Here is a 110292-nt window from a genome sequence, read left to right on the forward strand (position 1 = left end):
TCAGGGTCGAGGCCTCGCCCCTGAGAAGTAGTCGCCTCAGAAGTGGACAGCAAAGCAGCAACCTCTTCTTCAGGGAAGAGTGTTCTGCTGGCTGTTACTGCAGCCCATGTAATTCCAATTTCTGTGTTGATCTCTGGGGTGTTTCCGCTAGAAGAGGCACCATTCCAAGTGCGGGGGGGTGGAATTCTTCGAGCAGAAATAACCTTTCTTGGGCTCTGCCAGCCATCAGTTGAAGGTTGCTTTCCTTTGGGCAAGGATTGAGTAGCAGGAGATGAGTGTGAAGTAAAATTCGCATTGGTAGCTACTGAATCTTTGCCTTTATCCTGACTCCCAGAATGCTGTTTACTGCTTTTATTTTTGTTGGCAACTGGAGTAGGAGCATCTTTAATGGGCATGTGGACTGGCAATGTGACAGGATGCATTTTATGTTGGTTCAGTGGACACTGTGAAGCCATGTGTCCAAACTTTTTGCATTCAAAACAGGCCCCTGCAAATAAACCCCATTTGAGTTTATAAAATGCACTCCCCATGTTCACATTATTCACCGTGACTGAGTAAGAGTCCGGTGTGGGATTATCAGTATCCCAGAGAATGCAAAATCTGTTTGAATTACCATTTGGCCGTGGTGGGCAGACCACTTTACCTAAAGAGGCTGCAATTTTAGGCAAAAGTGAGGCCATGCATTGGGGAAAATCAACAACTTCAACCCAGACTGGGCATCTGTGTCGGATTAAAGCCTGAAAGTCCCTTGTGGGAGACCACGGCAAGACATGCACCATTTGCTGCCCAAAAAAGAGAGGTGAATGTTCCAAAAGCATTTGTCTGTGGATCTCGTCCACCATGATAACCTCGAAAAAGCCCCTGGCTGCATAATGTACTTTACGAACAAAAGAGCCAGCCAATGTGCGTGTCAGCCAGTTGCCTATTTCTGCAGCAGGTGGCATCCGGCCTGGAAAAAATAAAATGACTGCATTCTTGGCATACTCTCTGACTGGATCCACAATTTCATCGACCTCAACCATGAGGCCAACTGAAGGAACCGAGTCTTTCCACTCTTTTCTCGTATCTGCAAATCCTTCATGCATTACATCATATACTAGTTGAGCCTCAATCGTGTCATGCCTCGGGTCATACTGACCCTCAACCTGCTTTTGTTTCTTGCAGGGAGCCGAACGCTCCTTTTGAAATGTTTTTTCATATGAATACTCTGCCATGACTCGGTAGGAAAAGGAGCTCGAGGATGAAGTACCTGTATAAGGGTGGTAAAAGCCAAAAAAACCAGTCCCAAAGAAAGATCAGAGGAAGCCCGCAAGAGAGAAGAGGAAGTGTAGAACTGGTAAGGAAAGAGCAAAAGGATAGGTAGGAGTTGGCTGAAAAACCAGGTAGGGAAGACTCCGGTTGAAAGCCCCAAAAGTATGCAAAAGCTGAACTTGTACGGAAAGGTACAGAATGTACGGACACCGTACGGTGACCGTACAGACGTACGGAAGAGGGTTGGTGCCTGGTTACGGGTGAGAGACGAGATGCTGATGGAAGATGGAACTGAAACGAACTCTCTCTCTCTCACACACACACACACCACCACAAATACACACACGCAACTCTGTAACAAACACCACCATCACATCCTCTCTGCTGCTGCATTTGCCATACATATTGATGAGAGTATTCCCCAGAACAAAATCCAACTCCCATCTGTTGCTAACAACAGTAGCATAGATTACTCTACCCTCTTCTAAGGCTCCCATGCATTGGAATATGAGTCTATCTGGCTTCATGCCACTATGTTGCATTTTCCCAAAAAGCTCGAGCAAGAACAGCATGCACATGTTCAGTCTCACCTACCAGTTGGAGTTGCCAGCGGGTTGGAAGATGCATTCGGTAGTTCATGTGAGTAACCAAAGATCATGGTCTGATTCCTATGAGCACCCCCTGATCAAAAGGAGCTAGATCTCGTGGGCAATGACAGTCTACAAGAGTTGTTGGTAGACTTAATAAGTCTTGTTGCATCAGTACAAGAAGGGTACCAGACGGAAGGTTTAAGGGGTATCCTATGTATGACAAAGTGTGGTTGGATGAATCACAATTTGGCAAGGATGCAGTCCTTTACTTCGAGTCTACACATAGAAATTCCGCAGTTCTAATGGGGGAGTGTAATCCATCAACGGGATGCATGTTGATCACCAGGCTTGAGAGAAGCCAAATTACAAGTAAGCAGCATGAAGCATGGCCATGGACGGGCAGCAACACTGGTGGCGGCGGTGGTGGCAATGGCAAGCAACTTCTCCGGTGGTTCATGTGGTGGAAGTTGCCAAGATGGCAGTTCTGTACAGCAATGTGTAGCTCTGTGGGTGGCTGCCCTAATTGAGGGATATGGACCAAGGCTTGGGTCCAAAGGGGTTAGGCAACGACCCCATCCCAAAATGTTGGGCAGAAGGGCACACATAGATGCCAAAAGGGCCAAAAATCAGTCGGCCAGAATTTACTGGCCGACTCAGCTGTTTCCAGCCGACCTCCCTCCTCCAGCCATATTGCAGCCAGCTGGCTGGGAAAAAAGGGGTATAAAACACCTACATGCCCCCAACAGCAGGACACTCTCAGAGCACTGCAGTCTACAACAGACAGCTGTGGCCAGAGAGAGCAGTCTGCAGGAAGGAGAGAGAGCAGTCTGCAGGAAGGTGTGCAGGCAGGAGCCATGGACTGCAGGAACGTAGGGCAGCAGTGAGGACTTGCATCCTGGAGGGCTGTCCCAGACAGTGGCCAGCCTTTGTGCAGGTTCGAGTTCCAGTAGAACCACAGCAACACTTCAGCAAACAGGTGTCCAGCGTGCAGGCATTGAGGAATGGGAATCCAGTCAGAGGTTTCTCCAGAGAGATTTCCTCCAGTCAGAGAGGAGACTTTCCCATTCAGGCATTCATGAGGCTGTATGAGCACATCCTGAAAGGATATCCAGGCAGAGTCGCTAGAGGACACTTATGACACTACATCCCAATAGGTCAGTTCATAAAATTCTCTGTGTGCCTGAACAGTTGCAGGGCTGTCTTGCCATGCCCATTCTGAGCACAACCAGCAATCATCGCACTTAGGAGACCACAACCCATTGTGGCATCTCTGCAAACACTACCCTTGCATCATCTAGGTTCACGGAATTGGCATACATATTGACAAGGGCATTCCCCACACAGTAACCTCTGACTATGGATCCAAAAAAGAGCAAAAAGCATAGAGCAATAAAGACACTCTTGTGCCACACAACCACCATGACCAAGGACATAGTATGTGTTACATGACAACCTCAACAAGAACATCAAAAGTGATGATCACAAGTATTACTGTCAATACTACATAGTTTATGGAAATGCTATTCTGTACTGATTGATCGCAGACACATGTCAGCAACAACATTGTCATTCTCTATGGAAAAACAATGGCGACCTAACTCTTCGCAAAGCCTTGCCATCCCAAAGCAACCTGCAAAGACATCGATGATGCAATCACCAGGGTCTGTGAATGTTCTAAGTATCCACCTACAAGAAGCACTAAAAGGGATCAAAGGATGTTTGACAATCCATATTTGTTTTCCTTGAAAGAACTTCAATTATACCCCATAAATTCAATCTGTGCTTGTATAGGGTCTTACTCGTGCAAGTAATCTGATCTTTCTGCCCCTCCTCGTAAGTAAGTTGATGCAACTTGTGTCCGTTTTGCGACATGTTTACGGTCACACTGGTGTAGCACTGATGTCTTTGCTGGAAAAAGCTTATTAGAGACATTTGCACCTGCCTGTCGATCCATGTGTGGGAGGTCAGATTTTCCACGCCAGAAGATACCCATTTGTAGATTGCGAACCTAATGGATGATGACACCTCAAGTTATATACATCCAAATCATGCTTATTAGACCAATATAAACAAACATTTAGGTGATTTAATGTACCTCCTCTCCATCATCACGTAAATAACCAAAGTCAAGAAGCACTGTATATGATCGATGGAGCTTGAACTCGGCCATCTTCGCATGTGCAAATATATAGCCCCAATGTTCTGGGAGAGAGAAAGTCACATACCACCCCTGGTCTGCTACAAAGTCATTGGCAAACTCTGCCACCCTTGCAGAGAGCTGGAGGGAGAATCCATTCCACTCTGGGCATGTAGTACTACTTATGAGTTCCACTGCCAAACTTGTGGGAAAATCTGCCCATACCAAGCGAACCACCTCGACACAAGAATTACCATTGTGTGACAGACCTGGTGCTTTCACTTTTCTTAAAAATTCATCAACCCTACAATGAACAATTCAATTTCCCTAGATCAATGACTTATATTCCAAAATAGATTCTTAAATGTATGCATTTCTTAAAAAAAGAAACACTTACAGCTTTGGTGCATTCGACAACTGAATGATATCCTCTGTAATTATATCCATATATGTAAACAACTTTACATCTGCATCAAATCCTAGCTTGAAAGCTTCAGTTTGGCTGCAAAATCAAAAAATCATAACCAAGAAAGAGAGGAGTGATACTCACTAGATAAACTCGGTTGTTGATTAATGGAATTGGTTCTTAAAGCATGAAAATCGAGTCGTTGCTTTGTTCTCAGCTCTCGAGTCTTAGAGGACTCTACATTCTCCGATAGAACCTGCTTGTAAGAATTACAAAGGACAAGACTCTAGGTTATACTATATTGTTTCTTTAGTGTTAGTTGTTAACTATTACATAAGTATGAGGAGTAGAGGTCTCACAGGTCTTTTCTTGATAGTTGACTCTTCGTCCATTGATCTAGGTCGTAATGTGATATCCACATAAGGGTTCTCTGCATCCAATTCATCCTCATCCATATTGTCTTCCATGTTCTTCTCGAAGACTGAGCAGCAAATGTTGCAAACTTAAGTATATGGTAGATACCCGCATATATAGACATTGGTCTAGATGCCTATGGAATAGGGAACTTTGGACTATTACCTTCACGTCTATTTTTCTCAGTGGGATGTACTTTTCCCAATGGGTAATCCAACCACCAAGGACACACATTAATCTTCCAAATCGTTATGCCCTTATCTTTCCAAGATAAGGGATACATGCTTCCCTCTTTCTCCATGTTTGTCCATGCCATGACCTCATATGGCATCCTTGAAGACGAATTGGTATCATGCCAAGACCGTATCCACCTATTATGTATGAAAGAATGTAGACATATGAGTAAAACAGTTTATTAATCCTAAGAGAAAGGAGAGGGTTGCTATTGTACCACCTATACACCAAGCGTAAGGATGACTCTTGCATTTCTGGCTGCTTATTTGCTTCAAGAGTAGACTTCATATCCTTCCAAAGCATAGGGAAGGCTTCTTGGAGGTGAAGTCGTCTTTGCTCTCGAGCAAATGTCTCAAACCCATCGGGCAGTTCCAAATCATGGCTTCGCAAATTGTTGATGATGGAAATCCCTCGCTCAAACAAGTATTGCCAATATGTTTCCTTTTTCACATGTAGTCGAAACTTTTGGGCATCCCCATACTTAGCAGATGCAACTGTATCATTTCCACGTGCCATCATCAATTGTTGTAGAAGCTCTTTTTTCCTATTAATATCATGGCAAAGGAAAAAAATATTAGCATCACTATGGAGTGATTGTGCAAAAACATTAATTGACATTACCTATTAGGGTTGAGACATGATGAGGCTAATATATGCACTTTGTCCTTAGTCGTGGCACCCTTTTGATTCCAATCATAACTAAATAGAAGCTTGAAGAAGCCATCACCATTGGCAACAGGTACCATCTTGTATGCTCGATCACGAAAGATGACTTCCACATTCTTAATAGCCTTACTAAATTTATTAGTATACTCCTCCAGACTCATCTTCGATTGATCAAGATTTTGAGTAGCTTTCTTGATCGCACGTGAAAAATCATCCTTCCATGAAAACAAGAAATCAAAACATTGTATGCTCGATCACGAAAGATGACTTCCACATTCTTAATAGCCTTACGAAATTTATTAGTATACTCCTCCAGACTCCGTCTTCGATTGATTAAGATTTTAAGTAGCTTTCTTGATTGCACGTGAAAAATCAACCTTCCATGAAAACAAGAAATTAAAACATTATCCTTTTTGGGACACCTTTCATTGGGTTACTATTCTTCCTTTCTATTGCCATCTCCACTTCCACCCATCTCTTATCCTCTTCACTCAATAACTCAAGAAGTGAGGATTTATCTGCCATGCCAAATTTTTGAAAGAGGAAGACCTCGTGCCCATATGAATGCTCTACATGCGCTCGAACAAGTCTGCAATACCAACATATATTCACGTGGGGATTACTTTCTAAAGAGAAGAGGTTAAAGACATAAATACCAATAGACTTAGTTTCTAAAGAGAAGAAGTTAAACTAGCTATACATTGAAGTATTATAAAAAGTTATCTTACTCATTGGTTGATTTTAAGGCAAGAAGTAGCTCTCCCTCTTGAGATTTCTGCACCTCTATGAATTGGCATCTCATTTGGATATGGCGAGTTGGCATTATTGAATAAGCTACAACATATCAATTCCACAAGTAAGCATGACATAATCATGTGCAATGTAAACTATAATAGAACATTTCCTTATATGCATGATAGATTTATCAAGAGAGTACCGTCTTTGATCCGAGAAAACCATGCCTTCAACCTATGATTTCCATCCCAAACGAGAAACTTCTTCCCCTTCAAGTCTTGCCACTCATTACTTAGCGTCGAAGTCCTCACTTATTTGATTCCAAATAGGCCCCCATTCTTGACGATCAAGTGCAGTAACATAGAAAAATTGATCACTTCCTGGCCGTTGCAAGGATACTAGAAAAGGTGCACTATTTATATCATAGCCTCTAGAATCAAAACTATCTCTCAAAATAGCAATCTCAGACGTTGATGTTCGAAAAGCCTCATTAAGAATCAATCTACAGAGAGGAATCAAAGGGGGTTCAATTCTTCTTTGCATTCGAAACTGATCAAGGACATCTTGCAAAAGTCCAATTTGAATCTCCTTCCCAAGTACTCTTACATGTGTTGGAGCTTTTTCTTTTGTCTTTTCTGCACTCTCTTGCTCTCCTTGGCCTCAAGGCTCTTCTTGCACCTCCTGTTGTTCAAGACTAATCACGGGATGAGATGATGACTCTTCTCGAGTGATAGTAGCCTCAGTTTCTGTAAGTATCTCCATGTGTGGGTTATTTGCATCATTCTGTGGAGTACGAGACGTACACTCCTCACTCACAGATCTTCTTGATGGTCTAGATCTCAATGCATAAGTTTTAGTTTCTTTGAATATATATCACAACCAGCAAGGATGAGTTATATATTGCTCACGTCCATCATAGATATGCCAAGGTTATCAGTACCAAAAAGTTTTAGAATTACCTCTTGTAGTTGATTTCTTTCGCCTTGGTGCCATCTTGTCATGATGAAAATGCTCACTACTATGAAACCTGTATATACAAAATGTTTCAAATCCTTAAGAGAGTAGAATATAAAATCCTCCAACATAATCCTCCTTGGACATCAATACATATCGAGCAGCGAAGTAGGAAAATATGCATCACCCATCTCGACCTCCCATCCATTTTGCTCATAATTGACTAGCGTTTAGAGTCCTTTAGTTTTCGAACTAACTTTGCTCACATGTCTCTGACGTGTTTTGCAGCCTGCATGGTTTGCAAGGCTAAATAACATGTCGGATGTAGAGGTGGATGTAGATGGGATATAGTAACTATTACGGACAGCTTGCAGAATTGCAAGGTGCTTATGTCATGACCATTGTCAGTTCATGAACATCTGATTCGCTCTAGGGGTCATTTGGAGGCCAGGACAGCAACACGTGAAACAGCCAAAATTCTGCAGCAGCAGTACTAAACAGTACAGCTGCCAGAGAGCAGCACCATACATCAGGGTCCAACAATCTGCACTACAGCAGCCACAGCAGCACAGCAGGCTGCATGGGTAGCCAAGACAGAACAGTTGTGTCATGCAGGCAGTTCGGCCTGCCTTGTCTGCACAGGACCCTGTAGCAGCTAGGTGTCCAAGAGGGTCCTCAGTCAGCTCCAAAAGTTGGCTGTCCCCTGCCCAAATTCAGTTAGCAGTAGGGGGGATTTTCATCTCCATTCCTCACCAGCAGCCCAGCAAATCAACTTAGTCTCCACTGCAGCAAGCAGTTGGCTCCTCAGTTAGTTACTCCAAGGAGGACCTCAGTTGTATTCATTTGCCTCAAGCGATCCATTTTGGGGAGCTTTTAGGTGGCTCAGTTGTATTCTTTGTGCAGTTGGCCGAGACCATAAGCATAAAGTTGTAGTTAGCACACATGCAAGTCTTTCACTGTGACTACTAGAGTAGAAGACCAGCAAATGCTTCTACTTTAGGATATTGACATGTATGCAAAGAGGAAGGACTGTGATTGGAAGAGACAAGTGAACTAAAGAAAACACAAGATATATGTAAGAATTATTAGAGCCAAGGTCTCGAGTGCCAAGAAATAATTGGAGAAAAGGATAAACAGTACTCTAAAGTACATGTATTTTCTTCAAAGGTTGTATCAAAATTTGAGATGGGAATATCCAATAAGAATCCAAGACTTTCATGAACTTGAACTTTCATGAACTTGAGCTTCCACAGCTTAAACATGCATAGTCCATCCACAAACGATGAGCTGAAATAATAATCTCCACGTTAAAGCGTAAATTCAGGCAGACAACTGCATTGAAAATCAATCACCACCAACATTAGGCCCGCAGGTTGATCTAGTGCCTCGGATTCTTACACGCGTATGGCACAAACCTAGGTTCTCAATGGCATGGCACAATACCCACCATAACAAACCTTATGAAGCCCAAGCCTTGAACTTGGAACCCATCAAAACTCCAAGGACTTTGAAGAACATGCCTTAGACATCAATACATATCGAGCAGCGAAGTAGGAAAATATAGTAGAATGGTCTCCAACATAATCCTCCTTTGCACCAAGCTTTGAATTTGTTATAAGAGAAGTGAAACCAAGAGCGCAATCCTCCTTGAATTGGAGTCTTCATAGAAGAATGGTAAGGGCAGCATTCGAATGGAGCATTCAGTGTTTGGCATTAGAGGGGGAGAGAGAGAGAGAGAGAGAAAGAAAGAAAGAAAGAAAGTGTATTATTGTCCACTAGAGGCCAAAATGGGCCCATGGGACATCAAGAACTCTGCATACAAGATAGCACAAAATCAACGTGCCCCAAAGAAGAGGCATCGTCGAATATCATCTAAGTGCTACGCAATATAATGCAAGTGGAAGTACATAATGTCAAATCTGAGCCTAAATACAGAGTAAACTAGATGCAAGGAAACCGCCCCCGGGTGCAAAATGGGGGGATGAGCACAATATGCCAATGCAAAGATACAAGTCCAGGTGTTACGGAGTCTGAGAGAGAGAGAGAGAGAGAGAGAGGAGAGTGTGAGGAGAGAGAGAGCTGCTGGAGCTACAAGCTCGCCGAGAGGAGAGTGTGTGGAGAATATAGGAGCTTGAGCTATGAGCTCGCCTGTTGTACCTCTGTGTCCACTATGGGGATAGACTTGTGCATTCTTGCTCTTATGAATTGTGACTTGTGGCTGCTATTCCAATGAGGTGTACTTTGTCCAACCTGGTCACCCCCTCATCCTTTCTGGTTCCTTGGTATATGGGGATTGTTCACAAATTTTTGGTGCATGATGATTATCTCTTCTTGCGTTCATGTTGTGGAATTCTTTGATGTGACAATCACCTGGCATAGTGCACTCATACGGTGCAATTCACTGCATTACAACCTACGACACCCGCACATTAATGCACGGTGTACTCCTCATGATCCACTGCATTAGATGTTGCAACACCCATGCTTCTCATACCAGTGACCTTGGCCTTCTGTAGCACCTTTGGAAGGGATAGTAACCCCCCCTTGGATAGTTTATGGCGATCACGACGGTGGGACACTACTGGTGCTGAGTAGCAAGAGGAAGTGGAGTCCTAGGGTCCTATAGGAGAGAGTTCTTATGCCGAGCAGTTCTGATACTCTTGAAAGATCTCGTGAGAGAACTAGGAGGTACTTAAGGAGATTGGAGAGAAGACTTCTAGCCAACCAAACTCAATAGAAAAAGCATTATGCAGATGAAAGTCTGCAAAGTTCTCAGGGCGAGCACAAAGTGAACCTATTGGAGTAGTAGACAAAGCAAGTAACTTCATTGAAACTCTCATTGATTTGGACCAACAAGATTGGTGGTGGTCAAATCTGGACTCTGGAGAAGAAGAAGTACAAAGCAAAAAATGGGTGAAAGAGGAAAGCACGAAGGACGAGGGCTCCTCAGAATCTCATGAAGGTCAAGACAGCTCCTCTTCTCCTCTTGGAATGATGTCTTCATTAGCAGCAACCACTTCGACCACTTCAAAGGGAGTAGTGCCTACTTCAGCACCAAACTTGACATCAATGGTCAAGCTACTATTTCCTCTGTTATGCATAACCCCAGACCTTTGAGTTTAGTTTCTACATCCATGACACCCGTGGGTTCTCATTTTTTCTAGTATTATCCCTACCCTCTACGCTGCCATTTTCATTATCTCTGTCCTTTCCTACTACTACTTCTCCATCATACATGGCTTCGACCCCTTCCTTCTCTTTCCCAAAACTACCCTTGCATCCTCATTGACCCCCATGTTTCCTATGTCCTCGCTATCTACTTTCGCAACTGTAGTGCCTGTAGCATATGCAGTACCATCTATTTCCTCTATTGGCCCTTTGCATGAGGTAATTCCTCATCAGCCTCTCCAATGTATGTCTCCATAGTACCCACATTTAGTACTGCTCCATCGGGAGGCCCTTTAGCTCTGGCACTCACTTCAGCTTTTGGGGTTGGTATGGTGGTTCTCAGGCCTAGAGAAAAAGCCATACTTCTTGAGTTACTCAACAAGGTCCATGTGAAAACTCAGAAGTTCAAAGGTCACCTTCATGAGGATGTGGAAGCTCATGTGCAAAGCCAAAGGTGTGGAGAATAAGCATGCCTTCCTACACATCTTTCCGATATCATTGGAGGATGCAGCTGATGTATGGTATAGTCAATAATTTTCCTCCTGACCATTTTCAAACTTGGATAGACCTAAGGGAGGAATTCTTACGGACTTTCAAATTGGAGAATTTTGAACATATGATTGTCCAGGAGTTGTCCACTGACACCATGAAGCCTGGGGAAAGCATCTCTAAGATGTACACAATCTTGGTGGTGGGCAAAGATGTTTGTGCCATCTAATGATGCTGTCATGAAGGGGTGGCTTTTGAAAGCATTACCCCCTACCATTGCTATAAGGCGATTGACAAAATCCCTGAACATGCTTCACTACAAGACTTCCTGAAGAAAGAAGTCAAGATGGAACAGTCACAGTTAAGTTTTTCCTTTTTTGCCACCTCACATAGAGTCACGAGCATTCTTGTCCTTTTTATTGCAACGTAAACCTCATCGCCGAGGACATAAGTATAAGAAATTTATCAAGGAAAATAGCAAAGAAGTCTTCTTGGCTAGATATTTCATTATGCACTTTTACTCTGCCCCTGGCCACTTCTTCATCACAAAAGCCATCCATCCTGTACTCAACTCCATGCTCTCCACCACTCCCTACAACTTTGCTTCTCTGTTCTATTTCGCTTTCCGCAAGCATCATGGCACATACACATGTACTTGTGGGCAACACCTCACCTTTTTTATTGTATCAATGGAGGGTCAATCCCCCATCCATCGTGGTAGGTTGCCTTCCTTCATCTTCCCTTTCCTCTCCCGTGAGTGCCGATGCCACCTCTGCTATTTTCACATCCATCATTCTGACCTCCTCTCCACTTTCAACACGAAGAACCTCTCAAAGAGCCAATCCCGAGGCAGCCTTCCCAATAGATGCCACAACCCGAGGTTCCCAGGGCATATATAGCACGTCTCATGGGCATGAGGTTTCCCATTAGCAGTGACATCTGTATCAAGTTCCCCATCAAGAGTGACATCTCTATTAAGTTCCCCACCAATAGTGACATCTGTATCAATGCACGTTGTGCATCACGAGTCATCAGTGGCACCAGGGCCTACAGTGGAAGTTCTACCTCATACATTACCAGTCATACCAGGGACTATGACTGGTATGGTCACATCGGGTTGCATGGAGTTTTTACATATGGACAAATCAGCCATCCAAGAGTGCATCCTCCCCAGTATAGGTCTGCTCCGTGTTCTACCAATTACGATGGGTGTTGTACCAAAGGCCACCTTAGATACTTCATATTTGATAGCCGGTTACTTGGATTCCTTGACATCATGCCTACATAGGCTGACCTCGGCCGTACCCCCTTGCCTGGCCACTACTTTCACAGATGCAATTACCACCACCATCCAAGATCCAACATGCCTCATAAGTTCCACCTTGGATTGGATTTGAACTTGGCTCTTGAACCTGACTCTCAGGTGATTTCTAATGCTTCTTCAGGGGTTATTCACATTTCTCATAGACAAGCCCCCCTACACACTCCACAGTGTGGAGATGAGATCAAGGTCGACCTTTCGGCGTCTACACCCGAAGGAAAGGTATTTGAAGGGGGGAAATTGCCCACGTTAGCTAATTGTCCACCCCTCCATCAAAAGGACATGTTTACACCATATATAACTGCTTCATCCGGCCCACCCTTCTCCAATGTGTCCCTTGTAGAGGAACATAATGTAGATTATAGGATATTGCTATTTGTACTTCACAAGAAACGCTCTCTTGTTTGCTTGGAAGAGGAGGATGTTAATCAGATCTTCACCATCCCTTTATAGGAATCCCTAGCAGAGAACTTGATTAAGCTCTTCAAGCATGCAAACTAGAAAGAGGGATCAATGCTAATAAGTAACATGTCCCTCTGCATGCAAGCATGCATGCATGCCGGTCACCGGCCACTGCCCCATACAAGTAGTGGTGACATGGTGGGTTGAGTCCATCTTCCATAACACCTGATTGGTACGGGACCTTATGCACATGTGTACATATGACAAGCTTGAACTCCCTACATCTATTTTTAAGCCAGTTCAAAGCAATACAGGAAGGTGATATATAGATTGGAGGAGACACAAGATCAAAAATGGATTGGCACATAGAGTTTCATGGTGGTTTGTTTCATGTGTGTGTGTGTACTAGAATTAGTGCAACTGTTTGCTGACTAGGGATCACGACAATCTCGGTTTGGTCGTGAAGGTTTGACTACATGTCAATCAGTTGCGACCTTAGGTAAAGAGTACATGTGATTGCATTTGGGTAGCTGAGAGCTCTGCTCGTGGTTACAAGATAAGATTGATGGTTGGGCTGTGTATAAAACAAAGGTTGCTTTTCAAGGAGGAGTCATGCAACAACAAAGACTCGCACAAAGAACTCCATGGTAGTTTACTTCATGATGTATGTTGATTGTTGCCAATGAGACCTGAAGGTGATGATTGCCTTAGCTTTCAATGTGGCTCCCATAAGCTTGTAACAACACATATTTAAAAGTTGAATGAGATCAATGGCGTGTGTGAAAGGAGGAGGATACAAGGAAGGTGGCTTTTGACACTCTCAAATATTTCTAAGGTGTGAGGAAAGTCAAAAGGCCAAGAAGGGAAGCCGTTTCATGCAATATAAAGTCCCAGGTTCCATTCAAAGCTCTCTGGCATCCAATCAATCACCTTGATGCAAATCAATCACCTTGGCAAGCAAGTTCTCTATTCATCCTATAGGGGGATCTCATATGATTCCGTGATAAATATATTTTTCAGTGTGATTATTGTTTTTCTTGGCGGACCTTGTTTATAGCTATTGTTTGGCAATTATTGGTTCCTGGTTCTTACGATTGTTGTGGTTGTTTATAGCTGTTGGCAGTTATTGATTCATGGTGTTTATGATTGTTGTGGTTTCAAATGTTGTGGGGGTATCATTCTTTCTTTTGATATAGTGTGAATTTGACATGAACTAGAGGGTATAAAGGCATTTTTTTATTTGCTCTACCGACTCATCAATGCACACACATGCACACGCACATGCACATGCACATGAGCATGCACACAAGCATGCAAATGCACATGTGCATACACGCACATGCATGCAAAGTGCGCACAATATCGCACACACTCACGCCCGTGCATGCACATCGCATGCACCACCGCACGCACACGCATGCACTACCGCACGCACATGCATGCACGCGCATGTGCACACACACACACACACATCTATCCATCTTGTTGTGTTGATTTCAATTTTTAATGTATGGCATTTTAATTTTCTCAAATGTGCATCCCAATAAGGGTGACCCCTCTTTTGGCTTTCTATTCATGGAGGGATTGCAGTGAACCTTTGGAGGTCCAGATTCGGAGCCAACCCTACTTGCCCTCGTTGCCTTTCTGCTTCGGAGTCTATTCAGCATTGCTTATGGGATTGCAGACAGGCGAGATTGATTTTTTTTTTTTGCAAAAAGAGACTTCTATTAAGTATTAAAGAAAATCCGTTAGAGCAAGCTCCATACGGGATACATCATGCAATGCACGAAAAGCTCAAGAGCCAAAAAGAAAGGATTGAGGCTGAAAGTGCCATCTCAATCCGGTAGAAGCCTCCGAGAAAAAGGGAGAACCCCTCCAAACTCGAAGAAAAATAGTCCTTCTAGAAGAGGCTGCCCGTGAAGAACCCTGCATGCTAGCCCATATGGCTATCAAAGTGTGAACCGTGTCAGTCCAAATACCCGTGAACACCTGTAATGGGTGTATCTGGGTGCCATCCAAGGCCTCAGTACATCTGGCTCTCCAAATGTGCCAAGAGGAAATGCTAGCCAAAATCTCCCAAGAGGTGTCCACTGAAACATGAGAAGCTCTGAAAGGAGTAAGTGGTACATCCTGTAGAGAGCAGGGCTCTATCATCTGCCGGCGGACCGAGAGTGCCCAAGAAGAAGGCTCACCCTCATAAAACACCTGGGGCCCGGTAAGAGATAACCATGCGACCGAGCCCCAAGTCATGAAGAAAGGGGATGTGTGAAAGATGCTGAGTATCCGAGCAACCCCTTTCCAAACAGTCCTCGCCTGACTGCAGTCCCAAAGGCAATGTCGCACTGACTCCTCTGCAGAGTGACAACGAGGACAAGTGGGATCAGCCCCAAAACGTGATCTCCACAGGTTCACTGCAATCCCTCCATGAATAGAAAGCCAAAAGAAAAGAGTGATCTTTCTATTTCTGAGGGATTTCCAGAGCCTCCTCCAGAAATTTCTACGCAAGTCTGCGGTGATGAAGAAGCTTTCCCAATGGGGGGCTCTGGAGGGAATCCAACCCCTACTGTTCAGCTGAAACCTCCTGGCATTACCAATCGTGAAACGAAAGAAGGGAATCCCCCTCTCTCGGTGCCCATGATCTATCCATTCCCACTCTCCTGGGTCCCACTGCAAGCACCTGATAGGTGCACCTCCATATAACCACAACCTCCAGGATCCCAAGGCCAAGAGCAGAGGGTCGGGGTCTAAGTACCACTGCAGGCCCGCTCCAAGGTCCACAAAACCAGCAATCCTGACAGGCTGAAAGGCAACCTCAAGAAGAATGCCATCCCTGGATGTAGAAAGTAAACCTCCATCTCCAACATCAAATACCAGAGCGTCTTCCCCGAGACCTCGGAGAGCGATCACCTGTAAAGGAACTGATGTCCGCGAAAAAGCTCCCATCCAAGTGGTGGAAGTAATAGGCAGCTCAACTGTCCATTCCACCGGGATGGCTGCATCTATCTGCTGAATCCTGCGTGCTACCCCTCTGAGGTGACTCACGGACTGCAGTCTCTGATCCACAGGTAGCCTGATAAAAGATTTCCAAGTGCCTACTGTGTAGGCGGGGCCTCTCTCCCATTTAGACCACTGCATGTAATGGGAAGTGCCCAATGGTCTGGCATGCTCGTCAAGAATACTATCATTCCAAATGATCGGCTGCCTATCAATCTCTTCGACGGTAGAAGGAGGAATCCTTCGAAGAGTGTTCCTGAAGCTCCCCCAAGCTTTCAGGATGGCAGTCATGAGAGGAGAGGCAGGAGATCTGAGAGGGGCTGATGTGAAAATCCAGCGAGGGCTGTCTACCCAATCATCTCCCAAGGTTGGTGTGCAAGCCTGAATGCGTCCAAAAAAGAAATCCTTCCAAGGTTCCTGCCCAGGCATGAGTCCCCTCACCACCACCTTACAAAGCAATGCCCTGCACTGCAAGTCCGGGTCAATGACATTAAGGCCCCCTTCACATGTAGGGAGAATAATGGTCTCCCAGGCCACCCTTGCTGCAACATCTGCTGTGCCATCAAGTCCACTCCATAAAAAATTCCTGACTGGTCTGATGAGCTGAGTGATGCAATCCCTAGACCGGCACCAGCAAGAACACACGAACCAGGAGGTGGCCAAGAGAACCTGATTCACTACCACAACTCTAGATGCAAGGTCGAGTTTGGCAGAGCTCCAGAATAGGAGCTTTTTCCTTATACTTTCTAGTACTGGGGCAAACTGCTGTGCTGGAGAGATGTCCAATCCTACCTGGCATCCCAAATACCTGATAGGAACACCCCTCTGAATCCAGGAAAAACCAATGTCAACACCCCAGCCTGGAGTGTCCTCATCACTGATCCAAAAGCCAAAGGATTTATGCCAGTTAATGTGTGCCCCTGCAGCTGAGCAAAAAATATCCAAGGCTGTCCGGAAAGAAACAAGTGACTGCAAGGAGGCCTGAATAAAAATAGCAGTGTCATCAGCCAACTCACAGTCAAAAAGCTCCTGCTCCTGTCTCAAGGGCAGTCTCAGCCCAAAAAGCTCAGCCTGAGATCTAAGGAAGATACTCATAGCTTCTGCCACAAAAAGAAAGAGGAAGGGGGCTAAAGGGCATCCCTGACGAACTGATCTGGAAATCTGAAACCTGTCACCCCTTACCCCACCAATCAAAACCTGGCTGTGGGCTGATCTGTAAAGGGAGGCCACACCTCTGATCCAAGCATCTGAAAATCCAAACCGTAGAAGAGTGCCCTCAAGAAAACCCCAATCTACTCTGTCATAGGCTTTCTCGAAGTCCAAGAATAAAACTGCTAGCCTCTGCCCACTCTGCATAGCCCACTCTGTGGCTTCCCAAAAGGAAAAGATATTATCAAAAATGCTCCTGCCATGCACAAAGCCTGTCTGAGTATCATGGATCAGGTCTGGAAGAAGGGGCTGTAGTCGGATGCTGATCGCCTTGGCAAGGATTTTGTAAAGTGTGCCCAAAAGAGTGATGGGTCTCCAATGGGATACAAAATTCCTGTTGCCACCTTTCGGGATAAGGTGAATGAGTCCCTCGGTCAATGAGTCAGGCATCTCACCCGAGTCCCAAATGCCCTGCAGGGCTGAAGTAATATGATCACCTATCATATCCCAAAAGGCTATAAAAAAAGGAGGAGTAAGACCATCAGAACCAGGGCATTTGCCCTTATGAAGGGCAGAAAGAGCCTCATCTGAGAGGACGGTGGCTTTGCCAGGATCTTCAGTCACTTTGCCCATTCCCCACTTTTTATGACTTGGGGCTCGGTGGCTTGGCTTTCTCTTACAGGACCTCAGGTTTTCTATGAGGGACTTGACTCCTCTCGGGCCATTTCGGTTCGACGTCATCGGGTTGAGTTCTACTCGTTGGATGTGGTTCCACACCGTCCTTTTACAGCTGTACATGCCTCTGTGGATACTTCTTGGGAGATTATAGCGAGCATAGCAGCCTGGCATATCTGGAGAGCCAGATGCACAGAGGCTATGGAGGGTACTCAGGTTCATCCCTCGCACACATTGGCTAGTATCTGGACAGACATCATACACACTCTGATGGCCGTATGGACGGGTATGCAGGGGGACTCCCGTGCAGCCTCAGCTAGGAGGGCTTCTTTCTTCAAGGAATGGAAGGATTCTCCTTTCTTCTCTGAATCTACTACAGGGTTGAGATGGCACTTTCAGCCTCAGCCTTGGTTTCTTTCCACCTCACTCTGAGGGGTTTTTTATTATCCTCATGATTTCATGATGTATTCCGCTTTGAGCTTGCTCTCGCGGGTTTTTATTCTTACTTAATAGAAGTCTTTTTCATGAAAAAAAAAAGGGTGACCCCTTGGGATGCCATCAAATCTCTCTCTCTCTCTCTCTCTCTCTCTCTCTCTCTCTCTCTCAGCCCCCCCTCCGCCTCAGCCTCTCTCCCCCTCCCTCCCTCACCCGCTCAGCCCCTTCCACTCCGCCTCGCAACAGCTCCCTCGCAACACTCTCTCCTGCTCAGCCCCGCAAGCCAACCCTCCCTGCGTAAGCTGCTCCTCTCTCGCCTCCTGCCTCGCAACAGCTCCCTCGCAACACTCTCTCCTGCTCAGCCCCGCAACCTCCCTGCGCAAGGCAGCAGCTCCCTCGCAAGCCAACAGCTCCCTGCGCAAGCCTCTGTTGGAAGGGAAGGGGGTTTAAGGAAAGTCTTAAACTTCTCTCCCCCCCCCCACCCCCCCCCGTGTGAATAGACTTACAGCAAGTGTCCTTAAAGTGCAGGAAAAACAGAAAACAGAGTTAAACAGGAGAAAACAGAGTTAAAAAGGGGCAGTTTTGAGGGCAAAAGGAGGCAGTTTTGACAGTTTTGAGAGCAGAGAATTCAGCAGCTCCACCATGGCCCTTAGAGGCAGTTTTGAGCAGAGAATTCAGCACTTCCAGGAGTAAGGAGATGCCACAAACAAAGAGCTCCACCATGGCCCTCCAAGGAGCAAAAGTAGAGAAAGATAAAAGCATAGGCAGCAGTACAAGAGCCGAAGAGGCAAGTTCTTCTTTACCCTTAACATCTCCTTCCCCACCACCTCCAACGATCTCCCTTGCCTCCACCCCAACCCTTTCCTACCCATCTACTTTACTCAATCCTCCTGTGGCTCCGACCCCATCTCCTTTACTTCCATCTCCCCCATCACTTCCGGTCACCTCCCTTGCCTCAATCCCAACCCTTTCCTACCCACCTCCTCTACTCAATCCTCCTCCTCTCCCTCCTTCAGTCTCACCTCCTCCTCTTGCTCCCGTTCATTCCTCCCTAGCCCTTTCCCTTGCTTATTCCTCCCCTCTCCTAGTCCCTACCCATCCTCTTCCTTCCTCTTCCTCCCCTCCCCTAGTCCCTACCCATCCTCTTCCTTCCTCTTCCCCCCCTTCCCTATTCCCTACCCAGCCTCCTCCCTCCTCTTCTTCCCCTCCCCTAGTCCCTACCCAGCTTCTTCCCACCTCTCCCCACCGACCCTCCCTTTCAGCCCCTTCCTCCCCTAGTGTAGGCTCTTCTTCGGTCCCTGACTCCCTACTTCCTTCTACCGGATCTCTCTCTTCAGGACCTCCATTTTCTGCACCCCTCCTTTACTCACCTTCTTACCCTCTTACCCCCTCATCCTTGTACCCCCTCTCCCCTTCACCCTCCACAGCGGAAGCAGTCCTGACAGATAATCTGCGATTGAGAGATTTAGTTATGCAGTGCATGGAGACTTGCAGACTTCAGGGCGCTGCGATTCAGTCTCTCACAGCACAGATACACACACTGACTGATCAGCTATCGACAGTTGAGAGTCATAGATCTGATCAGGACTCCCATATTCGCCAGCTTCATACCAGAGATATTGATCGGGATATCCAGTTACGGACACATGCTGAGCGCATAGTGCAGCTGGAGACACGCATTCAGGAGCATGTTGTGGCATGCGATGATCGCCTCCAGCAGCTGCATGTAGCTCCTCCAGCTAGTGCAGCAGTTGAGGAGAGGTTGGCCACACTGCAGACAGAGGTACAGAAGACCTCAGAGTGGGTGGACGTTGTGCGTAGAGCCCCACAGGAGGCCCAGCAGACCACAGTCTCTGAGACTATTGCCGAGAGTCAGCGGCGAGCTCAGAAGGCCCTCAACATCCGCATCCGCGGAGTTGAGCGATTAGATACGAGATCAGCCATGGATCAGGCGACAGATTTCATATCTGGGATACTCGGAGTTCAGGATCATGGCATAGTAGCTGCATATCGAGTGGGCCGGGATCCAGCACGGCACTAGCCACTTATCATCAGATTCAGAGATGCTGAGGCCCGTCTCGCAGTATTACGAAGGAGATCCAGATTGAGGGACCATCCACAGATTCACATGGATGAGGACCTTACAGCTCTTCAGTGGGAGGCGCATAGACGTCTCATTGCACAGAGGGATGTTGCCCGTCGTGAGGGCAAGTGGGCCGTGATCAGAGAGGGCAGACTTTTGATAGGAGCTATGCGATCTAGACCGGCTGGAGCCCACAGTTGACGACACGAGGCCTATGGGACACGTAGTCTGCCAGATAGCTTGAGTTTCGCAGTTTGGAACTGTAATGGTTCCCTCACAGCTCAGCCTGGCAACTTACGAGAGGCCTTTTTTGATCAGGACATCGTCTTCTTTACAGAGACCCATGAGAGCCCAGAGAGAGGCTTGCCGCAGGTGACAGGGTATGCCTGGGAGTCTGTCTTTCGACAGCAGACTAGACGATCAGGAGGAGTCAGAGGATCTGGCGGTGTGGCAGTTCTTTATAGAGAGCATCTCAGATCGATACTCACAGTCATGAGCAGAGACCATCGGGCCAGATATCTTTGGGTACGGATCAGGAGACCCCCCCTGAGAGACTTGTTTATTGCAGTATGCTACTTTCCCCCGAGATAGCAGTCTCGTTATGCCTCAGATGGACCAGGACAGTCACCTTTTGAGGATTTGTCAGCCGATGTATTGGAGTACTCACGCCGCGGAGAGGTCATCCTTTTAGGAGACTTCAACGCGAGGACATCAGACAGACAGGCAGAGATTTTGGACTTTGCTGAGGATCCAGTCTTAGTTCCAGCTGCCCCAGATGAGAGTTTTCCACGCTTATCTTCAGATAGAGGGGTAGAGGTGACAGATCAGGGACATCGCCTATTGGAGCTTCTCTCATCGCACGGCATGGTCATTTATAATGGACTTCGACAGTGGCCGCATTCATCCACAGCCACATGTTTTCCCTTCGCGGGTGGTGGTACGAGCGTCATTGATTACGTCTTGGGTCCCCCGACTTTAATCCCTTTTGTACATAACCTCACAGTCGACCCTTTTATGCCTTCAGCCGATCATGCACGTCTGCACTTTATTCTTACCCAGATTCCTCATGCCCCCCCTTCTAGACATCATGAGCGTCAGCCATACTATGAGGTTCATTTTGACCACCAGTTTGATGATATTTATAGCCAGCACCTGAGTGGTCTTCTCCGTCCGCACCTTCTCGATGCCCTACCCTCCACACAGGATCGGTGGGACCTTGTACATACCTCCATCATCTCAGCAGCCCACAAGTCCTTCCCCGTCACTTGCCACACATCCAGTCCTCCACCAGTCGGTCTTGTGCCTTGTAATGGATGGTATGATGAGGAGTGTAAAGAACTCCGCAGGAAGCTTCGCCTTGAAACACAGGAGAAGTCTCCCCTCCTCATTGAGACCAAGAAGAGTTACAAGCGTTTGGTGCGACGCAAAAAGTGCCAATTTCTAGCCCGGAATGAGGAGGAGCTGAGAAGTTTACTTTTCAGCTGTGATTCCAAGGAATTCTGGAAGAAATTCCTTCGCTTGAAATCTCAAACTCCTCTTACAGACCCGCAGGTTTGGCTTGCCTATACTTCCACTTTATATGATATTCCAGACCAGCCACAGATCGACTTATCCCATGTGCCTAGACCCACCTCCTCTGCCTTATTCTCATCCAATAGTGTCCGAGCAGCAGCTCATCGTTTGAAGACTGGGAGAGCTAAGGACCATGATGGATTGCAAGCGGAGTATGTAATCCATGGGATTGATGCCTTAGCTACAGTCCTCTCCCGTCTTTTTAACGAGTCCATTTGTACAGGTCTTCCACCTAGTTGGCTAGAAAATACCATAGTACCCATACACAAGTCGGGGGATCCTTTGGAGGCGTCGAACTACAGGACCATTATGATTGGCCATGTCATGGCCAAGATTTATGCGACCATTCTAGAAGGACATATAAATGACCATGCCGAGGCGACAAGCATGAGAGCTAGAGGGCAGGCAGGATTTCGTGCAAAGCACTCGACTCTAGATCATATCTTCACACTCAGGGCTTTGATTGAGGAGGCGAAGTCACGTAAGCAACGGCTCTATTGTTGCTTCGTGGACTTCAGAAAGGCATTTGACACTGTGCCGCGTTTCAGACTCTTCCAGCGACTTCGTGACTTGGGATTCAATGGGGAGATTCAATGGGCGATCATGGCCTTGTATGAGAGAGTCACAGGTAGAGTCAGGACACGGGCGGGGCTGTCGGCGGAAGTACGCAGTACGATAGGGGTGAAGCAGGGGTGTCCTTTGTCTCCGACACTCTTTGGTCTCTATATCGATGAGTTAGAGATGTACATACAGACGATGGGTGGTACAGGTTCTTTACTGGCAGGATCCACGATACCGATTCTCCTCTATGCAGATGACGTGGTTCTTATTTCTTCCTCCCAGCAGGGTTTACAGGCACATCTCCATGCACTCCACAGCTTTTGTCAGGACAGAGGGTTGTCTGTTGGGAAGACCAAAGTCATGGTCTTCAACACGTCATACCAGGTTTATAGGAGAGGCGAGTTCTCTTTCACATTTGATGGGCAGGAGGTGGAGCTAGTTAGGGAGTATACATATTTGGGTGCCACATTTAGAGGTCCAGTCTTCACCATGACGCATGCAGCACGAGATAGGATCAGTAGAGGGTATGCCGCCTTGGCTCTTCTCGAGAGGCAGTGTGCACAGTCACATTTTCAGCATCCCGACACGAAGTCCTTACTTTTCGATACGCTGGTGAGACCTGCAGTCATGTATGCTAGCCCCTTTTGGGCAGGAGATCTCAGGGTTGCAGATTGGAGACGAGTAGAGAGGTTACAGATCATCATGTTCTCCAGATTGATCAGAGCGAAGCCCACGGTACCGCATCAGATTACGTTCGCAGAGTTCGGAGCTACACCCCTAGCGCTAGATGCAGCATTTCAGTCAGTTACGTACTTGCATAGGATCAGGGCGCTCGGAGACTCAGCAGCAGGCAGAGCACGATTACCGTGGCTAGCACTGACATCCTCGCAGATGTTAGCGGAGAGAGGTCATACTTTTTGTTGGTACCACACACTCTCCACATGGCTCACCTCGCTGGGCTTGGATATGGATAGGCTGCCACCATTTCGATACAGCATAGATGCCCCTCGCCTCCCTCTCACTCGACATGAGCTCAGCCAGGTTATCAGGGCAGATTTGTTGCAGCTACACACGTTTCGCACTTGGGTTCATCCCACGGAGCTTCCTACGAAGATGGCCACATATCGTGACCATTTTCTCAGGATTTCAGAGGATGGCTTCATCATATCCCCAGGATATATCGGCGTTCATATGTCGCACTCACTCAGGATTGCCTTGGGCCAGCTCAGGGTATCTTCCCACAGATTAGACGTTGAGGCCGGCAGGATGCGTCGTACAGCTACCGGACATAGACCCAGGCGAGAGACTAGGATATGCCCTTGTTGCACTATGGGGGAGGTGGAGACTGAGGAGCACTTTGTTTGCAGATGCCCTTTATATTATGAGATCCGTGGCAGATTTCACTATTTATTTGGGCACGGATTTGGACCTCTCTCTCGGATTATGGAGTATGAGGATCAGTATTGCTTAGCGTTGTTCATCAGGGAGATCACCAGATACAGAGAGAGATTCCTCAGAGAGCACCGTCGCATCCCTGCCAGAGACCTGGTTATTCATGAGGAGCAGGACGAGGCGCAGGACCATGAGCACAGAGATAGCCCATCTTGCCAGAGAGCACCGATGGTTCCACCCCGAGGATGTACATATGACATGATCCGGCAGCACCGCAGGATGATCTTACACAGAGGCCGTACCCGTCGCTTTATTTCTAGACGACGGAGGATGATGGCAGATTTTCGGAGGAGATTGCTCCATGGAGACTTGGCACCGCCAGCAGCCCATTTGACACTTGCCCAGATCTTCACACTCATGGCAGGAGGCATGGTCGATGGCCATGACTTCCATCATTTCTTTGGATCACAGACCCCTTAGGGAAGACGGTGTTCCTCATATTTCATATTTTACATTTTGTATCTAGGCAATTTTGGTACTCTATTTCATTTCATTTTGTATCTAGGATTTTTGTAGCCATTTTTGGCATCTTAGCGGTATTACGATGAGGCCACCTAGTTGGCGCATCGTTGATGATGTATGTTCCTTTCGGATGATTTTGTGTCCCATAGGCCATGTATGGCCTTCCGTGGACCTTTAATAAAATTTCTTTCTTTCTTTCTTTCTCTCTCTCTCTCTCTCTCTCTCTCCCCCTCTCTCTCTCTCTGTAAATGCTTTCTCTTTCTATGTACATTATAATTAGTCCTATGAATATTATCCTTTTCCACATCAACAACCAAGTTGGTTTTATATTTATTGTACATGCTTTCTCTTTCCCCCTCCAATGTGAAAGGATATCTAAACGTGGAAGTCTAAGACTCTACTTGTTGGATGGTCTTGCACTATTCTTAGATCTTACCTACCTTTCACCTCTTGATACCGTTGTGTCCATTCCTAAGATGCCTCATCCATATGTTCCTATCTTCTAACATATGCAATGTTCTTTGTGCTCTATAGCCATACCTATCACGTAAGCACCATATAAGGAGGTTGAATGCTTAAACCCCTCTCCTACTAGCAAGGAATTACACAATCATGTAATCATGTGTCCCTTTTGCATAATTTATGTACACCTTTTTTTTCTCAAGAACAAGACTTTTATTAAGTATGAAAAAAACTAGTGAGAGAAAGCTCAATGCAGAATAGCATCACGTAAGCATGAAAAAGAACACCCTAGAAGGGGCTAATAAGCTCCCCGAAATAAACAAGAAAGAAGACAAGGCTGAGGCTGAAAGTGCCATCTCAACCCTGCACTGGACTCCGATAAAAATGAGAAGCCCCTCCATTACCTAAGGAATGTAGCCCTCCTAGAAGAAGTTGCTCGTAAGGTCCCTTGCATGCTTGTCCAAATGGCCATAAGCTTATGAATAGTATCTATCCAAATAATGGACAAAGTGTGAGAAGGGTGGACCTGGGATCCATCCATGGCCTTTGTGCATCTGGCTCTCCATATGTACATAAATATCTTTTTTACAAAATGATGCATGCAATTCTACATGAAAACATTTTAGTTATAATTACCTAGAAACTTTTGGACTACTGTTGATAATGTCCTTACTATACTGTTGGTGAGTAGAGCCACTACCATTAGTAATAGGCCGATTACTGCCAATAAAAAGTCAGACTATCATTGATGATAGGCATACTACTATCGATAGTAGGCCAATTACCCCTGATAGTCACCACACTATCGTCGTAAATTCCTAAGGATGATAACAAGTTGCATATGGTTCTGGGTGTTTGGTATTAGTATCCAAATGTATATTACTCTATAGAAGATAGGATTTTGGGTCTCTAGGATTTTATATCTAGATGGTTACTATCATATGACATGTAAAATATAAGCAAAATGTCTTAAGCATATGCTATCTAGACACTGCATTATGAATCATTTGGTTTCTCTAGGATGAATAGCTATTTACAAAATCATTTGCATCTATGCATCATTCAAAGAAACACAAGAATATTGAAATGCACTCCCTTGAATCCATGAATTGTTCAATGAGGTATAACACATTATTCAATGAGGTATAGCATATTATTCATGCACTTGTGTACATTACATAACTCAATTATAATGCAATGCATAAAGAAACAACATTGCACATTTTGCATCATTGCAATATTTAAACATGGCATTCAACTAAGCATTAAATAATTACCTTAATACAATGAACATAAAAATTTGCATAATATTAAACAATTATAAAGATGGTTTCAATGAAATATAGCGCCTGACTAAACACAATTTAAAAAAAAAAAAACCTAGTTGCCTGTGTGCGGTACATGTAAATAATTTGCACAAGATGAAGCTACAAGGTAGATGGAGATGCACATAGGCATTGGTGCATGAACTTGCACATGCTCACACCTGCATATCATGCCTACATGCACACGTGCATGCTTTTTTTTTTGGGCAAAATACATTTATGATTATGTTACAAGAAATGGTCCCAAAGAGAGGGAGAACAAGCATAAAAAAATGTCATTATATGCCAAGAAGGCAAGATAATGCCATAGAGATGCTCAAAAGTAAGAGAGGGATAATGCCATAGACAACAAGCATCAAAAGATAATGCCATAGAGATTCTCAAAATAAATAATATTTAGCAAGAGAGGGATAACCAAAGGCCCAAAGGTTGCGATCCTTTGATAGGATCCAATAACAAACCCAATAAAAAAGAAGAACATATCCCTACCTGATCGAATGAAAACCAAACATCCAAAATTGCTTGCCAAAACAAGCATTCTGGACGCGAGCCTAAAGCCATTGTTGTAACAAAAGTAAGGAATCATGAGACTCTGGGCAATGCCAAAACAAATGGGGCATAGACTTCCACAAGAATCGACATTGTCTACAATTGATAGGAGCAATATGACGACGATCCAAGATCTCTTCAAAAGGAAGAACCCTAATCAAAGGTCACCATAGGAAGAACTTTTGGCAAAGAGGGAGTCTTGGAGACCAAATGTGTTACAATTTTTTGCGCCACCGTCAAGAGGTGCATCTCATAGACCAAATGTGATTGGCATGAAGGGAAACCCAAGGAGAAGGCAGCAAGACCTTATACAAAGATGCAATCGTGATGTCAGCTCTAGTAGTAATGCATGGCAAACATGATCATCCGATTGGAAAACACAATCTTTGAGATGATTAGCAATCTCAAGACGAGGTACCGACTAAAAATCATGGAGCATCTGTGATAATAAATTCCACAAGAGTCTATAATGCTATCCCAAAGCATACTATCTGACCGTTGTGCTGGAAAAGAGATGACCATACAAGCATCATCAAAAACATCATCCACATGTGAAATTCCTTTAGAACATGCCTTATCAAGTTGCGCTCTGAAATTGGTCCAAGTACTATCCAAAAGTTTAACCCAAAAATATTTGCCAAATTCCCCTTGTAATGCAAAGCCCTTAAATATTTCTTTCACAAGGAGCATCCCTTATCGGTGAAAGCTCTTTGCCTAGCCCTAGTTTTCGATTTCTCCACCTTCCAGCAGTCATTGCATTTAAGAAAGTGAGTAGCCTAACATAAACAAGCAGTCCCATCATGCGCGTAATTCTCAGAGATAGCCGATTTTTGTGAATTTACAAGTGCTTTTAGCTTTGGCAACATCCTCTCTGAGATTACTCATAAAATTCTTGCCATAGTCATGAATAACATCCTGCATACAGATCACAAAAGCTATCTAGGCATAATCAACCCCTCCCCCCTCCCTTTCTTTTTAATGAAAACTTTTGATTACAAGAGTAGCAACCTCAAAATGAGACAGCCAAAAGTACATCAATTGAAAAACTCAATGTATGCTAAACATACATCATGATCTATGCAGTGCATCTACAAGCAATCAAAGAATGATTGCTGCTGCAGAGAACGCTTAAAAAAACCAAACAAAGAAAATATGGGATCACCAAAGACTTTACAGTTCCTGTCTATCCATAAAGTCCAGAGTGCCCAATAGCGAACCCAAACAAAGAAAAGATGAAACTTTGGTTTGGGTGAATGGAAACCAAAGAGCCAGAAAGACTTCCCAAAAAGACTAGTCAGGAATCTCGCTCGCAAGCGCTGGCGAAGAAGATCGATGAACTCACAAGAACATGGACAAAACCAGAATAAATGAGGCACAGTATCCTAAGGATTAAGCATCTGTGGCAACGAGCAGGAGCAATGTGTCTACAGCCAACATTTATCCAGATGGAAAAATGCCCAGAAGCACTCGCCAGAAGAAAACCTATTGTCGAAGAGGAGTTTTGTAAGCCCAAAGCTGCTTTAATCTCTTTCTCCACCACTTGGTTGTGTGATGCATTCGCCAAATAGAATTGCCTTTCTCTGAAACCCAAGGTTGAGGCAAAAGGATTTTATATAATGCAGGCACCGTAATTTGAGATAGCCTCAAAGGGCGAGAAGACGACCCTGGTGAAGTCAAAGTCTAATCCTCCAACCTGTCCTGAAGTTCCAGAGGAGGAATCGGAACAAAAGGCGAAAGTATATAAGCAATTTGTTGCCACAAAGCAGGATAATGAGAGCCCAAGATACCGTGTAGCTGCCAGAGAAAAAGGTAGCACAGAGCCATCATCCTGAATAACATCAGTAACATAAGTGATGCACTTAAAAGAAACAAAATAGGAACAACGAGGTTCTAGTAAAGCCAGTGGAGACTGAACAACTGTCGACCAATGAATGCTTTCAGCTCGCAAAGACTGTCAACCATTCCATTCCAGATGAGAGAGGACGTGCTTCCAATCACACACACACACACAAAAACAATCACATACAAGTGACAATCCAACTTCTCAGGATATTTCTAGCACCTTACTCATAGAGCTCACCATAAATATTAGATCCATAGCAATCCAATTGAATCCATTACATCACAGAGCTCACCACAAATATTAGATCCATAGTAGTCAAATTGAATCCATTGCATAGACCATCACAACAACTAAGCAAAAGAAACCAATCTAACTTTTCAATAAATCCAAATCCTAGCAACACTAGCTATCACTCCATGTTCAGAATCATATTTATTAGCTTGTAGTTGTGGTAAACCTCCGCTTAACATGCGAGATATTCGAACAATCAACCAATTCCGCAAGCACAATGAACACTAGCTCTCTCACAGTCTTTCTCAAGCACAATGAGCAGTCACTCTCTCACAGTCTTCCTCTCTTAAATTCTTGCGACTCAAATGTGGTCCACCTTTTCCAGCACACCAGGTGTAGGAGCTATGGACTACAATCTTGCCAAAAGAAACCAATCTAGCTTTTAAAAAAGAAACATATGTTGGAAACCTCACCCATCACACCATGTTACAACCACATTTATTGTCTTATGGTAAAACCTTACACGAAGCAATCAACCAGCACAATTTTTTCTTTTCTAAAAAAGAGACTTTTATTAAGTATGAATGAAACTCCAAGAGCAAGGCTCAAGGGAGAAGTACAGCATGCAATGCACGAAAGAACAAAATATACAATCAACCATCACAATGAACACTCGCTCTCTCACAAATTTTCTCGGATTTTTGAGACTCAATTGTGATCCACCCTTACCCCACCACACCAAGTGCAAGAGCTATGGACTACAATCTTTCCAAAAGAAACCAATCTAGCTTTTCAAGAGAAACAAATGTTGAAAACCTCACTACTTCATGTTTACAATCACATGCATTATCTTGTACCCTCACACTTAACCATTTCTGCAAGAACAATGAACACTCACTCTCTTACTCTTTCCCTCTCTTAGATTCTCATGACACAATCGTGGTTCTTAGATTCTCATGACTCAATCGTGGTCCACCGTACCTTTGCACATTAGGTACAGAAGCTATGGACTATAATCTTGTGAATGAAAAGCGTTTGCGTCTCTTATAGAGGAGTGTTGGATAGAAGAGATGCATCATGGCACAAAGAGTGAGAGCACAAGTGAGGCAAAATCCATTATCTTAGAATGAAGGAATGACCTCCATTTTATAGAAAGAGAGGATGGTGTAGGCACCTCCCCTATATTAGTGGCAATCAGCCCCTACATCAGTGGGACTGGCCTAAATCTAAGGAACCTGTGGGAGCCTTTGGCTTACATCATCACTTAGGTCACACACTAGACACATCATAGCACTAGATGTGCCTCTACAACACACACTTTTTTTTTTTTTTTTGGGTAAATCCATGATTATATTATCAGCAAAATTTACATGAGGGTCTCAAAAAAGCAGAGAGCCTCAACAGGAAATCAAAAGCAAAGAAAAACTATTTCCAGGCATGACTGAGGAAGATCTCCTTGATGGCAAGCATCATAGATAGATTGCCGTAGGGAGAGTCTGAAATATTCATAAGATTGCAAGAACGGATTCCCAAAATATCGCATGTTGTGATCCTGCCATATGGTCCAAAAAGCCCAATATCTGACCCAGTTCAAAAATAAAGAGTAATGGACCAGGGTTGCAGGAAGTCTTCCAAAAAGCCAAAAATGTTTCCCAAAAGGAGAGTTAGGGAAACGAAGGCGAAGCGACATGGAAATTTTGCATAGAAAGGTCTTAGTACTGGAACACATCCAAAACAAATGAGGCACCGTTTCAGAAGGGGCCATGCATCGAAGACAAGAAGCAGATGCAATCCTTCGTTGAGCCAGAGTGACCCCCACGGATAAGGTTCCTATAAGACAACGCCATAGGAAAAGCTTTTGCTTGAGAGGCAATTTGCTTCTCCATAAATTGCGGAGACTCTTTCGCCACCAAGCAAGTGATTTTGCCATATGCCAAAGAGAATTAGCATGTAAGTGAATCCATGGTGACGGCTGGAGGAAAGAGTATGTCGTGCTAACTGTTAGGTTAGGAAGAGTAACAGGACGAGAATTTGAGCCCACCGGGTGTAACTGTTCCAATTGCCTCTACAACACACACACAGACATGTGACTCCCCTAGATGCACACATGCACCATAGAGCAAGCCCTTGATCACACTTATTCCAACATACCCCCCCTCAAGGGTTTGCCTCTTGCAATGTCAAGGATACATCTAGTCTCATAGTTTCTCATGCCATCTCATGGTGGTCGCACATGACCATCTCATGTCTAGGATCTCATGCTAGCAAAGGTGCCCAAGAGTCAAGATTCACAAAAATGGGATAGACCAAATACATATCACATGGCCTACATCATATGGTGACCAGAGGTGATTTACAAAAGACAAAACATATGACATTCTTTTTGGAGTTCTACTCTAGGCAGAGAACCTCAAAATTTGACCAAGTGATGATAAACAAAAATTCAAAGACAAGTTGCTCAAAAGGCAAAGTCCTTGTCTTCTACCACAAAGTTGGATGCCTCTTTTGCTCATGGAGTTCTCTCTTCAACCATATTTGACATAGTCCTCTTTTTCTCATTGCAAAACTTTTTAGAGTGATTATTCTTTCCACAATATGAGCAAGGGTTGATTCTATAACAATCCTTCTCAAGGTGATTGTTTTTCCCACAGTGTTTACAAGCCTTGAACTTGCTCTTTGAAAAACTCACTGCAAGTGCCTCTGTTTGCCCACTCTTGAATTGTTCTTCCTTTCCTCTTCTTGTAAGGCACTAATGATGCCTTCTAATGAGGGTTGAGGTAGATTCTTCAAAGTAGTAACCACATAGTCAAAATCCTGAGGCATGCTCTTTAAAAGCACTGCCATAGCATCATCCTCAGTGACAGGGGAATTAATTGAAGCTAGTTGTGTTATAATACTTCTCATAGTGTTGACATGGGCAGCAACATTATCTCCCTCCATTCTGAGTTCAAAGAACTTAACTTTTAGATTTAATTTGGAAGTATGAGAGCTAGCACCAAACAATATATCTAACTTGTGCCATGCTTTAAAAGGGGATTCCAAATCTGAGATGTGGTGTACATAGTCATCACCCAAACCTAATGCAATGAAGTAGAGTCAGTGGCTTTTCCTTTACCTTTTGTTGTACTTGATTCACCTTCCTGAGAGGTTTGAGTTCCTTCTTTGACTAAGTCCCATAGATTCTCCTTCATAAGCATAAACTTTATCTTCATCTACCAAGTATGGAATCCTTGGCCATTGAACTTGTCAATTTTATAAGTAACCATGAGAGGGTCTTACCTTTGTTAGGCAGTGTCTACTCTCTTACAAGATGACTAATCCTGTGGAACAAAGAAATCTCCCTCACCATACAAATGTAGATTGCTGGAGATAAATTCAGAGAATCCTAATTATTTAACATACTCATACCGTGTTGGCTTCTCCCAAAGTTTCTTGGCTGGGGTCTTCTTCACTTTGAATTTTGTCCTTCTTGTAGTCTTCTTCAAGTGATTAGCATTTGAAGATCCCTCAGAAATTGGCATTTTGACAAAAGATCAGTCCTAACTGAATTTCAAACTGAAAATGCATTCTCTAAACTGTACTCTGGCATTACTTCAATGCTCAAGCATCACTCTAGCATTTACTCTAGCATCAAATGTCCAAAACTGTAAAAAATGCATTGCAATAGACTAGCTCAACTTGGACGGCACAATTCACACAACTGAAGAAGAGTTTGAGAGGGCTTTTTGTGCAAAACTAAAGCTTGAGTACCCAAGTAAGTTCACCACATAGCATTGCTGAAATAGTGCGTCTTTTTGTATGGGAGAGTTGCGCCTTCTTTGACTGTCTTTTCTCTGATTTCTCCTTGCTCCAAACAAGCATTGGCCTTCAAAATTCATCAGCAGCAGGCTCTAGGCATGGACCAACTTGTGCTAGAAGGGCTCAGGCAATGGTTGAGCAAAAAGGCGAACTTGCGCGTTTTGATGTTTTAGCTTGCTTGGATCAGTGCGGGTGGAATACACCATCTCTGGGAGAATGCTCTGGCGGAGCGCCCCATAGTGTAGAAACTCCAACTGGAAGGGCTTGGCAAAAGTCACAAGGAATGGGGAGAACAAAGCTAAGCAAATTCTGAGAAGGAAGGAGGAAGAAAGCTCAAAAAGAGGTGTTGGAGAAGATGATGAGGTGGCACTACCAAAATGAGTTCTACAAAGCCTACCAGCTTTGATACCAAATGTAGAGGAATGTTGGATAGAAGAGATGCATCATGGCACAAAAAGTGAGAGCACAAGTGAGGCAAAATCCATTATCTTAGAATGAAGGAATGACCTCCATTTTATAGAAAGAGAGGATGGTGTAGGCACCTCCCCTACATCGGTGGCAATCAGCCCCTACATCAGTGGGACTAGCCTAAATCAAAGGAACCTCCCATGCGGGGACCTTTGGCTTACATCATCACTTAGGTCACACACTTGACACATCATAGCACATGTGACTCCCCTAGATGCACACATGCACCATAGAGCAAGCCCTTGATCACACTTATCCCAACATCTCTCACAAGCATTTTGTTTGTTAAAAGTGAGCAAAAAATAGAAAATATTACTACTAGTAATAGGCCTTTAACCATTGGTAGAGTAGGCCTACTATCACTAACAATAAGCCTAATAATTCCAGTAATAGTCCACTACCACTAATAATATGCCATTTATCGCCAGTAATATCCCCGATAGAGGTCCACTAATAATATGCCATTGATCGCCAATAACATCCCCAATAGAGGTCCACTATCGGCAGTAATATTATCTGATCTATTGGTTCTTTTTTTCCAACTACCAACATGATGACATTATTCTCACGCTATTTGGGACTGAATAGGGACTGAATATGACGTCCATGAATGATGCATTAATGCAAACGAAAATGTCAACTAAAATCCCTGCTACTAGCTAGCTCACATGCTTGGATTTTGGAAGGTTGACCCTGTCTTGGCTTTTCTCTACCTTGAACACAAATAGTTGTCGCAACATGCATGCCATAAACTTTCACAAGGCTATAGTATACAAAAATATCTCCATGATGGGTCAAGAATTTTCCTTTGCTAAAACCTCCTCAATTACTGTAATCATGTCACAATAAAATGTACGGCCTGGATTTTATTAGGATAGTTGATGAAATGTGTTTAAATAGAAGGAAGTTAGCCAAGTATAATGTCCAATCTCTGAACCTGTATTTTTTTTTTTGCAAAAAACTGAACCTGTAATTTTTGATCGAAACCAAGAGAAAATTCTTTCATACCATGACAAGTTCCGCCAAGTGCCCACTTTCTAGCCTTTAGATCTCATTGCAAACCACTGAGTTATGACTACCCAAGGTGCTGAATACTCAAACATTTGAGGCAACCACTTTGGCTAGCAAAAGCTACATTTTCCAGCCTTCTATTAGTAGCACCCAGTACATCCTGAGTCTTTGAGGCCTTCAATGCCTCCCACGGAAGATAATGCAAATTTCTTTTCCCACTGTCTTCCACCCATACGAACCATTTAAACATCCTCTCAGTTTCCTCCCAATGTGTTTTTGTAAAAGTGTAAACTGATGCAATGTAGGTCGTGGATGTCACCAAAACATGTTGAATAATTAGATCTGAGCATTCCAACCCAGGCACATGCCCTGCTGCCCTCGTGTTTCTCCTTCATTTTATCCTGGAACCAGAAAAACCTTTGCTTCAACACGACTCCTATGTTCAAGGGCCCCCCCCCAATATCTTACTACAATGACTTTTTGAATCCATTTTACTAGCAACCTGAGAGTCATACCCAAGTCTATTTGCAATGCAAAGAACTTATCCAAGCTACCCACCTGAGAGCCATAACCAGGTCTGTTTGCAATGCAAAGAACTTATCCAAGCTACACACCGACCCTTAAGCCTCACAAAAGTCCTTTCCAATATCAAACAACTGCACCACCTTCTCTTCACTTTCCTAAAAAAATTACCACAGTATCATGTGGCTGGAAGTGTCTGTTCAATGTTGCTAAACTCTATGGAATTGAAGAGCTACTATTAAATTGGAAAAGTCATTGCACTTGTTGGGCTTTCACCAAGCTAGAGGGGTTTAATGATTACTTGAAGATTAGATGTATCTTTCCAGTGAATGAACATGGTCCCCCAAACGGCTGTACATTCATCCTGGTTTACTCCCCACATCCATAGAACATCACTTGTCTTTGAAGGTTGGGTCCTCTCCCTAGTCCTCCTTGACCTCTTTGAAAACCACCCTAGTCCTCCTCTTTGAAGGTTGGGTCCTCTCCCTAGTCCTCCTCGACCTCCCTGAAAACCACCACATTGACCTCATGTGTAGTATGATCCATACCCACCTCTTGGCAAAGATGGTCGGTACGGTGAGCAATACAGTTGAGGATAGTAGTATGGGGCCCCAACCTCATTGGGTGCAGGAACTCTAAGCAAAGGGGGATTAGGAAGAAGTGGAGATGGAGCAGCAAGTGGTACAAGTGGAGATGGAGCAGCAAGTGGTACAAACATTCATGGAGTACTTCTATAGGGTAAAGATGCAAGCACAAGAGGTCGGTGGGACTTGTTGGACAGCAGCATCGAGGGGTTCTCCTGTTAGGAACTCTGGTAGAAGCTTCCTCAACCCTTGAGATACCCACATTTGAAGGCATTGTGTGTCCATGAATTTCACAAAAAGTGCATAAAGATGTAGAAGTTTGTATCTTACATTTGGAGGGACATTTCAAGTGACCATGTCTAGGACTCCTGCACTCTGAGTACCACAGACCACCTTTGACTGGGAGTTGTGGTGGTTCAAAATGATCTGAGACCATTCCATCTTTACCATTTCCTATGATGAAGTCTTGCAAGGAGGCCTGCTTCGGAAGTTTGTCAACAAGTCTTACTGCAATGGCAATGTTAGCATTTTTGTCTTGGCATTATGAGGTAAACTTCATAGGGGTGTGCAACTCTCTAAGGTTTAGTGAAGGATGGAAACTCGAGACACATGGCATGTAGCCATGAAAAGTTTTACGTGGTAGTAGGCAGCTCTCAAGGAGGTGGCTCTTCAAGCATGGAAGCGTGTTTCTCCCCAGTCAGTTGAAGACTGCCTCCCATGAGAGTCAGGCTGCATGGTGACCTTTCTGGATAGTTACTAGCCGGATCTTGGGATGGACATAGAAGTCCTTGGTGCTGGCAACGTCTCCTGGTTGCAGGCAGTTCTCCTAGGACCCTCCTCATCATGGTTTCTCTCAATTGCAGCTTGTGGCAAGATCTTTGGCAAACTTGCTAGTGTCTCCCTTTTTCCTCGTCCTGTGTGGAAATATATTTGCAGATCTGCTTGTGTGGCAGCTAGCTCTCTGTCAGCCTGTGTGGCATTTTTTGTCAGACTGTGTGACAGGTGTTTATGCAGTCATGTCTATAATTTTATGGATTGGGGGGCTTTAGTGTTTAGTGTCGAGAGCCTTCGTGGCTGTGTCATAAGTCTTTTGCAAGCCTTGTAAGTCTGGTTGGGCTGAGCGAAAAGTCTCTGTGGGAATTTACGTTATATAGAATCATTTTTGGATCATATACTATCTCAGGTTCTTTACAGTTCACGTGTCTTTCTATATGAGTATTTCTCTTCCAAACTGTGAATTGAAGAAAGACTTGTAATCTCTGAAAACCAACAATTGGTATCAGAGAATTCCTTCCTAGAACTTGAGGTGTGTTGCTGTTAGTCAATATGGAAAGTTGGTCGAAGTTTTCATCTAAGTCTGGCCTACCATGATACATCAGTGGTTAAATTTGATGGAAGGATATCGCATATATAAAAACTTACAAAGAAACCAAGAAGAGCCATTCAAGGATATCATGACCAACATTTTCATGAAGACTCGTATCCTTGTAGCCATATAAAAAATGTAATGGGATTGCGAGTCGTGCCATGTGATGTTAGTAGCAACGCATCTTCTTGTCATAGTGCCATAATTCAAGGGAGGTGATGTGGGTCAGCAGGCTCAAGTAGGAGGTAAAGACAGAGTGGGATATGGATGAGGGAAGGGTATATATATCTATGTGTTTATTTATTTGTATTTATGTATTCATATATTTATAAATATATTTATATGGATATTTATTTTCTTATTATCTTCTTATGGAAGGAGGAAATTTAGCCCTCCCTAATAAGGAGATTTGGCCTATTTCCCCCCCAACCTCTCTCTCTCTCTCTCTCTCTCTCTCTCTCTCATATTCGCCAGCTTCATACCATAGATATTGATCGGGATATCCAGTTACGGACACATGCTGAGCGCATAATGCAGCTGGAGACACGCATTCAGGAGCATGTTGTGGCATGCGATGATCGCCTCCAGCAGCTGCATGTAGCTCCTCCAGCTAGTGCAGCAGTTGAGGAGAGGTTGGCCACACTGCAGACAGAGGTACAGAAGACCTCAGAGTGGGTGGACGTTGCGCATAGAGCCCCACAGGCCCAGCAGACCACAGTCTCTGAGACTATTGCCGAGAGTCAGCGGCGAGCTCAGAAGGTCCTCAACATCCGCATCCGCGGAGTTGAGCGATCAGATACGAGATCAGCCATGGATCAGGCGATAGATTTCATATCTGGGACACTCGGAGTTCAGGATCATGGCATAGTAGCTGCATATCGAGTGGGCCGGGATCCAGCACGGCACCAGCCACTTATCATCAGATTCAGAGATGCTGAGGCCCGTCTCGCAGTATTACGAAGGAGATCCAGATTGAGGGACCATCCACAGATTCACATGGATGAGGACCTTACAGCTCTTCAGTGGGAGGAGCATAGACGTCTCATTGCACAGAGGGATGTTGCCCGTCGTGAGGGCAAGTGGGCCGTGATCAGAGAGGGCAGACTTTTGATAGGAGCTATGCGATCTAGACCGGCTGGAGCCCACAGTTGACGACACGAGGCCTATGGGACACGTAGTCTGCCAGATAGCTTGAGTTTCGCAGTTTGGAACTGTAATGGTTCCCTCACAGCTCAGCCTGGCAACTTACGAGAGGCCTTTTTTGATCAGGACATCGTCTTCTTTACAGAGACCCATGAGAGCCCAGAGAGAGGCTTCCCGCAGGTGACAGGGTATGCCTGGGAGTTTGTCTTTCGACAGCAGACTAGACGATCAGGAGGAGTCAGAGGATCTGGCGGTGTGGCAGTTCTTTATAGAGAGCATCTCAGATCGATACTCACAGTCATGAGCAGAGACCATCGGGCCAGATATCTTTGGGTACGGATCAGGAGACCCCCCCTGAGAGACTTGTTTATTGCAGTATGCTACTTTCCCCCGAGACAGTCTCGTTATGCCTCAGATGGACCAGGACAGTCACCTTTTGAGGATTTGTCAGCCGATGTATTGGAGTACTCACGCCGCGGAGAGGTCATCCTTTTAGGAGACTTCAACGCGAGGACATCAGACAGACAGGCAGAGATTTTGGACTTTGCTGAGGATCCAATCTTAGTTCCAGCTGCCCCAGATGAGAGTTTTCCACGCTTATCTTCAGATAGAGGGGTAGAGGTGACAGATCAGGGACATCGCCTATTGGAGCTTCTCTCATCGCACGGCATGGTCATTTATAATGGACTTCGACAGTGGCCGCATTCATCCACAGCCACATGTTTTCCCTTCGCGGGTGGTGGTACGAGCGTCATTGATTACGTCTTGGGTCCCCCGACTTTAATCCCTTTTGTACATAACCTCACAGTCGACCCTTTTATGCCTTCAGCCGATCATGCACGTCTGCACTTTATTCTTACCCAGATTCCTCATGCCCTCCCTTGTAGACATCATGAGCGTCAGCCATACTATGAAGTTCATTTTGACCACCAGTTTGATGATATTTATAGCCAGCACCTGAGTGGTCTTCTCCGTCCGCACCTTCTCGATGCCCTACCCTCCACACAGGATCGGTGGGACCTTGTACATACCTCCATCATCTCAGCAGCCCACAAGTCCTTCCCCGTCACTTGCCACACATCCAGTCCTCCACCAGTCGGTCTTGTGCCTTGTAATGGATGGTATGATGAGGAGTGTAAAGAACTCCGCAGGAAGCTTCGCCTTGAAACACAGGAGAAGTCTCCCCTCCTCATTGAGACCAAGAAGAGTTACAAGCGTTTGGTGCGACGCAAAAAGTGCCAATTTCTAGCCCGGAATGAGGAGGAGCTGAGAAGTTTACTTTTCAGCTGTGATTCCAAGGAATTCTGGAAGAAATTCCTTCGCTTGAAATCTCAAACTCCTCTTACAGACCCGCAGGTTTGGCTTGCCTATACTTCCACTTTATATGATATTCCAGACCAGCCACAGATCGACTTATCCCATGTGCCTAGACCCACCTCCTCTGCCTTATTCTCATCCAATAGTGTCCGAGCAGCAGCTCATCGTTTGAAGACTGGGAGAGCTAAGGACCATGATGGATTGCAAGCGGAGTATGTAATCCATGGGATTGATGCCTTAGCTACAGTCCTCTCCCGTCTTTTTAACGAGTCCATTTGTACAGGTCTTCCACCTAGTTGGCTAGAAAATACCATAGTACCCATACACAAGTCGGGGGATCCTTTGGAGGCGTCGAACTACAGGACCATTATGATTGGCCATGTCATGGCCAAGATTTATGCGACCATTCTAGAAGGACATATAAATGACCATGCCGAGGCGACAGGCATGAGAGCTAGAGGGCAGGCAGGATTTCGTGCAGAGCACTCGACTCTAGATCATATCTTCACACTCAGGGCTTTGATTGAGGAGGCGAAGTCACGTAAGCAACGGCTCTATTGTTGCTTTGTGGACTTCAGAAAGGCATTTGACACTGTGCCGCGTTTCAGACTCTTCCAGCGACTTCGTGACTTGGGATTCAATGGGGAGATTCAATGGGCGATCATGGCCTTGTATGAGAGAGTCACAGGTAGAGTCAGGACACGGGCGGGGCTGTCGGCGGAAGTACGCAGTACGATAGGGGTGAAGCAGGGGTGTCCTTTGTCTCCGACACTCTTTGGTCTCTATATCGATGAGTTAGAGATGTACATACAGACGATGGGTGGTACAGGTTCTTTACTGGCAGGATCCACGATACCGATTCTCCTCTATGCAGATGACGTGGTTCTTATTTCTTCCTCCCAGCAGGGTTTATAGGCACATCTCCATGCACTCCACAGCTTTTGTCAGGACAGAGGGTTGTTTGTTGGGAAGACCAAAGTCATGGTCTTCAACACGTCATACCAGGTTTATAGGAGAGGCGAGTTCTCTTTCACATTTGATGGGCAGGAGGTGGAGCTAGTTAGGGAGTATACATATTTGGGTGCCACATTTAGAGGTCCAGTCTTCACCATGATGCATGCAGCACGAGATAGGATCAGTAGAGGGTATGCCGCCTTGGCTCTTCTCGAGATGCAGTGTGCACAGTCACATTTTCAGCATCCCGACACGAAGTCCTTACTTTTTGATACGCTGGTGAGACCTGCAGTCATGTATGCTAGCCCCTTTTGGGCAGGAGATCTCAGGGTTGCAGATTGGAGACGAGTAGAGAGGTTACAGATCATCATGTTCTCCAGATTGATCAGAGCGAAGCCCACGGTACCACATCAGATTACGTTCGCAGAGTTCGGAGCTACACCCCTAGCGCTAGATGCAACATTTCAGTCAGTTACGTACTTGCATAGGATCAGGGCGCTCGGAGACTCAGCAGCAGGCAGAGCACGATTACCGTGGCTAGCACTGACATCCTCGCAGATGTTAGCGGAGAGAGGTCATACTTTTTGTTGGTACCACACACTCTCCACATGGCTCACCTCGCTGGGCTTGGATATGGATAGGCTGCCACCATTTCGATACAGCATAGATGCCCCTCGCCTCCCTCTCACTCGACATGAGCTCAGCCAGGTTATCAGGGCAGATTTGTTGCAGCTACACACGTTTCGCACTTGGGTTCATCCCACGGAGCTTCCTACGAAGATGGCCACATATCGTGACCATTTTCTCAGGATTTCAGAGGATGGCTTCATCATATCCCCAGGATATATCGGCGTTCATATGTCGCACTCACTCAGGATTGCCTTGGGCCAGCTCAGGGTATCTTCCCACAGATTAGACGTTGAGGCCGGCAGGATGCGTCGTACAGCTACCGGACATAGATGCAGGCGAGAGACTAGGATATGCCCTTGTTGCACTATGGGGGAGGTGGAGACTGAGGAGCACTTTGTTTGCAGATGCCCTTTATATTATGAGATCCGTGGCAGATTTCACTGTTTGTTTAGGCACGGATTTGGACCTCTCTCTCGGATTATGGAGTATGAGGATCAGTATTGCTTAGCGTTGTTCATCAGGGAGATCACCAGATACAGAGAGAGATTCCTCAGAGAGCACCGTCGCATCCCTGCCAGAGACCTGGTTATTCATGAGGAGCAGGACGAGGCGCAGGACCATGAGCACAGAGATAGCCCATCTTGCCAGAGAGCACCGATGGTTCCACCCCGAGGATGTACATATGACATGATCCGGCAGCACCGCAGGATGATCTTACACAGAGGCCGTACCCGTCGCTTTATTTCTAGACGACGGAGGATGATGGCAGATTTTCGGAGGAGATTGCTCCATGGAGACTTGGCACCGCCAGCAGCCCATTTGACACTTGCCCAGATCTTCACACTCATGGTAGGAGGCATGGTCGATGGCCATGACTTCCATCATTTCTTTGGATCACAGACCCCTTAGGGAAGACGATGTTCCTCATATTTCATATTTTACATTTTGTATCTAGGCAATTTTGGTACTCTATTTCATTTCATTTTGTATCTAGGATTTTTGTAGCCATTTTTGGCATCTTAGCGGTATTACGATGAGGCCACCTAGTTGGCGCATCGTTGATGATGTATTTTCCTTTCGGATGATTTTGTGTCCCATAGGCCATGTATGGCCTTCCGTGGACCTTTAATAAAATTTCTTTCTTTCTCTCTTTCTCTCTCTCTCTCTCTCAGATGCCCAGGCACGTCTAGCTGCCCTCAAGAGGAGAGGGACACTCAGAGACCACCACCCATAGATTTCCATGGACGAGGATCTGACTCAGATACAGGTTGAGGAGCGCAAGGCGCTCATGCCTCAAAGAGATGCAACCCGAGCTCAGGGCAAGTGGGCAGTGATCAGGGATGGCAGAGTCATCACAGGCACCTTGAGGCGTGCTCCCACAGTGCTTAGAGATGGCAGACCAACAGATATAGCCCCACCTCCACCTCCTGCTCCGACCGCTTGATGGGACAGGGCCCATGGGACACACCACCCGTCAGATAGTCTACGCATCGCTGTATGGAACTGCAATGGTTCTTTTACAACACAGCCAGGCAATCTACGAGGGGCATTCTTTGGGAGAGATATCATCTTTTTCACGGAGACACACGAGAGTCCAGAGAGACCTTTGCCACGAGTGACAGGGTATACATGGAGATCTGCCTTCAGGCAGCACACTCGGACATTTGGAGTGAGAGGATCTGGAGGAGTGGCCATTTTGTACAGAGAGCATCTCGATCGGATCATCACAGTGGAGAGAGCGGATTCACATGCCCGATTCTTGTGGGTACGCATCCACCGCAGAGCCCCTCAGCGAGATCTTTTTATTGCAGTTTGCTACTTCCCCCCGGCGCAGTCGATCTATTCTTCCACTGGACCAGGCCAGTCCATATTTGAGGATCTCTCAGCGGACATTGCAGATTTTTCACATCGCAGAGAAGTCATCCTTTTAGGAGACTTCAACGCGAGGACCTCAGACAGACAGGCCCTCACTTATGACTTCATGGAGGATCCGGTCATACTCCCAACATTTCACGATGATAGCCTCTGTCGGACTTCATCAGACTGCACAGTACAGCCCACAGATCAGGGACGTCAGTTACTGGAGCTCCTCACCTCGCACGGTATGGTCATTTATAACGGCTTGTCCAGGTGGCCACAGTCTTCCATGCCTACATTCTCTTCTGCTTCTAGGCGTGGTACTAGCGTGATCGACTACATCATAGGTCCCCCGACTCTAGTCCCTTCCATCCATAGCCTTACTGTTAGCCCCTTCATGCCCTCTGCCAACCATGCACTCATCCACTTTACTTTGACTCATGTCTCCCATGACCCCCCCCCCCCTCGTTATCACGACCGCCAACCCTATTATGAGGTTCATTTCGACCACCAGTTCGATGATGTATATAGCCAGAACCTCAGCCACCTACTCCGTCCTCATCTATTAGATGCTCTACCATCCACGCAGGACCGGTGGGAACTTGTACATACTTCACTCGTTTCTACCGCTCACATGTCGTTCCCTGCCACATGTCATTCGTCTAGTCCCCCACCGGTTGGTCTTGTTCCTTGCAACGGTTGGTATGACGAGGAGTGTAAGGAACTCCGCAGGAAACTTCACCTTGAGACCAAGGAGAAGTCTCCCCTCCTTGCCGAAACCAAGAGAGACTACAAGCGGTTGGTTAGGCGCAAGAAACGCCAATTTCTAGCCCGGAATGAGGAGGAGCTGAGAAGCTTGCTTTTCAGCTGTGACTCCAAGGAATTCTGGAGAAAATTCCTCCGCTTGAAGTCTCAGAGCCCCCTCACAGATCCACGTGTCTGGTTTGCATATACTTCAGCTCTATACGATGTTCCAGATCAGCCAGCCATCGATTTATCCCATACCCCTAGGCCAGCTTTATCTAGTCTCTTCACACCAGAGAGTGTCCGTGCAACAGTCCACCGATTGAAGAACGGGAGAGCTAAGGATCATGATGGATTGCAAGCGGAGTATGTAATCCATGGGATTGATGCCTTAGATTTTGTTCTTTCCCGTCTCTTCAATGAGTCTGTTTGTACAGGCCTACCACAGTCCTGGTAGGCAATACCATAGTACCTATCCACAAGTCGGGGGACCCTATGGAGCCGTCGAATTACAGGACCATCATGATTGGCCACGTTATGGCCAAGATCTATGCATCAGTTTTGGAAAGCCGTATAAATGACCATGCCGAGACGACAGGACTCAGAGCCAGAGGGCAGGCTGGATTTCGCAGGGATCATTCGACACTTGACCACATCCTCACACTCAGGGCACTGGTAGAGGAGGCGAAGTCACGAAGGCAACGGCTTTATTGTTGCTTCGTGGACTTCAGGAAGGCATTTGACACAGTTCCGCGATTTAGATTGTTTCAGAGGATTCGTCAGATGGGCTTCAGTGGAGAGATACAGTGGGCTATCATGGCTTTGTATGAGAGGGTCACTGGTCGGGTTCGGACACGTGAGGGGCCCTCAGAGGAGGTATGCAGCACGATTGGGGTGAAGCAGGGTTGCCCGCTCTCTCCTACTCTCTTTGGATTATATATTGATGAGCTAGAGATGTTTGTACAGATGACAGGCGGTGTGGGCTCTACTCTCTCAGGATCCTCCATTCCTATCCTCCTGTATGTGGACGATGTGGTTCTCATTTCCTGTACTGCTCAGGGCCTCCAGGCACATATTGAGGCACTCCACAGGTTTTGCCAGGACAGGGGGTTGACCGTAAACCTTGGCAAGACCAAGGTTATGGTTTTCAACACCTCTGATCGTATTTATAGCACGGATGAGTTTTGCTTCACTTATGACGGACAGCCCATTGAGCTTGTTAGAGAGTACACTTATTTGGGGGCAGTTTTCAGGGGACCGGTCTTCACCATGACATATGCAGCATGAGATAGGATTAGTAAAGGGTATGCTTCGTTGGCTCATCTTGAGCGTCAGTGTTTTCAGTCCCACTTTCAGCATCCCGATACGAAATCCTTGCTTTTTGATACATTGGTGAGACCAACTGCGATGTATGCAGCTCCTTTCTGGGCAGGAGACCTCGGCGCTGCAGATTGGAGACGAGTAGAGACGTTACAGATCATCATGTTCTCTCGGCTCATTAGGGCCAAGGCTACAGTTCCGCACGAGATCATGCTAGCAGAGTTTGGAGCTACTCCCCTTGCATTGGATGCAGCGTTTCAGTCGGTCATGTATTTGCACAGGGTTAGGGAGTTTGGAGACTCAGCAGCAAGCAGAGCTCGGCAGCCATGGTTAGCACTTGCATCTTCTATGGAGTTGGCACGATCTGGGGCCCGATACTGCTGGTACTTCAGACTCGCTAGGTGGCTCACATCTCTTGGACTAGACATGGATAGACTGCCTCCCTTCCGATACAGCATGGATGCCCCTCATCTCGAGTTGACTCGCCACGAGCTTAGCCAGGTCATGAGAGCAGACTTGCTGCAGCTTCATACGTATCGCACTTGGATTTATCCCACGCAGCTTCCGACGAAGATGGCCACATATCATGACCACTTCCTTCGGATCTCAGAGGATGGGTTTGTCATTCCACCAGGCTATACAGGTATCCACATGTCCCACTCACTGAGGACTTGGCCAGCTTAGAGTCTCTTCGCATCAGCTCGAGATAGAGGCTGGTATGATGCGACGCATGGAGGATGGACGGCGACCAGGCCGAGAGACCAGGATCTGCCCTTGTTGCACCATGGGAGAGGTGGAGTCAAAGGAGCACTTCATTTGCAGATGCCCGCTATATTATGAGCTCAGAGGTAGATTCCACTGTCTCTTCACGGATGGCTTTGGACCTCTCTCACGAGTGATGGACTACGAGGATCAGCTTTGCCTAGCTCTTTATGTCAGGGAGGCCACTATGCTTCGACGACACTACCTCAGAGACCATCAGCACAGACCGGAGCGTATAGAGCCCAGCCTGATAGAGCTCAGGCACACGCTATACCAGAGGACAGAGACCAGGAGGAGCATGAGGAGGTCAGAGCTCACACAGGACACATGCCTCCACCCTGTGGATGTACATATGAGATGGTTCGTAGACGCCGCAGGATTTTGTTACATAGGGAACGTACTCGCCGCTCCAGACGATCCAAGATGATGGCAGCTTTTCGGAGGAGACTTACTCATGGAGATCTCGCCCCACCAGCCGCTCACCTCACCTTTGCTCAGATTTGTACTCTCATAGCAGGAGCCAGAGTCGATGGATAGGATTTCCAGTATTATTTTGGTTCTCAAACTCCGTGACACCTGGACTTGTATCTTTGCATTGGCATATTGTACTCATCCCCCCATTTTGCACCCAGGGGCGGTTTTCTTGCATCTAGTTTACTTTGTATTTAGGCTCAGATTTGACATTATGTACTTTCACTTGCATTGTATTGCGTAGCACTTAGATGACATTCGACGATGCCTCTTCTTTGTGGCACGTTGATTTTGTGCTATCTTGTATGCAGAGTTCTTGATGTCCCATGGGCCCATTTTGGCCTTTAGCGGACAATAATACACTTTCTTTCTTTCTTTCTTCTGTGTGTGTGTGTGTGTGTGTGTGTGTGTGTGTGAGCTGCGATGGAGAGGTGAGGTGTGTGAGCTCTAGCGCCTCAAGCAATCAGCCTGCAAACCTCCGCTACAAGTCGTGCTGCATCAAAGCCTCAAAATCGATGATCTGGAGTTGTTGATACCAGCCGTACAGCCTGTCAGAGCTCCGTACAATTTCCGTACAGGTGTGCCGCCTGTACGGACATCTCCGCCTGCAACAGTTCTCCTGTTCACAGATCATCCCCGGCTCTCTTCCACGCAGGGTTTCGTTTGCGAACTACTTCCACGCGCTGACTTTGAACGCTTTTGCTCCTGCTTTTCTCCTCTTTAGTCTTTGGATCTGCTCTTTGGATCTGCTGCACCTTTCCCATCGCCAAAATCTTAATTTTCCTCTGAAATATAGTTCATCTAGGGTTTTTTACTGTTTTTTCCCTCTTTTCCTTCTACAAAACTGTTTATTATCTTCTCTCGACCTCTACATCCCTCTTTCCTGTCTATCTCCTTACCAATATACTCTCTCTCTTCTCTGTGGGCTTCCTGTGGATATTTCTTCGGGACTGGTTTTTTTGCTTCCACTACCCTTCTACAGGTACTTCATTCCTGAGTTCCCTTTCTTACAAAGCTATGGCAGAATATTCATATGAAAAAACATTTCAAAAGGAGCGTTCAGTTCCCTGCAAGAAGCAAAAGCAGGTTCAGGGTCAGCATGACCCGATGCATGATGCTCTTGAGGCTCAACTGGTATATGATGTCATGCATGAATGGTTAGAGTGGAAAGACTCGGTTCCTTCAGTTGGCCTCATGGTTGAGGTAGATGAAATTGTGGATCCAGTCAGAGAATATGCTAAGAATGCAGTCATATTATTTTTTCCAGGCCGGATGCCACCTGCCGCAGAGATAGGCAACTGGTTGACACGCACACTGGCTGGCTCGTTTGTTCGTAAAGTACACTATGCAGCCAGGAGTTTTTTTGAGGTTATCATGGTGGATGAGATACATAGACAAATGCTCTTGGAACATTCGCCTCTCTTTTTTAGGCAGCAAATGGTGCATGTATTGCCATGGTCTCCCACAGGGGATTTTCAGGCTTTAATCTGACACAGATGCCTGGTTTGGGTTGAAGTTGTCGATTTCCTACAATGTATGGCCTCACTCTTGCCTAAAATTGCAGCATCTTTAGGTAAAGTGGTCTGCCCACCACGGCCAAATGGCAACTCCGTATGCTGTTGAAGCCCTCGCCTCTCTTCTACTCTTCAATCCTTCGAGACGCCTGGGCTTTGATACCATGTTAAATTACACGGCACAGCGGAATAGAACAAAGAATAGAGAGTACACAGCAAACTGGAGATGAACAAAATTTTCCTTCAATACTGATGTAGTACAGATGATGGCTCCATCCACCTGTGCGCTCCCAGAGTGCAAAAAATTTGGGACACATGGCTTCACAGTGTCCGATGAATCAGCATAAAATGCCTCATACCACTTTGCCGGTTCAAATGCCTACCAAGGATGCTCCTACTCCAGTTGCAAATAAAAACAAAGGCAGTAGACGCCGGTACCTCGTTTGGAACTTCAGAATCGGCTTGAGGATTGGATTTTATGCTCTTCTTCCTCATACGCCCGTCCCTTGAAGCTCTTACATATCACAGTGTCATCTCTGTATAAAGTGCTATTACCTCCGCCTTGGTTTTCTCACAGAGCAAATACTGTTTGGCATATGGATCGCCCAATGAAGTGGTGGAGAAAAAGGCTGCGTCTCCTTTGGCATTACGAAGTCCCTCTTCGGCAACAGCTTTTCCTTTGGCGAGTTCTCCTTGGCATTTTTCCATCCGGCCAATTACTCGCACACAGACATATTGCTCCGGCTGTTTGTTACAGATGCCAGCACTCTATTGAATCTGTGCTTCACATTTTTTGGTTCTGTCCACATACTTGTGATTTCATCGCTCTCATCCGACAGAGGCTTCGAGCAAGATTTCCTACTGTTACTTTTGGCAGATTTTTCTGGTTGTTTGGTTTTCATCCACCGAGACAGGGTTTTGATTTATTTTTTGTATGGGTGCGCTACTGGACCCTATGGACTTTATGGATGGATAGAAATCATAGAGTCTTTGGTGATCCACTTTTTTCATCCTTTCTTTTTTTCAAACGATCTCTGCAACAATCATTCTACGATTGTGTTCAGACTCGTTTGATTGATCAGGATGTGTATACAGCTTATACTGAGATCTTTAGTTGAGTAGTAGTTACTTCGTTTTTGAAGTAACTATGAATGTAATTATTTTACAGCAATAAAAGATTTCTTCCCACCAAAAAAAAAAAGTGTGTGTGTGTGTGTAAGACGTAGTGAGTGACAAATAGACTGCATAGGTAGTAGTCGTAAAGCCTTTTTATGAGATTTGCTTTTCCAAAATATCTCCATAGCCTGGGACATATAGGAAGCCAAATGCTTAAAAGACCAGGGAAGAAGAGGAAAATAAAATTGCACATATGCCATAATGATGGACTGTACTATCCGAAGTTGAACATGTAGAGGCCAAGTGGACAAATGCCAGTATTCCAGCTTCTTGTTGATCTTTTGAAGCACCCAATTGAGCTGTTGTTGCGGGGTAATATTCCAGCCAACGGGGTATCCTATATGCCTCACAATAGTATGGGAAGAGATAATGTGGCCTGGCCAGAGAAGTGCATGCCAATCAGCTTCTTTCAATGCTAGAAGTTTTGATTTCTGAAAGTTGATATGCAGTCCAGCAGCTATGCCAAAGTCATTTAGTGTATGCATCAAATGAGAAAGGTCACTTTGGGAATTCTTGGGCATAAAGTATGAATCATCAGCATATGCCTGTGCAAGAAATGACTGTGCCCCTGGAATTTGCAAGCCATGAAGCTGTCCTGTATCTGCAAGATGGTCCATATGCAACAGTAACGGATGGGTAGCAATAGCATACAGTAAGGAACTAAGAGGGCAACCCTGTCTCACTGAGCGGGTCATAGTCCAGGTTCTTGACAACCCACCACCAAGCAAACACTGCGCCATGGCATGAGAATAGAGCCAGTAGATAATATGGACCAGCCGAGGGCCAAATCCCAATTTATGCATAGTCTGAGAAATAAAATCCCAATGGACAGTATCAAATGCTTTCGCAATGTCTACTTGCAGAATGAGAACATCTTGTTTGGAATATTTGGCATACTCAATCGCAAGCAAAGCATTGGAGATATTGTCAGTGATCTGCCTTCTGGGGACAAACCCATACTGCCTAGGATGAAGTCCTGCTTGCAAAAAGAAGCGAACCCTGAGGACAATCATTTTGGCAATGAGTTTGTAAATAACAGGCATAAGAGATATAGGCCGCCAATCAGCCATCGTCTCACACAACCTTTTTTTGGGAATCAATTTGACAAGGCCTTGAACAACCTTCACCTTGCATAGCCAAGGCCTTCCCAAAATCAATGGATAGGCATGTGCATTTGGCTTGGTAGGGATCGCTTGAAAAGTAGTTGGCATAGAAATTCCACATACATCCAATTCTAGATTGTTCACAACTCCCAAGGTCTTTGCTGTAGTGTTGTCAGCCAATTTGATGTGATAAGGAGAAATAGTACTAGAGTATTTTAAATCATCATCTATCATCGTCTTCTCACTCATGACATTAATTGATGCACCTCCATCAATGTAAACATTAGAAATCACTTGACCATCAATGATCACATCAGCCATAGGCACTATAGAATTGATTTTGTAGGGAAATGATAAGAAGGTGCACTACAACATCAAAAGCGGCACTTGAGATCACCCCAAAATGCACAACAGTCAATCCATCCCAACCAGGAGAGCTGCTTTTGCGTAGATGACTCAAAGCATCATCCAGTTCACTAAGCATAAAAGGCTGCTCCAATGCATGAGCCTGTTCCCGAGACAATATGGGCTGGACATGCATAAGAAATTGAGACCTGGCTGCATTCACTTGCATCAAATGATCAGGCTGAAGAGAAAAGAGATGTTGGAAATGACTAGAACATTGCGATTCCAATTCTGATTTGGAGGTGGTCCAGGTGCCATCATCTTTCTTGATCCTGCAAATATCCTCCTTTCGCCTATCCGCATGGAGACTTTTAAAAAAGGCTTTGGAGGAGCAGCCCTTATCCAAAAGGGGTTTCATGCCACTTCTTTAATTTGCGAAGATCATTTTGATGGATGATATGAAGCGCATAAGCACAAGAATCCTGTTCAGAAGAGGTAAGCTGCCTATGAGAACTGATTACATCCATTTGTTGCTTGTGAGATTGAGCCCGAGCCTGAGGTTTCCCATGTAACTCTGTCCATAATCTTGAATAATAGCCTGCAAGCGATGAGCAAGACTGATCCAAGCAAAATCCATGTCCTCCTGAGCATGTAAGAGGAGGGGGCGGACAGCCACTCTCACCATGTTCTGAAATTGTTGGTGAAGCAGATAAGCACTATTAACATGGAGCAGGCGACGACCAAAAAAAGGCATATCATTTGTCAAACGTGCTATCGATAATGTCAAGCATACTAGAAAGTGATCAGATAGCAAGAGGGAATGATCGACCCATAGTGCACATGTAAAATCAGCATACTACTGAGCATGCAGCAAATACCATCTGTCAAGTCGAGACCAATAATGAGTAAAGGCATTGTGATGATATGTATAACCCATATCTCTGTCCCTTGTTGAGAGCCATAGATCTTCTGCATGCAGGAATGAGAGCATATCTTCCCAATGTTGAAGCTCAGTGGGGATCATGTGAGAACAATGAGTGGTATTGTCTTGAATGGCAGGCGAGTTGTTAAAGTCTCCACACAAAAAGGCATTGGACAGCCATGGATATTGTTTGAGGGAGGCCCACATTTAAGCTCTAGTCGCAGAACTTTGAGAGGCATAAACAGATGCTATTTCATAGAGATCAGCCTGCCAGATGCATTTGATCACCATCCATCGACCCTGAGGGTCATTGTAAGCAACTGTGGGCTGCATATCATGTTTTACCAGCATGCAGACCCCCGAAAAGTGCATTGTACCAGCATAAAAGATATCATAACAAGCATAGTGGCCTTGCTGGCCAGCCAAGAAGTGTTGGTTGTGTTCCTGTAAAGAGATCACATCGGGGTGCATTCTATGTACATAATGCCAGAAAAGTCTCCACTTATTGACATTGCAAAGACCCTGAATGTTCAATTACTTGCATTACATACAATGTTCAAGGTCTTTGCAATGTCAATAAGTGGAGACTTTTCTGGCATTATATACATAGAATGCACCCCGATGTGATCTCTTTACAGGAACACAACCAACACTTCTTGGCTGGCCAGCAAGGCCACTATGCTGGTTACGATATCTTTTATGCTGGTACAATGCACTTTTCGGGGGTCTGCATGCTGGTAAAACATGATATGCAGCCCACGGTTGCTTACAATGACCCTCAGGGTCGATGGATGGTGATCAAATACATCTGGCAGGCTGATCTCTATGAAATAGCATCTGTTTATGCCTCTCAAACTTTTGCAACTAGAGCTCAAATGTGGGCCTCCCTCAAACAATATCCATGGCTGTCCAATGCCTTTTTGTGTGGAGACTTTAACAACTCGCCTGCCATTCAAGACAATACCACTCATCGTTCTCACATGATCCCCACAGAGCTTCGACATTGGGAAGATATGCCTCAATCCTGCATGCAAAGCTCTATGGCTCTCAACAAGGGACAGAGATATGGGTTATACATATCATCACAATGCCTTTACTCATTACTGGGCTCAACTTGACAGATGGTATTTGCTGCATGCTCAGCAGTATGCTGATTTTACATGTGCACTATGGGTCGATCATTCCCTCTTGCTATCTGATCACTTTCCAGTATGCTTGACATTATCTATAGCACGTTTGACAGATGATATGCCTTTTTTTGGTCGTCGCCTGCTCCATGTTAATAGTGCTTATCTGCTTCACCAACAATTTCAGAACATGGTGAGAGTGGTTGTCCGCCCCCTCCTCTTACATGCTCAGGAGGACATGGATTTTGCTTGGATCAGTCTTGCTCATCGCTTGCAGGCTGTTATTCAAGATTATGGATGGAGTTACATGGGAAACCTCAGGCTCAATCTGAAATGGGCTCAATCTCACAAGCAACAAATGGATGTAATCAGTTCTCATAGGCATCTTACCTCTTCTGAACAGGATTCTTGTGCTTATGCGCTTCATATCATCCATCAAAATGATCTTCGCAAATTAAAGAAGTGGCAAATTCGAGCTCGCATGAAACCCCTTTTGGATAAGGGCTGCTCCTCCAAAGCCTTTTTTTAAAGTCTCCATGCGGATAGGCGAAAGGAGGATATTTGCAGGATCAAGAAAGATGATGGCACCTGGACCACCTCCAAATCAGAATTGGAATCGCAATGTTCTAGTCATTTCTAGCATCTCTTTTCTCTTCAGCCTGATCATTTGATGCAAGTGAATGCAGCCAGGTCTCAATTTCTTATGCATGTCTAGCCCATATTGTCTCGGGAACAGGCTCATGCATTGGAGCAGCCTTTTATGCTTAGTGAACTGGATGATGCTTTGAGTCATCTATGCAAAAGCAGCTCTCCTGGTTGGGATGGATTGACTGTTGAATTTTTCCGTGCATTTTGGGGTGATCTCAAGAACACTCTTCTTCTAATGATCAATCATGCTTGGGCAGAACAATCTCTTCATCTTGGAAACATGGCCTTGTCAAATTGATTCCCAAAAAAAGGTTGTGTGAGACAATGGCTGATTGGCGGCCTATATCTCTTATGCCTGTTATTTACAAACTCATTGCCAAAATGATTGTCCTCAGGGTTCGCTTCTTTTTGCAAGCAGGACTTCATCCTAGGCAGTATGGTTTTGTCCCCAGAAGGCAGATCACTGACAATATCTCCAATGCTTTGCTTGCGATTGAGTATGCCAAATATTCCAAACAAGATGTTCTCATTCTGCAAGTAGACATTGCGAAAGCATTTGATACTGTCCATTGGGATTTTATTTCTCAGACTATGCATAAATTGGGATTTGGCCCTCGGCTGGTCCATATTATCTACTGGCTCTATTCTCATGCCATGGCGTAGTGTTTGCTTGGTGGTGGGTTGTCAAGAACCTGGACTATGACCCGCTCAGTGAGACAGGGTTGCCCTCTTAGTTCCTTACTGTATGCTATTGCTACCCATCCGTTACTGTTGCATATGAACGATCTTGCAGATACAGGACAGCTTCATGGCTTGCAAATTCCAAGGGCACAGTCATTTCTTGCACAGGCATATGCTGATTATTCATACTTTATGCCCAAGAATTCTCAAAGTGACCTTTCTCATTTGATGCATACACTGAATGCCTTTGGCATAGCTGCTGGATTGCATATCAACTTTCAGAAATCAAAACTTCTAGCATTGAAAGAAGCTGATTGGCATGCACTTCTCTGGCCAGGCCACATTATCTCTTCCCATACTATTGTGAGGCATCTAGGATACCCCATTGGCTGGAATATTACCCCGCAACAATAGCTCAAATGGGTGCTTCAAAAGATCAACAAGAAGCTGGAATACTGGCATTTGTCCACTTGGCCTCTACATGTTCGACTTCGGATAGTACAGTCCATCATTATGGCATATGTGCAATTTTATTTGCCTCTTCTTCCCTGGTCTTTTAAGCATTTGGCTTCCTATATGTCCCAGGCTATGGAGATATTTTGGAAAAGCAAATCTCATAAAAAGGCTTTGCGACTACTACCTATGCAGTCTATTTGTTCACCCAAGACTCATGGGGGGCTGAATATTCTCAATCTTCAGGTTCATATGTTGGCAAGAAAGAGCACTATGATTGCTGATTTTTTTCAGCAAAAACAGCCATGGGCTATTATGTTAGCAGCTATGTGTGGAAACATGGCGTCCCATGCATATGGGCATTGGATTACAGATCACTGGGAAGCAGTCATGACCACATTTCAGGGGAAAATTCCTGGTTGTCCTGTTTCTACTGCTTTTATTCATGATTGGAAGAGAATTCTCTCTTATGCTAAATGGACAAGTGCTTCCTCTCATCATGGTAATTCTTTTTGCTTGGAAAGCATCCATTGGAGCAAGGTGTTTGAATCGCCTCTCGCTTTACAGGCACCTATTAAAGCATACAATCTTATGAAATTGGGCATAAGATTTGTTGGAGATGTTGTGGATCAACAAGGTTTTATGCTTTCATTTCCACAAGCTTGCAGGACATTCTCCTTGGGTCTTCATCATAGGTCCATTTGGAGAATACTTTCAACTATGTTGCAGCCATTTGTTCTGGTTCCTCCACTGTTTGTACAAGACAGATTACTGGACTGGAATTTGACTTCCTTACCTCCTGCTACCCATTCGCTTTCAATGCATAATCTGGCCTCCTCGAAGGTCTACAGATTTCTTCGTCCACCGCCATGGATTGATAAGCATGCCAACACTCTTTGGAATTTGGATAGGCCTTTATCTTGGTGGCAATCACGACTCATGAAAATCTGGAAAGCCAAATTGCCATTGAAACAGAGGCTTTTCTTTTGGAGATGTATAGTGGGATCTTTTTCCATTGGGGTGAAATTGGCAGCACGTCGCATTGCTTCCCCTTCCTGCCCCCGTTGCTCTCATCACTGCGAGACCTCTATCAGATTTGGGAAACTCTTCTGGATGTTTGGATGCCTCTCATCTCAGATGTCTCCATTCCTTCTCTTCTTTCACTGGACTCGCTTTTGGGTACTATGGACCATTTGAACATAGAGATTGCATTCTAGGATGGGTCAACAGTTTCCTCAAGCATATGTTTTCTTCAGAATGTCCCTCAAGCAATCCTTATATGATAGTTTTGCTGCAAGGGGCTTGGATGCTACTAGCCTTGAAGTGTTTTCTGACTCTTTTTGAGTTCTTCCATTGGGCTCTCCTTTGGAGTCTAATGTCATGTACATTGATTTCATGTTAATATAGTAATGTGCTTTCACCAAAAAAAAAAGAGTGTGCGGTAGAGGTGGAGGATGTTTCCTTGGGCGAAAAATATTTTGACTTGAAATGGGGAGTATTTGCAGGTGCTTGTTTCACATGTCATAAGTTTGGCCACCTAGCCTCACAGTGTCCTGCAGTCCTGCATCAGCTCCCACCTACAACTATTGCTCCAGAAAATACTTCCCCTCCAACTTATGGTCCGAGGCCTAAGGCTATGCCTAGCAAGTTGGGTGATGTGGCATCTAAATCTGTCCCTCCCAAAGAAAATGTGGTCCAGGTTTCAGCCAAGCAAAAGGATAAGGGAAAGGGCAAAATTTCAGAATCTAATGCCTCTCCCCAGGGTGCCTGGCAGCAACCCAAAAAGGTATTTGCACTCAAGCCACGACCGTTACAATCTCGGCATTGGGATGCCTCTACTTCCACCCCTGGTCAGGCCTCTACCCCTGCTGATAGCCTCACCTCTCAACTGTGGGTTGATGTGCTCAAGAGGGGCATCCCTGTATGTGACAATGATGAGGACTATAGAGCTAATGATCCAGGAGGCCAGGTGGATGTTGATGTCATGGCTGAGGCCTGACAGCTTATACCTTTACTATGTTTTTTCGTTCGGCTGTACATATCTTCTATGTCTACTTCAATTACTTGCATTACATACAATGTTCAAGGTCTTTGCAATGTTAATAAGTGGAGACTTTTTTGGCACTATGTACATAGAATGCACCCCGATGTAATTTCTTTACAGGAACACAACCAACACTTCTTGGCTGGCCATCAAGGCCACTTTGCTGGTTATGATATCTTTTATGCTGGTACAATGCATTTTTCGGGGGTATGCATGCTGGTGAAACATGATATGCAGCCCACGGTTGCTCACAATGACCCCCAGGGTCGATGGATGGTGATCAGATGCATCTGTCATGCTGATCTTTATGAAATAGCATCTGTTTATGCCTCTCAAAATTCTACGACAAGAGCTCAAATGTGGGCCTACCTCAAACAATATCCATGGCTGTCTAATGCCTTTTTGTGTGGAGACTTTAATAACTCGCCTGCCATCCAAGACAACACCACTCATCGTTCTCACATGATCCCCACTGAGCTTCGACATTGGGAGGATATGCTTTCTTTCTTGCATGCAGAAGACATATCTCTCAACAAGGGATAGAGATATGGGTTATACATACTGTCACAATGCCTTTACTCATTACTGGGCTCGACTTGACAGATGGTATTTGTTGCATGCTCAGCAGTATGCTAGTTTCACATGTGCACTATGGGTTGACCAGAGTGCTTATTTGCTGCATCAACAATTTCAGAACATGGTGAGAGTGGCTGTCCGCCCCCTCCTCTTACATGCTCAGGAGGACATGGATTTTGCTTGGATCAGTCTTGCCCATCGCTTGCAGGCTGTTATTCAAGATTATGGACGGAGTTACATGGGAAACCTCAGGCTTAAGCTGAAATGGGCTCAATCTCACAAGCAACAAATGGATGTAATCAACTCTTATAGGCAGCTCACCTCCTCTGAACAAGATTCTTGCGCTTATGCGGTTCATATCATCCATCAAAATGATCTTCGCAAATTAAAGAAGTGGCAAATCCGAGCTCGCATGAAACCCCTTTTGGATAAGGGCTGCTCCTCCAAAGCCTTCTTTAAAAGCCTGCATGCGGATAGGCGAAAGGAGGATATTTGCAGGATCAGGCAAGATGATGGCACCTAGACCACCTCCAAATCAGAATTGGAATCGCAATGCTCTAGTCATTTCCAGCATCTCTTTTCTCCTCAGCCTGATCATTCGATGCAAGTGAATGCAGCTAGGTCTCAATTTCTTATGCATGTTCAGCCTATGATTGTCTCGGGAGCAGGCTCATGCATTGGAGCAGCCCTTTATGCTTAATGAACTGGATGATGCTTTGAGTCATTTACGTAAAGGCAGCTCTCCTGGTTGGGATGGATTGACTGTTGAATTTTTCTGTGCATTTTGGGGTGATCTCAAGAACACTCTTCTTCTTATGATCAATCATGCTTAGGCAGAACAATCTCTTCCTCCTTCTTGGAAACATGGCCTTGTTAAATTGATCCCCAAAAAAAGGTTGTGTGAGACAATGGCTGATTGGCGGCCCATATCTCTTATGCCAGTCATTTACAAACTCATTGCCAAAATGATTGTCCTCAGGGTTCGATTTATTTTGCAAGCAGGACTTCATCCCAGGAAGTATGGGTTTGTTCCTAGAAGGCAGATTACTGACAATATCTCCAATGTTTTGCTTGCAATTGAGTATGCCAAATATTCCAAACAAGATGTTCTCATTCTGCAAGTGGACATTGCGAAAGCATTTGATATTGTCCATTGGGATTTTATTTCTCAGACTATGCATAAATTGGGATTTGCCCTCGGCTGGTCCATATTACTTACTGGTTCTATTCTCATGCCACTGCGCTGTGTTTGCTTGGTAGTGGGTTGTCAAGGACATGGACCATGACCCGCTCAGTGAGACAGGGTTGCCCTCTTAGTTTGCTACTGTATGCCATTGCTACTCATCCGTTATTGTTGCATATGGACCATCTTGCAGATACAGGGCAGCTTCATGGCTTGCAAATTCCAGGGGCACAGCCGGTCCTTGCACAGGCATATGCTGATGATTCATATTTCATGCCCAGGAATTCTCAAAGTGACCTCTCTCATTTGATGCATACTCTGAATGATTTTGGCATAGCTGCTGGACTGCATATTAACTTTCAAAAATCGAATCTTCTAGCATTGAAAGAAGCTGATTGGCATGCACTTCTCTGGCCAGGCCACATTATTTCTCCCCATACTATTGTGAGGCATTTAGGGTATCCCATTGGCTGGAATATTACCCCTCAACAACAGCTCAAATGGGTGCTTCAAAAGATTAACAAGAAGCTGGAATACTGGCATTTGTCCACTTGGCCTCTACATGTTCGACTTTGGATAGTACAGTCTATCATTATGGCATATGTGCAATTTTATTTGCCTCTTCTTCCCCGGTCTTTTAAGCATTTGGCTTCCTATATGTCTCAGGCTATGGAGATGTTTTGGAAAAGAAAATCTCACAAAAAGGCTTTGCGACTACTTCCCATGCAGTCTGTTTGTTCTCCCAAGACTCATGGGGGACTGAATATTCTCAATCTTCAGTTTCATATGTTGGCAAGAAAGAGCACTATGATTGCTGATTTTTTTCAGCAAAAACAGCCATGGGCTATTATGTTAGCAGCTATGTGTGGAAACATGACGTCCCATGCATATGGGCATTGGATTACAGATCACTGGGAAGCAGTCATGACCACATTTCAGGGGAAAATTCCTGGTTGTCCTTTTTCTACCGCTTTTATTCATGATTGGAAGAGAATTCTCTCTTATGCTAAATGGTCAGGTGCTTCTTCCCATCATGGTAATTCTCTTCGCTTGGAAAGCATCCATTGGAGCAAGGTGTTTGAATCGCCTCTTGCTTTACAGGCACCTATTAAAGCATATAATCTTATGAAATTGGGCATAAGATTTGTCGGAGATGTTGTGGATCAACACGGTTATGTGCTTTCATTTCCACAAGCTTGCAGGACATTCCCCTTGGGTCTGCATCATAGGCCCATTTGGAGAATACTTACAACTATGTTGCAGCCATTTGTTCCTGTTCCTCCACTGTTTGTACAGGACAGATTACTGGACTGGAATTTGACTTCCTTATCTCCCGCTACCTGTTCACTTTCAATGCATAATTTGGCCTCCTCGATGGTCTACAGATTTCTTCTTCCACCGCCATGGATTGATAAGCATGCCAACACTCTTTGGAATTTGGATAGGCCTTTATCTTGGTGGCAATCACAACTCAAGAAAATTTGGAAAGCTAAATTGCCATTGAAACAGAGGCTTTTCTTTTGGAGATGTATAGTGGGAGCTTTTTCCATTGGGGTGAAATTGGCAGCACGTCGTATTGCTTCCTCTTCCTGCCCCCGTTGCTCTCATCACCGTGAGACAGTTCCCCATTTGTTATGGTCTTGCCCGCACTCTCGGATATTGATCACTCATGTCTCTCATTTGCTGCGGCTTCGGTTTCCCTCTATCAGATTCGAGAAACTCTTCTGGATGTTTGGATGCTTCTCATCTCAGATGTCTCCATTCCTCCTTTTCTTTCACTGGGCTCGTTTTTGGATACTATGGACTATTTGGACACAGAGGTTGCATTTTAGGATGGGACAACAGTTTCCTCAGGCATATACTTTCTTCAGAATGTCTCTCAAGCAATCTTTATATGATAGTTATGCTGCGAGGGACTTGGATGCTACTAGCCTTGAAGTGTTTTCTGACTGTTTTTGAGTTCTTCCATTAGGCTCTCTTTTGGAGTCTAATGTCATGTACATTGATTTCATGTTAATATTATAGTTACTGGTTTCACAAAAAAAAAAAAAAAGTGTGTGTGTGTGTGTGTGAGAGAGAGAGAGAGCGGGCCTCTGTTGTTCACCCTTGCCAAAGCTCTCGTATAGCCGCCCTTTCTGACCGTACAACTGTACAGCCGCCGTACGATTTTCGTACGGCAGTACAAACACCCACGATAAGGTTGGCTTACCTCTGCGCAGCTTCGAACGCAGCTCCCGCCTGTCTGCATCGCCATACTTTTCCCTGCAGCTCACCTCCCGTACATCTGTACAGCTCCGCTCGTGTTTCCGTACAGTTTGCTTTTCTCCGTACAGTTTGCCCTTTTCGTACAGTCTGCTCTTTCCCATACAGCCCCGTCCGTACCTTTGTATAGTCTGGTCTTGTCCGTACACACCAGTACATTTTCCGTACAGTCCTGAGTTCTCGCTCCCGTGCTTTTCCGTACCCTCCTGTGTCTCGCTTGTTTCTGATTCTCTACTTCTCCGTACAGTCCCTCTTGCCTTGTCGTATTTCAATCATGGCTTCAGGTTCAGATGTTAGTACATATGCTCGAAAAGAAAGATCTGCAGATGCTAAGTGCCGTCCTTCACAGCCTGCAGCACAAGATGATGAACTTACTATGGAAGCTCAATATGTGTTTGATACCCTCAAGGATGACGTTCAGCAGTCACGACAAGAATGGGGCAATGGGGTTTCCACTTCAGACCACTTTCCTGTTGTGCTGGCTATCTCAGAGCCTCACTTGAGAGGCCGGTCTGCCAGCATCAGGATTCCAGATGCCTTTTACACAGAGGAGGACCTAACAGAGGCAGCCCTACAGATATGGGTTTCTCATGTCCAGGGTGGGCAGCCACATGTAGCCGCTGCCCTTTCTGGTATTAGCGACTTCTACCGCTCAGTTGCTTGTACCAGGAGACGAGATATTCTCAGACGTGAGATTGGTGTTCGCCAACAGTTGGCAGCTTTGCAGAGGGAAGAGCAGAAACGGCCTTCAGATGCTTGGATTTAGGAGCGCCTTGCTACAGCAAGGGCTCATCAGCAGTTATTGCTTGATCAGAGAGCAGAGTATGCCTTTCATGCACGGGAGTCCTTCTGGATTCAGATGGGTCGTAGAGTCAATAAACACTTTTTCTCTACTCTTGGCCCTAGACATGGTAGAGAGAGTGTATCCTAGCTTATTGACTCACATGGGGTTTTACAGACAGAGCCTGATGATGTCTTACGCATAGCTTTAGATTTCTATGCCACCTTTCTTACTGCTGATCCTGAGACACATGATAGAGAGGATGCTAGATAGGCTATTTGGTAGAGCATCCCTGTGTTGGTGAATCCGGGTATGCATGTTCTACTCGATGCACCCTTCACCAACACAGAGTTCAGGACTGCACTTTCAGCCCTTCACAAGGGCAAGTGCCCAGGTTCGGATGGCCTCACCCCGTCTTTTTTCATTGCATTTTGGGATATGATTGGAGACTATATTACTTCAGCCCTGCAGGCCATTTGGGACTCTGGTGAGATGCCTGGGTCGCTTACAGAGGGTCTCATCCACCTTATCCCAAAAGGAGGTTGCAGAAATTTAGTGTCCCAATGGAGGCCCATCACACTTCTGGGGACTTGTTACAAGATTCTGGCCAAGGCTATCAGCCTCCGATTGCAGCCACTTCTCCCTAATCTTATTCATGACACTCAAACGGGATTTGTGCATGGCAGAAGCATTTTTTATAACATTTTTTCTTTCTGGGAAGCTTCAGAGTGGGCCATGTAGAGTGGCCAGAATCTTGCCATTCTACTATTGGATTTTGAGAAAGCTTATGACAGAGTAGATTGGAGTTTTTGGAGGGCACCCTTCTACGCTTTGGCTTTACTGATGCTTGGATCAGAGGTGTTTCCTCTTTGTACAGATCAGCCCACAGCCAGGTACTTATTGGTGGGGTAAGGGGTGAGAGATTTCAGATTTCGAGATCAGTCCGTTAGGGATGCCCCCTTGCTCCTTTCCTTTTTTTGTTCGTGGCCGAAGCTATGAGTATCTATGTTAGATCTCAAGCTGACATCTTTGGGCTGAGACTTCCCATCAGAAGGGAAGAGGAGCGACTTGACAGTGAGTTGGCAGATGACACAGCAGTTTACTTGGATGCCACTCCACAGACACTCACTTCTTTCAAGACAGCATTGGATTTATTTTGCTTGGCGGCAGGGGCGCAGATAAATTGGCATAAATCCAATGGCTTTTGGATCAGTGATGAGGACACTCCAGTTTGGGGGCTTGACATAGGATTCACTTGGGTTCAGAGGGGTGAGCCTATCAGGTATTTGGGCTGCCAGGTCGGCTTGGATATTTCTACCACACAGCAGTTTGCTCCCGTTTTGGAGAGCATCAGAAGGAAGCTTCTTTTTTGGGGCTCAGCCAAGCTGGATTTTGCCTCTAGAGTTGTGGTGGTCAACCAGGTCCTCTTGGCCACGGCCTGGTTTGTTTGTTCATGCTGGTGCCGTTCTAGGGACTACATCATTCAGCTCAGAAGACCGATTAGAAACTTTCTCTGGATGTGGGCTTGATGGCACAACAGATGCCTTAGCCAGGGTGGCTTGGGAGACCCTCATCCTCCCTACACAAGAAGGGGGTCTCAATATTATTGATTCAGATTTACAGTGCAGAGCTTTACTTTGCAAGATGGTGGTGCGGGGACTTAGGCCAGGGTAGGAACCGTGGAAGGACTTTCTTATCAGCAGCATACAGAGGTGCACACCTTCTTCAGGAGGAGACTGGATGAGCAGTGTTAGGTGGATCTTCACCACAACACACCTCAGATCACCTTCGTCCCCTCTCATGGTTGCCATTCTGAAAGCTTGGGCCAATTTCAGAAGCACTCTTCGGAGGATTCCTCCTTCCTCTCGGGAAGAGATTGATAGGCAACCCATCATGTGGAATGACAGTATTTTAGATGATCATGGCAGACCACTGGGTGCCTCACTCTACATGCAGTGGTCCAGGTGGGAGAGGGGACCTGCATCTTCTATGGGGTCTTGGAAAGCTTTCCGCAGGCTTCCAGAGGAGACCAAATCAAGGTTGATAGGACATCTAAGAGGGAGTGCAGGGAGGATCTTGTAGATTGAGGCAGCCCTTCCAGAGGTTTGGGTAGACACAGATGATATGCCACTCACTTCCTCCACTTGGGCACGTACTTTTTCGAGAGGCAGTGTTCTGCTTCAGGTTTTGGCCTTTCGAGATGCACAGGAGGATGCTTTGGTTTTTAGTGTCCAGGATGGTGGCAGATTGCTCAGATCCACAGAGGACATCTTGGTTTTTAGTGTCCAGGATGGTGGCAGATTGCTCAGATCCACAGAGGACATCTTGCTGGAGTCTGTTTCGCAACCTTTGGCAATATGCCCAAATATCTTGCATATCCAATTTGGATCTTTCCTACCTGCTATCTCGACTCTCTACCAAAAAAGAGATCCATTTGGGTGTTGGAGCATGATGTGGTCATAAAAAATGTTAGGGTTAAGACAAAATGACCCTAACCCTAGGCACTCTATCCAATCTTATTGTCTCTTTTGCTACAGAGGGTAAACTAGGGAGGGAGGGGATCTCAATGACCACTGTAGCTTTGATCTCGCAAGGAGTCGATGAAACACCCGGCCTATCCTCTCTACTAGTCGAATCCAAGAGAGAAGGTCTTGAAAAGAATCTTCCTAGAACCGAGCACTAAGGGGCTGGCATTGAGCACACTGCTCATAGCTCCAAGAGTGTCAAAAGCCACCTGAAAGAATCCTTGTCCCAATAACAAACGTAGTGAGGTGCCAGGCAAGGTCCTCAGATAATACACATTTTTTTCATTATTTAAAAACTGGGAATATCTGAAATGAAGTCAATATAAATGCATAGCATTTAATTTTAACAGTGTTCAGCACGTTGCTATTAAACACTTTCAATGATGTCATAAATGGATTAGCTTGCAGGGTTACGTCTAATGCACCAAATTTTGTTACACAAACCTCAGTTTCCAAAATGGATTCCAACTTGAACTGGAAGTACAACAGATTTTATACATACAAAAGAGGAACAAGAATCCTCACAATTTATTACAATATTATCAGGGTGTGGCCTGAAGTGCCATATATTCACCATTATCAGGAAATTTTGGAATGGCATTTGAGATACACTCCAAAATATATTGGAAAGGACAACAAATACAACAAGGAGTTTTCCTCAAAGGGCTGATGCAATCAAGAAACTTATTGCATAGAAATTCTCCATACATCCTTAATTTTGTACCTGGCAGCTCGCCATTTGTAGATCAGCTGAATCAAGCAAGGGACTAATGGTTGGGATGTGACCATAACAACCTGAACCTAGAGTGAATATTAGAAAGAAAGACCACCATGATTGGATTGTGAGTCTTTCTCACCATACACGAGAAGTTTTCATTCTCCTCAATAAGTATTTATGTGATTAGTTTTCACAGGGACGCGTCCTTTGTAAAGTGAAAAGGTACTATTTTCAGTTCAAATGTATATGTTGTACATCTAGATTTTGAGATTCTGTCATCCAAAGGGCCCCAAATTTATCAGATTTTGCAGTATCCATTCTATCTTGTGAAATTCCAAAAGGCTGACAACGTCCATAATATGCTAAAATTACTGATTACAATGGGACCAAATTTTTTTGGGGAAATCTGCATGACTGACAAAATTCATAATACTACATCCACTCACTTGTTTGATTCCAAAAAACAGTCTTAAAGTAGCAGGAGTTACGCCAAAACAAATTATTGATCCAAACCCCCTGTTAGTATCCACAATGGATCATAGAAACAGAAACACACATGAGTTCGTGCAGAAGTTAGACCTTATCTTCCCAACAGCTTTCTTGAGATATTTCAATAGGCAAGTCTTAGTGGTAGTCTCAATCAATAATGATGAAAAGTAACTATGGAATAAAAATGAAACTTCAGAGCTCAATGCTAGCCATAATTTACGATGCATTTAATAGGGGAAAATTTTATTGTGAGCTTTTTAATGCGAGCTTTTTTTGAAATTTATCAAAGATTGCGAGCTTTTTTAGAGTCCCATAAAAAAAGACCTACTAATCAAAAAATAACAAAGTAATTACTTATCCTGTATCTATGGATATCCGAGCCTTGTCAGACCCTGTTATTCTCAAATGGAAAATACTATGATGAAGAAGCTCCACTGTCATTTCTCCCATGACAACAGCGTGCATAGATTGAGCACTAGCTATTCTTTTTGCAGCCTCCTTAGATATGCCATGCCTCCATTTTGTGGTTCTTACCAATGTGTGTTGAGCTAAATTCCTTGGTATGGATGCCGAGCCTCCATGTGCATCACAAAAATTAGTTGGCATCGGTGCTGATCCTTGAGGTACATTTGGTGTCCTCCAATTTACATGGGGTTGATCCACTATTTGTAGTCTAAAACCAGCCTTGATGAGATTGCCTATCTCCTCACTTGTGATGTTTGTTTCCACATCCACCTTCCACACAGATGGACGTTCAGGAACATGCATGATATTATGATCTAGGTGCCATGTATGAGTTATATCATCATTACAAAACCACATCCATTGTGCTTTTGGTCCTCCTATCCCTGGATGCCGCCGTTCAGAGTAGAAACAGGGTGCCACCACTCCTGGTGAACTGCTTTGTATATATCGATTACACTTAACCTTTCCATCTATGAATCCAAGACACTTCACTTTAGAGTTTTTGGAGGTCCTTCGAATTGCCCAAAAGGTACGGTGGATAGGCACCTCAACAATATAGAGGCCACTAGGAAGGTCTCCTTGTCTCATAGGTGGAGCCGTTGGGGCTTGTTCTCTTGTGGGCATGGTCTCATTCTGAGCTCCTTCAGCTTCCCCTACATTGCCATGTTTTTCCCATGATGTTTTTGTAGACTCCCCTTGAACTCCACCTTGCTCCATTGTGGAAGCCCTAACATCCACTGGTTGGGTATTACCTTGCGGTTTTATTGAATGCCAATCTCCACCTTCTGTCTCGAACCTAATTTTTCTCGGCTGCCCTCTTTGCTTACGATCTCTGGTCTCCATCACATACCCTGGCTTATGTGAGGTGTTTTCTAAATGTATACTTGATGACTTGCTTCTCTTTCTTTGGACTGTTACCTTATCCCCATGTAATGGTCTTGGTTCTTCATACATTGGTGTCCCTGCAACTGTTTCATGCACCATTTGTGCAACTTGTGCTGGTGAAGGTGTACTCCTTGAGGCCACTCTTTGCATCAAGGCTTCCAAGTTAGGACCATCCCCAACATGCCTTCCAATCATATATGCATATTGTTTGGCACTTTGTAATAGGGCATTTGCCGTGTCCGAGACGCAACAATCATATAATTGTATCTTTGTCTTAAACCCTTCTCTTGCTAGCCAACTACCATGCATGCTTTCAGCTACATTTGACCTTGGAGTGTGTGCCTCCTCCAAGGAACTCTTTGTTACCTGTGGTAAAAAAGGAGGTAATTAGATTGGCTTATTACATTTATTTAGCTTACTACATTTATCTACAAAATACATACCGCGCTCATGAGATTTCCCCAATGGGCAATCCGCACATCCCACCAACTAAACCATATGTCCATTGAAGGAATGTCGGCCTCACGGACATGTCTTGCATGCCACCACTTCCGAATGAGCTTTGCTTGGTTGGTAGCTTCTTGCTTTGTCTTACATAATCTCCAATTCTCACACATGGTGATATGCTCATTCCTCATATCCTCTTTGATGAATTTCCTTGTGTGCTTATGCAAGCTTTGTTCCCAATGGAAGAGACATGAGCGCTCTCTCCCAACAATTATGTTGTTTGGACCCCCATTGAAAATAGTTCTCACAGCTATCCAATTTGCTCCAGCTTCATCAGACATGAAACCATGAAAATCTGCAGGGGGATACCCACATTCTTTCATTGTGGCATTCAACATCTCCCAAAATAGGATTTGGCTTACAGCATCTTCATCTTTCATCTCACATGTGGCGATGGTCATTAATTCCTGCACACTGGTAGACAAAGCCAACATTATTAAATAATATTATACCACAACTCTCTTGATGATAGCAACATGGATACATAAGGATGGAGGGAAGTTATACCTAGGATCATAAACATGACATGCCATTGTGCTCCACCCAATCACTCGATAGGTGTGATCAAATTGTACCCATGAATTCCTCAAATCACCATTTCCTCCTCTTCTCATGCGATTGACAAGATCCACACCAGATGCTGGACCATTGGTTGACATTTTAAAAACAAAACATTTTTCATCTGGCAAGCCTTGCCCTGGAAAACAACATCCATGGAAGAATGAATACATAGACCTTTTCTTTAGTAAAAGAAGGCTGTCATAACCTTCCCCAACAGGTAACCTTGCCTTCTTCTCTTGTGCAACAATCTGTTTGAACCTGTAACATCACAAGTCAACTATTTAGAAGGTCCCTATACCATTCTAAAGTTAAGTAAACTAAAAATTACTTAGCTACAAACAAACATACCATTGATTCTCAACTAGTGGTACCAATTGCTCAAGAAAGTTGGTCAACTCCATATCTCCCACACTTGCCCCTTCATTATTGTCTCCTCTCATCAATGATGAATTCAAGAGCTCTTTGGCAACACTCATTTGAGCTTTGCGTGGTCCAGCATTTTTATCCACCTTCAAAACATCTGCAACAAGCTTCTTTGTTTTCTCTATCATTGCCTTAGATGTTCCTGGCTGCACGGGGTGCTGATGTTCACCAACATGGACCATCAATCTAGTCATTGTTTCATCAAATGGCATTACATAATATACTATGCAATTACAAGTATCAATGCAATAAGCAGGCTTACGACAATAGTGACAAACAATCTTGTTCCTCTCCTCTTCAGTCAAGAGTCCAAGAGCAATCTTCTTTTGTAGGTAGCCTCTAAAAAAGGATGTGTTAAACTTCTTATTGTTTGCAAAATAAGGGCAAGTAATCCTATGGCATTCTAATGAGCCAACATAGTAGCTAAGCCTTATTGTACATGAGATAGCCATGTTGGTGGTTGATGGTTTAGTCCATACATGGCTATCAAATTTTTGCTCCATGCCATTCATGCCATTGATGTTTCCAAAAGTTGGAGGAAATTCCAATAGCATACTTCCATTGTATACCCTTGGTAATTCAGTGACTTGCTTCCTTTGCTTTATATTTGCAATCCGCGTTTTGAGTATATTGGCTTGCTTGTTCTCCATGATCCAAGGTATGATGCTTTTGCTAATCTGACATTCATCTTTTGAATGGTCCTCATTTGAGCCTTCAAGGTCAATGTGTGAAGTCTGCATCATCTCAATGTCAACATCAGTCCTCGACTTATAAGAATTGTGGTACATACCAGGCTTCTCAATGGGACTTATCTCTTCAAGATCCACGTAAGGAGATGGTTGAGAGGTTTTCTTTCCTTCTTTGCCAAACTCTTCGGAGTAAACTCTACTAGCAACACAACGTGATGATGAACCAGGCTCTTCAAGATCACTAATAGTACTTGCTGCCATGATTGTATTGTGGATGAGAGCATACCTTTTTGTCAAGGAGGCATCCAGTACGTAATGCTCTTGACCATCAATATCCCACTCAGATGAAACCTTTACCTTCATTGTTGCTTCACCTTCAATGACTGCCTTAAGGCAGATGAGCTTGTGCGTATGGGGAAGAAGGCTTTGAAGGAAATGTGCACTAACAATGCTTCTTCCATCCTTGAGCGGGATAGAGTGTGATAGATTCGCTCCTTCAATAAGCCATTCAATAGAAGCCTCTTCTATAGCCATTTTGGATGACACAACAAAAGGTACCAAAGACAGAGGGAGCTCAGAGAAAGTGGTTATTAGAGGAGCTCAGAGAATACAGACAATCTTGAGAGTAGAGGGATGGTAATCCAACATGGCATTGAGAGCAAAGGGATGATAACCCAACACGGATCATGAAAATAAGAAGGGATGAAAGAGAGAAATGCAATGTGATGCAAAGCTAGAAGGCAACCAATGGGTAGAGGATTGTGAAACAGGTGGTGTTTGAGCTAATTCCAATGTCGATTATGCCCTGACACCACAATGAGAAGTAGCCATGTGGCCGTCATTACAACCCATTGAGCTGGAATGATGGTGAGAAAGGTGGCGGCTGAGATTCTTTCACAAACTTGGATTATGCCAGGATGCCACAATCTTAAGACTTAAAAGCCACAATCTTATAGGGACGATTAATGATGCCAATTATGCCTTGCCGCCACACCACAATCTTAAGCCTTGAAAGCCACATGCTATTATAGGGACGATTAATGATGCCGATTATGCCTTGCCGCCACAATCTGACACTAGTTAGTCACCTTCGCCCCCTCGCGATACTCGGTGCAGATCTAGCCCCAGGGGATATTGGCCGGGGCATTGAGAGATTTGTTAGAAGTCCTAAAGCGGCGAGCAACGGCCATGGTTGTGGCATTGGAATTAGACGCCACATGTAAATCCTTTGCTCCCTGTGCAAAGGATATAATACAAGCTTCTGGCAGCAGTAGCAGAAGGAGCGACAGCAGTAGTGGTCTGAGGGAGACCCCGTCGTGCAGGAGTGGAGCCATGCTTTGGCTTGCGATTTCTTGCTAGTCTTGGCAATCCCTCTCTTGGCTCTCTCCTCCCTCTCTCCTCCCTCCTTCGTCCCCTCTCTCGGCTCTCTCCTCCCTCCTTCCACCTTTCCACTCTCCTCCTTCCTTCCACCTTTCCACTCTCCTCCCTCCTTCCACCTTTCCTCTCTCCTCCCTCCTTCGTCCCCTCTCTTCGTCTCATCTCAGGAAGCTTTGTAAAGGCGTGGCTAAGGGAGTCGGCTCTTCTAAAAACTCACACGACTGCCAGAGCAACAGGTAAAGCGACTCGTATGAATTCTCTCAGCAACTCGTATGAAAAAAAAGGGGGAGGCTCAACAGCCCCCCTAGCGCAGACTCTAGGGGGCTGCTGAGCCCCCCCCTTTTTTTTCATACGAGTTGCTGAGAGAATTCGTATCGCAGACTCTGGGGGGCGCTGAGCCCCCCCCTTTTTTTTGGTTTCATAGAGTCTGGGCTAGCGCAGACTCTGGGGGGCTGCTGAGCCCCCCCTGCAAACATGCCGCTTTCAGAGGCAATGTGAAGCCAATTCCATTTCTTTGCTCCAATTTTGTTAAAAAGGGGGGGGCTGCTGAGCCCCCCCCTTTTTTTTGGTTTCATAGAGTCTGCGCTAGCGCAGACTCTGGGGGGCTACTGAGCCCCCCCCTGCAAACATGCCGCTTTCAGAGGCAATGGGAAGCCAGTTCCATTTCTTTGCTCCAATTTTGCAACTTCATGCCTATAACAGTTTGCTGGCTCTTGTTTCTTCCCAGTCCTGTACAATGGTCCCGTTCATCAACTAGAGATCTTGTCTTGAGGATCTTGTCCTCATTCTACTGCTGTTGCTTTTGTGTGGTGCTCTTGCGATTTTAGATTAAGCTTCTAGTTCTTGAGCATCCTGTTCATTTAGGGTTTTTAAGTTTACCTAGTATGAATAATCATTTACAGGGGTCTAGTCTGTACAACTCACATTACGTTGACAGTCTCAGTTTATTCCCTTATCCATAATAAAGCGAGTCAAGCAGTTCTTCCCTACCCCCAATCGTTCCCTTCTCCTTCATCCTCATCCTTGTGCCATGGAGGGTCCCTCCCCCGCTAAGAATCTTCCCTCTTTCTCCTAATTGGTGATCCATCTCTCTCCTTAGTAGTTGGAGATAGCCATTGCGTTGCTCGCTCTCTTAATGGCCTTCTTGACTCTCAAGCCTCTTCTAGTCGGGGTAGTGTAAATACTCCATGTGCATGTGAGCTGGAGCACTGCACCACTAAAAATCGCAAGCTCTTCTCTGGCGGTATGATCTAGATCTTTCTTCAACCAGATTGTCGCAAGTCATCAGAGGTCCCTAGGGTCTTTGACAATAAGCTGAGAATGGACGTCCATCGCGAGCATGACCATGGCCTCCCCCCCACTCCCTATCTTCATGCTACATAGGTTAGAAGGAGTTGCGTTGTACCTCCACCTCTACCTTCACCTCCACCTCCACAAGGTAGAAGAGAAGTAGGGCCACCACACACTTGTCCCCTTGTATCTTTCACATGGACATGCATGCCATGGTATGTGTCAAGTAATCTTTCTTAGCTGGGTTTAGAGTTCATTCACATGGCATTTCAGTTAATTTTCTTATATTTTGTTGTCCCACTAGGCTAGCCTTCCATCCAAATCAACTTGGAGACACCCCCACAAAACGTCTTTACATGTGGACCTAACATCCCTAGATCCACGTGACAAGAAGGGGAAGAGGCTTTGGTTGACACGCCATAGGTTCGTGACTTTAAAATATTCAGTTACCACATGTGATGCCTTTGCGTTAACTTTTAACTAATATTTACTTTAATCTCAAGGCTTATGGCCATTGATCTCAAGTCAGTGGATCATGAAGATGGTTGTAACCACAAGACAGGTCTTACACGAGATGCTTGGTATGGCCGTTGGTATGGATGCTTTGGAGCTCCTACATTTCAGTGTAATATCTTCTTCCAATGGTGTTATTTTGTATAATAAATTTTCCATGCAATCAATTTCAGGCTCTGTTCAGGTAGCCCTTGACCCACACGCTAGAGAGATGATGCGTCGATGTCTCGTTCTCTGTTTGAAGGATGAACCTCATCCTGCAGTGCCTCCTCCATCTACAGAGGAGACACATGTACATACTATTGGTGATGATGAGGAGGAAGCAAATGTTGATGTGACTAGTGATGAGGAGATTGTGGGTAATGATCTCCTGATCATCGTATTGATGAGGAGGAGGAAGTGGTGATGAGGGGATTGTGGGTGACAATTGTACTGATGACAATCGTATTATTGATGGGGAGGTGGCTTCACCCACGACTGAAACATCTGCCCATGAATAGCACGTGGGGTCGCACGTGTTGGGAGAGTTGGCAGACGTGGAGCTACAATCACGTGTAGCACAAGAGGAGGGGATCTATGCTCGTTTACGACCATGCATACAAGGACATGGTCATAGTGCAAAGACATGTGCTTTCACTATTTTTTTGTACTCGAACATATGATTTTGTAACCTTACTGTTTGTACTCAAAACACACAACTCTTTTTTTTATTTGTTTAATGTTTATTCATGCTCCGAAGAGTTGAGAAGCCACCGCCCCTGGAAGAAATTGAAGTTCAATGTAGACAACTAGAGTAGCATGTTAAAGTCAATTGGGGCTACCTATACTACACCAAATCATACATATGCAACTGCATTTGTGGTTCTCAAAACATGTGAGTGCTCTGGGCATGAGTAGTGAGGATGGAATTCTTTGTATATGCTTATTGCTAGAAGTATATAGACCCATACCTAGGGTAGCACATTAAAATCAATTGGTGTTATCTATAATGTGTCAAAATTGACATATGCAATTGAGTGTTTGTGTGACAATCTAATGCTAACTAGAGGAGATTCAGGACTCCCAAACCTCCATTGTTTTAAAGGATGGATTGTGTGTTGATGCAATAGAGATTTACTCTAGTCCCATTGAATGTTGAGGTGAACTAGACTCCATCGAGTTTTTCTAGCAATACTACTTTGATAGGGTTCATCATTTTCCCTTGACCAAGATATTTGAGTTTTCCCTTGTGGACAATGGCACTATAGAGCAAGAATAGGTCACCTTTATTTGTTTGACAAACCAATACTTCCTTCTTTGTCTTTTTTCCTATCATGGGATTGAAAGCTATAACCTCATCTCTCTATGCTTCTCTAATTTATATATCCTTTCTTGAAGGGACTTGTGATCTCCTTGACAAACCAATACTTCCTTCTTTGTCTTTTTTCCTATCATGGGATTGTAAGATATAACCTCATCTCTCTATGCTTCTCTGATTTATATATCCTTTCTTGGAGGGACTTGTGATCTCCCACGCATTCTTATATTGCTATGCATAGGTAGGGCATAGGTTCAATATGATAAATTCCAATGGGGCCACTACTTCAAGTCTTTACTCCAATTAAAAATGTGTAAATCTTGTACTAACCTTGAGCATGGTTCAATATGACCATAATGATGTGTTTAGTTTTTTACCCTAGTCTAAATGCTTGGGTTCCACTATCTTAGTGAGGACATTGCAAAGTGTTTTTTTGGTGGATTGTGCTTGTCAATTACCTTAGAGATAGTAGGTTGTGCTTCTTTGATGGATAACCATAAGGCTAGTCAAAAGTTTTTTGATTACTTCATTGAGCATTACGGTGCTCTCTGAGAATAATCTATTTTGATTCAATCGTGTAGCGCTGCCCATTACATTCTAGCCACTCACAACCCGGTCGTCGTCGCAGATCTGGTTTGTAGGTCTTACCTAGGAGCGATCCCCATCTCTTTGGCAAATGTGTTCAGCAATGGGCAAGCAATGGGGTGGGAACAACTCACTTAGTCTCTGCCCAGATATGTAATTGCCCGCCGCTTGGAACTGCCCGCTGTGTGGGGTGTGAGCGGGAAGAGTCTCTTAGGCCAAGGAAGGAAGTGTCTCACGTGCGGTGGATTGGCTACACAAATCTAGCATGTGGGGGAGTGGCTCCACTGTCCACAAATCACACATGTGGGTTACAAGTAGCGCATTGACCTTGCCAAACATTGCGCTATGGCTTCTGCTCTGGTTTTTACGCCATGCTTGTCTCTCCTCCTCCTCCTCCTCCTCCTCCTCTCGCCTTCCCCGTCCCTTGCCTCTTCCCTCCGCCACTCCCATTGCAGTAGCTGGCGCTTCAACGTCGAGGTCAACAACCTTCGTGGCTGGTCCGTCGTCCCCGACTCCTGTGAGCACTTCGTCGCCTCTTACATCACTGGCTCCGCCTACCCCTCCGACTCCAGGGATGCCGTCGACCAGGCCATCGCCTTCGCTAAAGCCTACAGCGTTTCCAGTAACGGCACGGACATTTGGGTGTTCGACGTCGACGAGACCAGCCTCAGTAATGTTCCTTACTATGCGCTGCACCAGTTCGGGTGAGTCGATCTATTTCCGTAGAAAGGGAGCTCGCTGTCTTAGGGACATTATTACACTTTTTTTTTCCAGAAAAGGGACATTATTACACTTCTGATACTAGCCGGGGTGGGAGGGATCTGACTTGGTGACCTTATAGCGCTGAAGCATACAACGACACTACATTCAATGCCTGGGTGGAGAAAGCGTCTGCTCCCCCTCTCTTTGAGACCTTGAGGCTCTTCAACGAGCTGAAAGATCTAGGATTCACTGTGTTTTTCTTAACTGGAAGAGGCGAAGCCCAACGCAATATCACATCTGCAAATCTTCTCAAAGCTGGGTACAAAGGCTGGGAAGGCTTGATTTTAAGGTGAGCGAGAGATCTAAGTTTTCTTGATTCGGATCAATCGATGGTAGAAGATTTGTGTGTAGGAAGCGTTTGAGGTGCGCTGAATCAAGATGGATGTTGAGACAGGCAAAGTGAAGATGAGGGAGTGACGGCTGTTCTGTACAAGTCGAAGAAAAGGAAGGCACTGGAAGACAACGGATACAGCATTGTTGGGAACATAGGAGATCAATGGAGTGATATAACAGGATACTCTGTGGGCAATCGTGTCTTCAAACTCCCAAATCCCATGTACTACATATCTTGATAATTGGTGAGCTTTCCCTCTCTGTTTCCCGTAGAAGCGGGGAATCAATGGGGACAGAGTTCTCCATGAGATGTCTGGTGGAGGGTGTAAGCGCCTCACACAGCAAAGCCGGCTCTCAAAACAAATGTGCTCTACTTTGTGATTGGATCCCAACAAGCACTGCACTGATTCTCTTAAGGAAAAGCTGATCGCTATTGTAAGATTCTTTGTAGATTTTCATGTCAATGGTATTCATTTTACCCAATTCAGTTGGCTGCCCTCATTTGATTCCCTCGGAAGCAATAGCTTCTGCTTTGCCTATCAGCATCTGCCATGGGTGATGTGCCCCTCGTAGTTGGCCGTGTGTATACAAAACTAGATTTGCGACAGAAAACCTTTCAGTCTTGGAGCACGTAACTACTAACTCGAAATTGAACTTGAATCCTAGTATTTTATCAAATTTTTATGGAGAAAATCAAATGAGTAAAATAGTGGACATGAGATGCGACATAGAGTCCGTTAGGACCCGATCTTCCTTGCAAATGTCAAGGGTGGTGACTTATTATTGATGTCTGAAGTCCAACAAGTACATGAATAAGGCAATACAATAAATGGTCCTTGTTGAAGTCTATACAATTTTGTCACATGGATTACAACCATATGAATAAAGGTGTCATCATCCTTTGATCTTACATCCATCTTGGATTTCCTTGCTCCCTCGCATCGATAACATGCTTTAAAAAAACAGAAATGTCATAAGAATTCACTTTGAGAACAAGCAATTTTGAATGGACGAGCAATTGAAAATATTTATATGATAATATATAATATTTATAACCATAGTGTGTGGATGGGGAGGCGGTGCATTTCTTTCCTCAAAGAGTTATAATCGGAGGGAACGAGTCCTTTCTTGGGTGTCGAGATATCGTCAAGAATATAAGCGTCGAGATAAGTCTCACAAATGAATAAGATACTAGTATATTACATGAATGTCAATAGTCATAATCATAGTCGAGCGTCTGTAACATTACTATGAGCGGCATATCAAGTAAAAGTCAAATTGTCGTTGTCTTTTGTTTGATCTTGGGTTTGTTGTGTGAGCTTGTTCCTAGTCATCTTTGTCAACGGAAATGCCCAAGCCTTCACACATATTCATTTGCGGCTCACTCAATATATCACCCACTCTGTTTTGCAAGTTTTGGTAATACGTTGGTCTAGACTTGTGACTACTCCTTGTCTTGCAGACTGGCATCTAAGTCTTGCACGAACCACCCCATCATCCTCCCATTTGGCTGCCTTGAAAATTGCAAACAACACTACATATAAAAATCATCTTCAGTGCCGCTTGTTGATTCTCCCAAATCCAAGCACGACAAATAGTTTTCCGTCGCATCCTACAAACCCTGGTGATGTACCATGTCGAAATCAAATACTTGTTATGATAGAACCCATCGTGCTAAATGGCCAGTGAGATTCTATTGCTTCACCAAATATAGTAATGTTAAATGACCGACATGAGAAACGAATAGGCAGCCCACAAGGTAGTGTCCAAACTTCTTTACTAAATAAATTATGCCCAAGCATTCACATTTAGTCAGAATAATTCTTTTTTTCAATCAACCTTGCGGGAAGAAGAATAATACTCAACCATTGCTTGCACCCCATTACCATTTTCTACCTGTCCTGTTGGCATCCAAGTCAGGCGGGACTGGATAAGCTTATCTCCAAATGCAAATCTTTTCTGTGGGGGGGAACTATAATAGAATCAAAAAAGTTAGATGGAACTTTTGCACCTGACCCACGAGTGAAGGAGGTCTGGGAGTAGTCGACATCAAGCAGGCGGAGGCAAAGTTGGCTGCTACGTGGATTCTCAAAGTCCTTTTAAGCCTTGATCTTCATTGGGCTACCCTGCTAGCTTGAAACTTCAAACATATTTGACCTGTCAAAGCTAAGAGGTGGAAATTTTACCCAATCTTTTATGTTGTTTTTTGTCCTAAACCCTACCTAACCAAGGGAAGTGACTTATGGAAATCCCTATGGAGGACATTGGAATCAATCAAAACTCAACTGCTTAAATTCCTGATGGAACACCTCCGACTCTACGCTTTGCTGGAAGCGGAGATTTTGTTATATTTGGGCTAAAGCCATTCCGGAGAAGATGTCAACCTTGCTCTGGCTTGTCATGCTGAAGGCTGTTTGGACAAATGCAAGGGGGCTGAGGGTTGGAAAAGGTGATGGCAAGTGCCGACGGTTTCCGAGAGCTCAAGAAGATGTTTTTCACGTATTTTGTAGCATGCCCGTCAGCTAGGAAAATTTGAAAAAAAGTGCATATACTGTGGGGTTAAAGGTCACTGTGCCTTAACCCCAGTTATGTACAATACTCAAACACATATATAAATGAATGAAAAAGAAGATTAGGGTGGTTCTGCACCCACCAAACTTGTCTGGCTCTCTGTCTCTCTCTCTCTCCTTCTTCCGTTCTTGCTTCCGTTGATAAGTATTGACTCCCATTTCTATTCATCGGTTGGGATTTTGGAGTTCTGGCAGAAGAGAGATATTTGCAGATTTTCTTGTTGAGTCCGATTATGCAATGGCGCCCATGTTTTGAAGCATCTCAAGTTCTATTTTCAGTAGCGCTCATTACCGTGGGACTATGATTTCTTGAGCATACCTTATGCAGATCACTCTGGTTGCAGTTTGAGCAGTGTGCGCTCATTCGTGGTATGCATTGGGTTGCAATGGATGATTTATAGGCCATTTGGATGCATTGCGGTTCTTGTTGGATGCGCTGATAGGCCCAAATTGCCTTGTGGGATGCTATTTTTTATGGACGCTTTGCACATGGATGCTATTTTATGCTGAGGGACAGCTTTGACACATTGTTGGTGATGCACTGATAGTGCTATGCTCTCTTGGATGAGATATAATTGATGCATATGCCAGTGGACGGTGTTTATGCTTGAGTCATTTGGCACTTATTGGCATTTTCTTTTGGGCTAGATTTGCTCATATGGATGCATAGTATATGCACATGAGTCAGATGCATCTTTTGATGCTTTGAGTTTTGAGTTTTTTGTGATATTTCAGTCTATTGTGGCATACACATTTGGGTGCACCTAGTATTTGGTGTGATTCTCTCTTGCAGGCACTAGCATTTGGGATTTTGTTTCATTTGCATCATGGCATCCTCTTCCACGTCTGAAAAGGAGTTTTTCAGCATTAAAAAGTTTGATGGGACAAACTTTTCTTTGTGGAAAGAACAAATAAGGGATGTGCTTATTCAAAAGAAGCAGATTAAACCCTTGGCAGGAATTGAAGCTAAGCCTGCAAATATGTCTGAGGATGATTGGAATGAGTTGGATGCATTAGCAAAGTCTACTATTAGACTTCATCTTGCAGAGTCAGTTTATTTCACAATAGTAAATGAGCAGACTACGGAAGATTTGTGGAAGAAACTGTGTGCCACTTATGAGAAGGAAACTGTCTCTAATAAAGTTTACCTCATGAAGAGGTTGTTTGAGCTGCAGATGAAGGAAGGGGTCTCCATTGCTTCTCACTTGAATGAATTCAATATTATTTTCAGCCAGCTTCAAGCTCAGAAGATGAATTTTGATGCGAAGACTAAGGCAATATTTCTCTTATGTTCATTGCCATCCTCATGGGATACCTTCCATACAGCTGTCAGTAACTCTGCACCTGGTGGAGTACTGAAATTTGATGATGTTGTGGGTAGCTTGTTGGCCGAGGAGATTAGACGGAAGTCTATGGATGGCAACAAGCAGGATGCAGCCTTAAATGTGCAAAGGGGCAGATCACAGTTCAGGGGGAAGTCCCAAGAAAGAGTGAAGTCACATAGCAAATCTAGGGCACGGAACATTGAGTGTTACCATTGTGGCAAGAAGGGCCATATGAAAAAGGATTGCTACAAGCTGAAAAGAGAGCAAAAGGATAAGAAAAAGAATGCAAATTGGGGTGCAAATCAAAAGGAAGAGAGTCCAAGGGAGGACAGAGGAAAAGTGAAGATCGAGGAGATCAATGCAGTCACACATGATAGTGACAATGATGTTCTCTTCATGTCTACTTTATCTGCAGAGTTGCTTACCACTTCAGATGATGCATATTCCCAGGATTGGATTTTGGATTCTGGTGCTTCATTCCATGTTACTCCCCATAGGGAATGGTTCTCCACTTATGATAGTGGAAAGATAGGTTGTGTGCATCTTCGAAATGACTATGCATGTGACATAGTGGGAGCAGGTGACATAAAGTTTTCTTTTGCAAATGGGTCTGCATTTGTTTTGAAACATGTGAGACATGTGCCTAAGCTGACCAAGAGTCTTATTTCAGTGGGTCAGCTAGATGATGCTGGTTTTCACACCACTTTTGGCTTTCAGAGTTGGAAAATTCAGAAGGGCTCTATGCTTTTGGCCAGGGGTGCCAAGTGTGGGACTTTGTATCCCTTACATGTATCAGGGGTATTTGATCATGTTGTTGCAATAACCGAGCAGCCAAGCACTTCTTTGTGGCATTGCAGGTTGGGACACATGAGCCAGAATGGAATGAAACTCTTATGCCGTTTGGGTTATGTACCGCATTTGAGTTTCTCTGATTTTGAATTTTGTGAGCATTGTCTCTATGGGAAGCACACTAAATCAGCCCATAAAAGAAGGGGAAAGAAAGAGTTTGAAATGCTTGATTTGGTGCATTCAGACGTATGTGGTCCCATGCCTACACGGTCATTAGGCGGGGCTGAATACTATGTGACATTCATTGATGATGCAACTAGGAAAGTGTGGGCTTATGCTATAGCTCGGAAGAGTGATGTGTTCCAGGTATTTCAGAAATGGCTGGCCTTGGTTGAGAATCAGTCAGGTAGAACGCTTAAATGCCTACGGACTGACAATGGTGGAGAGTATCTTTCTCATGACTTTCAGCATTTCTGTGATACTCGTGGGATTAAGAGGGAGCTTACATCCCCTCGTACTCCAAAGCAAAATCCAGTTGCAGAAAAGATGAACTGTACCATTCAAGAAAGGTTGCAATGCATGCTTTCCAATGCAAGTCTTTCTGGTGGTTTTTGGGCTGAGGCAATGAAGACTGTAGTGCATGTGATCAATAGATCACCTAGTAAGAGTTTGGATGGTGGTATTCCTGAAGAGGCATGGAGTGGCAAGAAGCCCTCTTACTCTCATTTGCATATATTTGGGTGTGAGGCATATGCACATGTGCCAAAAGAGCTTCGAAAGAAGCTAGATCCTAAGTCTAGGAAATGCATCTTTCTGGGTTATGGTGAAAGTGGAGAGATGGGCTATCGTCTCTGGGATCCAGAAGCAAAGAAGATCATACGCAGCCATGATGTGGTCTTCAATGAGAAGAAGATGCATAAGGCACCCATAAGGGATGTGGAAATGAGGAGAATCACTTTCCAGGATGTGAATCCACCTGCCTATGTTGATAGACACCAAGCTGTCCATGCACCAAATGTGCAAGAAATGGTACCACCAAGTACTCCCACAGGTATACAATCAAGGGTAGATGATGGATCATCTATTGGTGGAAATGATGAGCCAAATGTGGCTGATATGCAAGTGGGACAGCAAGCTGAAATGCCCTTGAGAAGATCATCTAGAGTGTCTAGACCGCCTGATAGGTTTGTTCCAGGGGTAGACTATGTGATGCTTACTGATTGCGGGGAGCCTTCTTGCTACAGAGAGGCTATGATGCGTGAGGATCAACGCAAGTGGGAGTATGCTATGCAATCAGAGAATGCAATCAGAGATGAGTTCACTTATGAAGAATAAGACTTGGGACTTGGTTTCTTTGCCACATGGAAAGAAAGCATTGCCATGTAAATGGGTCTACAAAATGAAGGTCACAGGTGATGATGTGCCTAGGTACAAGGCCCGTTTGGTTGCTAAAGGGTTCAAGCAAGAGAAGGGTGTGGACTTTGATGAGATATTCTCTCCGGTTGTGAAGATGACCACACTTAGATGCATGCTTGGACTAGTGGCATCAGAGGATATGGAGCTTATGCAGATGGATGTCAAGACAGCTTTCTTGCATGGGGATTTGCATGAGGAAATTTACATGGTGCAGCCGGAAGGCTTTGAAGAAAAGGGCAAAGAGCATTTAGTTTGCAAGCTAAAGAAGAGTCTCTATGGTCTTAAGCAAGCACCTAGAGAATGGTATCAGAAGTTTGATGCTTTCATTCGGTCCCAGGGTTTTAGAAGGAGTGAAATTGATCACTGCCTCTACACTAAAAGGGCTAAGGATAGTAGCCTGATAATCCTGGCACTATATGTGGATGATATGCTATTGGCTAGCAAGAATACTTATGAGCTAGATGCATTAAAGGCCAAGTTGCATGAGGCCTTTGATATGAAGGATTTGGGACTTGCAGGTCATATTCTTGGTATGCGCATCACGCGTGATCAGAGTAGGAAACTCCTTTGGCTTTCACAAAAAGAGTATGTTACAAAAGTATTACAGCGTTTCAATATGGAGGGGGGGAAGGCAGTGAGTACTCCATTGCCTCCATATGTGAAACTGAGTCATACAGATAGTCCCAAATCAGATGAGGAAAGGGCCATGATGGCCAAGGTTCCTTATGCATCAACAGTTGGGAGTCTTATGTATGTTATGATAGCTACTAGACCAGACATTGCATTTGCAGTGGGAGTTATTAGCCGGTATATGGCTAATCCAGGAAAGAGGCATTGGGAGGCAGTTAAGTGCATCATGAGGTACATGAAGGGTACCAAGGAGATGTGCATTTGCTTTGGTAAAGGAGACATGCGTGTACTTGGGTACACAGATTCAGACTATGCAGGGCGTGTGGATAGTAGGAGATCCACTTCTGGTTATGTGTTCACCTTTGCAGGTGGTGCAGTGTCATGGATGTCTCGCGCACAGAAGTGCGTTGCTTTGTCTACCACAGAGGCTGAGTATGTTGCAGCCACAGAGGGTTGCAAGGAGGCTATATGGCTTGATCGGCTAGTGGGAGATTTGGGGATTCATACAGGTGTACCGACATTGCATAGTGATTCCATGAGTGCTATTCAGCTAGCACGGAATCCGGTCTTTCATGCAAAGACCAAACACATTGAGGTTAGGTACCATTTCATCAGGGAGGTACTTGAGGACAAGCGCATAGAGCTTGTCAAGGTTCATACAGATGATAACCCTGCAGATATGCTGACGAAGAGTCTACCTAGTCAGCGGTTTGAGTATTGTCGTGTATTGATGGGCATTGGATAGTATGCTCACAGGTTGTTCTCCCTTAAAGGCACATTGTCCTTTAAGTGGGAGGTTGTGGGGTTAAAGGTCACTGTGCCTTAACCCCAATTATGTACAATACTCAAACACATATATAAATGAATGAAAAAGAAGATTAGGGTGGTTCTGCACCCACCAAACTTGTCTGGCTCTCTGTCTCTCTCTCTCCTTCTCCCGTTCTTGCTTCCGTTGAGAGCACTCTCATATACAATTAGGCGAGCCAGTTAATTGGAAAGCAATTCTTCTTGGGGATGCATCTAAAGTCAAGCACACACGATGGGCACTCGTGCAGGCACACGCATTGTGGTTTGTTTGGATTTCTAGGAATGAATTTTCAATTCAACGCTAAGCATACTAATGCAGAATATATGTTTTCTGAATGGTTCGCAAGCATCGTGGATCTATGATAGTGACTCGAACTATTCTTCGCGGGGATCAAGAACCACGAACTGGAGCACCGCAAGATCTTTAACCAAGAATGCCATTTCAAAGGTTCCATCTACTATGAGACTGACTCAGACTGATTTAGCTATGGTTTATCATCTGGATGATTCAGGATGTATAGAGCTGATGCTATAAGTATAATTTTGTGAGCATAAATATGTATCTTATGAACTAGTTATAATATACTTCTTATCATCTGCAAGCCAATGGCTTAGTAGAGTCAACCAACAAGATTTTATGCCATGTGCTGATTACACTGGTAAATGTGCATTACACTGATTAGGACGAGAAGCTACTTTTGTTGCACTGTGGGTGTACCACACATATTACAAAGGAGACATGGGATTGACTCCATTCAAATTGTCTTTTGGAATAGAAGCTATCACTTCAATTGAGTTCAATGTTCCAAGCTTTTGGATTGCAAATGTAAATTGGCTACTTCTAGTGAAGTCTATGGAATACCTTAGGGTATTGGAGGAATCCAAAGTAGAGAGTTACTACCTAACAATGGTAGTGCGAGCCTCTAGGAAGCGATGGGTGGATTAGAATTTTTCAAGTGAGGGTAGCTAGTGTTAGTCTTCAATAGTTGGCTAGGCAAAATGCTAGGTAGACTTAAGTTGCAATGGTCCAAGCCGGTCTAGATTTTTTAGGAGTGTAGAACCACTTCTTTTTATCTAAAAGATCTATAGGTACATGTGTTGACTAACCCTATAAATGGATTTTGATTCCATCATTACCATCGTGAGGGCCAACTTCAATGCCCATTTTTGGTTAAAAAAGAACCTCTCATCTCATTGGTTCAAATCATGGTGGCCCCTAGTTTTCAAGGATATATACTATCAATTAAGGATTAGAGATGATCCCTTATCGTTGACATTGCCATGCAGGAGTCTTTGATTGTTGGTTGTTATGGTTAACTAGGGGCTTCTTCCATCTACAGTGCTTCCTTCATCATCAGTGATTTCTTTGTCTTCTCAGAGCTTTCCATCCTTTGCTTGTGCTTTTGCTTTCTTCCACAATCTGCATAGTGATGGCGCTGACACAATTCCATCTCTTCTTTGCCTTGTCTTTCTTATCAAGAGAATTAGGTGCTTGATTATGCCGCTTACATATTCGGACTTATAGCAGGCAATTCAAAAGTAGGTCAAGTGTTCTTTTTTTTCTTCTTGCAATGTACATGATTTTCCTTCAAATGCTTGTATTTCTACATTGGCACCAGAGGGATCTGGCACAGTAAGGGAAGGACCTTGTGAAGCAGCATTGAGGCATCGTACAAAGAGTATTCAAGGGAATATAGTGCCATTAGAAGTACACCTAGGACAAAGCAATTGCGGATAGCAATGACAATGGCTAGGGATGCCACTCTAATAATTTTCATGAATGAGAAGGTTCCGACGGGGTAGTGTGCACAGTGACAATGGTAGCAAAATCTGCACCAATTACCACTCCCACCAGTAGGCGCTAAATTATAGATATCGGGGGGTGGTTCAGTGGAGCAGTAGTAGAGACGAGTATTGCTAAGGGCATAGTCTTTTTTAGTAGAGACTAGTCAGGTAGTAGTTCATTGTGTGGCTTAAGTTATTGCTATGGCTATAGAGCCGATAACTTGCCCCATCCCGTCTATGTCCAAAATAGTATCGATTGTGGTGGTGACTATATTGTTATCTTGGGAAGAGTGATTTAGAGGGGTGTGTGTAGTTTCAAATGCAAGTTGCACACCAATTCCCTTCTAGTCTAGAGACACAGGACATGGTGACAGAGTTGCTATCTCAAGTGGATTCCTTGCAGGCAAAAAAACACGGCAATGCAGGCATAGATGGCATGCTCACAGGAAGATGGAAGGATAGCTCAATCTCTTGGACAATATGCTTTAGGATGGAGAGGCTTCTGCAAAGGCAGTTGCATGAAGAGTATGTGTGGTTTATCGATGTAGAGTTACTCCGATGCCGAACTTTCTATCATCTAACCACATACCTAACGATAATTTCAGGGCATCTGTTGATTAACATGGATCAGCTAGAAGAGATAGTGGCCACACTACAAGGGGAACTTTTGATCATCTAGCCACATACTTGACGACACTTTCAGGTAACGTGTTGATCAAGATGGATTAGCTAGAAGAGATAATGGCCACACTACAAGGGGATGTGCAATATGAGTGGACCACACCAGTGGAGCGCTGTCGACGCACACAATAGTTCCATCGACATGTTGGGGGCCCTTAGAGAACATTCCCACTCAATGCTAGGTGAGCAAAAATGCTATGTTCTGAGAGAAAGTTGGCAGTGTGCAAGAACGTATCGAATCTACCTCTCAAACCACAATGTCAGATGGATGGGACCTCACCAAGCCTCTCCAGCACCTGGTCATCTTATCTTATCTTACTATATATTAAGAAGGGAGGAGAGAGCGACAAATAAGCTGATACAGAGATGCTAGTGACACCAGACCTTTTGATTGATCCATCAACACTGGAGAAGAGGTTCGAATTAGATAGTCCATCTTCATCACCATCTTTGGTGTTAGTTTTGGCAAATATAGATCTGAATGATATAGGAGACCTAGGGATAGGACTAGAGATAGACTTATTTGGAATGATGGACTCGGTTGAAGATGAAAATCTTGATGTAAATATTAATTCTTGAATCATTTATCATAGAGTATTATATTTTGCATAATATAATCCAATACAACACCCCGAACATAGAATGCAATGTTATGAGACATTACTTCTTGTATGTGCATTTGTTGAGCCGTCCCAAACTGTGGTGGGAGGCACAATTTCCTCGATCTCTGTATGAGAGAGCAAAGCGTGCCACATGTCATGAGGGGAGACTATGCCACATGTTGCAAGGGGATATTGGAGGGAAAAATGCTACCATTAATTGCCTAAATGCAAGTGGCACCGGCATCACCTTGGGAAAAATGCCACCATTAATCGCTAAACTCACCTTGGGCTACGCTCCATCACCGTCTCCATTCTACTCTCCGGCCCATCACTTTGTGGAGCTTGAACTCCAAGTTCATGGTCCTCTCGCCTCGCACGGGCATTATTGTTGTTGTTGTGTCCAATGTCATGGACCTCCTGCATCGTGCAAAGCTTATCTGACCACCATGAGCTTCTCTGACCACTATGTGCTGTTGCTGCAAGCCTCCATGCATGAGCACTACTATTGTTGCTCTTGCTATTGCATGAGCACTACGTGTTGTTGCTGCTGCTGTGAGGCTCCATGCGTGAGCAGTGAGCACTACTGTTATTGTTGTTGTGAGGGTCTCTGAGAGTTTGCGAGACTCCAGCCAGCTCCAAGAAACTGTGCACCTACAAGCCCCACCTTCCAAGTGTACGTGCACCTTTAGCCACCTCCATGACGTGCTTCTAGGCTGCAACCTCGACGACGACACCTTCTAGACACACCCACTTCCAGGCCTTGTTGTACGTGCATGCCAACCACCTCCAGGCTCCAAACTCCACGGCAACCACATTGAAAACCTCTCTACTCCTCAAATGACATCCAAAAACGAAGGCTCTGAGCTCTCTCCTTCTTTTCAAATGACGTCCATTTGAATCGACATAAGGTACCTTTTTATCCATAGTCTTTTACCCATTGTCCCATCAAGCGTCCTTAGTAGGGTCAAGGGTTCTCTTCTTTGGATGTAAAAGGGTTGAATCCCTTAGAAGTACATTCAACGTTTTTTTAAATAAAAGAAAACTTTCATGCATTGTTTCTCAAGGGGTTTTTTAAGCATGGGCCAAGGCGATTTTTTGCATGTAATCCACTTTTTAACCCGAGAGAGAGAGAGAGAGAGAGAGAAGAGAGAGAGAGAGAGAGAGAGAGAGAGAGAGAGAGAGAGAGAGAGAGAGAGATTGTGAGTGTGTGTGTGCTTAGATTAAAAAGTCCCATCAATAATTGAGCCATACAATTAATTCCATCAATTGGATAAAAAGTTAAAAAGAGAAACATATAAGGAAAAAATGTTTGAGACATCTAAGTTGAAAAATGCAACTAGAGCTTGCAAAAATTTCGATCAAAATTAAGAATTTTTAATAATATTGAGTTTCACAAACATAATATTGAAAAAAGATGTCGAATCCTCAAGCAGTCTAGGTTCTGAGGTCAGGGTCCACTTACCTACCACCATTCAAACAAACTAGGTGTTAGAACATCATAGTTACGTTTGGGTAGATAGGTAATTCCTGTTTTCCCTAGCTTCTTATCACTTAACTTAGGAATATAGACAACCATATGGAATCTTAGAAAATTAAAATAACTATTTAGCCACAAGTGAGGTTTAAGTCACAAGTAGAGTAAGCAACGAATGAGTGCATGGGTTAAGAAGGGATTAGAGGAGGTATGGGACAATTAGTGGGCTTGGTATATGGGGTGGTTAAAAAGAAAATGTAAAGGAAATATTTCATGGGGTACATAAAAGAATACTTCATAGTTAGGGAAGTATTCGTGTGTGTGTGTGTGTGTGTGTGTATTTCCTATGGCGAGTTCTCCTTGGCATTTTTCCATCTGGACAGTTACTCGCACACAGACATATTGCTTCAGTTGTTTGTCACAGATGCTCGCACTCTACTGAATCAATGCTCCACATCTTTTGGTCCTGTCCAAATACTTCTGATCTCATTGCTCTCATCAGACAGAGGCTTCAACAACCATTTCCTACTGTTACTTTTGGCAGACTTTTCTGGTTGTTTAGATTTCATCCCCAGAGACAGGGTTTTGATTTATTTTTTGTATGGGTGCGATATTGGACCCTATGGACTTTATGGATGGATAGAAATCATAGAGTCTTTGGTGATCCACTATTTTCATCCTTTCTTTTTTTCAAACGATCTCTGCAACAATCATTCTACGATTGTTTTCAGATTCGTTTGATTGATCAGGATGTTTATACAGCCTATAATGAGATCTTTTCTTGAGTAGTAGCTACTTCGTTTTTGAAGCAGCTATGAATGTAATTATTCTATAGAAATAAAAGATTTCTTCTCACAAAAAAAAAGTGTGTGTGTGTGTGTGTGTGTGTGTGTGTGTGTGGCCCACCCCCAACCTAGAGGGTAAGACCACATGGTGGGGAGTAGGCCCACCATGCGGAATTTACTCCCCACCTACTGATAATAAGTGAATAAAAGTGGATCTGTATGATAAGTGTCAAAATGAAAAAATAAAGCCAATAGTAAATACGTAAACCACTTCTGCAAAATAGATATAAAAGTTAGTAAAAAATAATGTGGATCACAACATGACTAGGGATTATCCATGCTAAAGAATTATCCAATGGATGTGAATTAATTGTATGGCACTAGCCTGACCAAAGGCTAGTTGGGATATCAAAGTGTGTGTTTAGATTAAAAAGTCCCATCAATAATTGAGCCATACAACTAATTCCATCAATTGGATAAAAAGTTAAAAAAGAGAAACATATAAGGAAAAAATATTTGAGACATCTAAGTTGAAAAATGTGTTGGAACACTGAAAGGAAAGAGTAGAGTGGACACAAAATCAGAATACTTGCTTATAGAATGAAGAAAAAAGAGGTCCTTAAGTAGGCACCTCATACAAGGTCACTGACATCACTGATGACCTCAAAGCTCCACAATCATCTCCTCAATCTGCTCCTAGATTCACTCAATCATCCTATGTGGCTTTTCCACCACCTAACTGTGCTTGTGGGCACCTAACTGTGCCTCTAGCACTCACACATAGAAACATAAGGTGTGCCTGAGGCATACACCTTGAGATATCCCAACAAACCCCCCCTCAAGGAGATGCCTCAGGCTATGTCAAGGATACATCTAGTCTCATAGTTTCTCATGCCATCTCATGGTGGTCAAGGATAAATCTATGGCTAGGTTCTCATGCTAGCAAGGGTTCCCTTGGGTCTAAGGTAAACAAAAAGGGATACAGAAAAGACCTTCCAATGGTTATCTCCCCTACATGTACATGCACACAATGTCTGTAGGAGGTACCATGGAACAAAACATACACATGGCCTACATCATAAGGTGACCAGAGGTGTTTACACACAACACACAATAATTTATTTTCATTCATTTTGGAGGACTATCCAGGCTGAGTACCTTGACATAAAAAGAGAGATCTGGAGCATACATAGAGATGTGTTTAAAGTGCACAATCTTCAAAGGATGCCTCATCTTGTGGAGGCAAATTCACTGTAAGTAGATTTGCATTTTCTGTCTTTGCTTTGGCTCTGCAAAACTTCTCACTATGGTTGTTTTTGCCACAGTGCTTGCATGGATTAACTTTGAAGCAGTCCTTTGAAAGGTGATTTGTCTTTCCACAGTGATTGCAAGGAGAATACTTGCCCTTCTGGAATTTCATAACATAAGCAGTGTCATTGCCTTTCCTTAACTCCATATGTCTTTCTTCTTCTTGGAGAGCTGAGATAATGCCTTCAAGGTTTGGATTGGGAAGATTCTTCAAAGTGCTTACAATGTGATCAAAACTTTCAGGCATACTCTTAAGTAGTACTGCCATAGCATCATCAGGGGTGATAGGAGAGTTGATAGAAGCTAACTGAGTCATAAGACTCCGCATATAGTTGACATGAGCAGCTAAAGTAGTATCACTTGCCATCTTTAATTCAAAGAAAGAGATTTTAAGTGATAGTTTAGATATGTGAGAGCTTGCACCAAAAATCAAATCTAGCTTCTGCCATGCTTCCGATGGAGACTCCAAGTCAGATATATGATGTATGTAATCATCACCCAAAGCTAAAGCAATTATACCATATGCTTTTTCTTCTCTTGCTGGATCCCTTGCCGGTCGTGTCAGAGCTGAAGATTCTCCAGCATTTGAGGCCGTAGAAGAAGCAGTAGGAGTAGGTTTGACAAGTCCCCATAAGTTCTCCCGCATCAATGCAAATTTTACCTTCATTTGCCATGTATGGAAGCCCTTTCCATTGAACTTCTCAAGATTATATAAAGTAGCCATGAGAGGGTCTAATCCAGATATTGGGCAGTGTCTATCTCTCTTACAAGGCAAAAAGAACTGAAATACTTCCAAAGTATAGGCACTTGATGTAGCAAATAGTAGTGTGACTAGTTTTTCAAACAATGATGCTACTTTTTGCATGCTTCATAGAAGTGAATGAAATAAACACTTTCCAATCACAACCAAGTCTAGCAAGTCAAAACAAAACTGAAGCAACACTTGTAGTGAAGTTATTGAAAACTTCAAAAGACCAGAAATGCTAGAGTAGCATTTTATGTAGCATCATTTTCAAAAGTATGTCAAAACTGTCAAAACTAGAGAGCTGAACTTGGAGGGCTTGTAGCTCACTCTTCAAAGCAAAGAAAAGAGGGCTTTCTGAATCAAAAGAAAGCTCATATACCAGAGAGGGTCCAGCACAGAGGTTGGACGAAATGGTGCGCACTTTTGCCCGGGAGAGTTGCTACAGGCTGAAACTGAGTTTTGACGATTTCTCCCTCGTTACTGAACCAAATGACTTGAAAAATGGCTCAAAATCTTCGTCTTGAGGTCGCCCATCTACTCCTAAGAGGGCTCAGGCAATGGCGGAGCAGGCAGGGAGTATTGAGCAACAGAAGAAATTCGCTGTTTGGAGAATGGCAGCCACCACAGACGTTTTTTCTTCAATTGCTTGCAGGTGGAAGTTCGTCCATACTAGAGGAGTTTTCAGCTCAGAGGGTTTGGGCAATGGTCGTTTGTAGGCGGAGAACCAAGCTCTCTAAGATTTTGGGAAGAAGGAGGAAGATGGGGAAGAAGAAGATGAAGAAGAAGATGATGATGTGGCAGAAATGGGCTCAAGGGGGATCAAATGGCTCTGATACCATGTTGGAACACTGAAAGGAAAGAGTAGAGTGGACACAAAATCAGAATACTTGCTTATAGAATGAAGAAAAAAGAGGTCCTTAAGTAGGCACCTCATACAAGGTCACTGACATCACTGATGACCTCAAAGCTCCACAATCATCTCCTCAATCTGCTCCTAGATTCACTCAATCATCCTATGTGGCTTTTCCACCACCTAACTGTGCTTGTGGGCACCTAACTGTGCCTCTAGCACTCACACATAGAAACATAAGGTGTGCCTAAGGCATACACCTTGAGATATCCCAACAAAATGCAACTAGAGTTTGCAAAAATTTCGATCAAAATTAAGAATTATTAATAATATTGAGTTTCACAAACATAATATTGAAAAAAGATATCGAATCCTTAGGCAATCCAAGTTCCGAGGTCGCGGTCTACTTACCTACCACCATCCAAACGAACTAGGTGTTAGAACATCATAGTTATGTTTGGGTAGACAGGTAATGCCTATTTTCCCTGGCTCGTTATCGCTTTACCTAGGAATATAGACAACCATATGGATTCTTAGAAAATAAAAAAAACAATTTAGCCACAAGTGAAGTTTAAGTCACAAGTGGAGTAAGGAGCAAATGAGTGCATGGTCTAAGAAGGGATTAGAGGAGGTATGGGACGATTAGTGGGGTTGGTATGTGGGGTGGTTAAAAAGAAAATGTAAATGAAAGATTTCACAAGGGTACATAAAAGAATATTGTGTGTGTGTGTGTGTGTGTGTGTCACATTCACACATCTCGCATGGTTTTTGCATTCACACACAAACTTTAAATATACATATGTTTATAATCTTCACACACAAGTCTATCTACCTATTTATCTAATATATATATATCTAATAAAACATTTTGATTAGATATGCATGTGCAAAGGTATGGGTGTGCCTATGTGTATGTGTTCACACACACATTTGTACGCATAAAAACATGTGAATGTGCACCCCCCCCCCCCAATACCTCTACACATGCATATATAACCAAAATATTTGCATACATGTACATAGATAAATAGATAAATAGGTGCATACCTCTACATATACATTTATAATCTAAATATTTGATTATACATGCATATACATAGATAAATAGATACATATCATTGATGGATATGTAGCTAGATGAACAGATAGATAAATCTCTCTCTCTCTCTCTCTTTCTCTCTCTCTCTCTCCACATCTCGAATGGCTCTCGCATTCAGACACAAATGTAAATATATATAAATATATATATATATATAATCTTCACACACAAGTTTATCTACCTATTTATCTATTCTATGTATGTTAATCAAATATTTTGATTAGATATGCATGTGTATGCCGAAACCAAGAGAGACTACAAGTGGTTGGTTAGGCACAAGAAATGCCAATTTCTAGCCAAGAATGAGGAGGAGCTGAGAAGCTTGCTTTTCAGCTGTGACTCCAAGGTATTCTGGAGAAATTTCCTCCGCTCGAAGTCTCAGAGCCCCCTCACAGATCCACGTGTCTGGTCTGCATACACTTCAGCTCTATACGATGTTCCAGATCAGCCAGCCATCGATTTATCCCATTCCCCTAGGCCAGCTTCATCTAGTCTCTTCACACCAGAGAATGTCAGTGCAGCAGTCCACCGATTGAAGAACGGGAGAGCTAAGGATCATGATGGATTGCAAGCGGAGTATGTAATCCATGGGATTGATGCCTTAGATTTTGTTCTTTCCCGTCTCTTCAATGAGCCTATTTGTACAGGCCTACCATAGTCCTGGTTAGGCAATACCATAGTACCTATCCACAATCGGGGGACCCTATGGAGCCGTCGAATTACAGGACCATCATGATTGGCCACGTTATGGCCAAGATCTATGCATCAGTTTTGGAAAGCCGTATAAATGATCATGCCGAGATGACAGGACTCAGAGCCAGAGGGCAGGCTGGATTTCACACGGATCATTCGACACTTGACCACATCCTCACACTCAGGGCACTGGTAGAGGAGGCGAAGTCACAAAGGCAATGGCTTTATTGTTGCTTTGTGGACTTCAGGAAGGCATTTGACACAGTTCCGCGATTCAGATTGTTTCAGAGGATTCGCCAGATGGGCTTCAGTGGAGAGATACAGTGGGCTATCATGGCTTTGTATGAGAGGGTCACTGGTCGGGTTCGGACACGTGAGGGGCTCTCAGAGGAGGTATGCAGCACGATTGGGGTGAAGCAGGGTTGCCCGCTCTCTCCTACTCTCTTTGGATTATATATTGATGAGCTAGAGATGTTTGTACAGATGATAGGCGGTGTGGGCTCTACTCTCTCAGGATCCTCCATTCCTATCCTCCTGTATGCGGACGATGTGGTTCTCATTTCCTCTACTGCTCAGGGCCTCCAGGCACATATTGAGGCACTCCACAGGTTTTGCCAGGATAGGGGGTTGATCGTAAACCTTGGCAAGACCAAGGTTATGGTTTTCAACACCTCTGATCGTATTTACAGCACGGATGAGTTTTGCTTCACTTATGACGAACATCCCATTGAGCTTGTTAGAGAGTACACTTATTTGGGGGCAATTTTCAGGGGACCGGTCTTCACCATGACATATGCAGCACGAGATAGGATTAGTAAAGGGTATGCTTCGTTGGCTCATCTTGAGCGTCAGTGTTTTCAGTCCCACTTTCAGCATCCCGATATGAAATCCTTGCTTTTTGATACATTGGTGAGACCAGCTGCAATGTATGCAGCTCCTTTCTGGGCAGGAGACCTCGGCGCTGCAGATTGGAGACGAGTAGAGAGGTTACAGATCATCATGTTCTCTCGGCTCATTAGGGCCAAGGCTACAGTTCCGCACGAGATCATGCTAACAAAAGAAGACATTTTTTGAATTAAACACCCATACCTCTACACATGCATATATCATAAAAATATATGATTATATATACACATGTCTAGGTAAATAGGTAGAGAAATCTCTTTGAGGATTATAAATGTATATATGTTTATATTTGTGTGTGAATGTGAGAGCCATGTGAAGTGATTCTCTCTCTCTCTCTCTCTCTCTCTCTCTCTCTCTCTCTCTCTCTCTCTCTCTCTCTCTCTCTCTCTCTCTCGCGTCTGTGCATGTGTAAGAAAATACAAGCATTCATTCCAGGGGAGGGTAGTTCATGTACCATAGACAATCGTGGTTTATGGGATGCTTTATTTTGCTTTATGGAAAGAACTAGGGGGGGCGCTACATTTGCATGGTTTAAGACAATCTTGGATTTGGGAATCTTTTGGTCTTGAAAAGTGTTCTATGGTAACAATTCTGTTAGAGAGAGAGAGAGAGTAGTGATGGACCTTGATATTATGCATCGTCGTCATTGACATTAGGTGCTTTGGATTGTAAGTGTCATACATTGATGTATATGCTTATGCATTTGCATTGGCATACATGCATTTGCCTAGATATTGTTGTGATTTTAAAAAATGCCCTTAGGTAGGTTCCTAGACTCTTTCAATGAGACTAAAATTTTGGTAGGTGCTCCCAACAGCTAAAATTTCACATCTCTAGTGGTAGGTCCCTAGACTCTTTCAAAAAGGGAGGTGGCTATTTTTCTTTTTTGGTGGAGAGAGAGAGAGAGAGAGAGGTTGCATCAAATATATTGCATCTATTATGAAATTTATTGCAAAGGTTGAATCCAAACGATGCATGAAAATATACAAATGTAATGAAATGCTCTGACTAAGAGACATATGATTCATTACACATATGCTTGAAACTAAAACATGTATGGTTGATGTAGCTTATCCTTTTTTCTTTGGTTGTTTTCTTGCAAGTGGTCGACACATTTGTTCGACCAGCACTACCTCCTCTGCACTACTTTTGTTTACTCAGGTAGGTGACGTTTATTTCTTACCATTTCCCTTGCTTTCTATTTTTTGAATTATTATCTTCTTTGGGGCACATTGCCTCATCATTCGAGCATGATGCATGGGTAATTCTAAGTGGCATGCATGGGTCTAAGCATGATGCATTACTTATGCCATTCTCTTTTCACATCTCCAGGGGTAGGTCCCTAAACTTTTTCAATAAGGGAGGTGGTATATTTTCTTTTTTTACTGAGAGGGGGAGAGAGAGAGAGAGAGAGAGAGAGAGAAGTTGCGTCAAATATATTGCATCTATTATGAAATTTATTGCAAAGGTTGAATCCTTGCGATGCATGAAAATAGAAAAATGTAATTAAATGCTCTCACCACGAGACATATGATTCATTGCACATGTGCTTGAAACTAAAACATGTATGGTTGACGTAGCTTTTCCTTTTTTCTTTGGTTGTTTTTTCTTGCAGGTGCTCGACTTAGTTGTTCGATCACCACTACCTCCTATGCACTACTGTTTTTTACTCATGTAGGTGATGTTTATTTCTTACCATTTGCTATCTACTTTTTTAATTATTTGCTTCTTGGGGCACATTACCTCATCGTTTGAGCATGATGCATGGGTAATTCTAAGTGGAATGCATGGGTCTAAGCATGATGCATTACTTATACCATTTTCCAAGCATAGATCCTTATGTAGTTGGTTGATTAGATACCATCTAAGGGAGTCCAATATTCCACATGATTCAATTATAGTAGAGCATGCAGCACAATAATGTAGTGGAGAAAGATTGGAGCTTAGAATTACGATTTTCTAGGGAATTATGCCACACTACTATGCTAGGTTTAACTAGATAATTTCATACATTTCATGTGTTTACTCAAACTAATGTATCTCTCGACCCAAGATTTATTATGTTGCCATGTAGAAGTCCCTCCAATCTGATCCAATTATACAATTGAGTCAATACATACCTGAAAAGGTTTTTGTATTTTGTTTTGGATGCAGCTACAAAAATGACTTCTACCACTGTTCCAAACGTTGGGGAGTTATACTTTCATGGATGACAAAGCCTTCGTGCAACGAAGTGAGCTACAAGGGTGTAGGCCTCCACAATTTCTGACATTGTGTTGTCATCCTTTCGTGAGCCACAAAGCCTTCGTGTGACAAAACAAGTTGTTGCAAGGGCAGAGACTTCAACCCATGGAGCAGATCTGGCTCCCAAGTTTCCTTTAAGGCATTTTAAGTCTAACCGTGAACATCGCACTATTGTTATAATGAAACGACTTAGATGGGGGGAGCTTCAACCCATGCAACTGAGCATGTAAGTAGGAGCCTATCATATTCAAGGCAACACAATCCTTTAAATTCCATTCAAGATGTGTGAGTGTAATAAAGATGCATGCGCCATGAACACAAGATATTTGGCCTCCTTATGGTGAGAAATCCATTTAGATGGTGGTGGAGTAATAGCAAGGGATACAAGAAAATTCCCTAGAACTCTCATTGCAAGGATTTCTCGAATTGAGAATAGCATGAACAACATTAATCAGTGGATGCAGCAAATTCTCAGGAGAGGTGGACAAGGGGCAGTTTTATGTGAGAATGGATATAGACTACAAGTTTGACATGATGAAAGAACAAGTTCGTCTACTATCCACTAAGGTGTCAATGTTCAAAGTTGGTTTAAATAGGCTAACGGCTTTGATGACCAAGATGAGCCATAAACTAGAGTAGATCATAACCCATGAAAGTCAAGATACTCCTGAGACTTCTACATCAATTTTGTAGAGGAACCCAAAATCCTTCTATGGGATTCCCATACTTGGGTCACCCTTAAGTTATTTAGCAAGACAAGTTTTGTGTCTATTTTGCAAAGGATTTTATTTACTCTTATTTATGGTAATAATACATTTTATTTGAATTGTAGATTGCTCCTTGCCATTTTAGTTTTTTTAAAGATATGCACAAGTATTTTTATATTTTTGCATATGGTTCAATGCATATATGATTCCATGCATCATCATTGATGTTATGGACTTTTTATCTTGACATGTTGTGGATTTTTAGATAGATTCACAAACATTAGCATGCAAGGGTAATGTAGTAAAACATGCATTCACATAAATGCTTATGCAATGCTTATACATTTCCATTTGAATATATTCATTCATACAGACATCATTTCTTGAGATGGTCAACTTCGAGTTTTTAGATGGATCAACTTTGGTTTTTGTATGACATTTGTGTTTCAATTAATGGTCATTTTTTATGTCCTATACTTTTGATTTGCCACCTCAGGCAACAAGAGAATGTGAAGACCTATTAAGAGATATATATTGATATATATATATATGTATATATATATATAATTTATTTATTTATTTATTTATTTTTCAAGAGTTGGGTTCCCTGTGGTGAATTGGTCCATCAATGCACATATTTTGAAATTGTATTTATCTTGGGACGATGTGAAGTTATATCAATGGGCTTCACTTGTGAGAAGTCTCCAAGTCTTCTTGCTAGGTAGAAATAGTAGATTCTAAAGTTATGTTTGTTAATGCTTGAATACTTTAAAATATTGAAAATATGTATGAATTATCTAAGCCGTGAGGTGGGACTTCAACTTTTTATAAAGCATGATTTGAAAAAATTTATTTGAAATTTTCTTATGTGACAATGATTTGCCCCACAGATTGTCCGTTGTGTCCCTATAAACATTACTTATGCTACCTCGCCTTGAACTTAATTAAGAGTGTTAATGCATGCTATCACCCCATGGTGAATTCTATTGAAAGGGTTGACCAGCCTTTTACACACACATGTCTAAGCTGAAAATTGCATTGGGTTCAATGGAATATGTTCCATGGACAGTATGAGTTGGGTTCGCTGTGGTGTGGTGAATTAGTCATTAGTGCACATATTTTGGGATTGTATTTATCTTGGGAGGATGTGGATTTATATTTGTGGGCTTGATGTGCTAGTCTTTTGTGGGAGGTTTGCAAAGTCTTCTCGCAAAAGGTAGGTAATGTGATCCTCTAGATATATGCAAATTTACAAGTGCATATGTATCATTACACATGTGCCATGCATTGAAATTTTATTTTTTGCATATGATTGATTACACGTATGCTTTAAACTAATGCATATGTGGTTCAATGTGTTCTTCTTTTTTTTCATGGTTTTTTGGGCAGCACTCCATCCAACCGTTGGCCTCTAGGTGTCCATCACCACTACCTCTTATGTACTACTTTTGTTTAGTCAAGTAGGTGATGTTTGTTCCTTACCATTTCAAATTTCTTTGAGTCTTTTGATATGGTTCAATGCATTTATGTCTCAATACATAGGATGATTCAATGAATAGAAATTTTTAAATTGCTAAATTTTAACTTTTAACGTAGAGGTTTGAATCCCGACGATGCATTTGTAATAACATTTTATACATAAAAATATAATGAATGTAATGAAACCAAAGTGACTTTTATCATTTGAAACTCATGCAAAACACATTGACATGAATATGTGTATATATATTTGTGTGTGTACACACACACACACACACACACACACACACACACACACACACACACTTACTTACTTACTTACATACATACATACATACATACATACGTACATACATACATACATACATACATACATACATACATACATATATATATATATATATACACCTATTTTGTCAACATATGAGCAAAATACAATACCATATATATATATATATATATGGTATTGTATTTTGCTCATATGTTGACAAAATAGGAGGATTACACCTACCAAAAGATGGTGACACACTCAATCTTTGGGACACTATGAGTGATGCATAGATGGTTAGCTCTCAGTTTTAGATAAATGGGAAAAGGATGGCTTTGCTAATTTACCCATGCTTCTTGACTTGTAAATTCTTTGCTTCCTTGGGGCACATTGGATTGATATTCATCAATTGTCTCATGGTCAGGGATGATGCATGGGTAATTTGATTAAGCTATTTTTCCTTTGCTAAGGAATAGATCCTCATGTAATTGGTTGAGTGGATACTTTCTAAGGGGGTCCAATTTCTCATATATATAGAAGATGGTGAGATGAATAGAAGAGAGGTTACATTCAGTAAGGTCTCATCGGAGAAGATTGTTGGATTCAATGCGGGTGGCCCGTCACATTTATGCTATACAAAGAACAAGGTAAAAAACACAAGGTACTAGAAGCATGAGGGTGACTATGGAATCTAAGGGTGTAGAGTTGACCTTTGCAGTAGACAATAGAATCAAATGCATGGACATGGTAATGTAGCGAGAATTGCTGAAAATACAATAGCATTGAAGGCAATGCCCAGTGAGAGGAAAGGGATACCTAAGCGCATACTCAATGGACAACTCAAGGAGAGATTCTTTTTTGTTTGCAGTCGAGTATTTGAATAGTTTGGATCTTGGTGGTGGATACCCTCCACATTGATTATTTTTTAAACAGAATGCTCCTATAAATTTGTTGCGCAATCTGAATCCTCGCTAGGGTCTATGCAATGGGACACAATTGATATGCAAAGAGTTTCACACAAAAGTATTGGAAGCTGAAATCATTATTGGTACCAATGTTGGTGATAGAATGCTCATTCCAAGGATAACATTCATTCCGACCAACCTTAACTTCCATTCGACATGAGGAGAAGGTAATTTCCTATCTGATTGGCATTCGGTATGACAATCAATAAGTCACAAGGCCAAACATTGTCTGTTTTGGGTCTGTACTTGGTGACACCAGTATTCAATCATGGCTAGCTATACATGACATTTTTGCATGTTTGAGCATCGAACACTATTAAAGTATTCACTGTGGAGAGTGTGTCTAATGCCAGTAATGAGGAGGCAGATAATACTTCTACCACAAATGTTGTGTACAGAGAAGTTTTGCAATTGGCAACAACAAGAGCCTAGGAGTATGCCATTGCTCTTTCAAGCCCTCCTAAAACTTTCGTGGGTGGCAAATCTTCATTTGAGTAATCTTTGTATAGCGTTTCTTAAGTTCATTCAATATTCCATCCACCAAGAACTGTCATATGTCTTGGGGAATGCCAACTATATATACAAATACTAAGTGACACTTAATATTTCATGATTTTGTCCTTGATAATGTCTGGCTTTTATGAGTTTTGTGTGTACTCTGTGAAATTTTATTTTCCATTTAAGTTGTGGGTTTGCAATATACTACAGGCTATTTTCTCTGGCAATTGAGCTTTGAGGTTTAGAAATCTTATTTTTTTCTCATGTATATGTAGATTGACACATGCGTTTCTATTTGCAATGCAATAGGATGTCTACTATCTAGGCAGTTCACGTTTCTCACCAAAGCAAGAGCGTAGGTGCAAGGTACATAATTTCTTGACAGCCTTGTTTTATGTCAACCTATTTAATAGTATAGTCATTGACTTTTAGAAATCTATAGATCTCATGGGTTGGAGATCTTTGGAGAGCATGCAGCTGCTATTGGATTTGCTTGAGCTAGAGAGCTACCTTGGGTAGGAAATGTGTACATTGTTTGTTGCTTTATTTTTGTTAAAACAAAAGGTTATTTGGATTATATATGGGTGGGAAAAAATGCTATTTTTTTTCTTTTAGGTATGTTCCTGATTCAAGGTTTGTAATGAATCTCCACATCCACCATCCTTTGGCGGGATGAGTCCACTTGGGATATTACGTTGTCCTGGCTCACCGGCTTCATGGGGATGATGGACCATAGACCATCACTATCAGTTAGCTTAGATACCATGCACATGTGCGAACATGGATTTTCTATCAAGGGCAAAATTTAGACTATATGTACACCTTCATCCACATTATTCGCAGCCCTTTGCATCAAAGTAAGTACTCTAACGAATGAGTTGGATTTTATCAACATATAATTATAAAAGTTTTATGGCTCAATAATTATAGTCCTTAAATTATCTTTTTATTTGATGTTGGTCAAATTACGATTGTTGGTAGTCCAAGGTACATTTGTTGCCAGCACAGATGCAGCAGACGTGGACTATATGGCAGCAGGCTTTTCCCTGCAGTACATGGCCGCAGGCTTTTGCCTTAGGGATGTCTTCGTGTCTATTGTAGATTTTGTATGGTTAGTTATGACTTTGTTTGCGGATGTATATTTGGACACATCAGTCAAGTCTTTGTAGCCATTGCATGTCCGGACATGTGACTCCACTTTTGGATGTAATATTTTGAAGTACCCTATTATAGAGAATTTTTTAGTTAGAGTATGTTGCTTGCATTTAAATATTTTTTGTGTTTATAAAAGTTCTTTTGTCATGTTGTTGGTTTAAGAGATTAGCATACAAGCCTTGCCAACAATGCTAGCTTTAACCATGACATACTTAATAACTTTGGTGATGTTAGTAGGCTAATTTCAACCCTTTCCCTCAGGTATAACAAGCATCCCTCTCTCTCACACACTCTCTGTCTCACTCTGTGTGTGTGTGTGCATCCACGTACACACATGCATGCACGTGCACGTGTGTGTCTTCACCTTCTCCTTGATGCCTAGATTGAAACTTAATGTCATAAAAAATTCCCATTGATTGGACCCAAATCGCATGCATATGTGGAATACGTATCCTTTTAGTTTGGAGATTTGCCATCTATGCTTCAACTTTACTAGTGTGCAACCAACCCACACGGTGACTTTATTTGATATTCTATTTATTGAAATTAATGGAATTTTAGCACCTTGAGACCCGACGGAGCGAGTCTCTAGCCCATCGTAGACGGGTCAAGCTACTCGTCCAATTGAACCTCTTAACGTCTGACAAGCCTGATGAAAAACAAGCATACCTATTAGCTGGGCCCACAATGCCTAGCTAGAGACTGTGGTTTTTCCCATCTCCAGTGGGGCACTGTAATGCCCACTTTGGGCATGGCATGGTAGTTCAAAATACATGGGAACAAAGCAAACTTTCACAAATTTTGGCATTCTTACTTTTGTAGCGTTGAGTAGGAACACTCTCTTACCTCCATGGGGGCCAGAGCCACATGCGGGTGTAGGAGGAGGATCCATTGTGGAATCTAGCAATGCTATGGCATCACTATAATAGGACCTATGATGCACCAAACTATAGGCTCAGCTAGAGGTAGATCTACGAACAAGGGGAATGCACTGACAATAGATGTAGCACCTGTAGAGGATTGGCTGTGTACATTTCTAGGGTTTCTTGATATAGCAAGTGTGTTTCCTCAAGTCTACGAGCGACAACCAACTCCCTTAGAGTGACTTTAAATGAATTTGGGTCCTAATCAAACATTCAAGAGTGCTTATCATCGTGAGAGCAATGGCCAAAACTAGAGTGGTAGATTATATACAGCTGCACCCATTGTAGTGGTTGCAAGAGCTACAGCAGCAAGATCATACACAGCCACACCCATTGCAGTGGTTGTAGGAGTTACAACAAAATTCTTATCTAGACTGATTGTGGGCACTCATGCGAGAGATGTCAAAGCTTGCATACGTAGGCGAGAGACTATTCACAGAGATGCTATAGGTCCAAACTAGGATGGTGCTGGTTCAAGTGATGAGAAAGAAGAAGAGAACATAGTCCTCATGCAAATCAATGCAAGTTTGGTTCTGATTAGGAATTTCTCTATTCCATCCATACGAGCAGCTAGCATAACTACAATGCCTCTGCACACAGTGAGGTAGAAACACAACTATACACATTCTATAGGAAAATTTTCTCTATGCATAGATTCTCTACCTTCATCTATCATAAAATGAATGTACTGTGCACACATATTAATTTTTCTTTCCATTCTGATGTTCATAATTGTGGTTTTGCATAGTCCACCACGAGTGCCATGTGTTACGACATAAACGATGCTGCAGATTTCTCAGGAGGCGCTACTATTTTGCATGGTGTTTGTGATGGTTGTATGGTTATTACTATGTATTGATCTTCTCAAGTCTTTCATGTGACATTCAATGCCATAGAGATCATATGCAATAAAGATACATTCTACCATATTGTTCTCTAATGCTTGTCTGCACATTTTCTCTATTGTTTCCTTATCATTTCTCATGATCATGCTATCTATTTTCTATGCCCATGGAAATATCTATTATAACCAACATGGTGTTTCCAGTTGATCTATATAGGCACTACAGTTTCAATAAACATTTGCCAATAGGACTGGTGGTTGGTTGAAACATTGTGAAATTTTATTTCTCTATATTTCCAAGTGTTTGCCACACATTGTTGAAATAGCACTGATGCAGGAGGCATACCATAACTCCAAACATTTCAATAAAGAGATTTCCCCCTATTCCACAATGTAGATAGCCTATTCAAGTAGCTATGCTCGAGCACATACTTATGTTTCATACTCCATTTTACCAATTTTAGAGCTAGTCGCTTCATCTTTGCAAAGGCTCCTATGAAGCTTTCCACTGCCCACTCACTCCCCACAACCCAGCTTTATCCTCCCCCAATCAAGTAGACTTGGAAGATTATTCCATGCACAAAACCTCTCCCAACCTTTGGTTTCTCAAAAATGAAAATGGGAGGACTCTTCATCACTCCACATGCCCCTGGAATTTTCAAAAAAAGTGCACATATAAGGAAACAAAAGAGGATTTCTCTTCTAGGCCAAGTTGAAGAAATATTGACTTCTTGTATTGACTATTTCAAAAACAAAACATACGAATCGCACATGAAGATAGTCATTAATGGATTCCGCCATCCATAGCCATGTACAAATAATCTTTAACGCCATCAAGGGAGGACCGTTTATGAAATAAGGAGGAAAAAGGTATTGGAAAGGGTACAACCCATGGCACATTCACATGCAGAGGTATAATTAGAAGCTATGAAGAGTAAGGTCTATCGAGGGTTTGGAAAGAGTTGGAGGAGGTGATCAAAACAAAGGAACGTTAACTTCCTTCAATACAGAACAACATTTGACCCATTGCTATGTGCCATAGCTCAAACATCCTTTGTGTCCACCAAGTTGGGCTCCCTTCATTGCTGCCCTCATTCTTGTAGAAAATTTAAATGTGTAAGTGCAATTGCACTTCTGCCGTGGGTCAAGATAGAAAGATATTTTTTAAACCACAACATGCCTGAAGTAAGCCTTAGGCCCATGTGCACTTGTCGAACAAAATCCTTGGGAGAAGGCATTGAAAAAGGTTGTGATACATTGATTTGAGGAAGGGCCAGAGGGAGAGGTTCTCATCCAAAAATTGGTGGAACGGGCTTCCCCTTCTTGCCCATCCTTCTCCTCTTGACAATGATGAATCAGGGTGGAAGGCTAAGACTTGGAAGAATAAAGGAGAAAATGGTAATTGGGAAGACCTAGAAATCTCATAAAGAGAGAAATCATCTTCCTATCCTCCTCTATGGGGTCAAAACTGAGAGAGAAGGGCTTGAAGAATATCTTCCTAGAACCGAGTGGTAAAAGGGGCTAGAATTAAGCACAGTGCTCGTAGCATCAAGAGTGTCAAGAGCCACCTAAAAGAATCCTCATCCCAATATCAAATGTCAATGAGGTGCTAGGCGAGGTCCTCATGTGAGGCTACAAGCATCCAATCCTTAGCCTGTGATTAGAAGGGTGGGACACATAGATGCATGCGAAGAGTTTGGTGGAGCTCTAAAGCTCCACATCCTTTTGCAACTGCAACTACTCGTCTTTTGAGAAAATACATGTTCTCGTGGCCGGTGGAAGTGGATGAGAATTGACTAGATGGGTCACCATTTGTCAATCAAAAGGTGGAAAGACAATTCAAGCCGATGAAGATCCATCTCGCTTGGAGAGGAAAGAGAGGGAGGAGAGAAGAAGGGAGCCTAAGAGCCTAGAGAGGGGGTTCTAAGGGAGAAGAGCTAGGAGAGAGAGTTTGAGGATGGAGGGAAAGAGGGAGGGTATGAGAGGGTAGAGATAGGGCCTAAAAAGGGGTTGAGGAATGGAGGGGCTAAGAGAGAAAGTTAGTGGTGGCTAAGAGGGTGAAAGAAAGGGGCTTAGAGGGGAGAGATAGGGGCTGATAAGGGGCTAGGGACGAGAGGGGCTAAGAGGGGAAAGTTAGGGGCTAACGGGGTGAAAGAAAGGAGGAGAGGAAGCAAGGTACTTTAGGGGCCAGCTCTCTATAAAGAAGAGCAACAAATATGAGTCTAGAGATGAACACCTATAAGAGCTAGATGGAGCCTTTTTGGAACTATTAACAACATCCTACTACAATAAAAATCGAGCTACACTAGTTGAAGCTAAAGGAGAAGCCATTTTGGAGTTGAAATTTGCTACAGAGGAGAAATAGTTTTTGATCTGAAGATAGGAGAAATAGCTACCCACCATTTGAAGCTCTATTCTTAGAGCCAAAAGATGAATTTGGGAGTTCAAGTTAGTAGTAGCAAATTTGGAGCTCGTGAAGAAGCATTTTAGAGAAAAATGAATTGAAAAACAAACTTCTTGAAAAAAATACAAATGGAATGGTAGATTTCCTTGTCCAAAGGAAGAGAAAATTTGAAGTGGAATATAGGCACAAGTTCCTAAAACAAATTGTTGATTCTAGGCTTGAGTACAGCTTGTTTTGAAAGGTGTTGGTTTGCTACTTCTCTGGCCATGAAAACGAACGAGCTGAGGGGGAGGAGGGAGGTGAAAAGGGAAAGGGGGACGATGGCTGAGCTTGGGGGATAGGGAAGAGGGAAGGCGAGCAACTGGCAGAGGAAGCCATGGATCAAGGAGGGAGAAGCACCACAGGGAGATACTGCCAATGTGGTTTCCTTGTGGTTTTGGGATATCAACTCAATCTGTTGGACTCTCCTTGCACTTCCTCTGAGGTGGCTTACTAACGAGAATCTATGATCATCTAGGAGGCATCCAAAGATATTCCAAAAATCCACAAAGGAAGAAGGAACTCTCTTCCATGAAGGCCACTGCATATAATGTCTTCTAGATTATCTTCACTTAGCTACAATACAATAAACGATGTTGAATGGGCTCCTTAGGAAAAAGGTAGCAAGGGGCAAATAGGGGTTGATCCAAACCTGGACCTCCACAAGTTCATTGCAATCCCTACATGGATAGAAAGCCAAAAGAAAATAGTGAACTTTCTACTCCTGAGGCACTTCTAGAGTCATCTCCAAAAAGAATTCTACAAGTTTTGTAGGAATCTAGAAATTCTCCCAGTGAGAAGCTCTTATGGGCTTCTAGACTCTAAGACTAAGTCAAAACCTCTTGGCATTGCTAACCATGTTGCAAAAACAAGGGAGTCCCTTTGCATGGTTTCATGCATCAATCCACTCCCACTCCCCAAGATCCCAATGCAAATACTTAATGGGGAGATCTATGAAAAGCCGAATCCTCCATGAATCCATGGGAATATAATATCTGCTTGGGTCTAGGTGCCAACCTAATTCAAGAAACACTGCTCCACAAGTCCCAAGACTCTAATAGGCTCAAAAACAGTGTCCACAAGAATATACTCATCCTTATACCTAGATAACATGTCCCCAAAGTAGACACAAACAACCAAATCATCCCATCTAAACCTCATCAAAGCCCTATGACCTAGAATGGGATACATGACCTCATGAAATCCCTAAGCCAAATAGATTTCTAGTAGGGCTTGCCATCTGTGACAACCAATCCAAGGGTAGAGTTGCATCAACAAATTCTTGTTTCACTTCCTCTAACGTGACTTACCAACTTAGCCTACAATCATCCAAAAGGCTTTTGAAATCTTCAAAGCTCCCATTGAGGAAGCGGGTTCTATCTCCCATTTGGACCACTGCTACATGTAGCTAAAAGTACCAAGAGGTCTAGCATGATCATCGAGTATGTTGTCATTCCACATGAGTGGCTTCCTATCAATCTTTTCTAGAGAAGAGGGAGGTACTATTTGAAGATTAGTCCTAAAGCTATCCTAATATTTCAAGATAGCAACCATATGAGGGGGGGAAGGAACCTTACAATGTGTGATCCAATCACCTCCTAAAGAGGGAAAGCAAGTCTATATGCAATGGATGAATAAATCTTTCCAAATCTTCTATCCTAGCAAAAGCCCCTTGACCACAACCTTGCAAAGCAAGGCCTTGCACTACAAATTTTAATCAATAATGTTAAGAACCCTTAATGCATGGGTAGGATCAAGGCCTCCCAAAGCATTTATGCTCTAGTGTCTATAGAATAATCAAGCCCACTCCATAAGAAATTAGTTATCAGCCTTTTAATCTAAGTGATGCAATCCCAATGACACCAACAAGAACAATTACTCAAGCTACGGCCTTGATTAACAATTTCTACTTTGGATGTAAGGTTAGGTCTAGATAAACTCTAAAAGAGGATTTTTCTCCTAATAATCTCAAACACATGGGTGAATTGCTATAGAGAGATGCCCATGCTATCCAAGTAGCCCAAATATGTAACAAAGACATCCTTGTCGGTCCAAATTAAAACAAAATTTGATCCCCAATCTAGGGGGTCCTCATCATTAATCCAAACGCCATTGGATTTATTCCAATTGATATGGGCAATTGCTGTTACAAAATGTAAGCATCCTTACGAATTGTTGGCCACCATAAGCATGCTTGCATGATTTTTCTTCCAGTAATTTCCCTTGAAACATTACCCATTGATATTCCCTAATGTGCATCTATCAGAATCGCATTCCTATGAAATTCAAGAACACATTTCTAGACTATTTGATCAATTCCCTTTCAATAGAGAACAATTAAAACCACCATAATCAGGGCCACCTTTTTCCTTTGATCCCTAAACATGCTTTTAGGAACAGGTCACCATAAGGAAAAAAAGAAATTTGATCATAGAGACATTTGGTGAACATAGACCGAGAGTTGGAGATGGAGGATGATGATGGAGAGGGTAGTGAGGTAGATGGTGGACACCTCCTTTGAGAACACCTATGATGCTCCCCAACTTCTTTTTTGTACAGGCGCCAATATAGATTTCAGGATGATGGTACAAGCGATTATATTCTGTACGGACCGGGTGGGTCTATTGGCCCCTTACGGACAGGATACATGGCCTGCTCCCCTTTTCTCTTCTTGATGACGACCTTGACTTGGAAGACGAAGCATTTTTCCCTTCGCTGGATAAGGACAAAGAGTTATGTTCCTTTTCTATTGTCACTGCCACTGCTAAGAATCTTCTCCCTCCAACGCAGCATTGTGGATTCAAATCCTCAGGTATTCAAGGAGGAAGAGGGGACATGCACGTCCCTCTTATGTATTTGTGGCTCAGAAGCCACGGGGCAGGTTCTTCTCCATCCCCCCGGGATCGTATCCTCCTATTCGTGCTTCCTTTATAGATGGGTTCTTGGCTGTAGGATTTCTACACCAAGTTGGTCCTGCTAGCAATCCCCAACTCAGAGGAGGAGACATCATGCAAAGAGAATCAAGTGAAAAGCATGATTCAGTTCCCAGGTATGCAAGCTTCAGCAAAGTCATCATTCCAAGTGAAGGAGAAGCCGTTACAGCTGGCACCACAAGGGATTATAGACTCAACGCAGGCGCAGGTGATGGGGTCAGCAGAGTTTGGAGCCAAAGGAGTACCAATAGGAGAGAGTCACATAGATGCTGAGTAGGCTATGAATAGCCAAGGAGTATCCACCTCCAACTAGAAAGAAGAGAACAAGTCATCACGCGCAAACACTTAAGGAGAAGGAGAAACTTCAAGACCAGTTGTGCTGCTGAAGGAGGAGCATGCAAAGTTTAGGGTAAGAGTGTTCAACCTAAAAAAGGTAAGAGTATTCCGACTTTTCTTGATGACAAGTTGCTCATAGACTCCATAAACTAGCTTAGCACCCATGCATTGATAGGACATCTACCTGACATCAGACCCCCTATGAACTTCATTCAATCATGGATTAGAACCAACTAGGTTAGGAAAGGGCTGAATGTACTGATGTCAAATTTCTAAAAAAGGGATTCTTTGTAATTTTTTTTGAAAGGCCTAAAATGGCTGCCAAAGCCCTGTAATATGGTCTTTGAACAATTAGGCACCAACCCCTATATTTAAAATGGTGGTCTAAGGAGTTTTCTTGTGATGCTCCCAGATCCACCAGAATCCTTGTTTGGGTTGAGCTTCCTAACCTGCCTCTTTAACTCTACAATCAATTGCCCTTTTTATGTTATGGACTAGGATAGGTGTAAGGAGTAGAGTAGAAGAATTTATTAATCCTAGAGAAAACCCTCCGATTTGCATTAAGATTGATATTGCTGAAGAGCTACTTAAACTCTTGTTATCCTGATGAATAGAAATAGCGAACACCTCAGAAAAAGGAAAGGAGGTAGTGTCTGTCCCATCTACCTCCAAAAACACCTTTGAACCTCTTAGGGAAAAAGAGATTGAGGAAGGAAGTAGAAAAATATAGGGGACTAAGGATGATGTCATGATTGAAGATGGATGGTCTAAGGAGTTTGTGATAACAAATGAGAGAGGGAGAGAGAAAGGAATGCTCACAAGATTAGTAACTATACACTAACATGTATTCCAAGGAAAATAGGAATATATACATGGATCCCTTAGGGTTAGGATTAGGGTTAGGGTTTGTCCCATAACCCTTATGGTGCAATTTACACTTCATTCTCAACACCCCTCTTAAATTGCATTGCATACGAAGAGGGTGCTTTACAAAACATAATGTTTGGATTTTTTAAATGTTGCATAATAGCAAAAGAAACAAAGATCAGAAAAGATGCACAAGAGTGCAAAAAGAGCACAGCGGAAAAAGTATGTACAAAGGTTTACAATGCAGACTTGAGCCTCATTGGTCTTGAGCGATTGAACCTCCGACATTGTTGTCAATTCTTTGGGTTGGTGACACCCTCGTATGTCACAACCTATTGGATTGTTTCTCCATGGCTACATCGACTAGACTCACATCCGGATGCCTCTTCTACAAAGCAGCTATACAGTCCATGGCGACGTATGACATGTTCAGCATGTAGCCATACACGCAGTCATCTTTCGATCGACCAACCTTTGATCCAAGTGGACTTTACTTTTTGCATATTCCCTTCCTCTCCCACTCGGTCTATCTTCTAGGTTTTATTCCCAAAGGCGAAGGATGACCCACAACTTAAGAGGGGGAGATGCACTTTATGTACAAGATCATAAGTTGTACTTATTGTACATGCTTTTGCTACGTAGTCACTGTGCTCATACATGCACATACTTTTAGTTTTCTTTTCAATTTTGGATGCTATCATATGCACTAAAAGAAACACAAAAAGGTCTTGTATAGGCACCCTCTACTTACCCAGTGCAATTTAAGAAGGGGGTTTGAGGATGGTGTAAATTGCACCATACCTCTAGGGCATTAGGGGAAAACCCTAACCCTAAGGGGTTCACATATATATCTTCATGTTCATGTTCAATACAACTTAGCGATATCGTGTTGTGCACTCCTCTTTCTCTCTCTCCCTCTCTCACTTCCGCTATCAGTTTGAAGTGGTTAACAGGGATGATTGTTAACAGGGGATATAGGCACTACACTAAGGCTAAAGAGTGCTCACTATTAAGTACATTCACACATGAGATGTGAAGGGGTGTGTCTTTATGCATGGTAACTTCCTCACGTATCTTTGATGGATGTATCTCTTTTTGATGGATGTCATTGCATAATGAAATAAAGCTATGGATGAATTTCAACCTGTGTATCTCTTTCTTCGTCATGAATGAATGTCTTTTCTTCTTCATCTTTGAGGGTGCTTGTGCACTCTCAACACTTGGCGATCCTGCGAATTCATCTTTGGGCATCAGGCGAGATGTTTCAGAACAGACAAGGTGCAGAAGATTCATGAATGAAGGAATACAGTTAGAAATGAATTCCTGGCTTGCGGAATTTCGGCATTGGATTACGGAAGAGGAGGAACGGGAATCCTTTGCGCAAGTTTTGTTGCAAGAGTTTCGGAATTGGACAACAAAACAGGAGGACTTCGAGGCATATAGTCAGGTATTCCTGAGCACACACTTTCCTGAATTACCTTTGAACATTATTGGAAAGATCAGGGAGGTAGTGCGGAAAGAACAGACAAAACAGGTCGCTCCTTTTGGCTTGAGGAATACAGGCAGTGCATTCAGGCGAATTTAGCTTAATCAGTATTTGTGGCCATTACTGTGAACATTGTACACCTGGTTCTCAGCAGTAGAATAATCTGATGATAGAACAGGTGTATGATGTATGTCTACTGAAAAATATAGGGGTGAAGGTTTTGGAACCTATTATACCAGACTACAGGCGAAATTAGAATAGGAAGGGAAACAGAAGAACAAAGAACAACAGAGGTCCAGCAATAGCAATCAGGTGGATATCCTAGATTTAGGGTATTTGAGTGATCAGGAAGTACAGACTGAAGAAGTAGTCCCTAGTCATATCCCTAGTCATATAGTAGAAGATGTTGCTACTGCACAGCAATTACAGGCGACACCTGATCAGGAGGAGAGAAACAGAAACCGATTTGTGGGACTGTTAGCATGGTCTCGAATTCAGAGACAGGCAAGTGGAAAACTAAAGTTTCAACCATTGTCTAAAAAACCAGCAAGAAGAAAGGTTGCAACAACACAACAGCCAGGATCAATGGCACAACCCCCTAATCCAGCAAATCTCAAAGTCAAATTTGCAAACTTCAAGGGTGAGTCCAAAAAGGAAGACCCTGATGCCCATGTAGCTCAATTTAGCACAAAATGGGAAGCAAGTGGACTAGGAGTATTGTATGGAGATGATGTGAAAAAGCAGCAATTTGCTGCCACATTGGAGGGCAAGGCTATGAACTAGTTTATACAGTATGGTGCAGCCCATTTTGTTGACACACAAGCATTACAAACAGCATTTTTGGCAAGATTTAGAAGGTGGAAAACACCCAATGATATCCTGGAAAAGCTCAAGACAATGAAACAGAAGAGGCTACTTGTGGAAGATTATGCACAACA

General features: G+C 43.6%; 3 protein-coding genes across 3 annotated transcripts; 1 reads left to right on the forward strand and 2 right to left on the reverse strand.

Annotated features, from left to right (window-relative positions):
• Positions 1–3173: 3173 nt before the first annotated feature.
• Positions 3174–4040, reverse strand: LOC147906135 (uncharacterized). Its single transcript, XM_087393264.1, has 3 exons — positions 3937–4040; positions 3641–3849; positions 3174–3527 (listed from the first exon to the last, which is right to left on the reverse strand). Exons 1-3 carry the CDS (start codon positions 4009–4011, stop codon positions 3362–3364), a joined length of 450 nt encoding a protein of 149 aa, XP_087249390.1. The 5' UTR covers positions 4012–4040; the 3' UTR covers positions 3174–3361.
• A 2681-nt stretch (positions 4041–6721) lies between these two features.
• On the reverse strand, positions 6722–66642 carry LOC147906136 (uncharacterized). The gene is made up of 3 exons (XM_087386988.1): positions 66419–66642; positions 65848–66325; positions 6722–6982 (listed from the first exon to the last, which is right to left on the reverse strand). The coding sequence occupies exons 1-3, from the start codon at positions 66640–66642 to the stop codon at positions 6722–6724; spliced, it is 963 nt and encodes a 320-aa protein (XP_087243114.1).
• A 6041-nt stretch (positions 66643–72683) lies between these two features.
• On the forward strand, positions 72684–74419 carry LOC147906137 (acid phosphatase 1-like). Its single transcript, XM_087383377.1, has 3 exons — positions 72684–73350; positions 73488–73697; positions 73803–74419. Exons 1-3 carry the CDS (start codon positions 72992–72994, stop codon positions 73978–73980), a joined length of 747 nt encoding a protein of 248 aa, XP_087239503.1. The 5' UTR covers positions 72684–72991; the 3' UTR covers positions 73981–74419.
• Positions 74420–110292: the final 35873 nt, after the last annotated feature.

Source organism: Dipteris shenzhenensis, chromosome 1 (assembly GCF_047967505.1).
Source record: "Dipteris shenzhenensis isolate YYH24624 ecotype China chromosome 1, Dip_SZ_1.0, whole genome shotgun sequence".
In the NCBI taxonomy this organism is placed as follows: domain Eukaryota; kingdom Viridiplantae; phylum Streptophyta; class Polypodiopsida; order Gleicheniales; family Dipteridaceae; genus Dipteris; species Dipteris shenzhenensis.

Coding starts and splice junctions, on each gene's coding strand:
- LOC147906135 (XM_087393264.1), bottom strand. CDS start 4,011: ATGGCCGAGTTCAAGCTCCATCGATCATATACAGTGCTTCTTGACTTT. Junction 3,850..3,936: donor TACGTGATGATGGAGAGGAG/GTACATTAAATC, acceptor ATCATCCATTAG/GTTCGCAATCTACAAATGGG. Junction 3,528..3,640: donor AGATCAGATTACTTGCACGA/GTAAGACCCTAT, acceptor TGCTTCTTGTAG/GTGGATACTTAGAACATTCA.
- LOC147906137 (XM_087383377.1), top strand. CDS start 72,992: ATGGCTTCTGCTCTGGTTTTTACGCCATGCTTGTCTCTCCTCCTCCTC. Junction 73,351..73,487: donor TATGCGCTGCACCAGTTCGG/GTGAGTCGATCT, acceptor GTGACCTTATAG/CGCTGAAGCATACAACGACA. Junction 73,698..73,802: donor TGGGAAGGCTTGATTTTAAG/GTGAGCGAGAGA, acceptor ATGTTGAGACAG/GCAAAGTGAAGATGAGGGAG.
- LOC147906136 (XM_087386988.1), bottom strand. CDS start 66,642: ATGTATTCATTCTTCCATGGATGTTGTTTTCCAGGGCAAGGCTTGCCA. Junction 66,326..66,418: donor TGTCATGTTTATGATCCTAG/GTATAACTTCCC, acceptor TTTGTCTACCAG/TGTGCAGGAATTAATGACCA. Junction 6,983..65,847: donor GGGGAAATCTCATGAGCGCG/GTATGTATTTTG, acceptor GTCCTTGATCAG/TTTCGAATGCAAAGAAGAAT.